The 141,846-nt window shown below is 44.4% G+C and overlaps 4 protein-coding genes across 10 annotated transcripts; 2 read left to right on the forward strand and 2 right to left on the reverse strand.

Annotated features, from left to right (window-relative positions):
• Positions 1–28,383: 28,383 nt before the first annotated feature.
• Positions 28,384–37,122, reverse strand: TMIE (transmembrane inner ear). The gene is made up of 4 exons (XM_039726564.1): positions 36,940–37,122; positions 34,014–34,131; positions 29,922–30,071; positions 28,384–28,575 (listed from the first exon to the last, which is right to left on the reverse strand). Exons 1-4 carry the CDS (start codon positions 37,024–37,026, stop codon positions 28,469–28,471), a joined length of 462 nt encoding a protein of 153 aa, XP_039582498.1. The 5' UTR covers positions 37,027–37,122; the 3' UTR covers positions 28,384–28,468.
• A 5,236-nt stretch (positions 37,123–42,358) lies between these two features.
• Positions 42,359–78,644, forward strand: ALS2CL (ALS2 C-terminal like). Of its 4 annotated transcripts, none has more exons than XM_039726532.1 (26): positions 42,359–42,490; positions 49,734–49,851; positions 50,461–50,653; positions 51,578–51,643; positions 52,510–52,675; positions 53,188–53,316; positions 53,867–53,986; positions 55,628–55,704; positions 56,252–56,318; positions 56,764–56,960; positions 59,549–59,614; positions 60,696–60,794; positions 61,796–61,954; positions 62,207–62,318; positions 63,930–64,007; positions 66,244–66,368; positions 68,419–68,592; positions 69,343–69,436; positions 70,395–70,552; positions 71,599–71,661; positions 72,249–72,422; positions 73,356–73,398; positions 73,614–73,675; positions 75,500–75,649; positions 77,438–77,534; positions 77,766–78,644. In XM_039726532.1, exons 2-26 carry the CDS (start codon positions 49,737–49,739, stop codon positions 77,826–77,828), a joined length of 2,847 nt encoding a protein of 948 aa, XP_039582466.1. In that variant the 5' UTR covers positions 42,359–42,490; positions 49,734–49,736; the 3' UTR covers positions 77,829–78,644. The 4 variants fall into 4 exon arrangements, with proteins under 4 accessions (XP_039582466.1, XP_039582464.1, XP_039582465.1 ...); XM_039726530.1 differs by lacking the exon at positions 42,359–42,490 and adding an exon at positions 47,703–47,895; XM_039726533.1 differs by lacking the exon at positions 42,359–42,490 and adding an exon at positions 48,333–48,356.
• Positions 78,645–79,415: 771 nt separating this feature from the next.
• JMJD4 (jumonji domain containing 4) lies at positions 79,416–90,247 on the reverse strand. The gene is made up of 7 exons (XM_039726534.1): positions 90,139–90,247; positions 88,143–88,629; positions 86,256–86,421; positions 84,967–85,092; positions 83,475–83,742; positions 82,128–82,274; positions 79,416–81,274 (listed from the first exon to the last, which is right to left on the reverse strand). Exons 2-7 carry the CDS (start codon positions 88,399–88,401, stop codon positions 80,963–80,965), a joined length of 1,278 nt encoding a protein of 425 aa, XP_039582468.1. The 5' UTR covers positions 88,402–88,629; positions 90,139–90,247; the 3' UTR covers positions 79,416–80,962.
• Positions 90,248–90,320: 73 nt separating this feature from the next.
• Positions 90,321–105,072, forward strand: SNAP47 (synaptosome associated protein 47). 4 transcript variants are annotated; one of them, XM_039726512.1, is made up of 5 exons: positions 90,321–90,379; positions 97,148–97,700; positions 99,526–100,010; positions 103,688–103,846; positions 104,489–105,072. In XM_039726512.1, the coding sequence occupies exons 2-5, from the start codon at positions 97,207–97,209 to the stop codon at positions 104,773–104,775; spliced, it is 1,425 nt and encodes a 474-aa protein (XP_039582446.1). In that variant the 5' UTR covers positions 90,321–90,379; positions 97,148–97,206; the 3' UTR covers positions 104,776–105,072. The 4 variants fall into 4 exon arrangements, with proteins under 4 accessions (XP_039582446.1, XP_039582447.1, XP_039582444.1 ...); XM_039726513.1 differs by lacking the exon at positions 90,321–90,379 and adding an exon at positions 91,620–91,943; XM_039726510.1 differs by lacking the exon at positions 90,321–90,379 and having other exon boundaries at positions 96,207–97,700.
• Positions 105,073–141,846: the final 36,774 nt, after the last annotated feature.

Genomic DNA, 141,846 nt, shown 5'->3' on the forward strand with positions numbered 1-141,846 from the left:
GTCCAACCCTGGCACAGCTTGAGGCCATTCCCTCTCCTCCCATCCCTGTTCCCTGGGAGAAGAGGCCAATCCCTGCCTTACTACAAACGTCCCTTCAGGGATTCATGGAGAGTGAAATTTCCATGAAATGGGATGGAAACTCTGTCCCATACTCTGCATCTTGGATCCTTCAGTCTGTGCCTTGAAGCAGCTTTGGGCGATTTGGAAGCAGATTGGATTTGGAAGCAGATTCCTTTTAAAGGGAAAAGATTCCTGGTCTGAGGGACGGCTACTGGAATTCAGCCTTCACTCTGGGCCTTGTGTGTGTGGGAGAGCAGCAGAGCTGGGAATTTTCTCCAGACTTCATGTCCCAGCCTAACTCGAGCCCCTGCCAGCCTGCCAGGAGCTCGGGAAGCAGGAAAACAGCAGCTCCAGGCAAGTTCCTCTCAGGTCACTGCATGCGGAAAAAACGGGAGGCTGGGAAGGAGGATGGGGGATCCCTGTTCCAGCAGAGCCTGGAGGGTTTCTCCTCAAGCCATGCCAGGAGCCGGAAAAGGAGCTGGGTCTTGTTCCTGTCACAGAAGTGAGAGCACAAGGCTTGGAATCCCCTGGGAAAACACATGGAATTTCTTGAGGGAAAAACCCTGTGCACACAGAGCCGTCCGGGCCTTTTTTTAGGCGCTGGAAGTGAGACTTTCATCTGGATCAGATTTCCTCTTGGCTGGAGCTCCCATCCAAACCTGCTGGCCAATGGCAACAAAACTCCAGTCTGACTCCACTCCTAATTGGGCTTCTTTGTTTTCCTGCTGCTGGTTGGGATTGGATTTGCAAACGACACCCGAAATATTCCAGGACAGCAAATCCACACAAACAGGGCCACGCTTCCCTGTGTTTGTCCAAGCCCAGAAATAATAATGGTGATTACAATAATAATAAATCCTGGCGGATTTATAAATAGGAGCTGGAGTACCCTTTGGAATTGACTCCGTATCCGCTTCCAGAGGATGGATGCAGTTTATTCTTGCTGGAAGCTAAAAATTTAGGAATGTTCCAGGAGCTGCAGCAAAGGAGAGGAAAATGGGAAGAATGGGGGTCGTGGGTAGGGGGAAATATTCAGGGGCTCTTCCAACTGCTGCTGCCATAGCTGGGAACACCTTTAAAGAGGGAATGGGGATTTGCCAGGGAAAGAGAAGGAAGGAGAGCAGCAGTGGGAGAATGAGAACCCTGAGAAGACTTCAAGGTGATGGAATCTGCAAGAAGGGAAGATAAAATTCTGTAATTCCCAAACGTCTTGGTACAAGTCTGTGCATTCATCCCATATTCCCCAATATCAGGATTTCTTCTCTTTTTAGGGGAGGGGATCTGAGATGCAAATAGGGAGAAAGGAGGAATTTTTGATCCAGAGCGAAGGGAAAGAGGAGAAGGAGGATCTCAAAGTCTCGAGGAGGGAATTGGGTAACAACCTGCAGGGCCAGAGGGTCCTGAATTCCTCTGCACTTCCACAGGTGACCCTTGTGCAAAAGGGGAGTGGTGGAATGGCTGTGGAGCCAGAATAATTTGGATCCAGCAGCTTCTCCCAGGCAGGATGGACAAAAGGCTGGAAGAGAGGTCACAGGAAAGGTCAGACCTGGAGATCTGCAACCACACCAACATCAAATGCCAGGCCATGGGATTTAATTCCCATGAAGGATCCCCTTTCCTTCTCTTTCCCAAGAAATTAGACAGCAAATCAAACACTCCAGGCCATGGGATTTATTTCCCACACATGGTCCCCTCTTCTTCACTTTCCTACTAATTGAGCAGATAAAATACTCCAGGCCATGGATTTATTTCCTATCCACGGTCCCTTCTCTTTCCCTTTCCCAATTAATTATGGAGTAAATCAAGCACTCCAGACCATGAAATTAGTTCCTACACAAAATCTCGCCTCTTTCCCTTTCCCACCTAATTATGGAGCAAATCAAACACACCAGGCCATGGATTTCATTCCCATCCTCAATCCCCTCTCCTTCCCTTTCCCACTGAATTCTGGAGAAAATCAAACACTCCAGGCCATGGATTTTTTCCCACACACGATCCCTTCTCTTTCCCTTTCCCAATTAATCATGGAGCAAATCAAACACTCCAGGTGCTGTTTCTGGCCCCAAGGCCCAGTCCCAAGTTGTGACTCACGTCCACACACAGGAACTCTTTCCCTCCCCGCCCTCCCAAGAAGAAAATGTCCAAATCCCAACCGCTCTCTGGGAATTGTCCCTGGCTCCTCCTGCCTCAAGATCTTCCCAAGCTCCCAGGATCCTGGTTTATTTGTAATGGATCTGTGGATTGGAAGGAGCTGGCTGAATCCTGAGACAATCTCCCAGTTATTCCAGCTCAGAGGTGTTCCAGTGTTTCAAAAACAAGGAATGAACGAATGGAATTGTCTTTATTCCATGGCTGGAATCCAGCAAGGGCAGAGGGATTAAGAGACTCATTTGAGCCAAATAAATGGATAGTGATGGAGCAATCCTCGCACTCTTGGATAAATCTTTATTTCGGAAGTGTGTAAGATCTTCTGTCAGCTCCGTGATTCCCTTCCAGCTTCAATAAATATCCAGGCTGAAATCCCAGACTTCCTCTTTTTTTTTTTCCCCTAAAAAATGCTTCTCTGCCTACACCCCTCATATGAGTGAAGGTGAATATTCCCATATTTATATCTGATGGAGAAAATTCCAGGTAGAAAATTCAAGATTAGCAATTTCTGACACTGCCCTAAAGCTTTACTGTGTGTGGTCCAAATGCAGACCCTTAAAATATTAAATAAATCTTAAATAATCATGAATGAATTATAAACTCATATTTAATATCATGGTTTTATGAGGAAGACCAGCCCATTCCCTAGGGATCAGATAACACTGGAGAACCTGATAAGCAGCTGGGACAAAATGCTTCATGATGGGAAAAACATTTCCAAAGGCAGCAAGGAGTAAAGAAATCCCAGTGACTCAAAGGATCTGCAGGAAGCCAATTCTTGGAATGTCTACGACAGGGCAGAACTACAAAGCTGAATTTTTTTTGGGAATTATGAGAGATGAGAGCAGCTCAAGAGAAGCACTGAAAGATGGATTTGTTTTGGGAGAACATCCATTGATTTTTATCTCTCTGCAGCTTGAATTTCCCTGGATTTTCTGTGGGCTGGCTGACAGCTTTGTCTGAAGCTGTGTCAGACCAACCCCGGAGCTGTTCCTGGGCATGGAACCACAGGAAATATCCCGGGAAGAGCGTGGCCTCCCTGACACCCCCTCCTGCTGTCATTTATCTGCTGATTAAAATCTTCATGTCCTTTACAGCCCTCTCTCCCAAAAGCTCCATGGCTCGGAGCCTTCCCCTCACCAGTGTTCCTGAATTTTCTCTTTTCCTCCACATTTTAAGAGGTTTCAGACCTTGAGGGTGGGGAGGTCCTGGAGCAGTTTTCCCACAGAAGCTGTGGCTTCCCCTGGATCCCTGCAAGTGTCCAAGGCCAGGCTGGATGGGGCTTGGAGCAGCCTGGGATAGTGGGATTTCCCCCTGCCCATGGAATGAGATGATCCTGAAGGTCCTCTCCAATCCATTAATTGACAAGGAATTTCGTAGCACAAAACTCTTCCTCATTTTCTTGATTTTCCCCTCCACTGGAAGTGGTCCAATTTCTCCCAAGTGCTCCTAAAATTATGCCCTCAACTCTCATCACGACCAGAACTGGACACAAACACGGATCACATTCCATGTGTTGTCATGGAAAGTCTTCCTTATGCTCAAGACCAGCAGGGGATAAAACTTTACAAAATCTGGGGAAAATCTGGGAGATTTTCAGTCTTTTTGCCTTCTCTGGAAAGACAGAGGGATTTGGGCAAAGGCCTGGAGTGCCAGGACAACAGGGAATGGCTTTAAACGGAAACTAAGTAGGAATAGATGGGATTTTGGGAAGGAATTCCTGTCTGGGAAGGTGGGGAAGGAGTGGGATGGAATTCCCAGAGTAGCTGTGGCTGCCCATGGATCCCTGGCAGTGCCAAGGCCGGGCTGGATGGGGCTTGGAGCAGCCTGGGACAGGGAAAGTCTTCCTTATGCTCAAGACCAGCAAGGGATAAAACTTTACAAAATCTGGGGAAAATCTGGGAGATTTTCAGTCTTTTTGCCTTCTCTGGAAAGACAGAGGGATTTGGGCAAAGGCCTGGAGTGCCAGGACAACAGGGAATGGCTTTAAACGGAAACTAAGTAGGAATAGATGGGATTTTGGGAAGGAATTCCTGTCTGGGAAGGTGGGGAAGGAGTGGGATGGAATTCCCAGAGCAGCTGTGGCTGCCCCTGGATCCCTGGCAGTGCCAAGGCCGGGCTGGATGGGGCTTGGAGCAGCCTGGGACAGTGGGAGGTGTCCCTGCCATGGCAGGGGTGGCACTGGATGGGCTTTGAGGTTCCTTCCAGCACAAACCATTCCAGGATTCTTTGGAGATGAGGAAGGGCTCTAAACGGGGCCCTGTGGCTCCAGAACTGACATTTCATTCGTTGCCTGCACTTTGACCACATCCAACATTCCAAGATTGCCGAAGGTCCCACTCCCAATGCAGCCGTTCCTCTGAAGCTCTTCAGAGGAGACAGGTGAAGAAAATCATGGAATCTGCAAAAGTGGAGCAAAATTATTTCCTGGAAACCACAAAGTGGGACAGGAAAATATAAAAATCAGAGAACTCAGGCAAGCGCAAGGATCATCCAGCTCTTAAGTATAAGTTCCTCCATGTCCCAAATTCCATTGGGAAATGGCCTTGGGACCTTCCAGTCCTTCATTTAGACCTTGGACATCAGCTCAGCTCCAAAGCAAAGCTGCTCCTTTATTTCCTCCTTTAATCACACAATTCCAGTGCTCAGGAGGAGCTGAGCAGAGCAGGAAGGGAAGAGCAGCAGTCCAGGCTCCAGGAATATCCCAAAAAATCAAGCACATGGATCTTTTTTACAGCTCTGGAGGGAAGATAATTCAAAATCCTGATCTTGTCCAAAAATAAAATAATTTAAAAGGCCACTACACCCCGAGTTCTTGGCGTCCTTGCTCCAAGTCTGGGTGTGTGTCATTCCCACCTCCCTGTTTGTCTGGAAACAACAAACTCTGGAATTGGAAAGGGATGACACGATGAGGTAGAAAACCTCGATCCATGGGGAAAAGTCAGGGATAACTTTTAGCTGCTGGTGTGACGTGGGAGACTTTTATTCCTTAATAAAAGGAATAAAAGGTTACTCCAAAAAACTTGGAGCAACCAGGAAATGCATAAGACACCAACAACAGTCCTGCAATTCCCAAACAAGGCCTGGAAAGCTCCCTGATGTTCCCAGCATGGATTAGTCACCCTGCTGGGAAGGCCTTGGCAGCTCCTCTTGGTGGGCAGTCCAACAGGTGGGGCTGAAATTCCAGGGCCTTTAATTCATCCTCTGCTCTGCCAACACTGGGAATATCCTTCCTGGGAAATGGGGGTGCAAGTCACACAAATATCCAAAAAACATCCCAAAATTCTGTGTCCAGGGTGTGCAAAAACACCTCTGACCCTCCTGCAGCCTGGCAGATATTCCTTCATTTCTGTGCTTATCGGGGATTTTGGCTCCCCAACTTTTTTATTATTTTGTCAAAGAATGGATGACAATTCCCATTCTTTTGGCTGAATTCCAAATTTTTCTTTCTCCTCTTATTGTCATTTGTCAGAGTCCTATATTTTTTTTCCCCTTAAAATTGCTTTTAAAGATTCTATAGGACATTCCATCAGGGAGCAATGAGGAGACAAATTCTAAAAGTAGGAGGTGAACACACAGAGCCAAACTTCATTTTTTGGGAGCGGGTGTCCAAGTGGTGACTTTATTCCCACATTTGTGCAAAGGAGACATCAAACTTCTGCAAACCAGGAAATTCTAGGAAAAAAATGTCCTAAAACAAAAAAAAAAGTCTCCAAAAATTGTTGGGATGGGCAATCCTTCAGGAAAACATCACTCACAACCTGCCTGTCCCCCGTTAATGATGTCACGACCCCTCAATTTGCATTTTCCGGGTGCTTTGTGGCAAAGAGACATTCCAGGAGCCGAACTTCCCTAAAATAGGAACAAGCAGCGGTGTCACATTCCCAATCCATGTTTTGGAGGAGCATCAGGCTCCTCCTGCTCCAAACAGGGAAATTCCAGACTCTGTTGGCACAGAGTTGGAAAAGACCTCAGAGCCCAACCTTCGGCTTCTTGATGCAATCCATGGAGATTCTGGAAGGGGTCAAAGGTGGAAAATCTTCTCCTCTTGTGATGGGACAGTGGGAGCACCTCAAATACGCCTGTCCTAATCCAGCCAGGAATTTTGGTTGAGGACAGATGATATTGACATTTTTCCTTCCCTGTTTGTGGCCGTGTCCATGCAGAATTCTCTGTAATCCTTCATTTATCCATCCTAAATCCAGGATGAACCTCACCTGTCCCACAGGTTTTAGCTTTTCCTGGATTCCTAAAAAATGCCCCTTTCCCAACCCCCCGAATTCTGTCCATTTGTGTGATCACATCCTTCATTTTCCCTCTCCATCCTTCCCCTCCTGACCTTTTTAAAGCACAGTAATTAATGACAATTGGATTTGAGGTGCTGCCTCAGATTCCTGGGAACTTTTGCAGCCAAAGCTCCCCAAACAAGGGAGAGAAGAGTTATTTATAACTACCCAAAAATAAGGAAAAATAACTTTACCTTCTGGAACAATCCAGCCCCTGCAAACTGGAATTCCTTCGTTTTCCTGCTGCTCCAAGCCTTTCCAAATTCCAACAGGGCCCCATTATTAATCCCAATCCTGGAAGCCATCAACACGCCGGGATAATTTTTCACCACATTCCAGCACCTCCTCGTCCATAATTTTCCTCTTCAAGAGCTTTTAAGTGCAGCAATTTCAGATCCAACCTCCTCCTTCCTTGCTGAGGCTCTTTGGGGGAACTTTTCCCACTTTGACGTTCCCAGAGCCACTGGGAAACCTGAACTCCTGGAAAGAGCTTTGGCACTTCATGAAAATTTCACTCCATCCCATGGAATTGCATCCAAGAAAACCAGAACAATCCTATGGATGTTTCTTCCTGCTGCTATTGCCAATTAAATCAGAATATTTTGAGTTTTTTCAGCTTTCCTGCTTTTGAACGGTGTCTGGGTGTTGTTTTTTCTCCTTTTTCCCAATATTTTGTTTGTAATTCCAGAGCTTTTAAAATCCATTCATGGACTTCAGGAGTTATTTTTATTCTGGGGCTTCTTCAGGGCCAAACCCTGAGAAAACAATGCTGGGCTTTGAGAGGGAATAAAAATTGCCAGGGAAATATTCAGGTTCATTTATTATTAGTTTAAAAATTGTTATTATCTATATATATTATAATAATACATATTATTAGCAACAATAATTTATGACATGAATGAGAATCTTTTATTGAATTTAGGCACTTTCTTGGTAATAAAAAATGTGTTTTTTTGTTATTTTACTATTTCTGACTAAAATTAGGGATGTATTTCCTGTCCTTTCCAAACAGCTGGAGCAAGAGGAGGAAAATATTGCCCAAATCCTTTAAAAATGGCTCATTTTTTCCCTCCTTTTCTCTCTCACTTCCCTTTCTCCCTTCAGCATTGATTTTACTCTTCCCAAATAATTGCTGATGCCATTAATTAATAAATTGTCATCATCCTTAAAGCAAGTTAATTCTGATTGTATGCAAATGAGTTTTTCAGTCCCATGTGTAGGATTCTAAGGAATGACATTCCCTCCTTTTCCTCTATTTTGTTCATTAATTAATTACTTTTAAAATGATAATAATAATTATTAGAATTTATATTTATTATTTAGTATAACATTGTTATTGTTATTGTTATTGTTATTTTAGTTGTTTATTATTATTATTAGTAGTAGTAGTATAATGTTTTTTAAATTGTTATTTTTGGCTTGAGATCTCCAGACTGGGAAACAGCAAAAAACTTTGGAACAATTAAAGATTAATTAAATTTTAAATAAAATTCATTTCAAAGGACACCTGGAATGGGAATGAGCATCCCGACATTTTAATTCCTCCTGGTTTTCCTTTTTTTGTGATTTTTGGGGATACAGAAATACCCAGAGATGAATCAATGGGCTTCAAGCAGGACCAAAAAAGCCCCAGAATTTTAAAGGAAGAGCCTGAAATCCCAACAGTGACTTTCTAAGCTGAGAAATCAAAGGCTCCTGGATAAAAATCTGGATCCTTGGATTCTTCCATGAGTCAACACCTCCATCTGATCCTTTGGAGATTCTGGAGCAACAGGAGGAAAATGTTGCCCAAATCCTTTTAAAAAGGCTCCTTTCCCCCCTCTTTTATTCTCTCACTTCCCTTTCCCCCTTCAGCATTGATTTTACTCCTCCCGAATAATTGTGGATGCCATTAATTAATTAATTAACTCATCTGAGTCAACGCCTCCGTCCGATCCTTCAGTGATTCTCGCATGCTTCGTAACGAAGTCTGCTTCAAACTGAGCTTCCTCTTCTAGATCAATCCAAGGAATCCTACGGATCCGGCTGCACCTCTTTCCAGCCTGGGGAACTCATCCCAGCTGGAATTCGCCCAAGGAGCTCCTTGCTGGCGGATGAGTGGTTGGCAACAATCCCAGGAATGGCTCGGCCTGGCAGCGTTCCTTGGATGGCGGGAGCAGCGGGATAATCGGAGCACGGGAAGCAGGAGGGAGATCCCGTTGGATTGTTATTCCCTTGAAGGAAAATCAATCCCAATCCCTAGAATCCATTCCTATGGATCTGTGTCCTGCGCAAATAAATCAATAGGGAAATAATAAATTAAGGTAAATCAATAAATAAATAAATATCTGCCTACCCCCATGTTTACACCTTTGCAAGACAAGTGCTTCTCCTAAAAAAATCTGGAAGACAGGCAGTGAGACTCCAACTAACAGGAAAATAGTAGATTTTTTTTGGAATTATCCTTTCTTTCTGTCCAGGAAAAACAGCAGGATGAGGGCTGATTCCAACACAGCCCTCAAAGGGCAACATTAGATTAAAAAATTTGGGTGACTAAACAACCATAATTGAGATTATTTGTTAAAATTTGCATCCTAGCTCCCTTAACTACCTATTAAAATTAAATTAATATAAATAAATTAAATTAAATTGCAATGAATTGAATTTTCTCAACACTGAACTTGCCTGTATTTGATATTTTTGTATCCAATTAAAACTGATCTCTCAGCTCTGCTCTTCTTTACGCAGGATTAGGGGAGTATTTGGATAATCAAGATCAGGTCACGGATTAAATGGCATTTGGAGTTAATCACATCCAAATAATCTTCCTGCAGCACTCCCAAAAAACCACAAACCAACAGGAAAAGCCAGGCATGGACTGACCATCCCTGAGACAAATTCCAGCTCTCCAGATGTTCTTTAATTGTTCAGCAAATCAACGGCAGCAGCAGACCAGGGAGAGAAGTCTGGGAATGAGAATATTCCTGCAAAGAATCTGAATTTTGTGGATATTTTCCTGCTTCTCCTTCTTTTCCTTCTAGAGTCAGGAAAATTAAAGGTGGGAATCTTCAGGGAGAGGAGGTGACGGGGGCCCTGGAGTTGTGAAACCCCTCAGGTAAAGGAGGGCACCTGGAAAAGGTCAGGATAAGGTGCCATGCCCAGGTATCCCAAAATCTGTCCCTTAATTCCTATATTTCTCCATGGAAAGGGTGCTCAGGCCTTGGAACTGCCCAGGGAGGTTTGGAGTTCCCACCCCTGGAGGTGTCCCAGCAATTCCTGGACGTGGCACTCAGAGCTCTGGTGATCCCAGAGATCTGAGATTCCATCCTGGAATCTTTAAACATGGGAAAGACCTCCAAAGTCCAACCTTCAAATCCCTCCATGCCCAGGCAAATCTTTTCTGCCTAAGCACCCCCAGTCGTGGTGCAAAGGCAAATTCATTGGATAAGGAGCAACTTCTTGGCCATAAAGGGGGAGGAGTTGGGTTTTCCAAGTATTCCGTTATTTTTTTCGTTGGGATTCTTCAGGCTTCCACTCAGGACTGTGATCTCCTCATGCCAGGTGCAACACAAACATACAGATTTGATTGTCCAGAGAAATGGTGGATGCCTGGAAGTGTCCAAGGCCAGGTTGGATGGGGCTTGGAGAACCCTGGGATAGTGGGAGGTGTCCCTGCCCATGGCAGGGGTGGCACTGGATGAGTTTTAAGGTCCCATCCATCCCAAACCATTCCAGGATTCCTTGATAATCCAATGTCTAATATTTACAAAATAGAGAGCCGTAGGTTCTATAAACTTCTGGATGTAAATCCTGCACTGACAGTTTTCCTGGGAGCTCAGTGCTCCAAAGGATCAATGGATAGGAATGCTTAGGATTTTTCTACCTAAATTATTTGATGACCTTGGAAGTATTTCCAACCTCAGTAATTCCTTCATCCCATGGCTAGAACGACATCCCAAAGCTATTCCTTCATTCCTAAACTTGCAGGGAAGGGCACTGTGGGAATCTGTTATGTATATATTGGGATAATCCCATTGAACTCTGGCAATGATGAAACCCCTGGATAGAGGCACCGAAATTTGGGAAAATCCGAGCACTGGTGGCCAACTGGCAGCTCCTGAGCTTCACCAGTAGCACGAGGAGCTCCAATCCAGCATTGGCTGGAGCCCAGCTGGCACAGGGAGCACACATCCCTGGATGAGGTGGGAATAAACTGGGAAAGGTTTCACCATGGAGACACCCTGAAGTCACCTCCTCTTGTCCCACCACACCAGCTCCTGGTGGACAATCCATGTCCCACCTGGGAGTGACTCCCCTCCTTTCCCTTCCCATGGATATGTGGCACGGGTTGAGTCATTCTTGGCAAATCCAAATAAATTTTGGCAAATCTGGATTTTAGGCTCAGCCTGTAGGCTTGGCTTTGTCCCCAGACCAACCAGGAGCAAGGGAAGGTCATGAAGGACAACCTCCAGCCCTTCCACCCTGATCCATCCGGAGCACTTCTGGAAAGCCCTGGAGAAAATCCAACACGTCCATTTTCGGCTGGAAGCTGCCAAGCCAAACAAAGCTCTCGCAACCACATGAATGAAATCCACATGTTTTTATGGAGTGTTCCCTTCAGATGGATCCACACACAGTGGAAAGCAGAAGAATTGTGCTGATTTTGAAGGAAAACCATCCATGAAGGAGCTGCCAGATCTCCTTATTGCAAAACCCTTTTTGCACAAAAAAAATTCCTTTTTTCCCCTTTTCCTTTTTATTTTTTTTCTCCCTAAATGAGAAGAGGGGGAAAAAAAAAATCCCTATAAATAACTCTACTGTACTGCTCTGTCTGAAAACTCAAGGAATATTTTACAAGCTGGACTCAGAGCCAGAATTTGGGACCTGCAAATGGGAGCTCTTTCTGTGGTGGTTTAAAAATGTGGGGAAATAATAAAATGAGGAATGTCTCAGCTTTAAATAAAAAAAAAAAAATTGAAAAAAGGAATCCAAACCCTCTGGTCTGTATTCCTGTTTTTTAATGGATTAAGTACAGGGGAAGCATTCTTTAATTTAGGGGTGCTTGGAAAGGCCAGGAAAGGATCTAAAGCTGCCAGAAGGATTTGAGTGTTAATTAAAAGCAGCTGAAAATAATCAAATTTAAAATGAGGGATGGGGAGAATTGGAATGTCCAAAAAATGTTATTACATTTTACTCCAATCTTTTCCTGCTCAGGATGACCTGGGATGAAGGATGGCCTTGAGTCTCTTGTGGATGTGGACCAGATCTTCAGAGACCTGAAAAATCATGGAATTCCAGAGTGATTTGGATTTGAATGGACCGTAAATCCCATCCCATTCCATAGGCATGGAAACCTCCCACTATCCCAGGCTGCTCCAAGCCCCATCCAGCCTGGCCTTGGACAATGCCAGGGTTCCAGGGGCAGCCACAGCTGCTCTGGGAATTCCATCCCAGCTCCTCTCCACATTCCCAGCCAGTAATTCCTTCCCAAATCCCATCCATCCCTGCCCTGTGGCAGTGGGAAGCCATTCCCTGTGTCCTGTCCCTCTATCCTTTTTCCAAATTTTCTCTCCATCTTTCCTGCAGATTCTCCACGTCCTGGAAGGTCACAGTGAGCTCACCCCAAAGCTTCTCCTCTCCAGCTGAACATTCCCAGCTCTCCCAGCCTTCCCTCCCAGCAGAGCTGCTCCATCCCTGGGATCACCCTGGTGCCTCCTCTGGGCTCTCTGCAGCAGCTCCAGCTCCTTCCCGTGCTGGATCCAGGGCTGGGGCAGCTCTGCAGGTGGGGCCTCACCTGAGCAGGGCAGGATGGATTGACACCATCATGGAGCTTCATTATGTGCTTCCACAGAATTCCAAAAATCCACCCCCTGCTGTTATTCCACACTGCCCAATTCCACCAGTCTGGAGACCATGGAACGACCTCGTGAAACCTGAGGAGAGCAAAACAAATCCTGGAAGGGTTTGGGTGGGAAGGGACTTTAAAACTCATCCCATCCCATGGGCAGGGACACCTCCTACTATCCCAGTTTGCTCCAAGCTCTGTCCAGCCAAATCCCACCACCAGAGCAGTCTGAGGCAGATTTGTCCTTTCCTTGTATTTCCTTGTTTTCAACAAAATTAACAAAATTAACAAAATAAACAAAACCCTGAAGTGTTGCCGGTGGTTTTTGATGGATCCTCTGATCCTTGCAGTGCTTTGCATTCCAATGCCCAGGAATTTTCCAGATGGTTTTTGATGGATCCATTGCTCCTTACAGTGCTTTGCAATTTTTTTTGAGGCAGATTTGTCCTTTCCTTGCATTATCAACAAAACTAACAAAATTAACAAAACTAACAAAACTAACAAAATCCCAAAATAATGCCAGTGGTTTTTGATGGATCCTCTGATCCTTGCAGTGCTTTGCATTCTAATGACCAGGAATTGCAGCCCTGGGAGCGATTATCATGGATTGGCATGCCTGGAATTGCTTTCCTACTGAGGAATAACCAGGAAAAGAAGATATTTTCATTTGTCTGAATGATTTGAGCCCCTAAAGCTCTGAGGGGAAGGAGCTGTTCCAGAGCATCTCTGGCAGCTCCGAGGCTGCTAATGAGGGAATCTTTATGGAGCTTCCCACTGGGAGAAAGGGAAAATCTGGGATTTATTTCTTCGTGCAGTTTGTGCTTGGCAGCCAGAGGTGAAATTAAGACAGCAAAGCAAACAAAAATCAGGCACTGTCAGCAAATTGGAGGCTGTGGAGCAGAAAGGGATGGGAATTTAATGGGAAAATGAGGGAAAATGAGGAGGAAAAGGGGTTCTGGGAGAGGGGATCCACAGTTCTTTCCAACTATTATCAGCAAATCCGGGTTTCTTTTTCCAGGCTGGAGATTTGAGCCTGAGGGCCCAAAAGCAGGAAGAAGTTACAATATTCAAAATATCCTTGGGAAAAGTCAAGAGATAGGGAGGTTGGAGTTACGTGCTCCTACAGGTCCCTTCCAATGCAACCCATTCAAGGATTCCATGGATAGATGGAATTTAAATCCAGCTGGAGCATTTCCATGGGCTGAGGGAAAGCAAACGATTTGGGAGGTTTCCATGCCAGCATTTTTAAAGGGAATTTTCATTTTTCAAGGGAATTTTCAAATTTTCAAGAGATTTTTCCATTTTTAAATAGAGTTTTCCACCTTTAAATGAAATTTTCTATTGTTAAGGGAATTCTCCCTTTTAAAAGGGAATTCTCAATTTTTAAACTTAATTCTCCATTTTTAGGAGGGAATTCTCCATTTTTAGGAGGGAATTCTCCATTTTTAAAGAGAATTTTCAATTTTGAAAAGGAATTTTCCATTTTTAAAGGGAATTCCCCATTTTTAAAGGGAGTTTTCCCACTTTCAGCTGGGATTTAGGTGGTTGAAGGCAGCAACCAAATTTCCTTTTAGAATTCCCTATTAAAGACTGGAAACTTCTTGTTGCCAAGGGATTTTTTTGGAATACAGGTTGGATGGTGGCAGAGGAGCCACCCTTTGGATTCCCTCCCGAAGGGTTGAGAATTCCAAGCCATCCCACATCAAGATCCAATGGCAAATAAATGAGGGATTCAACACCCTCCTACTGCTGTAATTCCTAAAATCTCTTCCTTAATTTTGGGAACTGAAGGAGGGATGAGATCAAGCTGTGGGTTCTGTCCAGATTAAACTCGGTTTTTGTCCGGATTAAACTTGGTTTTGGGTCTTCTGAGGGAAAAGCAGCCACTAAAGAGGCTCAAAAATCCGGGGATTTTCCAAGGTCTGAGCCCTCAGGGATGGGGATGTGGAATTACCTCGCGATGAGGAACTGGGGAAGGGACAGGAATTTTTTTAAATTAGGGATTTTTTAGCAAACCTTCATTTTAAATTGGGAAAATCCAGCATTAATCCCTCTAATCAATGGGAAAAGCTGAGGGGCTTCCACCACACCCAGGATTTGGGATGGGATACACCAGGATGATTCCCTGCTGGACACAGGAATGGTTTTCAACACCTGGAGTTTCCTGGACCACATTGCAGTGGGTTTTTAGCTGAATCTCAGGCATCTTCAGGGAAGGAAACAGGGCCCTCTCAGCATCATCACAGAGATTTTATCAACTCCCAGGTATTTGGGCCAAAAAGGAGTTTTTAGACCATTCCCTCAATGATTAAATTCCACCAGGCCCCAAATTCCCTGATTCTCTCATGAGGAGCCACAACCTGGATTTGCAACCCAACAAAATCCAGAGCTCTCCTCTGCCACCCGTCCTGGTGTTCTCATGGGAGCAAAATCGGGAAGTCAGGAGTGAAGATTTTTGCTGGGTTTTTTTTGGAACTCAGCATTTTGTGGTTGTAAAATGAAGCATTTTCTCCCAAACCACTTTTGAGGAGAAAAAGGTGCATTTGGAGAGCCAGACTTCTCCAGTGGTTTGCTGGTTTCAGTTTGGGTGGTTTTGTTCAAAGCCAGGGGTGATTTTGGATTTCAGTTCCCAAAATCCATTGGTTATAAACTGAAAATAGAAACCCTTGGCCACTCAGAGCCAGAGATATTTTTTAAACCTATTTTATTTTTCCCCACATTTTAAATATTTTTTTTTTTTTAAATGAAAGCCAGAAACTCATTTCAGGGGGGACAGCAGAGAGAACTTCTGGATCTATTCCAGTTTTTCTATCCTTGATTATTTAATAAAGATGAGATTATTTTTGCCTCTTCCAAAGATTCTAACAGTCCTAAAAATGGTGTTTAATTAGTGCAGAAGGTTTTAATGAGGGTGGAGCACTCGTTCATCTGGAGATGGAGATAGAGGGAGGACTGGGGATGTTTTCACACTGACAGAGAGGAAAAATGAACTTCCATCATTTTTCATTCTTTATTTTAAGCATCCCCATCTGCCTTGTAAATCCCCCCCTTGGCTGCTGCGGAATGGAGCCTTCTTCCCTAAAATCCTGCTTTTTTGAGGAGAAATCCAGCTAAAAATGCCATTTGATTCCAAATCCAGATGTTTATTGAGTCTAAATCCACTCCCAGCCCTCCAAAGGAATTGTCTGGTGGTTTCGGACCTTTTGCTGTAATGAAATTTGGGAACCATCCCTGCTGAGAGCCTGGATTAACTTTAGGATTAGGATAACAGGGATGGCCTGGATGCAGAGTGACATCAGCAGTGACTCTGCTCTCACTGGTGTAAAGAAAGACACCAGGAACACGTTCCCTGGAAATGGCTTCCAGCAGGAATCTGATTCATCCCAAAATTCACAGATGTCTTTTCCACTGGCCTGGGATCACAAAACGAAGCTTTTTATTCCCAACTCCCTGGCTCCAACTTCAGCTCCGTGCTTGAAGTCACTCCCCTTGAAGTCCAGCTGGCAACGGATGCGATGAAATGAAGGATGAGAGACAACTCCCAGCGGATCATCCCATCCCTGCTGGCTTTGGGAAGCAGCAGGGGCACCTTCCAGCAGCCCAGGCTGCTCCAAGCCCTTTCCAGCCTGGCCTTGGACACTTCCAGGGTTTTGGGGGCAGCCACAGCTTCTCTGGGAAATCCAATCCAGCCCCTCACTGCTCCCTGTCTTGGTTTGAACAGACAGGTGTCTGCTAAGGAAGGCAGGAGTTTCTCTTAAAATGGAAATTGTAAATCCCCTCCCTCTGAATTATTACAATTTTTAAATTAAGGGGCTCTCAGGTAAGGATATGGGAATGGGAATAACAGTTCTTTACTAGGAAAATTAAAAATACAAATGCAATAGTACAAAAAAAAAAATCACCACTGCCAGAGTCAGAACACAATCTGACCCGCTGTGGGTCAGGGTGGTGGCACAGTCCCATCCCATGGGGGCTCAGCCCTCCTGCAGTGCCAGCTGTGCTTCTGCTGGAGCAGGGATCCTGCACAAGGCTGCAGTTTTCCTCTGCAGCTCCAGGGCTGCTGGAGATGGGCCTGCTCTTCCTCTGGGAATGCAGGGCAGGAGAAAGCTGCTCCTCTGGGAATGCAGTGGGCAAAGGCTGCTGTGCTGTTCCAGGCTCAGATTGGATCCAGGTAGGAATGCTTGGCTCCTGCCCTGGGCGGAGCATCTCCCCATGGGATGCTGGAATTTGATCAGCCCTGCAGGGACACTCAGTGGCCATGGACAGCAGAGATCTCCTGGAGGGAGGAGTGGCTGTGGGAGAGATAAAGAAAACTGCCCCATGAAAAGCAGAGAACTGCCCCAGCTCTGACAGATGGGGACAGAATCCACACCCCCAGCCACATCCTGCATTTCCAACCCAAGGCACTCTCCCAGGGAATCGTTCCTTCCCAATAACCCAGCTAACCTTGCTCACCTTCAGGTTGAAGCCATTCCCCCTCGTCCTGTTTCTCCAAGCTTTTACGAACAGTTTTTCTCTGGAATTTTTGCGGGCCTCCCTTTAGGATCACTCCAGGGATTTTGCAGTTTTCACTGAGTGTAGGAAATAATTTAGATCAACTTTATAAAATCAGAGGGTGCCCAATTAAATTAAATCCCTGACACCATGTGAAGGCAGCTGAAAGAAACGGAAAAGTGTGGATACACAGCAGGAAATGGATTTCCCTTAAAAACAAGGAAATCCAGATATTTCAACAAAAGTAAAAACTATTCCTAACATGCCTTTCCCTCACAAACCATGGTTTCGTTCATCTCTGTGCTCACCTCTCTTTTCCATTCTCTCCACACACAAAAATTCACTTGGATTTCATTTCATCACCTTTTAAAAAGTAGGATTTAATCCCTTGGGAAGAGTTGAAAAAGGGGGTTATGGATTAGTTTGTCTGAGGCAGGTGCAGAGCCACTGCTCAATGATGGGATGAAATTCCTGGGTTTCCCTGGCCTGGCTCCTGAGGCTCCTTGAACTGGGTTTCTTTCTCAGATGTGGGAAGAATCTCCTGAAATCTCTCAGGGCTGAGCAGAGTCAACCTCTTCGCCCAGGGAAAAAAAAAAAAAGGGAATTTGTGCCAGGAGAGGTTTAAATTGGATGTAAGGAAAATTCCCCTCACTAGAAAGGTTGTCCAGGGCTGGAGACAATTCCTGAGGGATTTAAAGCCCTGTGGATGCGGCACTTGGGGACACGGTCAGTGGTGGCTTTGGCAGTGCTGGATTAGTGCTTGGACTTGATGACCCTGAAGGTCTTTTCCAACCTCAACTATTCCATGATTCCGTGTTAATTTAAACCTCAATCTGCTGTTCTTTGCAGCCAGAAGCGGGGCTGAGCTGCTGTTTTCAGTTAATTTTTATGAACTTTACATGAGCTTAAATAGATTAAACTCAGATCCACATGGAGTTCATCCCTTTTTATGATGGAATAAGTGGATTAAAATTATTCCAGCGGATAGAAAATCTCTGATCTGTACCATGAACTTGTTTTTGCCACAGAAATTAAAATCAGCCCCTCTCCGAGCAGCTGCCCAGGCCAAAAATGCTGCAAATAAAGAGCTGAGGGTAATGAATCATCCCTAATATTCCATGGCGTGGCAGGGAAGCTGTTCAGTGGGATATCCCCATGGATCATTGGGAGATAACATCCTCATTCATGATCTGGTGGAGAACTGAACACAGGCATGAATGAAATTCACGGATTTTACTCAAGTGGGAAGTGCCAAAAAAATCCCAGTGGATAGAGGATTTGTGGAACGGGGCCAGAAGAGGCAAAGGAGCAGGGATAGGCAGGAGCAAGCCAAAAGGAAAATTGGGAATTGTCTGTGCCAAAGGAGATGGAAGGGAGATCAAAGGAAACAAAGCTGCAAAATGTGGAAAAACAGGGGAGGCCCTGGAGTGGAATTCCCAGAGCAGCTGTGGCTGCCCTTGGATCCCTGGCAGTGCCCAAGGCCAGGATGGAGCAACATGGGACAGTGGGAGGTGTCCCTGCCATGGCAGGGGTGGGAATGGGATCATCCTTTAGATCCCTCCCAACCCAAGTTCTGGAATTCCAGGATTGTGCAGCACGTATTTCACACAGGTAGCACAAAACAAATTCCAGTGGAGTCACAGACTGCTGGCACATGGAGTATTCCCAAGAAACTCTGGGGAAAACCACTTGGATTTTCCTCAAAATGGATCTTCAGCTCCTGCTGGGTTAATCCCATTGTTGGATTTATTTAAATGCCTTTTCTGGAGCTGCAGACATGGAATGTCAGGGCAAGGAAAAGCAGAGGGATGCCAAGGAAACAGCTCTGGATCCTGGTGAGGAGAGTGGGAAGAGGGAAAGGATCATCCCAGGCTGTTGGTTTTCCCAGCCTTTACAGAGATGGAGCAACTGAGAGAAGTTTTAAAAGATTTTATTCCATCATCAGTCTCGATGAAGGGTGAGACACAAGAGATGTAAAACTCAGCACCAATCCATCAGAAGCCAACCTATTTCCAGGTTACAATACCTTAGAAATGTTTTTCTGCCTATTAGTTTTTGCCAGGCAATACTGCTATTACTTCTAACACCAATCACCGATTATTCCACCCCACCTATTATTTTGTGGTCCTGCTACAATGCATCTTTCACAGTTCTAATTCTCTAAAATATCTGGTCTTTTTGCAAGGCCGTCTTTTGAAACTTGATGAAATTTATTTGAATCCAATCTCTCTCTCAACAATGTCATCTTTTTTCCATGGTCTTCCTAAGCCAGCACACCTTATCTCAAATGTACAAGACTATATGAACTTTCTATCAGGTTTTGAGAATTCTTTGCAAATCCATTTCTGACATCTAACTATAAAAGTTTAACCTCCCAACCTTCTGGGATGAGTCTGGAGCTGGGAATTGCAAGGAAAGTTCTATTCTCCTGCTCCCTGGCGGCTTTAAAGCTCCTGGAGGACATTTTGCTCTTCCCAGTTCCCAGAGAGGCTGTGGCTGCCCCTGAATCCCTGGAAGTGTCCAAGGTTGGACAGCCTGGGACAGTGGATTGGTTTAAGGTCCTTTCCAAACCCTTCCATGATATTCAAGCAGAATGACCCCAAATCCGTGCCCTTGGTGCCAGCTCCCCACAGCTGGAAATCGGGAATCTGCGGCTCCATAAAACACTGCTCTGTTTCACAGGGCCTGGAATAACGTCCTCAAGGAAATAAAGGTGTTAAAGCTGATTTTTAGGGCATCAGGAAAGAGATTCACCACCCCTAAATCCCGCTGAATGCACAAAACTTCCCTTTTCCGGGATGGCAGGATCCTTTCCCTCAGGATAAGTGGCCATTTTGTCCCGTGTGTGTCCCACCTCCAGATCCACTCCCTGCTCGGCCCACGGCTTCTCCCACCTCAGCACTTCCTCTTCCTCCTTCAGACTGGCAGCAGAGCAGATAAATTACCGCTTATCAACTGCAGAATCACCTCTTATCAACCTCGCAATCATCTCTTATCAATTAACCTCTTATTAACCCCACAATCACCTCTTATCAACCTCAAAATCACCTCGATTAATCTCTTAGCAATTCACAATCACCTCTTATCAATCTCACAACCACCTCTTATCAAGCACACAATTATCTCTTATCAATTCAGTTAGTGTTTATCAATTCACAATCGCCTCTTATTGACCTCACAATCACCTCCTATCAACCTCACAGTTACCTCTTATCAATTAACCTTTTATCAATTCCCAATCACCTCTTATAAATTCACAATTTATAACCTCCTATCAATTCACAATCACTTCTTATCAACCTCTCAATCAAAACCTCCTGGAAATTTGATTCCAGAAAAAAAAGGCAAACCCATCCACCCAAAATCTTATTAAAGCTTTTTTTTTTGGCAGATTTTTTTCATTCATTTTGGGTTATTTTTTGGTTTTTTGTAGGAAAATTGTCCATTCTCAGGCTATTTTTGAGCCCATGGATTTTAGCATTGATCTAAGAGTTTCTAGGAGGAAATAAAGAAGAGCTAATTAATAATAACTCTAATAATAATTATAATTAATTAATTATTCTCTAATAAAGAAGATATTTATTAATAACAGGATTATTGCTGGGGTAAAGGAAGCAAGACAAGGTTTTTGGATAGCTGAATTTCAGTTTTTTCCCAAATTTCCTTCCTGGAGAAAAGCCGGGTGAAAGTGCTGAGCTGAGCTTAAAGCAGCCTCTCCATCTCCTTGGGAATTGACCTCAAATCCCACGGCCCCTGCTCCAAATTTTCTCATTTTGGAAAATTACAGGCTGCAGCTTGGCTCTTTTCTCCCCCACCTGGATGTTCCTCCTTTCCCAAACCCCATCTCCGAAGGCCCCTGATCCCCTCCCAGGAACAATCCCACAGAATATCCCACAGAACTCTATTTTCAATCCTAATTAACGGCTCTGGTGGCTTTTGTTTGCTTTTCTGGTTAACCATTTTTACTACTCCACCTCCTCCTCATTTTTCCAGGAAGAATGTTCCGTGTGCACCCCACAATTAAATTCCAGACAGCGCTGGGGGAGATTTGGGCTATTCTGAAAGACAAACCAAAAAAAAAAAAACAACCCAAGGTGCTCAAACTATATTTGACCACCCAAAAATGAGGCGAGGATCCTTCCAGGCAGAGGGGAAAAAAATTACAAAAATAAAAAACTCAACTCAGCCACTGTGGGAGCCTCTTTTTTTGGAAAGGCAAAACCAAACCCAGAGTTCAGCCCAAGTGATGAATGCAAGAAAAAAGCAAAATTATGTGGTTTGCTGCCTTTAATCAGCTCCCACCTGATCCCCGGGGATTTGTTTCTATTTGAGCTCCATGCGGGATTTGGGATCGTTATCCCAGAGTGGCAATTTGCAAATTAGGACCTGTACTTGGAGGGAATTAAAACTGGATTTAGCTGGGGCATAATCACGCCACTGTCTTCTCTCAAGGTCTTCTTTATTCCCTGCTGGAGTCGCCTCCAAAAGCTGCGGCAAAGCCCAAGTGGAGTTTTGGAAATGCCAGGTGGGGGTGGGACTGCAAAGCTGGAATGATCTTCCACCTAAACATCCCCCAAGCCAGAGCTGCTGATCCCAGAATTACCCGAAATCCCAAATATCCTCTCTGTACAAACTGGTGATCCCAGAATTACCCCAAATCCCAAATATCCTTCCCATTCCAGCAGCTGATCTCAGAATTACTCAAAATCCCAAATAACCTCCCAGTCAGAGCTGCTGATCCCAGAATTATCCAAAATCACAGATATCCCCAATGTGGTTGCGTCCATTGTGCCGCTTCAGCCTCCCCCTGGAACCCACGGAATTCTCTCACAAGGGACATCACGACATTCCCAGATGGAACAGCACCTACTAAAGCCCAGCCTAAATATTTAGGCCAGCTTAGATGGAGCTTTGAGTCCAGTGGAAGGTGCCCCTGGCAGAGGGGTGGATTGGATCTTTCCCAAAGTTCCTTCTGACCCAAACTATTTCCCAGGTTTTATGGCAAACATCCAAAAATTTCCTCAGCGGACAGAGACACAAAAGGCACCCCCAGGCCTTGGTTTTCACCAGGAGGATTTAATCCCATAATGAATCTTCATCTCCGAGCTAAACCTGCTCTGTTCCCGGTGACATCCCAAGCTCTTGGTGACAAATCCTGAAATGAAAAGGGAAAAGCTCCAAGAACAGCAGTGCTGGGGGAGCCTCTCTTGTGGGGATATTGGAAAGATTTTTGGATGAGTTGGAGACGGGACCTCTGAGTTGTTTTTGATGATGTGGTTTATTTTGTTATCTTCTGCACAGGCAGGAAGGGTGAGCTCGCTCACATCTTCACTGCATGGTTCAGAACATCACAAGACCCTCAGTTAAAGACCTTTGAAGGATTTATTGACCAATAAAACACTGCCAACAAGGATATTTATGTTTTTGACCCAATCATTAAATATTTTGTTTTATGGACCCATGCTACAGTGTGAGCTTTCTTAGCCAATCATGTTATGGCACACAAACCCACAGTGCTGCATTCTAAACTCGTTGCTTACCTCTGGAACTGCCTTTATTTTTTATTATTAATCGTAATAATGAAATAGAAATTATTATTTATTTATCTTAAAGTCTAAAACTCTAAACTTTCCTCTTCTCAGCTTAACATGTCTCTGCTTTAAACTCTAAATCAACATTCTTGTTTTTAGCACCTCAGTTTGGGAGCCTTTTCCAAGGTCTCAGATCAAATCTTGGGTTTAATTCTAAGCTTTGGCTTACAGGCCCAAAGTTCTGAGAGTTCCCTGCATTTCGGATTCCAACATCCCTTTCCTTGGCTTTCCTGAGGTGCCAGACTGGGACAGGGAAGGGCAGGAAGCTGCAAGAAAAAAATACCAGGAATGGAAACAGGAATGGTGGGGACAGGGGGATGAATGGTTGCCATAGAAACCACTCTTCTCACAATGCTTCCCTGATTTTGGGTAGTTCCAACCTGGATAAGGCTCCCTGATCCTTTAATTCTGGTGGAAGGTGTCCCTGGCTGTGGCAGGGGGTTGGAATGAGGTGATCCAACCCAAACCATTCCAAGATTTTAGGATTTCAATCCAAACACCTCATTTCTGATGCTGACACTGACCTGAGTGCAAGGAAAGAGCTTCAGGAGGAGTTTGGCTTCCTTATTCCCATAGAAAATGGGAACACGGTCCAGAAGTTTCCATAAATAAGAAGAGCATTTTACTTTGCCCAAACGAAAAAACCAAAATAAATTGGGATTTGCATAAATCCTCCAATAAAATTCACACGCAGCTGGCAGAAAGAAAAGCTTTGAAAAATCCACCTCATCTTCAGAGATTTGGGATTCTTGTGTCATTCCTGGTTTTTCCTGAGCACTCCCTAATCCTCCCCTGACCCTTCTAGGATCCATGGGATCCATCCACATGGAAACCTCTGGTGACCCTTTGGAAAACCCAGTGCATTCCATGGATGTTCAGGCAATACTGGAATACCTGAACTTTACATCTTCCATTCCTGGAAGCCAGGTGGCTTCAGAGCCCTTCTCCTGATTTTTTTATGGAATCATGGATTGGTTTCAATCATCTAAACTCATCAACTCCATGCCTTAAACCCCACGTGCCACATGGAGAACAAATCCCTCCAGGGATGGGGACTGCAAACCTCCCTGGGCAGCTCCAATCCTTGGCCACCTTTTCCATGAGGAAATTCCTGCTGATGTCCAACCTGAACATCTCCTGGCCATTCCCTCTCCTCCTGTCCCTGTTCCCTGGGAGCAGATTCCAATTTTCCCCCTGGCTGCCCCCTCCTGTCAGAGCCAGAAGGTCCCCCCTGAGGTTCCTTTTCTCCAGGATCTTTGATGGGATCAAGGGAAGAATTCCTGAAGCGAGGGAGAGATTCCTCTCTTCCCACAGCAAACATTGAAATTGGGCTGATGGGAAATATTCCCAAAATGTTCATTTCTCCACATAAATTGTATGGATAATGTGGATTTCTCTGGAGACATCCACGATCCTAAAATCCAGCTGAAGTGACACTCCAGCAAGACCCTATGGAATTGTTTTCTTGCTCACTACCCCTCATTCCTTTTCCTTGGAAAAGCCTCAAATCAGGAGCTCCTCTGACTTTATCCTTCAGAAATTCCCAGAGGAGACAGCAGGACCTTGCTGGGGGTGTGTTTTTCATGGATTTGCTTCCCTGGGTTCAGTCCAAGAGGGAAGGATCCTTGATGGGATCAAGGGAAGAACTCCTGAAGCGAGGGAAGATTCCTCTCTTCCCACGGCAAACACCAAAACCAGCCTGATGCAAAATATTCCCAAAATGTTCATTTCTCCACATAGATTGTACGGAGAGGGATAACTTGACTTTCTCTGGAGACATCCATGATCCCAACACCCAAATCTGGCTCAGGTGACAATTCCACAAAGTCCTGTGGAGTCTGTTTTCCTGCCCATCCACACTCACCCCTCATTCCTTTTCCTTGGGATTACCTTGGAAAAGGCACAAACCTGACTTTGCCCTTGGGAAGTTCCCCGAGGTGACAGCAGGACCTTGCTGGGGGCGTGTTTTTCATGGATTTGCTTCCCTGGCTTCAGTCCAAGTGGGGTCAGGCGGTTCCTGATATTCCCGAGGGGGATTTTCCAGGAGCTGCTTAACAGAGGACAGGAATGTCCCACAAATGTCCCACAAATGTCCCACAAGAGCCTGGGACTCAGGTCACTGCTCCCGCTGCCGGAGGCTGAGCCAGCACCATTCCCCCTTTCCAGGTGTTTCCATGGGCTCCACATTCCTGGGCACTGGGGCAGGACGGAGGGAACAGCACAATCCCTTTCCAGGTGGGCTGGGAATGTGTCTAATAAATGCTGGAACACTCAATTTTCCCTTCTATTTTCCATGGAAAACCAATCCAGGGAAAAAATCTGGAGAAATCAATGCCAGGAGCAACTTTAGCTGGAAGATTTCCCAAATCTAGGCTTAATTTCCCATCCCAAATAAGCCCAAATTCCTTAAAACTGGGTCTGATATCCCAGACAAGATCCCCTCTAGTGGGAATTTCTGGAATATGTGGAGATCCTGGAATTTATTCCTGGTCCTGACTGGATGATTTTTCCTGCTCCAGGACCAGCATCACCAGAATCCAAGGAAATGAGTGATCCTGCCATTATTCCCTGGATTTCTGAGAATTCAATGCAACTTTTGGCCTCTGGAATTCCATTTCCACCCAAATAGGGGACAATAAATCCAATTTTCCACTAAAAATGCCTTCCTGTGGCTGTGGCTTTTTCAAGGCAATTTCTCCATCTGCTGGTGGAAAAGCAACTCCCAAAGCACTGGAATTACTCCGGGCTAGAATTTTCCACCTTTTGTTTTTTCACTTCCTGACTTCCAGATCCCACTGGAATGGAGAAAACATTGGATCAGGGCTGGGAATTTCTTCTCTCTGTTTCCACTTCAGGAATTGGGATGAGTTTTATGGGCAGGATGATCCCTGGAAATTCTAGGAACAGATTCCCTGATCCCAGAAATGGATCCCCAAATCCCAGGATGGATTCCCTGATCCTAGGAATGAATTCCCTGCATTCACCCCCATTCTGATAATTCAAAATCAAATTATTCCCAATGGATAATTTTTTTTTAATGGAAAATCCCTTTTTAAAAATCATTAAAACATTCCTACAAATCTTTTGGATCTGATTCACAGTATTTGGAATATTTGCTTGGAAAAAAAGGATTGAGGTGGATTTTAAAGGATTTCCCAATCCCAATGAATATTATATTTTGGATTTTGATTATTTTTAACAAGATAGGGATGGAAATTGGATGAGGGAGAAGGAATTCCATGGAAAAGAAAAGGAGCGGATTTTCCTCCTGGAAACCTTTGGATTGGGAATAAATCCCTCTGCAAACGGAGCCACATCCCAAATTTCCAGTGCGATTCCAACTGCAGGACAGGGAATCCGAGTTTTCCTGCCCCAATCCCAGCTGGATCCCATCCTGGAGTTTTTAAGGCATATATACCCCTTCCCAAAATTCCCATGGATCCGGCACATCCCAGGGAGCAAAACCTGAATCCAATGGAAAAATCTCTTTTATTGTCATGGTTCCTGATTAAACAGGGCCTTCAAAAATTTGGATTAGGATTGAAATTCCAAAGAAATCCGATCTTTGTATCCATATTCCCACTTTTCCATTGGTGCCATTCCAAGTATGGAGATTTATGGCTCCTCTGTGTCCAGGGGCAGGATTCCCAATCTTGGAATTCCACATTTCCCTGGATCATTCTCTTCCCAAGCATTCCCGTGCTTCTGGACATCATTCCCAGTGTCTCTCCTGAAATTTTCCACCTTTTCAGGTGCTCTGTAATTTTGGGACTTTTTGGAGCTGAGCGACGTCACTCAGGCAGAAAATTCCCTTCATTTTTCCAAGCTCGTTTCCCACCAGGATGAGTTGGGTGGGAAAGAACGGAAAGGAAAATTGGGAAAAGGAAAAATGGGAAATATCTTGGCACTGATAAATCCAGGTTTAAAAAACAGCAGGAAAACTGAAAATTTCTACCAAATAAATAGAAAATAAATCCCCTTCCTGGGGATAAAGGATTGGAGGGAATTCTCCCTATGGAGCAGACAGTTCCAGGATACCTTGAGTTTTAATTATCCCAAGATTTTCCATTATACTCCCCAAAAAAACTGGAGTTAAATCATCCCAGCTGGAAATTTTGAGGCAGAAATTGCTGGAATATTCCCAAAACAGCTGGAAAATGCCGCTCCTGATAAATCCACTCCTCAGGAATTCCCGGGAAGGGAGAGAATAGCACTACATGGAAGTGGAGCAGAATTCCTGGTCTCAGAACTGGATTTCCTCAGCAAAAAATCAGGAAAATGTGAATAAATCTCCTGGAAAAGATGGAATTCCTGGTGTTTCCTGCAGCAATCCAGGAAAAGAGGCACCAGAAAAGGAAGGAAAAATTCCCATGTGTCCAAAAACTTACTGGAATCCACAGGACTCACACCTTAGAGAATTCCATACTTTGGGATTTTTCCGGAATTTACATAATCCCTAAAATTCCCCACAAGGAGGTGCTGAGCGCCAGGAAATCTTTCTCCAACTTCTCCAGGTCCTCCAGGAGAAGAAATTCGGGATGAATCCCCTTCTCCTTTAGTTTGGATCCTCATCCCTGAGCATTCCCACATTTATCCAAAGTCCTCATTCCCATTCCAGCTTCCAGGTCAGTTCCATCCCATTCCCGCTGGATATTTTTCGTTATTATCCAAACCAAATTCCCAGTTTTCCTTCAGAGAGCCGAATCCTGGCAACTCCATCTCTAAATGGGAAGAAATCTTCCATCCCATTCCTGCTGGATATTTTTCATTATTATCCAACCAAATTCCCAGTTTTCCTTCAGAGAGCCGAATCCTGGCAACTCCATCTCTAAATGGGAAGAAATCCACGCATCCAATGGCATCCCACAGGAATATCTGGAAAAGCACATCCTGCTCCAAATGCTCCTCTCCAGGAATTTGCCAGAGCATTCCCAAAAAAATTTCCAGCACTGTCCTTCCAGGAGGTCACTTCTTCTTTGCCGGAGCTTTGGAATTCCCACCAGCTTTTCCATCGGTTTTGGCACCTCCGGATTTTCCAGCTTCGCCTTCTTTTTCCCCCTTTTTCCCTTGTTTCTTGTCGTTTGTGTCCTTTCCCTTTTCCCCCTTTTCCTTTTCCCCCTTTTCTCCTTTCCCTCCTTTTTCCTCTTTTCCTCCTTTTTCCCCTTTTTCCCCCTTTTCTCCATCTTTTTTTTTGGCTCCATCCTTCCCTTCCTTCTTGGATTCTTCTTTCTGCTCCTTCTCCCCATCCTTTTTCTTGGAGCCTTTGGATCCATCCTTCTTTCCCTGAGCCTTGTCCACTTTTCCGGACACAGTGGGAACTTCTTCCTCTTTTTTTTCTTCTGCAACCTGAGCTGTTTCCAAGGATAGAAAAAAAAAACCAAAAGGAAAAGGAATTTATGTGGATTCAACAGGAATCGTCAATATTCCAGCTCCCTGCTGGAAATCTGGGATAAAGGGAAAATATTCCTACTGGGGATTTTCCCATCCAGCTGATTGCTCCCAGTGAGGCTTATTTGGAATTGAGAAGCAGAAAATCCAAGGATTGAGGGATCCCCTTGGAAAAGAGAAGCCACAGGCGGCCAGGAATCAAAATTCCCTAAATTCCTTGGAGAACCATCTCATCCCATAAGGATTAACTGGAAGGACAAGGATTCAGTGGAAGGACAAGGATTTATTAATGGAATTGGGTTCAGCTCCACAGGGAGGGCTGGGAATTCCCAGTTTCAGGCACCCCTGAAATCCTGGGATTTGTGCAAATTCCCATTGTTCAGCTCATAATTTTGCATTTTGCTGGTGTAGGATTGAATTTCTCCAAGGAATTCCTAAATTCCTACAGTTTGGATCTGCCTCTTTTCCCATGGATTGAAGCAGCACATCCCAAATTTTGGAAATGCCGTTTTTATGGAATTACACCTCCTGGAGACACATAGGAAAGAAGGAGAAAAAAAGCCATCAAAAGGTGTTGAGGAAACAGGAAAAATCCAGGAATGGAGAAGCAGCAAATCCTAGGATTGATGGATCCCCTTGGAAAAGAGAAGCCACAGGCGGCCAGGAATCAAAATTCCCTAAATTCCTTGGAGAACCATCTCATCCTCTTCCTTCAGCACAGGCAGGGAGTGGAGAGGTCTGGACTGGCCATGGCCAGAGAGAGTGAGGAGATTTTCGGGAGAGCCTATGGAATCAGGAAAGGAGAGTGAGAGCAGCAGAGAAGAAATATTCCAGCAGGAAAAACTGGGAATGCGGAATTCCAACCACTCCAGTTTCACTCCTGGTATTCCCTAGCCCAAGGGCAGGCCCTGAAATTAAATTAATTCCCACTGGGAATTTTCATAATGGAATTCTCCTAACTAAGGAGGGTTAGGGATGGAAATTGGTGGGAAAATGGAATATGGCTTCCAGGTGTCCCAGGAAAAGTTTGGATTGAATATTAGGGAAAAAAAATCCTGATTGGAAGAGACATTAAGAATTGGGAAGTGTTGGAATCACCATCCCTGGATAGGTTCCAAAAACCAGGAGATGTGGGAATTCACAGGATTTTTTTAGTGGGATTTGGTTCAAAATAGGATTTGATGGATTTGACGGACTTTTCCAAAACTAACTTTGGAATGAAGGAATGATTCCTAGTCAAACTGACGGAAAAATTGCCTCTTATCCAAAGGATTTTATCCCAATATCCTGAGTCCACACTGGGAGGGTTGACCTTGATGGTGGCACCATGAGAAGAACTTTGCAAATCCCAAAAAAAATAGTGGGAATTACTTTTGGGGACGTCAGTGAGCTCACTGAGGGAATTTGCACTGCCACAATCCCAAAAAAAGTGGGGATTACCTCTGGGAATGTTGGTCAGCTCATTGATGGGCTTTGCATTCCCAGAATCCCAAAAAAAGTGGGAGTTAGCACCGGGAATGTTGCTGAGCTCATTCAGGGACTTTGCACTCACAGAATCCCAAAAATAAGTGGGAATTACCTCCGGGAATTTTGGTGAGCCCATTGAGGAACTTTGCATTTCTCACAAAAAAAAGTGGGAATTACATCTGGGAATGTCTCTGAGATCATTGCGGGAATTTGCACCGCCCCAATCCTCAAAAAAGTGGGAATTAGCTCCAGGAATTTTGCTGAGCTCATGGAGGAACTTTGCATTCCCAGAAGCCCAAAAAAAGTGGGAATTACATCTGGGAATGTCTCTGAGCTCATTGAGGGAATTCACATTGCCCCAATCCCAAAAAAAGTGGGAATTAGCTCCGGGAATGTTGCTGAGCTCATTGAGGGACTTTGTGCTTCCAGAATCCCAAAAAAGGTGAGAATTACATCTGGGAATGTCTCTGAGCTCACTGAGGAACTTTGCATTCCCAGAATCCCCCCCAAAAGTGGGAATTACATCTAGGAATATCGCTGAGCTTACTGAGGGAATTTGCACTGCCACAATCCCAAAAAAAGTGGGAATTACGTCTGGGAATGTTGCTGAGCTCATTGAGGGGCTTTGCGCTCCCAGAATCCCCCAAAAAAAGTGGGAATTACCTCCGGGAATTTCGGTGAGCTCGCCCAGGGGCGGCACCGTGTCCAGTTTGTCCGCGTAGTTTTTGGCCGCCTGGCGCTGGGCGTAGCGCGCCTCGATCTCCTTCCGCGTGCGCGGGATCCGGCACTTGAAGATGCAGCACAGCGTGATAACTGGGAATGGGAAACATGGAATTCTGGGTGAGGGACTGGGAAACGTGGAATTCTGGGTGAGGGACTGGGAATGAGAAACAGGGAATTCTGGGTGAGGGATTGGGATCGGGAAACGTGGAATTCTGGGTGAGGGACTGGGAATGGGAAACGTGGAATTCTGGGTGAGGGACTGGGAGTGGGAAACGTGGAATTCTGGGTGAGGGACTGGGATCGGGAAACGTGGAATTCTGGGTGAGGGACTGGGAATGGATGAAGTGATCAAGGATTTGTGTTGGTTGCTAGGAATGGGAGTGGAAAACAAGGAATTCAGGGGATAACTGGGAATGGCAATGGGAAAAAAGGAATTCTGGGTGAGTTTCTGGGAATGGAGAAGGAGAAATGAGGATTTAACTGGGAATGGGAAGGGGAAACATGGAATTCTGGGTGAGGGACTGGGAATGGGACATGTGGAATTCTGTGTGAGTTATTGGGAATGGGAAAAGAGGAATTCTGTGTGAGTTCCTTGGAATGAAAAACATGGAATTCTGGTCGAGTTACTGAGAGAGGGAAGTGAGGAATTCTGGGAGTTCCTGGGAATGGGAGTGTGAAACACGGGAATCTGAGAGAGTTCCTGGGAATGGAGAGGGAAATGAGGAATTCTGGGGATAACTGAGAATGGCAATGGGAAAAGAGGAATTCCAGTTGAGTTTCTGGGAATGGGAAATGAGGATTTGGGTTGGTTATTTGGAATGGGAGCAGGAAACATGGGAATCTGGTTGAGTTACTGGGAATGGGAGAGGGGATCAAGGATTTGTGTTGGTTGCTGGGAATGAGAGTGAGAAACAAGGAATTCTGAGGATAACTGGGAATGGCAATGGGAAAAAAGGAATTCTGGGTGAGTTTCTGGGAATGGAGAAGGAGAAATGAGGATTTATCTGGGAATGGGAGTGGAAAATACGGAATTCTGGGTGCGTTACTGGGAATGGGAGAGGGAAATGAGGAATTCTGGGTGAGATTCTAGGAATGGGAGAGGGGATCAAGGATTTGCATTGGTTACTGGGAATGGGAGTGGGAAACAAGGAATTCTGGGGATAACTGGGAATGGCAGTGGAAAAGACAGAATTCTGGGTGAGGGACTGGGAATGGGACATGTGGAATTCTGTGTGAGTTACTGGGAATGGGAGTGAGAAACATGGAATTCTGGGTGAGTTATTTGGAATGAGAAACATGGAATTCTGGGTGAATTTTTGGGAATGGACAGGGAGAAACGAGGATTTAACTGGGAATGGGAATGGGAAATACAGAATTCTGTGTGAGTTCCTTGGAATGGAAAACATGGAATTCTGGGGGAGTTATTTGGAATAGGAGAGGGAAATATGGAATTCTGGGGGAGTTATTTGGAATAGGAGAGGGAAATATGGAATTCTGGGGGAGTTATTTGGAAGAGGAGAGGGAAATATGGAATTCTGGGGCAGTTCCTGGGAACGGGAAATGAGGATGTGGGTTGGTTACTGGGAATGGGAGCAGGAAACACGGGAATCCGGGAGAGTTCCTGGGAATGAGAAACCTGGAATTTGAAATTTCCCCCGTTTCTTATGGGATGGTGCCACCTTGTGGGATGTGCTGGGAGGTGGAATCCACACCTGGAGCAGATTTCTGGACTGATTGGATTGATTGAGTTTAATTTTATTAATATTTCATTAATAATGTTATATTAACATTAATATTAATTTATTAAGTAGTCATTTGATATTATATTATTACAACTAACCATTAAGACTATATTTCCAATTAATTATATTGTTATAGAAGTAGATTATTTTTCATAACAGAAATACAAATTAAATATTATTTATTTATGTAACTATTATATTAACTATTAATTATAACTATAATTACGATTAATTATATAATTATCTAGGCATATTATTATTTATAACATAGAAATGTATTATTCCATAAATACAATTGTAATTCTTGATTATAGTACTTTATAATAATAGAAATTGTTATTTAAAAACCAATGTGTAATTAATAAAGTAATACTCATGATATTATTAGTTAAAATTATATTTACTATCCAATTACCTTTAAAGCATAATTGATGTATTTCTATTTTTTTGGATTGTATTTATGGATTGATTTGACTTAAGTTTATTTTTAAAATATTGTGACATTTTAAAATAATAATAAAAGCTTAAATAATAATAAACTATATAAATATATTATTATTAATAACATAGAAATACATTATTCCATTAATATAATTTTAATTAATCCTATTATTTTATAATAATACAAGTTATTTTAAATTAATATGTAATTAATAAACTAATACTCGTTACAATATTAATCAAAATAATATTTATAATCCAATTATCTTTAAAGCATAATTTATGCATTTCTACTTTATTTAGATTTATATTTAGGTCTAGCTTTAGGTGTGGTTTTACATTTTTACATTTTGATTTTATATTTTAATGTTCAATTTTATATTTCAATTTTCTACTTTTGTATTTATTTATATTTTTTAATTTTACATTTTAATGTTTAGTTTAATCTTTTTATTTTTCTATTTGTGTATTCCATTTTTAATGTATATTTTTAAATTTTATATTTTATATTTAATTATATTGATTTATTATAATAAATACAATATAATAATTTATATTTAATTATATTTTAAGATTAATGTTATTCTTTCATTTTCTATTTTTCTGTTTATTTTTATTTTTTAATTTTATATGTTTCTATATTTATTGCTATTTTTAATTTCCTCTTTTCAGGTTTATTGCTATTTTTAATTCCCTGTTTTTACGTTTCACTCCATTCCCAATTCCCTGTTTTCATGGATTTTTTTCCATAAATTTCCTTCATCCCAAATCCCAAATCCCAGGCAGGGATGGGGATGAAGCTTGCGCCATTCCCAGTTGGGATTCCAGCTGGGAAATTCCTCCAGAATTCCAGAGGAATTCCAAAATTCCAGGACACCTGAAGGGAATCCAGGAAACTCTGGGGTCACTCCCAGGGATGGAATTATCTTGGAAAGAGATTCCAGGTGGGAATCTCCTGTTTGGATTCCCTCAGGAATTCTTAATTCTGTCCCACAGGAATTCTCCTTGAATTCCCAAATTCCCAGGCACCTGAAAGAAATCCTCAGGAATTTCTACCCCCAGCTGGGAATTCCAGCCCAGAGGAAATCCTGAATTCCTGGACACCTGAAGGGAATCCACGATTCCCAGTCCAAAGAATTCCATTATTCCCAACCTGAATAATTTCAGGACTTCCATCTCGAATCATTCCATGGTTCCCAAACTGAAGCATTCCACAATTCCCAATCCAAATCATTCCATGTTTCCTAACCCAAATCATTCCATGATTCTCAACCTGAATAATTCCACGAATGGCAAACCCAACACATTCCAGGATTCTCAACCCAAAGAATTCCAGGATTTCCATCTCGAATCATTCCATGGTTCCCAAACTGAAGCATTCCACAATTCCCAACACATTCCATGACTCCTAACCTAAAGCATTCCATGGTTCCCAATCCAAAGAATTCCACAATTCCCAACCCAAATCATTCCATAATTCCCTAACCCAAAGCATTCCATGTTTCCTAATCCAAAGCATTCCATGATTCTCAACCCAAATCATTCCATAATTCCCAAACCGAATCATTCCATGATTCCCGACCCAACACATTCCATGATTCTTAATCCAAATCATTCCATGATTCCCAAAATGAAGCATTTCACGATTCCCAGGCCCACGGCTCCATCCCGGATCTGGGTGGGAACGTGGTGCTGGAGCCGATTCCCATCCCTGGAACTTCTCCAGGTGCTCCCGAGATGAATCCCTGGCGATTCCCACCAGAGAACCCCTCCTTGTGCATTCCCAGGATTCCAGAGAGTGCCCTGGGGAGTTTTCCAGAGGAAAATTCCAGGGAATTCCGGGACTCACTGATGGAGAGGACGAAGAGGGCGAAGATCCCGACCACCTGCCAGAGGCGCAGCCCCCAGATCACCACGGTCTCCGACGTCACCGGATCCGGCTTCTTCTTGGGAGGCGCCGTGGTGGCCTGGGAAAAAGGGAGGGAAAACCAGCAGGAAAAGATGGATCAGGGCACCAAAATTCCCAAAAATACTCCAGGAGGTGATGAGAGCATGGGAAATGGTGGAGAGGTTGGGGAGACCTCAAGAATTTGGGAATGTTGGAGGGGTTTTTAAGGAATGATAACAGGAAGAATTTCCTTTTTTCAGCCATGCCTTGGCTCGCTCCGGAATTCCTTTCTCTGCTTTTCCAATGGATTTTAAGGATTGGGATCTCTGTCAAAGAGGGCCTGAATGAGAAAATTCCTGGAAAAACTCCTGGAAAAATTCACTTTTCCAATGTGAATTTTTAATCCTCAGGATGTGGGAAAACTGAGGATCCAGGAGGAAGCAGAATGGAACCGCAAAGAAATTCTGGGATAAAAAGTTGTGGAATTTTTTTTATGGAACGATAAACTCAGCCTAAACCAAAAGGATGGAAATCCTACTAAATATTCCATGGGATTTTTATGGAACACTTTGGAGCAGCAGCTGGAAAACAGCTGCAATACACCCAGTGCTCAAAAAAATTCCTCATTTTTTGGGAAGTGGAATTCCTGAGAAATCCCTCAAGGAATTTTATCCCGAGCTGGGAATAAAGGATTTTTCCCAATTTATCCTCCCGGGATTGGCTCAGATCCGGGATCCAATTCCCAGAGAAATCCCTCAATATCCCATTGATTGCTGATCTCTGGGATCAGGAGCAGGGAAATATTTCTGGGATCAAGCAGGGATTTAGGGGCTCATCCTGGGATTTTGGGATTTCTAACCCATCCCAGGATCTTCTGATTCTCTTCCCAAATTTCGTCAGAACTTCCAGCCCTGGGAATTTTTCCGAAGGCCCGGGAACTAGCAAAGTTTTCCTCAATCAAATCCAAGATTTAAAGGGATTTTTGCCTCTTCCCCAAATATTTCCTTGCCTTTTTTTTTTTCCTTTATATTTCCTTATATTTGAGGTTTTTTGGGGAATATTTTCAGCTGCCGGAATTATCTTCCTCTCCGGCTGTTTGCTCCAGCCTGGCTGAGCCGGAATCGAATTATTCAGGATAACTCCATTATCCAATTATTTCCAGGAATAAACTCCTCGCAGAGCTTTTGCTTTTCCAGGAAAAAACCCTGGAATAAACAAAGCAGATCCAGGAATTCTTGCTGTTTATCCCGATTTTTGAGGCTTGGATGTTTTATTTTTGTTTTCTGGGAATTGTCTGGAATAAAATGGGAAATTTTCCGTCTGGCTGGGTTGTCCTTGGGATTCAGGGAAGGATAATTTGGGAATTCTGCACTGTCAGGGGAAGTTCTGCCTCATTTCTTCCCTTGGGAATGGTTGGACAGCTCAGAAAACCTGGAATTCTTCCTGGAGCAGCAGCCTGGCCTTGGAGAGAGAGGATTCCTGGATTTATGGAATGCTCAGGTAGGATGGGATGGGGGAAAAGCAGGGATTTGGTTGGGAATGAGAGCCTGGAAATCCTGGAAAAAGTCAGGAAAAGGGGAAGGATGAAAGGCTGGAAATCCTGGGAAAAGCAGGGATTTGGTTGAGAATGAGAGCCTGGAAATCCTGGAAAAAATCAGGAAAAGGGGAAGGATGAAAGGCTGGAAATCCTGGGAAAAATCAGGAAAAGGGGAAGGATGAAAGGCTGGAAATCCTGGGAAAAATATTGAAAGGCAAAGGATGAGAGGTTTGAAATCCTGGGGAAAAAATGGGAAAGGAGGGAGGAGAGGCCAGAAATCCTGGTGGAAAAAATATTGAAAGGGAAATCCTGGAAAAAAAATCAGGATAAGGGCAGGGATGAGAGGTTTGAAATCCTGGGAAAAATGGGAAAGGGAAATCCTGGAAAAAAATCAGGAAAAGAGCGGGGAGGAGAGGCCAGAAATCCTGGAAGAAATATAGGAAAGGGAGGGATGAGAGGCTGGAAATCTTGGGAAAATCAGGAAAGGGAAATCCTGGAAAAAATAGGAAAGGAGGGAGAAGAGGCTGGAAATTCTTGGAAAAAATATGGAAAAGGATGGGGATGAGAAGTTGGAAATCCTGGAAAAAATCTGGGAAAGGGATGAGAGCCAGGAAATCTTTGGGGAAAAAAAAAATCTGGATAAGGGCAGAGATAAGAGACCAGAAATCCTGGAAAAAAATATGGAAAAGGGAAAGGATAAGAAGTCTGAAATCCCAGGAAATTCCTGGATTTTTCAAATCCCAGAAACTGCAGCCAAATTCTGCTTCAGGAATTCACAGGTGGAGCAGGGAAAAGGATCCAGAGGGGGAAAAATGAAAGTTTTTGGGAGCTGGGATTTGTGTTCCAGGCAGGAATTTCTCTCTGGAATTGCAGCCAGGGCATGGGAGCCGCTCTTCCCTCCCGGCTTATTCCTGGATTTTCCATAAATTTGGGAATGCAGAGTCATCCTCAGGGAAAAGCTCCTGCGGAGGGGCAGGAATTCCATGAAATCCCACAATTCCATGAAATCCAGGATTACCGGGAGTGAGGAAAGGCGGGAGAAGGAAAACTCATCCCAAATATTTCCAAAATTTTCCAAATCATTTATGGGAATATCCATCAGGAATAGGATTTTTGGGATAAGTTTTGCCCCACTCCTCGAATAATTGGAAAACCGTGAAAACCCCACGATTCCAACCCGAAATTCCCAATCCAGTTTATCAGGAAGCACCAAAAATGCCCAAAAAACCTCCTGGGATCCACCTTAAATTCCCGGCTGGTTGTTTTCCAGGGAAATCCCCCATTCCCGGCCCTCATTCCCACTTTTATTTTTTTTTATTTTTTTTCTCCCAGCGGGATGTTTTTCCTCACCTCGATCAGCTGCGCCAGGGAAAGTCGGGATCGGAGCAGGACGAGGCAGGAAAATCCCAGAAAATCCCAGCTTGGATCCCACGCCATCTTCCCTTCCCTTCTCCTCCCGGGATTTCCCCCCTCCTGCCGAGCCTGGAATTTTTTGGGAATCTCGGGAAAAGTCCCGGCCTGGCTTTTCCAGCGGCGTTGTCCGAGCGGAGCAGCGCTGGAAGCCGTTAATTAATTAATTAAATTAATGAGGCGGTGTCGATGACGGAGCCCCGGGAGGGGGGATCGGGAGCACCGGGAGCGCTTCCTGCTGCTCCAGGGGGAGGAATTCCTGCTGCTCCAGGGGGAGGAATTCCTGCTGCTCCAGGCCATGTTCTGGGGTTTTTTCTGTGTTTTTCCAGGTTTTTTCCATTTTTTTTCCCCCCTAAGTTTTTATTTCTCCCAGTTTTTCTTTTTCCAGTATTTTTTTCCAGGCAGTTTTTTTCCTCAGTTTTTTTCCCCCAGGTGTTTTGTTTTTTTTTTTTCCATTATTTTATTTTTTTAATTTTATTTTTTCCCCCAAGTTTTTCCAGGTTTTTTATTTCCAGGGAGGTTTTTTTTTTCAGGTTTTTTTTCCCCCATTTTTTTCTCCCCCACGTTTTTTGTTTCAGCTTTTTTCCAGGGTTTTTTCTTTCCAGACTTGTTTCTTGGTTATTTTTTATATTTTTTTTTCCTCAGGATTTTTCCATGTTTTTTTTCCGGTTTTTTTGTCCCCAGTCGTCCCCCCCACGCCGCTCCGTTTTCTTTTTCCCATTTTTTTCCCTATTTGTTTTCTTCCAGGCTTTTTTCTTTCCAGACTTGTTTCTTGGTTCTTTTATATTTTTTTTCCTTAGGATTTTTCCATGTTTTTTTTCCGTTTTTTTTGGTCCCCAGTCGTCCCCCCCACGCCGCTCCGTTTTCTTTTTCCCATTTTTTTCCCTATTTGTTTTCTTCCAGGTTTTTTTTTTTTTTTTCCCCACGTTGTTCCCCCCTCCCGTTTTTTTTTTCCAGTTATTTTTTTCCAATTTTGTTTTTTTTTTCTTTCTTTTTTTTTTCCCCAATTTTTGTCCAGTTTTTCCCCCGGGTTTTTTCAAGTTCCCCCTCCCCCCGCCCCCGTTTCTTTTTTCCCCTTTTTTTTCCCACAGTTTTTTATTCCAGGTTTTTTTCCCCCCAAACCCTGTTGCTTTAGGGAGTGAAATTCTTTTTTTTTCCCTTTATTTTTTCATTTATTTTTTCTTTTTTTTCCCTTTTTTTCCTTTTTATTCTTTTTTCTTTTTTCTTCTTTTTTCTTTTCTTTTTTTTTTTTTCTTTTTTCTTAAAGAACAGAAGCCCCAAACCCTGGGATTCAAGCCAAGCTGGATGTTTGGAATTCTGGGATTTCAGGGATGTGTTTCCGCACCTGCATTTTGTGGAATTCTTGAATTTTTGGGGGTTTAAAGCTCATCCCATTCCGCGGGCAGCAACAGCTCCTGTGGGATCCCACGGGATATTCCCGGCACACCCCAGCTTTTCTGGGAATTCCATCCCAAAATCCCACAAAACCTTCCCTGATTTCAGAATTTCCAGGATTTTAGGATTCTGTCCTGGGATTTCAGGCAACAAAAAAGGGATCCAGGAGCGTCCCAACATTTTTAAGGAATCTTACAGAATTCCGGGATCAAACCATTCCCATGGGGAAGGAAAATTCCAGCAGCTCCAAGGTTGAATCCTGGATCAGCCCGGGAATATTCCAGCAATTCGGAATCTTTGGATTTGGGGGAAATCCTCGGGAATTCGGGATGCGGGAAGAGCCACGCGGTGGCAGCAGCGAGACAGGGAATTCCCGCTTCCCAAATTTCTTCCGGAATTCCAGGCTGGGGCTCCAAGATCTTAAGGAATTCTTCCCTGAGCTGCTTTTCCAGCGATTTTTTTTAAATTTTTTTTGGGGAATGAGGCTCCTGTATCCAAGCTTTTCCTTGTTCCTCTCCCGCCCCCTCCTCCTTTATTTTCCCCCATTTCCCAAATTTCCTGGTTTCCAAAAAATTGGGATAAAACTCCCGGAGATCTCAAGGAATTTCTGGGATTTTTGGGTTTGGTTAAAAAATTCCCTCTGGAAGCGAAAGGGATCAAATGTGGGGAAATCCTGGATTCCAGAGGTTTGGGAATTCTGGGCCCAGCTAATCTGTGGGGAGCTTGAATTCCCAAATCCACAACAAAGCGGAATTCCAGAATTTTTGCTTTTGGAAAACACCATGGAAATTTGGGATGTGCATAAAAGGATTTTCTGGGAATTCATTCGGAGTGCTGGAATATGAAATCTGGGAATTCTGGGATGGGAATTCCCAGTCATTTCCAGTGCCTCATCCATGAGTTGGGAATTCCAGCTCCTTCCTTTTATTCCCAGAACTTTGGGAATGGAATTATTTCAAAATGCTGTGGAAATTTGGGATCTGGATAAGAGAATTCTCTGGGAATTCATTCCAGGTGCTGGAGTATTAAATCTGGGAATTCTGGATGGGAATTCCAGGTCATTCCTGTTGCCTCAGCCATGAGCTGAGCTCCATCCTTTGACTCCCAGAGCTTTGGGGATGGAAATCTGGGATCTGGTTCAGGGAATTCTCTGGGAATGCATCCCATGGGCTCGGAATATCAACTGGGAATTCTGGGCTGGGAATTTCAGCTCCATCCTTTTATTCCCAGAAATTTGGGAATGGAAATCCTGGGATGTGGATAAGAGGATTTTCTGGGAATCCATTCCAGGTGCTGGAATATCATATCTGGGAATTTTGGGATGAAAATTCCAGCTCCTTCCTTTTATTCACAGAACTTTGGGAATGGAAACTCCAGGATCTGGTTCAGAGGATTTTTTGGGAATGCATCCCATGTGCCAGGAGTATAAACTCTGGGAATTCTGGGATGGCAATTCCAAGTCATTCCCCGTGCTTGCCCGTGAGTTGGGAATTCCAGTTCCATCCTTTTATTCCCAGAATAAAGGGGAATGGGAATGGAGTTTTGGGGAAATCTGGGATCTGGATGAGAGAATTTTCTTGGAATGCATCCCATGAGCTCTGAGGATAAACTGGGAATTCTGGGATAGGAATTCTGTGTCATTCCCGGTGCTTCATCCATCAGTTGGGAATTCCAGCTCCTTCCTTTTATTCCCAGAACTTTGAGAATGGAAATTCTGGGATCTGAATAAGAGGATTTCCTGGGAATCGATTCAGGTGCTGGAATATCAAATCTGGGAATTCTGGGATAGGAATTCCAGCTCCTCCTTTTTATTCCCAGGGCTTTGGGGATGGAATTTTATCCTTTTGGAAGAGGTTATGGAAATCCCGGCATGAGGTTCAGGGAGTTTTCTGGGAATGCATCCCAGAATGCATGGGTGTGGAATATAAACTGGGAATTCTGGGATGAGAATTCTGGGTCATTCCCATCCATCAGTTGGGAATTCCAACTTCCATCCTTTTATTCCCACAGGCTGGGGAAGGGAATATTAGAAAACACCATGGAAATCTGGGATCTGGATAAGAGAATTTTCTGGGAATGCACTCCAGGTGCTGGAATATCAAATCTGGGAATTCCAGGATAGGAATTCCAGGTCATTCCTGTCCATGAGTTGGGAATTCCAGCTCCTCCCTTTTATTCCCAGGGCTTTGGGGATGGAATTTTATCCTTTTGGAAGAGGTTATGGAAATCCCGGCATGAGGTTCCAGGAATCTTTTGGGAATGCATCCCGTGGGCTTGGAATATCAACTGGGAATTCTGGGATGGGAATTCCCTGTCCCTGAGTTGGGAATTCCAACTTCCGTCCTTTTATTCCCAGAGGTTTGGGAAGCAATATTAGAAAACGCTGTGGAAATCTGAGATCTGGATAAGAGAATTTTCTGGGAATGCATTCCAGGTGTTTGGGATATCAGCTCCGGGAATTCTGGGATGGGAATTCCGGGTCATTCCCAGTGCCTCATCCATGAGTTAGGAATTCCAGCTCCTTTCTTTGGGTTTTAGGAATTTTGGAAAATGCTGTGGAAATCTGGGATCTCGAGAAGAGAATTTTCTGGGAATTCATTCCAGGTGCTGGGAATATCAATGGGAATTCTGGGATGGGAATTCCAGCTCCATCCTTTTATTCCCAGAGGTTTGGGAATGGAAACTCCAGGATGTGGATAAAAGGATTTTCTGGGAATTCATTCCAGGTGCTGGAATATCAACTCTAGGAATTCTGGGATGGGAATTCCAGTTCCTTCCTTTATTCCTAGAGGTTTTATTTTCAATGTTCATGTATTTTTATTTAAATTTATTTTATTTGTTAAAATCTTTAATTTTTTTTCTTGGATTTTTGAATTTTATGTCGAATTTACTTTGTATATTCTTTTATTTTAATTTATTAATTTTTATTTATTTTTATTTAAATTTATTTTATTTGTTAAAATCTTTAATTTTTTTTCTTGGATTTTTGAATTTTATGTCGAATTTACTTTGTATATTCTTTTATTTTAATTTATTAATTTTTATTTATTTTTATTTAAATTTTAATTTTTTTCTCTATTTTTATTTTAATTTATTCTATCTTAAACTTTATTATTCTATTTTTTATTTTTAATTATTTACATTAAATTAGTTAAATTTTATTTTTTGTTCATTTCGTTCTTGTTTTATTTTTTGCTTAATTTTACCTAATTTTATTTTATTTCAATTTTATCTCATTGTTGATTTTCTTTCTATGTAGTTATTTTTACTTTTATTTATTTTTATTTGAACTTTAAAATTGTATTTTACTTTCAATTCTATTTTAATTTATTTGATTCTATTTTTTATTTTAACAACGAGGCAAAACAAAAATTAATTTTATTACTTTAATTGGATTTCATTTTATTTTTATTTAAAACTTTTACTTTAATTTTATTTTAAAGTGTTATTTATTTTATTTTATTTAAAAATATTTTATTTAATTTTAGAATTTTAATTATTTTTATTTATTTTATTTTATTTAAAAATATTTTATTTAATTTTAGAATTTTAATTATTTTTATTTATTTTATTTTATTTAAAAATATTTTATTTAATTTTAGAATTTTAATTATTTTTATTTATTTTATTTTATTTTTTTTTATTTAATTGTATTAAATTTATTAAATTCGGGAAAATCCAGGAAAAGGAAAAATCCTTCTCAAATCCCTTTGGCTGCAGCCAAATCCTTGGAAAATTCTCCCCTACCACCTTCAACATTTGGAATTCTCCCTGCGGATTGGGTGGGGCCGGGAATTCCTGGCGGGAAAAATAAAAAAAAATTTGGATCTCGAATTCGGGAATTCGGGAAATATCCGGGAATTCGGTGCCGTTTCCCTTTAAATCCTCCCCGAGCCCTTCCCGGCTCGGATTGCAGCCGATGGAATTTTCCAGCTCCCGAGGTTTCCATGGAGACCGGGAATGTTGTGGTGCACCTTGGGAGAAAAGAATTCCAAGAATTTCGCTTCTTTCCCTTTGGAATTGGGCTGGAAAGGAGCTGGAGCCGGGAATTTCCCCCTTCCCGTTCCCATGGATCCAGATCGCGGCTGATCCCGAGGTAAAAGGGAATTTTTGGTTCATGGAGATGCCTCTGGAATTGTTCCTGTGGGATTTTGTGGGGATCAGGGGTTCCAGCTTGGGAATTTTGGGATTTGGGAATGTCTGTGCCGATATTCTGGAGCGTTGGGAAAGGATCCAGAGGTGCAAGGGAGGATGGGAAGCTGGGAATTTGGGAAAATGCTGTTCCTTGGGAATGTGCCTCAATTCCTATAAATATTCCCAAATCCCTGAGCTGGATGGAAAGTTGGGAATGGGATAAATATTCCTAAATCCCTGCAGGTTCCAATGGAATGTTGGGAATGGGATGTAACTGTGGGAAAAATAGTCCTGAAATCTCTAAATTGGAAGGAATGTTGGGAATGGGATAAATATTTCCAAATTCCTGCAGTTTTAATGGAATGTTGGCAATGGGATGGAACAGGGAGATTAATATACCCAAAATCCCAAATTTATATGAAACATCAGGAATGGGATATGATGGTGGGATAAATATTCCCAAATTCCTACTGGTCCTGATGGAATGTTAGGAATGGGATGGAATGGTGGGATAAATATTCCCAAAATCCCTGAGTTGGATGGAAAATGGGGAATGGGATATAATGGTGGGATAAATATTCCTGAAATCCTTAAGATGGATGGAAAGTTGGGAATGGGATAGAACAGTGGGATAAATATTCCTGAGTCCCTGCAATTCCTGATGGAACATCAGGAATGGGACACAGTGGTGGGATAAATATTCCCGAATCCCTGCCGGTCCCCATGGAATGTCAGGAATGGGATACAAAGGGGGGATTCCCTGGGTTGAGGGGACCTGGTGTCTCTGGAGCCCAAGGAATGTTTGGATGATGATTCCAGAAACACTTCGGGATGTCCTGGGCAGGAGCAGGAGCTGGATGATCCTAGGTTGGATAGGAATGGGAAGGTCACTCCAAGACCAACTCGTGTGGTAAAAAGGAAAAAAAGTCCTGGAATGTTTGGGATGGAAGGGACCTCTGCGGGTTCTCCAGAGCAACCAATTCCGAGACTTTGTCTCTCCTGCCTGGCTCTGGGTCTGACGGAGCCCAAGGAATGTTCAGATGATGATTCCAGAAACATTTCGGGATGTCCTGGGCAGGAGCTGGATGATCCTGAATCCTGGTTTTTGTGGATCATTATGGATGTCACTCACCTTTGGAGGTGGCTTCCAGCCTAGTGGGACAGGGCCAGGTTGTCCCCATGGAGCTGGGAAAGGCTGGATAGGGATGGGAAGGTTGGAGATGGATGGGAAGGTTGGAGATGGATGGGAAAGGTTGGGAAGGGTTTGGAAAGGTTGGAGGTAGATGGGAAAAGTGAGAGATGGATGAGAATGTTTGGAAGGGTTGGATATGGGTGGAAAGGTTGGATAGGGATGGAAAGGTCACTCCAAGGCCACCAACTTGTGTGGCCACAGGAAAAAAGTCCTGGAATTTTTGGCATGGAAGGCACCTCTGCAGGTTCTCCAGAGCAACCAATTCCGAGACTTTGTCTCTCCTGTCTCCTCCATATCCAAAGGTTGGGAAGGACTGGGAAAGGTTCTGAAGGGTTGGATGTGGATGGGAAAGGTTGGAGGTAGATGGGAAAAGTGAGAGATGGATGGGAAAGTTTGGATATGGGTGGAAAGGTTGGATATGGATGGAAAGGTCACTTCAAGGCCACCAACTCGTGTGGCCACAGGAAAAAAGTCCTGGAATGTTTGGCATGGAAGGCACCTCTGAAGGTTCTCCAGAGCAACCAATTCTGAGACCTCGGCTCTCCTGTCTCCTCCATATCCAAAGGTTGGAGATGGATGGGAAAGGTTGGATAGGGATAGAAAGGTTGGGAAGGGTTGGATGTGGATGGGAAAGGTTGGGAAGGGTTTGGAAAGGTTGGAGGTAGATGGGAAAAGTGAGAGATGGATGGGAAGGTTTGGAAGGGTTGGATATGGGTGGAAAGTTTGGAAAGGTCGCTCCAAGGCCACCAATTCGTGTGGCCACAGGAAGAAAGTCCTGGAATGTTTGGGATGGAAGGGACCTCTGAAGGTTCTTCAGAGCAGCCAATTCCGAGACTTCGTCTCTCCTGTGTCCTCCATATCCAAAGGCTGGAAGTGGATGGGAAGGTTGGATGTGGATGGAAAGGTTGGATAGGGATGGGAAGGTTGGATAGGGATGGGAAGGTTGGATAGGGATGGGAAGGTTGAATTTGGTTGGAAAGGTCATTCCAAGGCCACCAACTCCTGAGGCCACAGGAAAAATCACTCTGGTGGTGATGGATCTCAAGGAATGTTTGGACAACGCCCTTGAAAATGCTGGAACGGGGCCTGGAACTCTCCAAAGGAAGGGACAAATCCTTGATCCTGATCCAAGAGCTGAGAATTCCCTGGGAATAAAATATTCCTGGGGCCTGTGGTCGAGCTGGACTGGTTCTGGAACTCCTGGAGAAATTCCAGCAGCAGCCGGGTGGGGGAACTGCCCCGGGAATTCCCATGGAATTCTGGCCTCTCCCATCCCATCCCATCCCATCCCATCCCATCCCATCCCATCCCATCCCATCCCATCCCATCCCATCCCATCCCATTCTTCCCTAAATCCTCCTGCTCATCCCAATGGGATTTTCCTAAAAGGGAATTTTCTGGAATTAACCCTGGAATTCCATCCTGGTTTCCAACAGCTCTTCAAAGCAAATTCCCACTGCTGATCCCATTTTTTCTCGGGATTTTTTTTCCAACCCCTCCCTCATCCTTTAGGGAAAGGTTTGCATTGTTGTGGTGAAAAAAGCGGGATTGGGTTTTGGGATCACAGCTCCACATCCATGCCCCATTTCCCAGGAACATGAAAATCGCAGGGTTCTGGTCTTGCAAGGCAAAAATTTGGGAATTTTGGGGTTGGATTTAGGATTTTTTAGGGGGAGGAGAAACAGTTAAAAGTGGTTGAGGTGCAGCAGAGAACTCTGGGAGCTCCTAAGAGAAGGATTTGGGAGTTTGGGGTTGGATTTAGGGTTTTTTTAGGAAGAGCAGAAAGAGTTCCTGGGGCTGAGGTGTCTGTGAACTCCTGAAAATGTTTTAGGAATTTAAGGATCAGATTTAGGATTTTTTTAGGAGGAAAGGAAGTGGTTAAAGGTGGCTGAGGTGCGCAGAGAAGTTTGGGATCTCCTGAGGGACGGATTTGGGAACTTTGGAGTCGGATTTAGGATTTTTAGGAAAAGGGAAAGAGTTAAATGTGGATGAGGTGTCTGGAGTCTCCTTAAAAAGTTTTAGGAATTTTGGAGTCAGATTTAGGATTTTTAGGAAGAGGGGAAATGGTTAAAGGTGGCTGAGCTGCACAGAGAACTCCGGAACCTCCTGAGGGATTGGATTTGGGATTTTTAGGGCTGGATTTAGAGGAGGGGAAAGAGTTAAAGGTGGCTGAGCTGGAGCAGAGAACTCTGGGATGTCCTGAGGGATAGATTTGTGGGTTTGGGGTTGGATTTAGGGTTTTTAGGAGGAGCGGAAAGAGTTCCTGGGGCTGAGATGCCTGGGAATCTCCTGAGGAATGGATCTGGGTATTTTAGGGTTGGATTTAGGATTTTTTAGGAGGAAGAGAAAAAGTTAAAGGTGGCTGAGGTCTCTGGGGTCTCCTTAAAAGGTTTTAGGAACTTTGGGGTTGGATTTAGGGGTTTTTAGGAGAAAGGGAAAGAGTTAAAGGTTAAGGTGCAGCAGAGAACACTGGGAGCCCATGAGAAAAGGATTTGGGAGGTTTGGGTTGTTTTGGGGTTTTTTTAGGAGGAATGGAGAGAGTTCCTGGGGCTGAAGTGTTTGGGATCTCCTGAAAAGGTTTTAGGAATTTTCGGGTCGGGTTTAGGGTTTTAAGGAGATGGGGAAATGGTTAAAAGTTTCTGCAGCAGAGAACTTCGGGATCTACCGAGGGATGGATTTGGGAATTTTGGGGTTGGATTTAGGAGGAGGGGAAAGAGTTAAAGGTTGAGGTGCAGCGGAGAACTCTGGGACAGCCTGGCCGAGGGATTTGTGGGTTTGGGGTTGTTTTTGGGGTTTTCAAGAGGAGAGGAAATGGTTAAAAGTGGCTAAAGTGGCTGATCTCCTGAGAGGATTTGGGAATTTTGGGGTTGGATTTAGGATTTTTCGGAGGAGGGGAAAGAGTTAAAGGTTGAGGTGCAGCAGAGAACTCTGGGAGCTCCTGAGAGAAGGATTTGAGTTTGGGGCTGATTTTAGGGTTTTTTAGGAGGCGAGGAAATGGTCCCTGGGGCTGAAGTGTCTGGGATCTCCTGAAAATGTTTTAGGAATTTCGGGGCGGGATTTAGGGTTTTAAGGAGGAGGGGAAATGGTTAAAGGTGGCTGAGGTGTCTGGGATCTCCTGACCGATGGATTTGGGAATGTTGGGGCTGGATTTAGGATTTTTAGGAGTGCGGAAGATAATTTCTGGTGCAGCAAAGAATTCCGGGACCCGCTGAGAAAAGGATTTGGGAATTTTGGGGTCGGGTTTAGGGTTTTTAGGAGGAGGAGAAAGAGTTAAAAGTGGCTGAGGTGTCTGGGGTCTCCTGACCGATGGATTTGGGAATATTAAGGTTGGATTTGGGATTTTTAGGAGGAAGGGAAAGAGTTAAAGGTGGCTGAGCTGCACAGAGAACTCTGGGATCTCCTGACCGAGGGATTCGGGAAGTTTGGGGTTTTTAGGAGGAAGGGAAATGGTTAAAGGTGGCTGAGATACCTGGGACCTCCTGAGGGATGGATTTGGGAATTTTAGGGTTGGATTTTTGGATTTTTTTTAGGAGGAAGGGAAAGAGTTAAAGTTTGAGGTGCAACAGAGAACTCTGGGAGCTCCTGACCGAGGGATTCGGGAAGTTTGGGGTTGTTTTTGGGGTTTTAATACGGAAGGGAAGCGCCGCCTGTGAATGGCAGGAGAAATCTCCTTTTCCAAGGAATTCCTGGAATTCCCGGCAAATGGGAGGGAGCCTGGAAGGAGGAGGAAAAAATCCCAAAGTTTTTTTGGGAGGAGCGTTGTGGGAACGGAGCGAGGTTGAAAAGCGAAACTTGCCCAAAACTCCTCCTGACCTTTTTTCCTTTCACTTCTCGAAATTTCAACTTCCCGAAAGTTCAACTTCCCCGAAATCCGGCTTGACAAAATCCGGGATGACAAAATCCGGCCTGACAAAATCCGGGATTATTTAAATAAAAAAAAAAAAAAAGGGGGGGGCGAGGGGGAATAGGAGGAGCAGGAACTTTGGGGAGCCAAGATTTGGGGTTTTGTAATCCCGGCTCCCGTGGGTGTTTGGGATTTGGGGCTCTGCCTCCAAATGTGGGAGGGAAATATGGGAGGGAAAAGTTCCAGCCTCGGGAACACCGAGAATTCCCGGATTTCTGCGCCTCCCGGAGATTTTCCCAGCCGGGAATTTTCCTGCGCTGCCTCATTCCAGGTGGGTCGCTCCAGAATCCGGCACATTTTGGGATTTCCTGCTTGGTTTTGGGATCAGTTTGATTCAGTCCTGAGGAAATCTGGGAATGTTCTCCCCAGGTAGAACCGGGATCAAGTTCCAAATTCCGGAGCGGATTTTCCCACAAAACCCCGCTTTTCCCTAAGGAATTTCAGTTCTTTATAGGAAATTTCACTCCCGGCGAAAATTAAACCCAGTCTAAACCCCATCCTTGCTCCCACCGCGGCTTTTCTAGGCGGGACTTCCCGATCCTGCTCCTGCAGGGAGGGATTTTCCAGCCTCGCCTGGAATTCCAGGGCGGATGAAACAAAGCTGGAGAAGCCGCGGCGGTGCCAAGAGATCAAGAATTAAAGCCGCTTTGATAAGCTCGGTTTAGCAGGTTTCGGTTCGGGAGGAGGTGATCCCAAAAAAACCCTTCCAAGAGCTCCGGAATTCCATGGAAAGTGGGGATCCAAGGCTTGATTTTGAGGGGAAAGCGGCGCTTTGGGGGCTTTTTAAAAATAATAAAGAATTAAAGGCAGTGGAGGAGCTGGGTTTAAAGTTTGGTTTATTTGGGGGCTGGGTTTAGTCTGTGGTTTCAACTTTGGTTTAATTTGGGGCTGGGTTTAAACTTTGGTTTAGTTTGGGGCTGGGTTTAAACTGTGGTTTAAATTTGGGCTGGGTTTAAGCTGTGGTTTCATTTGAGGCTGGGTTTAAACTGAGTTTAAACTTTGGTTTAGTTGGGGGCATGTTTTAAACTTGGGTTTAATTTGGAGCTGGGTTTAAACTGTGTTTAAATTGGCCTAAAGCTGAGGCTGTTTAGGAAAAACCCCTTTGGAATGTGCAGCTGCTCCCTGGAATGGCTTAAATCCCAAAGAGCAGGAAAATGGGAATTTTTGGGAATGTTGGGGGGATTATCCCGAAAATCTAGTTTGGAGTGCTTTTGGAGGCCAAAAAATCCGTGAATTCTAAGGAAATTCGGGAATAATGGGGAGGAACAGGGACTAAAGTTGGGCATTTGGAGATTCCTGATTCCAGAGCTGGGTTTTTGGGAATAGGAGCAAAATAAACCTCGGGAAGCTCCCAGCTTTAGGTTTGGTTGCTAAAACCAGCTCTAGTTAATCCCAGCCTAGCTGAGCCACAGGCCTGACCTGTTTGGGAATGTTGACATTCCAAAGGTGTTGGAAAAGCCTCATGCAAAGCACCTGGAATTCCCTTGGGAAAGGCTTTGGGCAGGAAAGCGCTGGGGGGGAATTTCTCTGGGAATTGTGGGAAATTCCTCCAGGAATTGTAGGAATTCCTTCCGGGAACTGGGGGAATTTTCTTTGGGAACTGGGGGAACTTTCTCTGGGAATTGGGGGAATTTTCTTTGGGAAAAGAAAAATAATCCTAATGGATTCCATTAGTTCCTGAAGGAACACGTTCCAGGCTTTTCCCAATATTTTGTGGCTCTGGGATCATCGGGAATTTTGGAAAAGAGGAATGAGAATTGAAATGAGAGGGGTGGGAAGAGATTTCTCCTTTATCCTTTGGATTTCTGGGATTTTCTCCTGAAAAAAACCCTCTGGAATGGGAAAATCCCCATCAGGATTAACACAAGGGATTAATTCCAGGCTTTTCCAGCTCTGAGATCATTGGGAATTTGAGAAAATTCAGGAAAACTGAACTGGGTTGTCTCTGGTCTGTGTTCCTCTCCCAATTTTTCCTGGGGATTTTTGGGATTGGCCCCACCCAGGAATGGCACCAAGGCCAGGAAAGCTTTGATGGAAATCCAAAGAACAACCTTGGAGATGGGATCCGATGGATTTCCAGGGATTTGATTAATTCCTGCTGTTTTCCAGGCCATGTCCACAGCTGGAATTTCAGGAATTTTGGGATCATTGCTCCAGCTGGAGGAAAACTTCTCCTCCTGCCTGGCCCGGATCGACGCCCTCATCCTCAAACCTCTGCTCCAGGCAGGTAAATTCCAGGAATTTTTCTCTGGAATTCCCACTTGGAATTGATCTGGGAAGGGATTTCTGGCTGGAATTCCTGCTGGGAAAAGGAAGTGTTTTCTGGGAATGTTTTCCCTAAAATCAGGAATAGGGAATGAGGCTAAGGTGATTTTTTGGGATCAATCCGTGTTTTCACTGGGATCAGCATTCCCAATCTAGGGAAATTCTAAATCCGGGGAAATTCCTGGCCCTGATTTTCCTGAGTGGGGCTTTTCCAGGAATTCTTTTTGGGATGACTCCAAGGAAACTGGGAATGGTTCCTCGGGAAAAGGGGGGGGATTTTACCTCTGGGGCAGTGGGATGAGCATCCAGAGAGTTTGGGATGGAGTTTGTCCCATTCCAGCAAAAATGGCTCCATGGCCTCCCAAAATTCCTGGAATTTCCCCCTTTTTCTGCCATTCTTCCCATTTTCTTCTCTCTACATTCCCGAATTATTTGATCCATTCCTTCTAACAAAAACGGCTCCAAAAATTCCTGGAATTTCCCATTTCTCAGAATTTCTCAACCACAAAATTCCACAAAGTCCCTTCAGAATTCCACCTTTCCCATGGTGTTTTCAATTTTTCCTTCCCAGAGCCGCAGGATCTGAAGGAAAAGGAGAACTTCCAGCTCTTTGTGCTCCTCAACGATCGCTTCCAAACCCTCTGGAATTTCACGGAGGAGAATTCCCGGATTCTGAGGGGGAAATCCCAGTTGGAAAATTCCGGCTGTATCCGGGATTTTTATATCCTCTGGAAAGGAGAAGTTTTCCTCAGCCTCTACATCCAGTGAGCGCTGGAATATTTGGGAAAACGGGATTGGGTTGATGCCATTGGGATCATTCTGGAGAGGGACGCGGGAATAGCGGAAAAAATCGGGATGAGAGCTCACAGAGGGAAAATATTCCTGGAAAATGGGTTGGGTGTGATTTTTCCAGGATTTTTTGGTTTTGGATCGGGATCGGAGATCCCAGTGGGAATGAAATGTTACGGAGAGCTGAAATTCTGTAAAAATCTTCAATTCTACATTTTTGCTTCTCCATGCAGGCGGCCAAAGCTTTCCCAGTTTGGGATTTCCCAGTTGGCATTTCCCAGTTGGGATTTTCCAGGTGGATGAAGTTTTGGATGAGCCAAAGGAATTTTCCTGAGATTTTATTACTTTTTTTTTTAAATTAAACCCAGGTTTAATGCGGGATTTGCTGGGAAAAGGTGGGATTTGCTGGGAGAAAATGTAGGATTTTCTGGGGATTTTTGATACAGAAAATGCAGATCTTGGAAGGAAATCTTGGGAAGTATGAGATGGAAAAAAAAAATCCAAGTTTTACTTGGAAAAATAAAAGTCAGAGCCGGAGTGTGACTACTCCATTGTTTCCATCCCAGAATTCCCAAATTTTCCCAATTCTGTTGGAAATTCTGTGGTGAAGAGTCTGTGAATTAACATCTCAGAGCAGAAAATTCATTTATGGAATTTCATTCCATAAAATCTGATGGAAACGGATCCCGGGATTATCAAGCACTTTTGCCTTATCCAAGTCTGCCAAGAATCCTGGAATTAAGATTGGGAAAGAATTCCAAGATCTCATCCAACCTTTGATCCCAATCCTGTATTTTTCCAGAGGTGCTTTTATGGGATTAAGGGAACTTCCCAAAAAGTTGGGATCCATAAATTTATCTTGAATTTCCCTCTCAAACTCCTCTTGGAATTTTTTCCAGGTATTTCGTCACCTTTGCCAACTTTGTTGTGGTCCAGGGCTTCGAGCAGGCCGCCAAGAGCAAGAGGTCAGCGGGTGGAAAATCCTTGGGAATTTTGGGAATCCTTGGGATACGGGGACACCGGAGAATCCCAGAATTCCAGAATGGTTGGGGAAATTCCAAAAAAAACCCTCTCATCCCATCCTGGGCCAACTCCCACTACAGTTGCTCCCCCTTTCCAACCTTGGACAATTCCAGGATTGGATTTTCCTCTTCCCAACCACCCCCAGCTCCTTCCGGAGTTAGAAACTTGGGATTTGGGATTTAGGGAAAAGATGGAATGGGAGAGAGGAATTTGGCTGGGAATTCCCACTTATCCCAGATTTTTCTGGAAGCAGGGAATGAAAAAGTGGATTTCTAAGAAGAACATTCCAAATTTTTCCATGTCTCCCATTAGCCCAGGTTGCTCCAAACCCTGTCCACTTTCAGGATTGGATTTTCCTCTTCCCAACCACCCCCAGCTCCTTCTGGAACTGGAAACTTGGAATATGGAATTTAGGAAAGGGATGGGAATGTGGCAGGAAATTCCCACTAATCCCAGATTTTTATGGAAGCAGGGAGTGAAAAAGTGGATTTCTAAGGAGCACATTCCCAATTTTTCCATGGCTCCTGTTAAATATGGACGGATTCCCTCTTTCCAACCACCCCCAGCTCCTTCCAAAGTTGGAAATTCAGGATTTGGGGATTTAGGGAGTGGGTGGGAATCCAGCTGGGAATTCCCACTAATCCCAGATTTTTATGGAAGCAACAGCCGCAAACATGAATTTCTAAGGAGCGCATTCCCGAATTTTTCACGCCTTTCTCCATCCTCACCACACAGAAAGTTTGGAAAACAGAATAGCGGGAATTCCAGCATAATTAACGACCCTTTCTCATCATTCCCAATTTTCCAGTGAGGCTTGGAAGCTGCACAAGGCGGTGCTGAAGGAATTCCTGCAGGATTTCACCTCGGAGAGCTCCCTGGGCCTGGCCCTGCACTTGGTGCTCCACAAACCCTTCCGGGAGCACATCCAGAGCTACCTGCAGCTCCTCTCGCAGCTCCAGGAGCAGCTCCAGGAGGTGGGAATTCCCTGGAATGCTCAGTGGATCTTCTGGATGGGTTTTGTGGGAAGAAATATTCCCTGGGTCTCCTTTGCTAAATATTCCTGAAAATCTAACCTGGAACTTGTTTAGTCCAGGATGGACATATTGCTGAATATTCCCAGAAGTCCAACCTGGAACTCCTTTCCTAAATATTGTCTAAAATCCAGCCTGGAACCCCTTTCTTAAATATTCCCAAAAATCCAGCCTGGACCTTTTTTGATGTAGGATGGATGCTAAATATTCCCTAAAATTTTTGATCCACAATGCTAAATATTCCCTAAAATCCAGCCTGGAACTCCCTCATTCCAGGAGGGACACGTTGTTGAATATTCCCAAATATCCTGAATATCCTGCCTGGACATTGCTGAATATAAAACAAATAAATATTTTGATTTAATATTTAAAGGGATAAATATTCCCTAAAATCCAGCCTGGAACTCCCTTGACCCAAATTTGCAGCATTCCTGGAGTTTTCCTGTCCTTCCCAGGGGTCGGAGCAGGATGTGGTGGCCACTGTGGCACAGGAATTTGGGAAGCTGGAATCCTTCATCGGCCAGGTCCTGGATGAAGCTGCCTTCACCAAGGAGCTCTGGAAATCCCTGGGCTACAAATTCACCGTGAGTCCCGAGAGAATGGAACAGGGATTGGGAATTTGATAAGGATGAGGAATTTGGTATGGATTGGGAATTTGATAAAGATCAGGACTTTGATATGGATGAGGAATTTGAAGTGGATTCGGAATTTGTTAAGGATGAGAAATTAGCTATGTATTGGGAATTTGGTATGGATGGGGAATTGGGAATAAATGGGGAATTTGATAAGAATGAAGAATTTGATATGGATTGGGAATTTGATATGGGTCAGGAATTTGGTATGGATCGGGAATGTGATAAGGATGAAGAATTCAAAGTGGATTGGGAATTTAATATGGATCAGCAATTTGGTATGGATCTCAAATTTGATAAGGATGAGGAATTTGGTATGGCTTGGGAATTTGAGGCTGGAATTCAATGGAGCAGAGCTGGGTGGAAGAGCTGGAGGAACTCAATGGAGGTTGTGTCCCAAGTGTGTCACTGTCACTGGAACCCCGAGCCAACTGATCCCTGCAGGAATTCCTGCCTGGAATTCCATGTCCTCTCCCAATCCCGGTTTTTCTTGCTGTTCCAGGATGTGCTGTGCGTCCCCGAGAGGAGGCTCCTGGAGGACAGCAGGAACCTTCCCATCGCTGCCGGCACCGCCCGCTCCGAGCGGCTCCTGCTCTTCGACGACGTCCTGGTGCTCATCCAGGTGAGTTCGGGATCCTCCAGAGGGACTGGGAAGGGAACATGGATAAATGGACCTAAAATTCCAATGGAATGGCAGAAATGACAGGAATTTCCATAGGAATGGTGGTAAAATTCCATTTTTTTTTTTTTGATGTTGACCACACAGCGGCTTTTGGCTCTTGGGAAAAGTTGGGAAAACTTTGTCTCAGATCCATCTGTGTGTGGTTGGCTCTGGAAAATAAAGGAAATCTGGGAAGGAGTAGAGGAGATCCACAGAGCATTTTCCCAGGAAATGTGGATTATCCACCATCACAGGCACCTTTTGAGTGGTCCACACCCTTTTCCACAGGGAATTTTGGCCCTTGGTTATCCCAAGGGATTGGCTGGATCAAGGATGACATTCCATGAGCTCCCACGCATTGGGATAATCAGGATTTTCCATGTTTGTGCCACGGCTGCAGATGTTGGAGGTGGTTTTGGGGCTATTTTGGGGGGTGTGGGGATGTTTTCCCATGAGGGAATTCCAGCTTGGATTGTGCCGGTGGCTGGGATGGGGGGACACAAGATCAGCAAATCCATGGAATTATCTCCGTGTTCAATCCATGACTTCCATCTGTGTCTCACCTGCTGCCGCTGAGCTTTATGGATGTTTGGGAATTCAACTGAATTGGGATTGATCTGGTTGGGAATTTTGATGTCCCTTCCTTTTCTGTTCTCCCAAATCTGGGAAAACACTGTGGAATTCCTTGGAAAAGTCCATCCCACCAGGCAGCAGCTCTGTGTGAACACCTGGATGTGAGGCAGGGAAAGGAGAGGAGAAATTAAATTTTCCCTTTGTTTCAATAGTTGGAGTATGTTTGTGTTCAATCCATGATTTCCATCTGTGTCTCACCTGCTGCCGCCGAGCTTTATGGATGTTTGGGAAGTCAGCTGAATGGGGGTTGACCTGGTTGGGAATGTTGATGTCCCTTTTCTGTTCTCCCAAATTTGGGAAAACACTGTGGAATTCCTTGGAAAAGTCCATCCCACCAGGCAGCAGCTCTGTGTGAACACCTGGATGTGAGGCAGGGAAAGGAGAGGAGAAATTAAATTTTCCCTTTGTTTCAATAGTTGGAGTATGTTTCATGTGGGTGCTGCTGATCCCAAAAGTGACTCCTTGAATTTGGGATTTCTGGGATATTTTTGGTGGTGCCATCTGGAGTCCAAATCCTAAATAAATCCCAGAATGGATTGGATGGAAAGGGAGCTTAAAGATGTTCTATTCCCACCTTATTCCATAGTTCCCACAATCGCAGGTTACTCCAAGCCTTGTCCAAACTTTCCTTGGATACTTCCAGGGATGGGCAACCAGAAATCTCTGGGAATATTGGCTGGAATGATTAGGGAATTTTTCCATGTCAGAGGGAAGGAATTCCTGTGGAGATCAGTGTCACGTGGGAATGTTTCACTCCTGGCTGTGGCCATGGAATTTTGGAAGAGCTTTAGGAGTGTTCAAATGAGAACTGCCCTCCTTTTCTGGTGGCTTTTCCATCTCCAAGGTCTCTCCTCCCAGTGTGGGATGGATGGACCAAAAAGTTGGAAATTTGTGCTGGCACTCCAGCTCTGCCATTCCATGGGTGTTTCCAGCAATAACAGGACCATCTTTTCCCATTTTTTTTTCCAGGGAAACAGCTTCCAGAGTTTTGATCTGAAGCTGGTGTGGGTGGATGAAAACTGCGGAGAGAAATCGGCACCAGGATTGTGAGTGAGAAATTCCCACTGGGAGTTAAAAAAAAGGAATAAAAATGTTCAGGTCGATGGGAAAATGATCCAAAGCTTTGTCCTATCCCCTTTCCGAGCAGTGGGATTGGTATATGGATAATGCAATTTCATTAGCTTGGAATTTGCTCCAGATTGAAATCCCAAAATTTTTGAGGTTGGAAAATCCCTCCAGGATCATCAAATCCAACCTGTGTCCCATCCCCACCTTGTTCCTAGCCCAGAATTCCTTTGACAGCTCCAGGGATGGGGGACTCCAAATCTCCCTGGGCAATTCCAATGCCTGAGCACATTTTCCATGAAAAAATTCCTGCTGATGTCCAACCTGACCTTCCCCTGTCACAACCTGAGGCCGTCCCTCTCATCCCATTCATTGCCAATGAATCCCAAAATTATTTAATCCAGCCCTGGAGAACTTGAGATCTCTCCAGAGAAACCACCTGGAAAAGTATCAGGATCTCCAGGAGGGGAATGGGAAGAGCTGATGGATTAGGAATTGTGTTTTCCATCCTTTTTTTTCCCTTCCCAGGCACAGCCTACGTATCACAACCCCGGAAGAGACGTTCGTCCTCTCCACCAAGGACCCTCAGATGAAGGTCAGGCTTTGGGATTTTCCCATCTCTTTATTATTCAAAACAGGATAATAATTCTGGTGAGGATGACTTGGGATTTTTGGCTCCTTTTCCAAAAAAATCCTGGATTAGATGGCCAGAGGTGGCTCAGAGTTGATGGCTGGTGAGGAATGTTGGTGGGAACCCATCGGTTTCTTGCTGCATTTCCTGAAGGACAGGCCTATCCCATAGGCGAATCAACTTGAAATTTGTATTTCTTTTTTTGTATATCCAAGTGGAATTTTCCCCTGTTTTTTAACGTGGGGAAATTCCTCCCTCACAGCTGTTGTATCCAGCTTCCAGGAGAACCCCTGTGGAAGCTGCAGATGGGCTTTGATGGGAACCTATAAGTTCCTCACTGCTTTCCTGAAGTTGTCTCCAGTTGATTTTCCGGGGGTCAATGCTCATTCCCTGTTTTCCGTGCCCGCAGGCCGTGTGGCGGTGGAAGCTGGAGCAGGCCGTGCGCCAGGCGCTGAACGGGAAGCGGGATTTCCCTCTCTGGGGCCGCAGCGGGGAAGGCAGCGAGGCCCCGTCCCGCCGCTTCTTCACCTACGTCTTCCGCATGGAGGGACGGCTCCGCGGGGCCACCTACGAGGGCGAGTGGCTCTGGGGGAAGCCCCATGGCAAGTAAGGAACGTTTTGGGCTCCTTTTCCAGGCGGGAATAAGGTTGGAAGTGGTGGTTTGGTGTTTCCGTGAAGGTTGGGAAAGATCTCCAAGGTCAACCCATACTTCTCCAGGTCACTCATGAAGGGGAATCTCCTTTTCTGGGCAGGCTCAGAATGGCCGCCTACGAGGGTGAGTGGCACTAGGAAGGAACATTTTAGGCCTCTTTTCCAAGTGGGAATAAGGTTGGAAGTGCTTGGAGTTTCCATGAAGGTTTGGAAAGATCTCCAAGGTCAACCCATACTTCTCCTGGTCACTCAAGAAGGGGCTGCTCCTTTTCTGGGCAGGCTCGGCGTAACCACCTATGAGGGTAAGTGGCTCTGGGAAGGAACCTTTTAGGTCTCTTTTCCAAGTGGGAATAAGGTTGGAAGTGCTTGGAGTTTCCATGAAGGTTTGGAAAGATCTCCAAGGTCAACCCATACTTCTCCAGGTCACTCAAACAGATCATGAAGGGGCTGCTCCTTTTTGGGCAGGCTCCGGGGGGCCACCTGTGAGGGCAAGTGGCTCCTGGGGAAACCCCATGGGAAGTAAGAAACCTTCTGGGCCTCTTTCCCAAGTAGGAATAGGGTTGGAAGTGCTGATTTGGCATTTTTGTGAAGGTTGGGAAAGATCTCCAAGGTCACTCAACCACCTCACCAAGGGTCTCCTCCTTTTCTGGGCACTTCCAGGGTGGGGATAAGGTCAGAATTTGATTCTTAGTGAGGTGGATGTGAATCCATGCCCAGCTCTCTGATTCCTGCCTCGCTCATTCCCTGAGGGAATTCTGGCCTTGAGGGCAGGCTTAGCAAAGCCTGAGTCCTAAAACTTGGGTTTTTTGTGGATGACTCATCTGTGGTGTATGGATTAAATCCTAAAGGCTGTCCCAAAAACGTGGTGTTGATCACCCTAAAGGTGCTGCATGAGCTGGTGCCTTTGCTTGGGATTTAGGCTTGGCCTAAAATCAAGATCTCTGCCTGGGGTATGAAAATCTCACCCTCACGATGAGGAAAATCCCAAAAAAAAACATTTTGGGGAGAACAGTTTTATTCTCCACTATCAAAACCTCCTTGAACTTAATCCAAACTTGAACATCCAGATTTTTATCCCAGGAATTAAGAAAAGCTTCAATCCAAAAGAAGCTCAAATGGGAACATTGGGAAATGTTCAGTAAATCCAAGTTTAAGTGAGGGAATGTCTGTAAATCAAAGATCCCAACCAAAATTTTTTGGACATAGGATAGAGAGCACTCTGGGGTTTTTTTCGGAAGAAACCTGGAATATGACCAAGCTCCTCTGCCACCAAAACATTGGGAAATTTTATTTTCCATGAGTTTTACACAGTTTGCTCTGGAAGCAAAAATGATTGAGAGAGACTCACTTTGAGAGCCTTAAAATAATCAAAGAATCCAGAATATAAATGGCTTGGAAGGGATTTGAATCCAGTTCCAACCCCAAATCCAAAACTGAATCCTGAATATTCCGTGGAAAAGATTGTGCTTTGCCCTGGAGCAGCACTAAAGAAGTGTTTAGGGCAGGAGACCTTTGGATCATCCCCATCTTCACTGCCTCAAAACCATCTCTGGGTTTTTGTCCTGTCCTGCCTTAGGGCTGGAAAACTGGGATTAATCCAAACCTCTCCTGTCCATGGAGTGACTCGGGAGAGGCATCCCAGGAAATTTCTGGCAGAATTCAGGGACTTCAGGTGTTCAATTCCTTGAATTTGAGTTCCCTTCCCACTCTTGGAATTCCTCTGCTGTGATTTTGTTGCTGGAAGGTTCCAGAGCAGCATTGTGGCCTTGGTGGCTGCTCTGGGATTTCTGAGGGAGGAGCACATGAGCAGAGCTGTGGGAGTGGGAATTTGGGCTCTTTGGCAAAAACATCGGCGTTCTCCACTGGCTGGCCTGGAATTCCAGAGTTCTCAGTGCCTGTCCTGGAATTCCGGGTGACCTGGGCTGGGAGAAGGCCAGACTCCCACTCAGATGTGGCTTAAACATCCTTGTGCCCAGAGCAGACATGAAATTATGGAATATCTTGAGTGGGAAGGGCTCGCAGGGTTTAAGTCCTGTACAGATCCGAACAATCCCACCCCGTCCAAACTCTTGGAGCAGCCTTGGGAATGTGCCCATTCCCTGGGGAATGTTCAGTGCCCAACACCCTCTGGGGATTTTTTCCCTAAAATCCAACCTAAACCTGGCCCAGCTCCAGCTGTTCCCTCATCCCCTTTGGCTGCTCCCCTTTTCCATTCTGATCCACAAAGCCAAAGGAGACTTAAATTTAAATTAAAATATTGAAGTTTCAAACACATCCAACCAATCCTCTGGAAAACTTGGAAAAGAGCCACTCTCGTGGAGGTGTTTGAAACAACAACCTCGGTGAAAGTCAAACAACCTCCTCACGGTTTTGGTGTTGCACCATCTCCTGGCAAACCGACCCACAGGAGGTCTGGATTAAATGTTGGGAAAGAATTCCTGGCTGGGAGGGTGGGGAAGGGCTGGGATGGAATTCCCAGACAAGCTCTGGCTGCCCCTGGATCCATTGTGATGTCCCTTATGAGAGAATTCCTTGGGTTCCAGGGGGACACTGAAGTGGCGCGATGGACGCAACCATGTCGGGGATTTCCAGGAGGGCCTGGAGCACGGGTAAGCCTTGGAAAACGGGATATTCCCTCTTTGGAAAAGAAACTGGAATGGTTCCTGCCAGAGATTGGAACATGGAAAGAAGGGACTGACAGTGACTGACCCCAGGGGCTGGAATCTGATCCCAGATCCCAAAATCCGTGGGAATTAATTCCCAGGAAGTGTCTTAAAGTTATTTTTAGGTCCCTTTAAAGCCTCACTTAAATGAGTTTTTCTCACAATTTAAGAAACCAATCCATGAAATTCAGGTATTATTTATCTCAATTTTATTGGAAAGAGGACTTCAGGATTCCTCATTTTCCCAAGGGGGGCGGAAAATATCCCAAACACTTATGTTGGGAATCCCAGAACATTTACATCAGCAGCCCCTAAATCGGGGAAGGAAGAAAGAGGGGGAAAACCAGCACTGAAAGAAACTCTAGAGAAGGAACAATGAGGATCTGGGAGTGCAGGTCCCAAAGGGATGATTTTTCCTTTGGAAAAAGTCCAGTGGCACTTGGGGAAAGTGTCCCAGCTAGGGCTGATCCAGGCACATAGAGATTGGGAATTTGGACAATCCTTGGGTTTTAAACTTAATCCGCTACAATGGAGTTGCTGTTTTCAATGCAGACATTTCTGTCCAGCTGGGACCTGATCCCAGATCCCAAAATCCATGGGAATTTATTCCTAGGAAGTGTGTTAAAAGTTATTTTTAGGTCCTTTTATAAACCTCACTTAAATGAAGAGTTTTACAGAAAAAAACCCCAATCCCATGAAATTCAAATTGGTTTTTAAACTTCGTCCACTACAATGGAGTCGCTGTTTTCCTTGCCGACATTCCATCCAGTTGGAATCTGATCCCAGATCCTCAAATCCATGGGAATTTATTCGCAGAAAGCGTCTTAAGGTTGTTTTTAGATCTTTTTAAGACCTCATTTAAATGAGAAGTTTTTTACAGAAAAAAAAATCAATACTGTGAATTTCAAATTGGTTTTTGAAGCTCATCCACTACAGTGGAGTCACCCTTTTCCATGTTGACCTTTTCCATGCCGACCTTTTCCATGCTGATTTTTCCACGCTCACCTTTTCCACGTGCCCCTGGCAGGTTTGGGATCTGCCTGGTCCCGCGGCGCTCCGAGGACCGCTACGACTGCTACAAGTGCCACTGGTACCAGGGCAAGATGAAGGGCTATGGAATCTGTGAGTAAGTAAAATCCAGGGAAAAGGGGGTTCTAGGGATTTAAAGTGGGAAATGTTCCCTGAAGTCTTTGGAGCCTGGTCTGGAAATGCTTTGTGGGCATTTAGAATTCCAGAATTGTTTGGGAGCTTAAGGATGATCCCGTTCCATGGGCAGGGACACCTCCCACTGTCTCAGCGTGCTCCAGCCTTTCCTTGGACATTCCAGGGATCCAGGGGCAGCCACAGCTTCTCTGGTAATTCCATCCCAGCTCCTCCCCACCCTCCCAGCCAGGAATTCCTTCCCAATATCCCATCCATCCCTGCCCCCTGGTGGTTTAAAACAATTCCCTGTGTCCTGTCCCTCCATCCCTTGTTCCCACTCCTTTTTCAGCTCTCCTGGAGCCCCTTTAGGCCCTGGAAGAGGCTCTGAGCTCTCCCCGGAATTTTCTCCTCCGAGGTCACCCAAATGCTTTGGCTGCTGGGAACACTGGGCTGTGCCTGGTTCCTGCTCATCCCTATCCCTGATTTCTCCATGCCAAGTGGGACAGACCCAGCATTCCAACGGGGATGGGCCTATGGGATAGGCCTGTCCTCCAACCTGGATGTTCTGCTCCTTCTTTCAACTCGGAGCTGCTCTTCCCAGAGGGACCAGTCCAGGGAAGGGCTGGTGGCCACCACAAAGAGCTGGATCCAACCTTGGCCTCCTTGCTATGGATCTGATTTTCCAGCCTGGATTCACCAGAGTTTACTGTACCCAGGCTGGTGAGAGGTCAAGGCCTGAGTGGCCTCTCCCAGGACAACTCCAAGCCTATGTGTTAAGTCCTTGGATAATTTGGGAAGCTCTGGAATGTCCAGTTTGGGTGATGCACATTCCCGACAGCAAACAAGGATCCAATTTAGCGCTGTTGGACAAATCTTTGGAATATTTTGAGATGGATGAGCCTGATCTCCTCACTTCCCTGGTTTTCTACTCCAGGAGTAGCTGTCAGATATTCCCAGGCTGGAATTCCATCCCTCTTCCTGCAGGTATGGGAATGATCTGGTCTACAAGGGCTACTTCAAGGACAACGTGCGCCAAGGGTTTGGGATCCTGGAGAACTTCTCAGCTGAGCATCCCTTCAAATACACAGGACAGTGGGAAAACGACAAAAAGAATGGATACGGAGTCTGGGAAGACAAGGAGAGGTAAAGGTGGGATGGATCTGAGGTGTGGGACAGCTTTGGGTTTGGTGGGATAAATCCTGCAGATTTGGGATGGGTGAGGGGGGGGATGTAAGGCTTGAATTCCTTGGAAAACATTCCTGGAACTCAGTTTGTGTGGGACAACCAGCCCGGAGCGTTGTGTCAGGAAAAACCACCCTGAGCAGGACAAATCTGATGGATTGAGAGCTGGAAAAACAGGGAAAATCCATCACTTGGGTGTTCCTTGCATTCCAGAGGGGAGAGGTACATCGGGATGTGGTTGGATGGTCACAGACATGGAGAAGGCATCGTGGTGACCCAGTCAGGGCTCTGCTACCAGAGGACATTCCATGCGGATAAAATGGTGGTGAGTCCAAGATTTCCATGGAATCTGGAAATCCCTGGGATGGGGAGTTCACTGCTGAGGGTGAGATCGAGGTTTCATTCCCGAATTAATCCTGGAGGACAAAGAGTGTTGGAGACCAGGGAAAGGTTCTGCGCCCAGAGGGTGCTCATGATGGACATTCCCAAGGGAATGGGCACTTTCCAAAGGCTGCCAGAGCTCCAGGAATCTTTGGAAAACTCTCCAGGAAAGGGTGGGATTGTTGGGATGTCTGTGCAAGGCCAGGGGTTGGATTTGGATCCTTGTGGGCCCTTCAGGATATTCCATGATTTTCCTATAATCATGGTTTGGAAGAGCAAGGTCTTGTTTCTTCTCCCCTTTCAGAGGGGTTAATGGGATATTGGGAAGGAATTCCTGGATTGGAGGGGTTGGGATGGAATTCTCAGAGATGTGTGGCAGCCCCTGGATCCCTGGAAGTGTCCAAGGCCAGGCTGGAGCACCCTGGGACAGTGGGAGATCCCTGCCCATGGATCCTGAAGGTCCCTTCCAGCCCAAACCATTCCAAGAATTCCACAACATTCCATCTTTCCTGGAAATCATGAAATCCTTACTTTTCCAGTGGGAATTCACCCCTCCAGTTCATGGAACATTGGGAATTTGGTGGGGAAAGCAAAGGGAATTGGCATTGGAATAAAAACATCCTTAAAAAAAAAACAACCCTAAAAAAATCCATCCTTTAAAAAAAACCAACAACCCCATTCCCACTTCCCGAATTAGGGAAAAATGGTTTCTATTGGGTTTTATGAGACGTTTTTGATTGAGGTTTTGGGATTTTTTTTTTCTCTTTTTTGAGGTTTTGAATTGGGTTTTATGGGACAATTTTAATGGAGGTTTTGGGATTTTTTTTTTCTCTTTTTTGAGGTTTTGAATTGGGTTTTATGGGACAATTTTAATGGAGGTTTTGGGATTTTTTTTTCTCGTTTTTTTGGGTTCTTTATTGGGCTTTATGGGATATTTTTGGTTGAGTTTTTCAGGGCATTTTCATTCCAGAGGAAAATATTCCAGCTCTGGAAGTGATCCCAGCTGGTTTGGGGATGAAGAAACGTTTGTGCTTAAACTATGGAATAAATCCCAATGGGCAGAAAATTCCCCATGGACAGGAATTATTCCCTGGAATAATTTTTCATGGAATGGGCACATTCCCAACACTACCAGAGCTCTGGGATTTCTCAGGGATTCTAGGGATGCCTCCTGTGCCAGGAGTTGGATTTTGATCCTTCTGATCCCTTTCCCACAGGGAATTCCAGGATTCCACACAGTCACTGTTTTCTTGGAATAATTTCCCAAAGAATTCCCTAAAATATCCAAGTATTAGGATTAGGAGCACCACGAGTTTGACCCTGTGACCCCGTTCCTTTTCCTTGGAAAATCCATGGAATATTTTTGTTGTTCCAAGTTTCCTGACCTCCTCTCCATGGGTTTTTCCTGGAGCTTCTCCCAAACATTAAAGGGAGATGTTTGGCTTAAAAAAAAAAAAAAAATCTTGGAATCTGCATCCCATAAATTTTTCTGGGATGAACTAGAGCAGGTGGGAAGTTCATTTCACGAATTCCCGACCTTTCCTTTTATCCCAAGGGTTCGGGAATTCTGCTCCTGGAAGACAACTCCGTCTACGAAGGGAACTTCACGGAAGAGCTGACATTTGTGGGAAAGGTGGGAATTTTCTCCCTCTCCTCCTGGAATTTCCCATGGATTCATCTCCCAACTTGATTCCTTCCTCCTCTGCTTCTCCCAGCTTCCTAAAAAAACCAATTTTCCAAATTTCTGGAATATTTAGCACAGAAGGAAAGCTGCAGCTGGAGATTTTGGGAATTTTGAGACTAATTTGGGATTTTCATGTTTTATTTACTTCAGGTTTGGTTGGTTTGGGTTTTTTGGGTTGAGTTTTTGGGGTTTATTTTCTTGGGTTTTTCTTGGGTTTTATGGGACATTTCTGGTTGAGGTTTTGGGATTTCTTTTTTCTCTTTTATGAGGTTTTTGTATTCGATTTATGGGACATTTTTAGTTGAGTTTTTGAGGGGTTTTTATTGGGTTTTATGGGATATTTTTGGTTGAGTTTTTGGGTTTTTTTTGGGGGGTTTTATGTTTTTTGGTTTTTTGGGGTTTTTTTTGGTTGGGTTTTTACTGAGTTTTATGGGACATTTTTGATTGTGTTTTTTGGGTTTTGTTTTCTTGTTTTTTGGTTTTTTAAAATTTTTATTGGGTTTTAAGGGATATTTTTGATTGGGTTTTTGGGATTTTTTTTCTCTCTTTTTTTTGTGGGGTTTTTTTTGGGTTTTATGGGACATTTTTGATTGAGTTTTTGTGATTTTTTTTTCCTTTTTTTTTTTTTTGAATGTTTTTATAATTTTTTTGTTGTTATTTTTTGGTTGTCCTTTGCAGCTACACCGGATTTCCTTTTTTATTTTTAAAACAAAACCATTCCAGGGCTTGGGGCCACAGGAAATGATGCAGAACCCGGAGCTGCCGTAACCGAGGCAGCGGAAATTCGGGATTTCACAATCCGGGCCCTGCCCTGACACGTCCCAGCTTTTGTGGTTGGATTCCGACAGAAATCCCTGCTCCAAAGTGTTGAGAAAATCCCCAGGGCAGGGAAAACGAGTTTTCCAGAAATCTGGGATCAGCCTGGCAGGAATTCTGGGAGATGGCACAATTAATGCTCGTTAATTAACGCTAATGAGCTTCGGTAGGAAGAAGAAGAATTTGTCATCACCTTCCTCCTCCAAGGACGTTCCATGCTGAGAAAATGGTGGTGAATCCACTATTTTCTTGGAATGTGGGAATCCCCGGGATGGCAAAATCTGGGAATCCCTGGGAAATCTCCGGGCTGGATTTTAAGGGATCGATTCCAGTGCTGGGATTTTGTGGCAAATCCAGAGAAATCTGGGATTTAGCTGCAGCTGGAAAGTGCTTCCTGCTTTTCTGGCTGGAATTCCAAGCCAGATTTGGGATATTGATTTAGATTTCATTTTTGGGATTTTAGTAATGAATAGAGAATTGAATAATGGAGAGTGGAATAATTATATAAATAAATAATTTAATAGTAAATTCTTTAAAATTAAAGAAATAATAATAAATAGACACTTTATTAATAGAGAATTTAATAGTAAAGAATTTTAAAGTAAATAGAGAATTTAAAAATAAACACAGAGTTTAATAACAAAGAATTTATTAATAAATAGAGAAATAATAAAAAAATTATATAATAAATAAAAAATTTAAGGATGGAAAATTTAATAACAAAGAATTGATAATTAAAATAAGTAGACAATTTATTAATAAAAATTTATGTAATAAATAGAGAATTTAATAATAAAGAATTTAATAATAAGTAGAAAATTTAATAGTACATAGAGATTTAATAATAAAAAATATATATAATAGTGAATTTATATAATAAAATAATTTAATTATCAACAGAGAATTTATATAATCAATAGAGAATTCAATGATAGAGAATTTATGTAATAAAAAGAGAATTTAATAATAGAGAATTTAATAACAAAGAATTTAATAATAATAGAGAATTGAATAGAGAATTGATGTCAAGAAATTGAAATTTTTTAAATTAAAAATTTTAATTTAATTTATAATTCCAGATTTTTCTATAGGGAAAGCTGTCCAGAATGTAATAATAAAAAGAGAATTTAATAATAAATAGATAAAATAAATAGATAATTTAATAATAAATAGATAATTTAATAATAGATGAGAATTTAATAATAAAAAAGAAATTTAATAATAGAAAGTTTAATAACAAATAGAGAATTTAACAACAAAGAATTTAATAATGATTGAGAATTGATGCAGAGAAATTGAACTAAGTAATTATTTTAATTAAAAATGAATAGAATTGGTAATTTTAATTTAATTTATAACTTTTCCGCAGGGCAAGCTCTCCTTGGCCAACGGCTTCGTGCTGGAGGGGACGTTCAGCGCGCGCGGCGGCCGCGGGCTCAGCACCCACGGCGTGCTCAGCACGGCCACCGAGCCCGAGCGGCCGCCGGCCGCCGAGTGAGAGCCGGGATGGGGTCCTGGGGAACGGGGAACTTGGGATCCTCGGGGTGGGATCCTGGGGAACAGGGAACTTGGGATCCTGGGGAATGGGGACCTCAGGATGGGATCCTGGGGAAGGGGATTCTCGGGATGGGGTCCTGGGGAACGGGATCCTTGGGATCCTGGGGAAGGGGATCCTTGGGATGGGATCCTGGGGAACGGGGTCTTTGGGATGGGATCCTGGGGAACGGGATCCTTGTGATCCTGGGGAAGGGGATCCTTGGGATGGGATCCTCGGGATCCTGGGGAAGGGGATCCTTGTGATCCTGGGGAAGGGGATCCTCAGGATGGGATCCTGGGGAATGGGGACCTTGGGATGGGTTCCTCGGGATGGGATCCTGGGGAACAGGGAACTTGGGATCCTGGGAAGGGGATCCTCAGGACGGGGTCCTGGGGAATGGGAACCTCGGGATGGGATCCTTGGGATCCTGGGGAAGGGGGTCCTTGGGATGGGGTCCTGGGGAACGGGGACCTTGGGATAGGATCCTCGGGATCCTGGGGAAGGGGATCCTTGTGATCCTGGGGAAGGGGATCCTCAGGATGGGATCCTGGGGAATGGGGACCTTGGGATGGGTTCCTCGGGATGGGATCCTGGGGAACAGGGACCTCAGGATGGGATCCTGGGGAAGGGGATCCTTGGGATCCTGGGGAAGGGGATCCTTGGGATGGGATCCTTGGGAATGGGGTCCTGGGGAACAGGGTCCTTGGGATCCATGGGAAGGGGGTCCTCAGGATGGGATCCTTGGGATCCTGGAGAAGGGGATCCTCAGGATGGGATCCTGGGGAATGGGAGCCTCGGGGATGGGATCCTTGGGATCCTGGGTAAGGGGATCCTCGGGATGGGATCCTGCAGAACAGGGTCCTTGGGAAGGGGATTGTTGGGATGGAATCCTCGGGAAGGGGGTCCTTACGAATGGGATCCCGCAGACTGGTGTTCTCAGGATGGGATCCTCGGGATCCACAGGAAGGGGATCCTTGGGATGGGGTCCTGGGGAACGGAAACCTCGGGAATGGGATCCTTGGGATCCTGGGGAAGGGGATCCTTGGGATGGATCCTGAAGAACGGGGTCCTTGGGAAGGGGATTGTTGGGATGGGATCCTTGGGAAGGGGGTCCTCGGGAAGGGGATCCTGTGGATTGGTGTTCTCCGGATGGGATCCTCGGGATCCGCAGGAAGGGGATCCTTGGGATGGGGTCCTGGGGAACGGGGTCTTTGGGATGGGATCCTCAGGAAGGGGATCCTGGGGAATGGGTGCCTTGGTGTAGGATCCTGGTGAATGGGGTTCTCAGGATGAGAATCTCAAGATGGGGATGCTGGGGAATGGAGTCCTTGGGAATGGGGTCCTCAGGAACACGATCCTCAGGAAGGTTGTCCTTGGGATGGGATCCTTGGGAAGGGAATCCCTGGGATAGGATCCTGGGGAATGGGATCCTTGGGAACAGGGTCCTTGGGATGGGATCCGTGGGATGGGATCCTTGGGAACGGGGTCCTTGGGAAGAGAATGCTTGGGATGGGGTCCTTGGGATGGGATCCTTGGGAACGGGGTTGTCCGGATCCTCAGGAAGGGGATCCTGGTGAATGGGTCCTTGGGATGAGATCCTTAGGATGGGATCCTTGGGAATGGAGTCCTTCGGATGGGATCCTGAAGAACAGGGTCCTCGGGAATGGGGTCCTTTGGATGGGATACTTGGAGTCCTCTGGATGGGATCCTTGGGAATAGGGTCCTCAGGAACGGGATCCTCAGGAACGAGATCCTGGTGAATGGGATTCCTGGGAAGGGGATTCTCAGGAAGGGGATCTTTGGGAACATTGGGAAAGGGATCCTCGGGAATGCTCCAGATCCAGCCCCACAGGCATTCCCAGGAATTGATCCCAATGTGGAAAACATTCCCAACTCTCCCAGCCCTGTGTTTCCATCAAATCCCAGAGAACATTCCCATATTTGAGGGGGAAATCCCCAAGAATTTGGGAAGACCATGGAAAATCCCAATCCTGTGTTGTTTTCCAGCCAGCTGGGCCTCAAGGAATTCCCTGTGGAGAAGAGATGGACGGGAATCTTCGAGCAATTCCAGGAATTCCTCCATTCCGGCTGCAAGGAGGAAATGGAGGAATCTTTCACGGGATTCCATATCCAAACCAGCAAGGAGCTGAGGAAATCCCAGGAATATCTGTTCTGCCAGAGGTACTGAGGGAATCTTGGGAATTCCTGAGGGAATCCAGGGAATTCCTGTTCTGCCAAAGAGAGAATCCTGGGAATTCCTGAGGAAATCCCAGGAATATCTGTTCTGCTAGGGGTACTGAGGCAATCTTGGGAATTCTTGAGGGAATCCTGGGAATTTCTGTTCTGTCAATGTGGGAATCCCGGGAATTCCTGTTCTGCCAAAGGAATAGGAACTTTTACTAAGGGAATTACGGGAATTCCTGTTCTGCTGAAAAAGAAATCCTGGGAACTCCTGTTCTGCCAAAGGTACTGAGGAAATCCCAGGAATCTCTGGGAAAATCCCAGGAATTCCTGTACTGCCAATGAGGGAATCCCAGGAATTCCTTTTCCCCCAAAGAGAAAATCCCAGGAATATCTGTTCTGCCAAAGAGGAAATCCTGGGAATTCCTATTCTGCCAAAGGAACAGGAACTTTTACTGAGGAAATCCTGGGAATTCCTGTTCTGTCCAAGAGGAAATCCCAGGAATTTCTGTTGGGAATGCAGACCCTCATTCCCATCCAGGAGTGTTGTGTAATTCCAAGAATTTTTCAGTTGTTTCCACTTGGGAAAAAGGAGCAGGAGTTTCCCACCTCCGCTGGAATTTTTGCTGCTGAGATTAATCCACATCCATGAAAAATTAATTTGTTGGAATTATTTTAATGCCCCTTTGGAATTTGCCAGTTGGGATTTATCCATGGCTGGTTTTCCCTCCTCAATTCCCATTTTTCCAGAGGTGCTGACGAGATTTCTTGGAAAATTGAGGAGATCCTGGAAGAGCTCGTCCAGCATCAGGAGCCAGAGTCGGTCCAGAGTTATTTGGAGAAGGTGAGAATTGAAATGATTTAATAAAATTATCAAAAATTAATAAAATTTGCATTATTAAAACGACCAAAATACAGGATTTGATGATAAATAATTGAATAACAGAGGATTTATAGATGAAATTATTCCATAGTAGAGAATTTATTAATAAATACAGAATTAAATTTACTAATAAAAGGATTTGTATTAAAAAAAGAGGAATTTAATAATGGAGAATTTAATAATAAATAAGGAATTTATATAATAAACAGGGAATTTCATAATGGATAATTTAATAATAAATAGAGAATTTATAACAAATAGAGAATTTGTATAATCAGTAAATTGAATAATAAAGAATTGAATATTCAATAGAGAATTTAATAATAAAGCATTAATAATAAATAGACAATTTAATTGTGGAGATTTAAATAATAAATTGGGAATTTAATAATAGAAAATGTACTATAATAACTAATTTAGTAATGGAGAATTAATAGATTATTTGATAACGGAGAATTTAAGAATAAATAGACAATTTAGTAATAGAAAATTTATATAGCAGAGAATTTAAGAATAAATAAAGAATTTATATAACAGATAATTTAAAAATAGAGAATTTAATAATAAGTAGAGATTTTAAGAATAAAGAATTTATATAATGGATGGAGATTTTAATAATAAGAGTATTTAAGTAAATAGATAATTTAATAATAAATAGAGAAATTGTTGAAAAACCAGAGAATTTATAGAATAGAAAAATGAATAATAAAGAATTTATCTAATAAATAGAGAGGTTATTTTTCGCTGGAGCACCTTTTGTTCCCTCTGGAATATCCCAGCAAATCCCAGCTGGAAAAGAAAGCAGAGAGCATTTATGGCATCCAGAAGATCCCAAATTCCAGTTGGGAATTCTGAGAGAAATCCAGGTGCCTTTTGGGGCTTTCCCTCTCCTGCTGATCCATGAAATTGGATTTTCCAGGCATTGGAATCTTCCCTGCATCCCTTGGGAAAGCTGCTCAGGGCTCTGACCGTGGCATTCCAGGCAACATATTCCGGGATTGGGGCCAACCGGCACCTGCTGGCCATGGCGCAGGAGGAGGTCAAGTTCTACTCCAAGAAAATTTGGGAATTCTACCAGTGAGTTCAACATGGAGGTTTTCCATGGGGTGGGAGCATGGAGTGGATCTTTGGGATCATGGGATTAGGAGGCGGGACTTATTTGTGTTCCTGTTTTCTTGGGTGTTCTTGGGAATTCTTTGAAATTCTTGGGAGTTCTTCAGAATTCTTGGGAATTCTTTGAAATTCTTGGGAGTTCTTCAGAATTCTTGGGAGTTCTTTGGAATTCTTGGGAATTGTTTAGAATTCTTGAGAGTTCTTTGGAGTTCTTGGGAGTTCTTCAGAATTCTTGGGAATTGTTCGAATTTCTTGGGAATTGTTCAGAGTTCTTGAGAGTTCTTTGGAGTTCTTGAGAGTTCTTCAGAATTCTTGGGAATTGTTCAGATTTTTTGGAAATTGTTCAGAATTCTTGAGAGTTCTTTGGAGTTCTTGTGAGTTCTTTGTAATTCTTGGGAATTGTTCAGAATTCTTGGGAGTTCTTTGGAATTCTTGAGAGTCTTTGGGAGTTCCTGGGAGAGTTGCTTCCTTGAGGTGACAATGTCAATCAGAGCACAAATCCCTGTGGCTGGAAATCCATGACTGAAGGAAAAATGGGATCATGGAATGCTTTGGGTTGGAAATCTCACCCAGCTCCAATCCCTTCCTGCTATCCCAGGTGCTCCAAGCCCTGTCCAACCTCTCCTTGGACTTCCAGGGATCCAGGGGCAGCCACAGATTTTCTGGGAATTCCATCCCAGCCTCCCAGCCAGGAATTCCTGCCTAAAATCCAACCCAAACCATTCCAGGATTCTCTGGGAAATCAAGGCAAAACCCAGCTGCTTTTCCAGAGTGTGTTCGGGAATTCTGACCACTCTGCTCTTTAGAATCCATGGAAATTCTGGAATTCCCAGCCATTCCTGGTGCTTCTGCTGCTCGAGCAGAAACCCCTCAAACACTGCAACAACTCTGCCAGAATTCCAGGGATTTCCACTGATCTTGCACTGGATGCTGGGACAGCTCCTCCTTTGGGGGCACATTATCCTTAAAAAAAAAACAGGGAAGGAATTAATCCTTGTTTTTGTCTCCAGGGGTTTGCTCCGTCTGGCCCTGGAGCGGAAGGGCCGCGCGCCCCCGGAGGACGCGGATCCCAGGTTGGTGGCACCTCTGGAGGTTCCGTGTTCAGATCCCGGTGGGATTTATGAGGGGTCCTGAAATTCAGGAAGTGCTGAGCTCATGTTTGTCTGCTTGAGCCAGGCCTAGTGCCCAGGTTTTTCCCAGTGGCTCCAAAGATCTCCTGGAGCTCCAGGTTGTTCCTGGTGACTCCTGAGATCTGGAGCTCCAGGTTTCTCCCAGTGAATTTCCTGGAGATCTCCTGCTGCTCCAGTTTTTTTCTGGGACTCTGGAGATCTCCTGGAGCTCCAGGTTTCTCCCAGTGAATTTCCTGGAGATCTCCTGGTGCTCCAGGTTTTTCCTGGGACTCCAAAGATCTCCTGGAGCTCCAGGTTTTTCCTGGTGACTCCAGAGATCTGGAGCTCCAGGTTTCTCCCAGTGAATTCTCTGGAGATCTCCTGGTGCTCCAGATCCTCTTGGATCAACTTGTGGCCACCACAACCCAACCGTGCCAAGCTCGGAAGAGCGAAAAACAAGGAGAACCCCTTGGAAATGCCTCTCCTATGGGTTTGGGAATATCCACATGGATTTCCCTGGAAAATCCTGGATTTTTTTCCCTGTTTTCCAGTCTCGGGAAGGGCTCCAGCCTGGTGCTGCCGCTGATCCTGCCTGGATTCTATCCCGAGCTCTCCATGCTCTACATGCTCCAGCACCAGCGGGAGGACGAGCTCTACTGCCAGGGAATCGTGGAGCTCAGCCTCTTCCCGGATATCGAGCTCCTGGAATTCCTGGATGTGCAGAAGTAAGCGGGATTTTTCCATCCCCAGGGAAAATCCCAGAAAGGTTGAGTTGTTTGTTGGATTCATCATTGGTTTTTCCCAGATTTTCGCTGGAGTTTCTCCCAGAATTCCTACTTGGGAATGTTTGGCTGGAAGGAAAATTGGCAATGGAAGAGTGTTGTTATCCCTACTGATCCTCATTTTTGTGTGGAAAGTTCCCAAATTTTTTGTTCTGAATCATCCAGAATTGATAAATATCTTGGAAAAGGAATGTTCATTCCAGGGTATTCCCTGTTAAAATGTGGGAATACTGACTAAAAAGATGGAAAAAATGGAGGCAGGGGTTTCCCTCATCCATTCCTGCTGCTGGATCCACCTCTGGAAGTGATGGAAAACAGCTTGGGAATTTTCCTCCGGGATTTCAGGAGCACAGCAGATCCAAGGTCTCAATTGGATTCCATCCAAAAGAAATGAGAGGAATTGGATCCAAAAGTGCCAAAAATTCTCATGGATCATCCCTGAGGAACGTGAACTCTGATGGGAGCTCCCAGGGAAGCTCCATGGAATGGGATCTCTGAGGGAAGTGGATCCATGGGATGGAATTCCCAGGGAAATGGATCCGTTGGATGGGAGCTCTGATGGAAGTGGATCCATGGGATGGAGGGAAGTGGATCCATGGGATGGAATTCCCAGGGAAGTGGATCCGTTGGATGGGAGCTCTGATGGAAGTGGATCCATGGAGTGGGAGCTTCCAGGGAAATGGATCCATTGGATGGAGGGAAGTGGATCCATGGAGTGGGAGCTCCCAGGTTCCTGATCCAAATCCCACCTGGAGCAGGGCCAGGAGAGGAGCAAGTGGAGCCTCCAAGGCTTTGGCAGCACCTCGGAGGAGGAGATGGAAGAACCGATGGGATTCAGGATGGAATCCATCCTAAATCCCGCTTTTCCCTTTCCAGGCACCTGTGGCCTCTCAAAGATGTCAGCCTGACCTCCAACCAGGTAAGGAAAATGCTTGGAGCCAGCTGGGAATGGGAATGGGACACGGAATCGGGCTTGGATGAGGACAGAGCTTCTCCAAATGAATCCCAGGAATCTGAGCTCCGTGATCAGTTCCCATTCAGAGGCTCTGCCCATGGATTTCCACAGAGATTTTGTGGGATGGCTCTGGAATCTTTGCCCCCAGTATTCCAAAGGTATCCCTGTCTCTTTTCCAGAGGCACTCCCTGATCAAGGATAAATGTTTCCTGTCTGCCACCGAGTGTCTGCAGAAGCTCATGTGAGTCCCTGTCTGGCTCTTGAAATCCAGGGATTTTTTTGGGAAGTGCCAGGAATTGGTACCTGTTTCAAGAGCATTCCCGGGCCATTCCATTCACTATTTAAGGAAGAGTTGTTTGGGATGTGCTTTCTAGTACAAAGTGAATTCCATGGAACTTTTTCCTCCAAAATTCCATGAAGACATCAATAATGAAATCCAGCAATTCCCTGGTCAGCATCTTCACTTCCCACAGATATTCCCTGGGAATATTCCAGCCAGGAATTCCTGGCTGGGAGTGTGGGAGGGGCTGGGATGGAATTCCCAGAGAAGCTGTGGCTGCCCCTGGATCTCTGGAAGTGTCCAAGGCCAGGTTGGACACTTGGAGCCCCCTGGGACAGTGGGAGGTGTCCCTGGCATGGGGTTGGAACTGGATGCTCTTTAGGGTCCCATCCAACCCCAAAAATTCCATGATTCCATGATTTTCAGTTGTTCCAGTTGGGGTTTTGAGGGCATGTCCCATTCCACCCTGGAATATCTCCTGGCCCAATTTTGGTGCCTCTTCTTTCCTCCATCCTTTGGGGCCAATCCATGAACTCCAAATCTCCTGAAATCCTTTCATCCCTAATTTTTTCTTTTTTAAATTCCCACTTTTCCTGGGAAAAATCAACTTTTCCATGGCTGCTTTATCCCGGCAGCACCCCAGTGGATCCCAGGGAGAAGCTGGAGATCCTGCGGATGAGGATCTCCAGGAATGTCCCATTCCATTCTGGAGACACCAGGAGTGTCCTATTCCATATTTCAGACACCAGGAGTGTCCCATCCGATACTGGAGATCCCAGGAATGTCCCCTTCCATATTTGAGCCATCAGGAATGTCCCATCCCATACTGGAGATCCCAGGAATGTCCCATTCCACCCTGGAATATCTCCTGGCCCAACTTTGGTGCCTCCTCTTTCCTCCATCCTTTGGGGCCAATCCATGAGCTCCAAATCTTCTGTCATCCCTAATTTTTTCTTTTTTAAATTCCCACTTTTCCTGGGAAAAATCAACTTTTCCATGGCTGCTTTATCCCGGCAGCACCCCAGTGGATCCCAGGGAGAAGCTGGAGATCCTGCGGAAGAGGATCTCCAGGAATATCCCATTCCATATGGGAGACACTAGGAATGTCCCATCCAATATTGGAGACACCAGGAATGTCCCATCCGATATTGGAGACACCAGGAATGTCCCATTCCATATTTCAGACACCAGGAATGTCCCATCCGATATTGGAGATCCCAGGAATGTCCCATTCCACCCTGGAATATCTCCTGGCCCAACCTCGGTGCCTCCTCTTTCCTCCACCCTTTGGGACCAATCCATGAGCTCCAAATCTTCTGTCATCCCTAATTTTTTCTTTTTTAAATTCCCACTTTTCCTGGGAAAAATCAACTTTTCCATGGCTGCTTTATCCCGGCAGTACCACAGTGGATCCCAGGGAGAAGCTGGAGATCCTGCGGAAGAGGATCTCCAGGAATGTCCCATTCCATATTTCAGACACCAGGAGTGTCCCATCCAATATTGGAGACACCAGGAATGTCCCATCCGATATTGGAGATCCCAGGAATGTCCCATTCCATATTTGAGCCATCAGGAATGTCCCATCCCATACTGGAGATCCCAGGAATGTCCCATTCCACCCTGGAATATCTCCTGGCCCAATTTTGGTGCCTCCTCTTTCCTCCACACTTTGGGGCCAATCCATGAGCTCCAAATCTCCTGAAATCCTTTCATCCCTATTTTTTTTTTTAATTCCCACTTTTCCTGGGAAAAATCAACTTTTCCATGGCTGCTTTATCCCGGCAGCACCACGGTGGATCCCAGGGAGAAGCTGGAGATCCTGCGGAAGACCTACGAGGAGCTGGAGCGCACGGTGTCGCGGCTGCGGGGCGCGGATTTCCGGCTGTCCATGGACGATCTCCTGCCGCTCCTCATGTTCGTCGTATCCCGAGCCAAGTGAGTGGAATTTGGAATATTTCCGGGTGGAAGAATTCCAATGAAAACCTTTGGGATTTGGGGTTGGATGTGTTGGGTTTGGTTTTTTTTTTTTTCCCCCAGAGGCGTGGTTGGGTTTTTGGGATATAAAGTGCTGATGGAATTCTGGAGTGGTCGTGTTTTATCCCAAAGGATATTTCATGGAAAATCAGATTCCTTTAATCCCAGAATTCCAGAATGTCTGTGTCTTATCCCAGACAATATTTCATGGAAAATCAGATTCCTTTAATCCCAGAATTCCAGAATGTCTGTGTCTTATCCCAGACAATATTTCATGGAAAATCAGATTCCTTTAATCCCAGAATTCTGGAGTGTCCGTGTCTTATTGCAAAAATATTTCATGGAAATGAGATTCCTTTTATCCCAGAATTTCAGAGTTTTTGTGTTTTATCTCAGACCATATTCCAGGGTTTTCATGGAAAATCAGATTCCTTTTATCCCAGAATTCCAGAATGTCCATGTTTTATCCCAAAGACTATGTCATTGAAATGAGATTCCTTTTATCCCAGAATTCCGGAGTCTTTGTGTCTTATCTCAGATCATACTCCAAGGTTTTCATTAAAAATCAGATTCCTTTTATCCCGGAATTCCAGAGTGTCCATGCCTTATCCCAAAGGATATTTAATGTAAAATCAGATTCCTTTTATCCCGGAATTCCAGAGTGTCTGTGTCTTATCCCAAAGGATATTTCATGGAAATGGGATTCCTTTTATCCTGGAATTCCAGAGTGTCTGTGTCCTATCCCAAAGGATATTCCATGGAAAATCAGATTCTTTTTATCCCAGAATTCCAGAGTGTCCATCTCTTATCCCATAGAAAATTGGAATAGTGGGAGGTCCCTGGCCATGGATCATCTTTAAGGACCTTTCCAACCCCAAACACTCTGGAATTCTGGGATTCCTACAGGAATTTTCCATCCTCAGCGGGATCTGGGATTCCTTTGGGAGATGAGGAATCCAAAATTCCATCCAGCAATTGGAATGTCCTATGGATGGATCTGGAATTTTCTTGGGATGGAGCATCCCAAGTTGTGGCTGCTCCATCCCATCCTGGAATTCCAGAGTGTCTGTGTTTTATCCCAGACAATATTCCAGGGTTTTAATGGAAAAAGTGATTCCTTTTATCCTGGGATTCCAGAGTGTCTGTGTCCTATCCCAAAGGATATTCCATGGAAAATCAGATTCTTTTTATCCCAGAATTCCAGAGTGTCCATCTCTTATCCCATAGAAAATTGGAATAGTGGGAGGTCCCTGGCCATGGATCATCTTTAAGGACCTTTCCAACCCCAAACACTCTGGAATTCTGGGATTCCTACAGGAATTTTCCATCCTCAGCAGGATCTGGGATTCCTTTGGGAGATGAGGAATCCAAAATTCCATCCAGCAATTGGAATTTCCTATGGATGGATCTGGAATTTTCTTGGGATGGAGCATCCCAAGTTGTGGCTGCTCCATCCCTGGAAGTGTTCCTGGTGGGAAACGCTTGGAAAAAATTGGGATAATGGGATGTCATGGGTCATCCTGAAGGAGCTTTCCAACCCCAAACACTCCGGGAATCTGGGATTTTGGGATTCTGAAGTTCTGGGATTCCGGGATTCTGGAATTATGAAATCCCAAACCCCTCCAGCAGATCCGGAGGCACCAGCAATCAGCATCGGAATTCCGGAGTTTCCCTCCTCCTCTCCAAAATTCCAACCCTTCCACGTGCCCTGAGATTTTTTCCCTGATTTTGGGATTTGTTTTTCCATAGGATCCAACACCTGGGAGCTGAAATCCATCTGATCCGGGATTTGATGGATCCGACCAACCAGGGAGGAATGTTGGACTTCCTGCTGACGGCACTGGAGGTGAGGGAAATTTTCCAGGAATTCCAGCAAAATTCCAGTTTTTCTGGAATGGAATTTTTGGGATTTTATTCCCTTGTTAAACTGGAAAAAAATTCTAATCCCTAATTTTGGACAGATTGAATTCTGTTGGAATTCTCTTTGGGATCAGCAGGGATTCTCTGCCTGCTGCAGCTTGGATTTGATGCCAGAATTCCCAAATTTTTCCCTAATTTTTGTCTCTTCTCTCCCCAGTCATGCTATGAACACATCCAGAGGATCCGGCTCCATCCAAAGGAGAACTCCCACCGCTCCTGATCCATAGGGAAAATCTGAATTTTCCCGAATTTTCTGGACCAAACCCCACTGGAAAAAGTGGGAATTTTATCCCTGGCTGCCTTTAAAGGGAAGAATTCCTCCCCAGCCGAGGTTTTCCTGATCCCAAAAACACTGGAAGGGCTGGAATTTTCATCTCCAAGGTTTTTGGGGTTTTTTTTTTTTTAGTTTTATCCCCATTTCCTGCAAATAATTCCTGGGAAAAATCTCCTTTTCCTGCTCGGGATGGGGGTTTTATTTTTGCACTGGAGAATTCCCAGAAAAAGAAGGAATTTCTTTGGGAAATTTTTAATAGGATTTCTTGGACTGGGAAGGAGATCTCATCCCAAAACTCCTAAAAATTCCTGGAATGAGAGGAGATTTTTCCCAACACTCCTTTTGCTACTTTTCCCAACTCAGGAACTTCTCCAATTCCATTTGGAAGCTGCTATTCCCAAAATTCCCGATTTTTTCCATGCTCCAAGATTTTTATTTATCCTTGGGAGACCTCAGGGGTGATCCCACACCTTGGATAATCCTGTGTTTCTTTGGAATTCTGGAGGGCTTGGGGAAAAAACATGGATTTTCCCCAGATTTTGGGAAAGTCTGGGAGAACAACCAGAAATTATGGAATAAAAACTCCAGTCCCAGCTGGATTTGTGCCCTGCCAACCCTGGAGGTGCTTTGTGCTCCGAGCTGGAATTTCCCTTGGGAAAAGGAAAATCTGGGATATTCCCAATGGATATCTGGGATATTCCCGATGGATATTTGGGATGCTGTTCCCAGCATCCCAAAATAATCTAAAAATAGCAAAAAAAATCTCATTTTTTACAGATTTTATCCTGCTTTTTTCATTCTTCCTGGCAATTTTTTCCTTATCCAGGAAAACAAAACTTCCCAAGTTTTTTCCAGCTGTTTTCCCCAAGTTTTCCTGATTTTCTAAATTAAGGAAAGTGCTCCTTGGTATTTTTGGAAATGAAGAACTGGAATTCCAAAGCTTTCAAAAAATGGGATTTTTGTCATTTTTCCCTTGGGATTTCTTAACTTTTCCAAGGAATTTTTTGCCTCATCCAGGTGACTCTGGGAAAACAAAACCCCCCAGGTTTTTTCCTCCCATTTTCCCCAAATTTTATAATTTAATAAATAACAGATTAATTACAAGAATTAATATGTTAATGAGAGAATCCCATGGAAGTTTAACAGGAATTTTTATTGAAGTAAAATTCTTGGAAATTTGAAGAAATTCCAGGATCCACGTGCTCCTTCTTTTCCATTCTTCTTTGTTTTCAGGAATTTAGGAATCTTCTAAATGAAGGAAAAGTGGATCCTTGAGATTTTTGGGAATGAAGAATTGAAAGTCCAAATAAATGGGATTTTAAAAAAAAATAAATGGGATTTTTGTCATTTTTCCCAGGAATTTCTTCATTTTTCCAAGGATTTTTTTTGCCTTATCCAGGTGACTCTGGGAAAACAAACCCCCCCCCCCAGTTTTTTTCCTCCCATTTTCCCCAAATTTTATCCCTTAATAAATAACAGATTAATTACTATATTAACTAATTAAGAATTAATATATTAATGAGAGAATCTGACTGGAAGTTTGCCAGGAATTTTTATTTAAATAAAACTCTTGGAATTTTGAAGATTCCAGGCTCTGCGTGCTCTTTATTTCAGTCCTTGTTGTCTTCAGGAATCCGGGAATTTCCTAAATTAAGGAAAAACGGCTCCTTGATATTTTTGGGAAGGAAGAAAAAATGCAAAATTCCTACTGCAAAAGGACATGCAAAGTGCAGGAGGGGTAAAAATTCCAAGGAATTCAAGGAAAACGAGGTGGATTTTCAGTTTGACTTCCTAAAACTTCCCGAAATTCCAAGTTTTTCTTGGTTTTGATTCCGGGAAGAATTCAAGCCAGGCCTGAAGGTAACAGTGTGCAGCCATTTGTGCTTCCAGGTTTTTGATTTTTCCAAGGAAAAGCAGGAGAGGGGAGGTTCCACTGGGAATATTCTGGGTGGGAATTGTGCTGTGGAAGCGTGCAGGAGGTGCTGGATCCACAAGAAAATTCCACGAGGAATTTTCTCCCTGAGTGCCTGCTCAGAATCCTAAAAAAAATTGTGATTTTCCTTTAGCTGGGATGTTTTTTTTCCCCTAATTCCTCCAAACCACTCAGAACTTTCCTGATCTTTCCTGGAGGGAATTCTTGAGCTTGGGATAGAGTGTGGAATTTTGGGAGCACATTCCCATTCCTGTTGTTTGTTGGGATGAGTCAAGGCAGGTTTTGCTTGGAGTTGAATTAAATTAAATTTAATCCTGAGCGTCTCAGCTTTGGAAATCCCACTTTGGAAGACAGGGAATCAACATTCCCAAATCCAGGCTTCAGCTCAAGCTTCCGTAGAATTCACCGCTGGAATTCCTTAAAAAATGATGGCAAAGCTGAGCTGCACCTGGAAGAGCAGAGGTTTTAACAAAGCTGAGCTTAAGCACAGGGAATTTGCTTCATTCCAACAGCAGATGATCCAGAGGGAATTTTTTCCCTGAGTGATGCTCAGAATCCTAAGGAAGTTCGGGATTTTCCTTTGGCTGGGATGGTTTTTTCCCTAATTCCTCCAAACCACTCAGAACTTTGGGAATGTTCTTCCTCCTTTCCAGATGTTCTCCCTCTTCTCAGTGGAGTAAAGCTCTTGTCCAAGTCCATTTCCTCCAAACCCTTTGGAAAAAGCCTTGGAAAAGCAGGAATTCAGAGCAGGGCCGTGTCTATGGCCGATTCCAGGTGCTGGCTCCAGCTCAGGCTTCCATGGAATTCACCAGCTGGAATTCCCTAAAAAAAGGATGGCAAAGCTGAGCTGCATCTGGAAATAGGAGAGGTTTTAACGAAGCTGAGCTTAAGCACAGGGAATTTGCTTCATTCCAACAGCAGATGATCCAGAGGGAATTTTTTCCCTGAGTGATGCTCACAATCCTAAGGAAGTTTGGGATTTTCCTTTGGCTGGGATGGGTTTTTCCTTAATTCCTCCAAACCACTCAGAACTTCTGGAATATTCTCCCTCCTTTCCAAATGTTCTCCCTCCTCTCAGTGGAGTAAAGCTCTTGTCCAAGTCAATTTCCTCCAAACTCTTTGGAAAACATCTTGGAAAAGCGGGAATTCAGAGCAGGGCCGTGTCTATGGCCGACTCCAGGTGCTGGAGCAGAGCCTCCGGAGAAGGAGACAGGGAAGTCAGATCCAGCTTCCGGAAATCCTCGTTAGCGCTTAACGAGCTCAGCACCTTCACCGTCCTCTTCAGGTCGAACACGGCGTGCAGCATTCCCAGGGTGGAAATGGCGGCTTTGGAATTGTTCTGGGATGAGGATTCCTCATCCAGGCCCTTCTCCAGGATGGAAATCCGGTTTTCTGCGATGACTTTGAGGAAGTTGTAGAATTCCTTGTAGTCGATGCCCGTGCAGGATTTCATGATCAGCTAAAGGGGGGAAATGGAGTGAAAATGGGAATGACAGCAGGAAAAATCCAGGGAAAAATCCCTAAAATTGGATTTTATGAAGTTGGGAATTCTTTGGAATCATAAATAATTATGTTTAATCATTTTTTCATTGGAATTGCTTCTGGAGCCAAAGACACCGGTTTTTTCCCAAATATTCATTTGGGAAACCCAAGGAAGGGAACAACTTCCAGAAATAAACTTTGTTTTTTTCCCAAATATTCATTTTTGGAAGGAAATCAACCCAAGGAAGGGAACAACTTCCAGAAATAAACTTGGAATTTTATTTATCCAGAAGATTTTGGAAGGAATTTCACCCACCCTCTTCCTCATGGAATTTTGGTTGGATTATGGAGTTTGGTCTTTTGGATTCTTTCCCAGCTCCAAGCATCCAGGGGCAGCCACAGCTTCTCTGGGAATTCTATCCCAGCCAGGAATTCCTTCCCAAAATCCCATCTAAATCCCCATTTTTCCAATGGGAAGCCATTCCCTGTGTCCTGTCATTCCATGCTTATCCCAAATCCCTCTCCAGCTTTTCTGGAGCTTCTTTAGGCTCTGAGGTTTCTCCCTGGAATTTTCCCTTCTCCAGGGGAACATTCCCAGCTCTCTTGATCCTGAAGTTTTCCATCTTTCCAACCAACATTCCAACCTGGACACAGCCAATAACCAGAAGCAATTCCCACACTTTGACAGGGAACATTCCCAAACTTTTATAGGGAATATTTCCCAACAAAACAAACCCGTCCCCAACTCCTACTTCCTTAAAAACTAGGGAAATTCTGCTCCAATAACCCTGGAATTCCAGCTCCCGGGATAATCCGGGATCGGGATGTACCTGGCACTGGAGGTGCCAATCGTCCATGGGATCTTTCCATTGGCTGATTTCCCTCTGGACGGCTGCCAGCTCATCCTGCAGGAAGCACCACATGACGGCCACGTTGCAGCCGTTGACCCAGTTGTGGTTGATGGAGATGGTGTCTTCCTGAGGGAAAAGTTTGGGAAAATCCATGGATAATTAGTAGTTAGTCACTAATTAAGTTATTAGGGATGAGAATATGGAATGTGCCGCTCCAAAAATCCTATTCCTGAGCAACCCAAGATGTCCCTCATTCCCAAAACACTTCCACTGACCGAGCTGTGGATGATGGAAATGCTGTTTTCCTGAGGGAAAAGTTTGGGATAATCCATGGATAATTAGTAATTAGTCAATAAAGAAATTATTGGGGATGATAATATGGAATTTGCTGCTCCAAAAATCTGATTCCTTCTTTAGAAACCTAAAATGTCCCTCATTCCCAAAACACTGCCACTGACCCAGCTGTGGTTGATGGAAATGGTGTTTTCCCAATAAATAAATTATTGGGGATGATAATATGGAATGTGCCGCTCCAAAAATCTGATTCCTTCTTTAGAAACCCAAATTGTCCCTCATTCCCAAAATGCTGCCGCTGACTCAGTTGTGGTTGATGGAGATGGTGTCTTCCTGAGGGAAAAGTTTGGGATAATCCATGGATAATTAGTAATTAGCAACTAATTAAGTTATTAGGAATGACAAAATGGAATGTGCCACTCCAAAAATCCCATTTTAAAGGATTTTAAGGATCATCCCATTCCATGGGCAGGGACATTTCCCACTATCCATGGTGCATGGTGCTCCAAACTGGAATTCCTCCTTCCTGGGAAGGATTTTCATGCTTTTCTATTCCTTTTTCCTGGGATCTTCCTCCTCCTCCTCCTCCTCACCCCAATTCTATGCCATGGAATTTCTGGAATGGTTTGAGTGGGAAAGGACCTTAGGGATTATCCCATTCCCACCATGCCAGGATGCTCCAAACTGGATTTTCTCCTTTTTGGGAAGGATTTTCATCCTTTCCTCTTCCTTTTTCCCGGGATCTTCCTCCTCCTCCTCATCCCAATTCTATGCCATGGAATTCTTGGAATGGTTTGAGTGGGAAAGGACCATTCCCACTCCCTCAAAGTGCTCCAAGCCTCATCCAAGCTATCCTTGGACACTTCCAGGGATGGAGCTTCTCTGGGAAAACCATTCCAAACCATTCCTTCCCAACCAGGAGAACAGATCAACCTTTTCCCAGAAAATCCCAGTTTCCATCCATCCCAACAAAACCTTTGAGATCCCACTTCCCGATCCAAGAGCAATTCCCAGCAGGATCCATTCCCTCACCAGGTTATAAACCTGGTGGTGCCACCCGCTGGGAATGAAGACGATCTCTCCGGCTTCCTGGAGGATTTCCAGAGGGGGTTGGCTCTGGCTGTAGCGCGGATAAATCCTCCTATCCCGAAGATCCGGAGCCGTCACATCAAAGGGGAGATTCCCGTGGCGATCCTTCAGGAATTCCTCCTGTCCCGCGGGATACAGGAGCCATTTCTTCCTGCCACAGACGTTGGCTGACCAGCTGTAGGAGCGGAAGACGTCGGCGTGGAACGGCGTCCTGGGAAAAATCAGGGATGGGTGGGAATCAACCCCAAAAAAATTCCAACAGGGATTTGAGTCATTGTGAGGCTGAGGTGCTGATCCCAAAATTCCTCATGGAATTTTGGTTGGATTATGGACTTTGGCTAATAAAAAACAACTATATGGATACTGATCCCAAAATTCCTCAAGAAATTTCAGTTGGATGATGGGGTTCTGGTTATTAATAGGGCATTATGTGGATACTGATCCCAAAATTCCATAAGGAATTTCAGTTGGATTGTGGAGTTTTGTCTATTAAAAAGCCACTGTATCCATACCAATCCCAAAATTCCTCGTGGAATTTTGGTTGGATAATGTAATTTGGCTATTAAAAGGCCACTATATCCATCCTGATCCCAAAATTCCATAAGGAATTTCGGTTGGATTATGGCGTTTTGGCTATTAAAAAGACACTGTATCCATACCAATCCCAAAATTCCTCAAGGAATTTTGGTTGGATTGTGGAGTTTTGGCTATTAAAAGGCCACTATATCCATACCAATCCCAAAATTCCTCAAGGAATTTTGGCTGGATAATGCAATTTGGCAGTTAAAAGGCCACTACATCCATACCGATCCCAAAATTCCATTATAAAATTTCAGTTGGATTATGGAGTTTTGGCCATTAAAAAGCTACTGTGTCCACACCAATCCCAAAATTCCATATGGAATTTTGGTTGGATTATGAAGTTTTGGCTATTAAAAAGACACTGTATCCATACCAATCCCAAAATTCCTCCAGGAATTTTGGCTGGATTATGGAGTTTTGGCTATTAAAAGGCCATTGTATCCATCCATATGGATACTGATCCCAAAATTCCTGATGGAATTCTGGCTGGATAATGGAGTGTTTTATATCCTCTGTGCTGCTCTTTAATTTATCCCAAAAATCCCTTACAGGCAGGGAATTCAGATAAAAACACCCCAAATGCAACTTTAGAACCAACACTGGGCTGGAATTTTCACCTGGAAAACCCTGGAGTTATCCCTGCACATTCCAAGTGGCTGATCCCAAGGGAATTTCTCCTCTAATCTCCCAGATCCTTTTATTTTTTGTGGGCACAATTTGGGGTTTTCCCTTTTCCCTCCCATCCAGAGCCAGCTGGGACACTGGGAGACCTGCCTAGTTATCCTGAGGGACAATGGGATAATTTCCTGGGATATTCAGCTGGAAAAGGAATTTTTTGGGATGAGAGCCTTACCAGGATCCCTTGGGTCCCATGTAGACGAACCTAAAATCATCCACGGCCACGGCATCCCAATATTCGTTGAGCCAATCCGAGGAAAAATACACGGGAGTGGTGTAAACATCCTGCTCTGGGAAAGCTCTGGAAAACACAAAGGCTTGGAAAAGCAGCTCAGGAAAACAGGATCCCCCAAATGCAGTGGGAAGAGCAAGGTGGATCCTTTAGGATGGAATTCCAGGGGCTTGGGGTGGGAGGGAGTTGAAGGAGCAGTTTATCCCAAATTTTCACTATCCCAGATTGTTCCAGGCTGGTCTTGGGCACTTCCAGGGATTCAAGGGCAGCCACGGCTTCTCTGGGAATTCCATCCCAACCCCTCCCCATTCCCACAGGGAAAATTCCTTCCCAAGGCTCTTTTCCAGCTGGAGAAGGAAAGGCAGAGCTGGGGGAAGGCAACTCGAAGGAGTGGGAATGTTCCCAAAAAGCCAGTGGATACAAAAGGATCCCAAATCCAACATGGCCATGGAATAATCCCAACTCAAATCCCAATCCAGGTCTGACTGTGGGAGCTGTTCCAACGCCATTTTCCATAGGGAGAAAACATGGAATGGTTTGGGTGGGAAGGGACCTTAAGGATCATCCCATTCCATGGCCAAGGACAATTCCCACTGTCCCAGGTGATCCAGCCTGGCCTTGGGCACTTCCAGGGATCCAGGGGCAGCCACAGCTTCTCTGGGAATTCCAGCCCCTCCCCACCCTTCCAGCCAGGAATTCCGGCCCAAACTGAGTTTAAATGGATCTTGAGCTTGGAATAAAAGCTGGGAATTAGGCTGAGGCAATATCAGGGATTTTAGGAAATCAGGATTTTTGGAGCTGGAGGCCAAGGCTTTGGAATCCCTCCGGGAATGCTGGAATATTTTCCCTCTGTGCTGATGCTGAGCTCGTCTGCTTTGCCTCAAAATCCCAACTGGAACAATTCAAAATCATGGAATTTTTGGGGTTGGATGGGATCCTAAAGAACATCCAGTTCCAACCCCATGCCAGGGACACTTCCCACTATCCCAGGGTGCTCCAAGCTGGCTTTGAGCACTTCCATGGATGGAGCAGCTTCTCTGGGAATTCCATCCCAGCCAGGAATTCCTTCCCAAATTAAGTGGGAAGCCATTCCCTGGGTCCTGTCATTCCATGCTTATCCCAAATCCCTCTCCAGCTTTTCTGGAGCTCCTTAAGGCTCCGAGGATTCCGGGGATCCTTCCCTTCTCCAGAGGAGCATTCCCACTGCTGGCGAGTTGGGAATGAGCCCAGACCTGCTCAGGTGCCAGTCCTTGAGGTAGAGGCAGCCCCGGGAGGAGCGGTAGCCGTTCCTGATGTATTCCCGCCAATATTCCACGTATTCCTTGAAGGGCAGCTGCTCCTTGGGGTTGGAATTGTATTCCTTGACATCGCAGTTGGCAACGGGCACCACGGCTTCTCCTGGAATTACAAATCCCTCGGGAGTTTTCCTTGGGAATGAGGAGGATTCATCAAATTGTCTCCACTTCAACCTCATTCCTAAGGAATTCTGGGCTTCAAATGTTCTGAAGGAACCATCCCAATCCCAGAACCATCATTCCAAGGAATTACAAATCCCTTGGGAATGAGGAGGATTCATCAAATTGTCTCCACTTCAACCTCATTCCTAAGGAATTCTGGGCTTCAAATGTTCTGAAGGAACCATCCCAATCCCAGAACCATCATTCCAAGGGAATATGATCCAGAAATTAAAAATCCCTCAGGAATTTTCCCTGGGAATGAGGAGGATTCATCAAATCATCTCGCTCAAGCTCATCCCCATGGAATTCCAGGCTTCAAATATTCCAAAGGAATATTCTATATCCCAGAGCCATCATTCCAGGGAAACAAAATCCAGGAATTACAAATCCCTCAGGAATTTTCCCCGGGAATGAAGAGGACTCGTAAAATCACCTCACGCGAGCTCATTCCTGCAGAATTCCGGGTTTCAAATATTCCAAAGGAACATTCCCAATCCCAGAACCATCATAAAAGGGGAACACAATCCAGGAATTACAAATCCCTTGGGAATCCTCTGCAGGAATGAGGAGGATCCATCAAATCACCTCCCTCAAGCTCATCCCTGTGGAATTCTGGGCTTTAAATATTCCCAAGGAACCATCCCAATATTCCAGGGAAACACCATCCAAATCCACAGTGTTTATTTTAAGTGACCTGGATTTTCCTGCTGTGTATTCCACGTGCCCCAAATTTTCCTGGTTTTCCTTTGCTGTGACCTGAATTTTTCATTTTTTTCTTTAAAGGGAATTTTTTCCTTAAATCCGTTAGGAGGAGGTGTTGATTAGGACTGAATCCTTTGGGATTTGGAATAATTAAATTATCCACGATTTAAAATTTATTTAAATAATAAATGATAAAGATAATTTGATAATTAAAGATAAATGAAATAATTAAAATTATAAATGATAAAGAAAATTTGGGAATAAATTTCAGCTCGGAATCTGCGAACCAAACTGTGAAGAAATGGGAAAAATCCATGGATTAATTTTGGACAAAAGCTTGGAATTTGGGGTTTGTTAGTGCTTTTATCCCTAAAATTCAATCCTAAAAAGCTGAATCCTTTCGGATTTGGAATAATTAAATTCTCCAAGATTTTAAATTTATTTAAATATAAATAAAAAATAAAATTTGTGAATGAATAAATGGAAAAAAAATTCCATGTATTAGTTTAGGAAAATTTTGGAATTTTGGTTTTTTTTAGTGCTTTTATCCCTAAAATTCAGTCCTAAAAAGCTGAATCCTTAAGGATGTGGAAAAAAAATCTCAGGATTTACCAAACTTCTGCAGGAGATGCTCAAAGTTGGGTTTTCCATAGAAAAAAAATCCAGGGATTAATTTAGGATAAAAACTTGGAATTCAGGGTTTTTTAAGTGCTTTTATCCCTAAAAGTCAATCCTAAAAAGCTGAATCCTTTAGGATTTGGAATAATTAAATTCTCCAAGATTTTAAATTTATTTAAATATAAATAAAAAATAAAACGAGGAAATGAATAAATGGAAAAAAATCCATTTATTAGTTTAGGAAAATCTTAGAGTTTTGGGGTTTTTTTAGTGCTTTTATCCCTAAAATTCAGTCCTAAAATACTGAATCCTTTAGGATTTGGGAAAACTCCCAGGACTTACCAAACTTCTGCAGGAGATGCTCAAAGTTGGGTTTCCCATCCCACGTCACCCAATTTTTCCTGCTGCCCCAATCCTCGGTGAACTTGGCCGAGAAAATGCAGGGATGGTTGGGAATGAGATAATCCCGGAAAAAATCGGAATAAGTGAAGGAATCTGCTTTGTCAATAAAATCCACGTGGCCCCCGGGGAGAGCACGCGGAGAAGAATTCCCAAAATCCCGGAAAAAAGCGGTGGAACAGGCAAAGGTTGCTCTGTCCATGCAGGCTGGAAAAAAATTCCTGGCTGAGCCAAGGAATTTGGAAAAATAATCCCAAAAAAATCCCTGTTAAAAATGGTGTTTGAGGCTTTAAAAGTGTGGAAAATCATAGAGAAATTGATGGGAATGAAGAGTGTTGGGATAATTTGGATTTTCCATGGTTTTGGGGGTAGCTGGGAAATGGATGGCTTTTTTTGGATGCTTACTCCTCTTGTCAGAGCTGGTTCTGTCCTAAAAGAGCAGGAAAAGAAAATTTCAGTGGGATATTTCCAAGGAATTCATGAATTGAAGGGGTGGAGGGAAAGAAATTCCTGAAATATTTGGGAAAATGCTGATTGCTCTGGGATCATCCCTTTGTTCCCAGGTCTGGCACCTCCCACTTCCCCGCAGAGTTTTTCCATGGATTTGGAGCAATCAAAGGATAAAAATAGGGGGAGAAATGGGGGAAAAAAAACGAACCAAAAAAAAAACAAACCCAAAAAAAGAGGGAAGGGGAAGGCTGAGCACAGAGGGAATAAAGGAAAGAGGCTGCAGGGATGGGATTTGGGAAACACCGAGCAGGATAAAAATAGGGGGAGAAATGGGGAAAAAAAAACAAAACAAAAAAAAACCCCAAAAAAAGAGGGAAGGGGAAGGCTGAGCACAGAGGGAATAAAGGAAAGAGGCTGCAGGGATGGGATTTGGGAAACACCGAGGGAAAAAGGGATTTAGGGATCTCTAGGAGGGAATTCCCCCCTCACAGAACTCCAAATATCGGGGTTAAGGAACATCCATGAGGGAATTTTCCCTCACAGAGCTCCAAGGGAATATGGGAATTAAGGAACCTCCATGAGAAAATTCCTCCCTCCCAGAACTCCAAGGAAACACCAGGATTAAGGGACATCCATGAGGGAATTTTCCCTCAGAGATCTCCAAGAGAATATTGGAATTAAGGGAAATCCATGAGGGAATTCCTCCCTCAGAGATCTCCAAGGGAACACCGGGATATCACAGTGAGATTAAATGATTCCCATAATGGAATTCTCCCCTCACGGAGCATATGGGAATGAAGGGAATTCCATAAGGGAATTTCTTCCTCACAGTTTCAAGGGAATATGGAAATTGTGGAATATCAATGAGGGAATTCCTCCCTCACACATCTCCAGGGATATGGCAGTGGGATTAAAGGATTTCCATGAGGGAATTCCTCCCTCACAGAGCACCAAGGGAATATCGAAATTAAGGAACATCCATGAAGGAATTCTTCCCTCGGAGATCTCCAAGGGAACATGGGAATTAAGGGAAATCCATGAAGGAATTCCCCCCTCACAGAGCTCCATGGGAACACTGGGATATGGCGGTGGGATTAAAGGATTTCCATGAGGGAATTCCTCTCTCAGAGATCCCCAGGAGAATGTCAGAATTATGGAACCTCCTTGAGGGAATTCCCCCCTCAGAGATCTCCATGGGAACACCGGGATTAGGGAACCTCCATGAGGGAATTCCCCCCTCAGAGATCTCCATGGGAACACCGGGATTAGGGAACCTCCATGAGGGAATTCCCCCCTCAGAGATCTCCATGGGAACACCGGGATTAGGGAACCTCCATGAGGGAATTCCCCTCACGGCTCTCCCCGGTGTGGGGGGGAGGACCCGGACACCACAGGGCGTCGCACACGCCATCCCCACCTCGCTGCCCCGTCCCACCCGCACCGTCGCTGCCCGCAGGAACCGGGAGCACCCCGAAGGAGCCACACTCACCCCCGCCCCTCGCGGGGCAGCCCCGCGGCGCGAATGGCGGCGTCGGCGGCGACAATGAAAGGCTATGGCGGGCGCCGCCGGAACCTCTGCGTCGGGCGGGTGGGGGCCGGGGGGGAGGCGAAAAGCGGAGCGCAGCGGCGCGGGGTTTAGCCAATAGAAACGCTCAGATGCGCGGGGTTTAGCCAATGAGAGCGCGCGGAGGGCGCAGGCGCGGAGCGGGGTTGGTGCCGCGCTGAGGGAGGTGCGTGGGGAGCCGGGGGGCTCGAAATGGGGCCCGAGGGGCTGGAGGGGAGCTTGGGGCTGGAAATCGGGCTGGAAATCGGGCTGGGGGGCCACAAATTAGGGCTTGGGGGGGCTCCGGACAGGGAATGAGAGGCTCCGATCCATGGCCGCGGTGGTCTTGGAGCAGGACAGGGAGGTCCGGGTGGGGCTGAAGGGGCTCGAAATGGCGCGGGAGGGGCTGGAGGTGGAATTTGGGGGTTGAAAATTGGGTTGAGGGGTCACAGATTTGGGCTCGGGGGGGCTCCGGTCCGTGGTCGGTGTGGTGTCGGACCGGGCCCGGGAAGACTCGAAGTGGGGTGGGAGGAGCTCGAGGTGGAGCTCGGGGTTGAAGTTGGGGCTGGGGGAGTCCGGGCAGGGAACGAGGGGCTCCGATCCGTGCCCGCGGTGGTGTCGGACTGGAGGGGTCTGGGTGGGGCTGGCAGGGCTCGAAATGCGGCGGGAGGGGTTGAAAAAGGGGCTGAGGGGTCACAGATTTGGCCTCGGGGGGGCTCCGGTCCGTGCTCGGTGTGGTCTCGGAGCGGGAGCGGGGCTTGAGAACCGGGGCCTGGCGGCTCCGTGGGGCGGGGGGGGGGCTCCGGACAGGGAATGAGAGGCTCCGATCCATGGCCGCGGTGGTCTTGGAGCAGGACAGGGAGGTCCGGGTGGGGCTGAAGGGGCTCGAAATGGCGCGGGAGGGGCTGGAGGTGGAATTTGGGCGTTGAAAATGGGGCTGGGGGGTCACAGACTTGGGCTCGGGGGCGGCTCCGGTCCGTGGTCGGTGTGGTGTCGGACCGGGCCCGGGAAGACTCGAAGTGGGGTGGGAGGAGCTCGAGGTGGAGCTCGGGGTTGAAGTTGGGGCTGGGGGAGTCCGGGCAGGGAACGAGGGGCTCCGATCCGTGGCCGCGGTGGTGTCGGACTGGCGGGGTCTGGGTGGGGCTGGCAGGGCTCGAAATGCGGCGGGAGGGGTTGAAAAAGGGGCTGAGGGGTCACAGATTTGGCCTCGGGGGGGCTCCGGTCCGTGCTCGGTGTGGTCTCGGAGCGGGAGCGGGGCTTGAGAACCGGGGCCTGGCGGCTCCGTGGGGCGGATCCCGGGCTGGGCTGGCCCCGGAGCGACCCCGGCACCGAGGGAAGGCTGGAACTGGAGAGGGAATTGATGGACAGAGAGGGGGATTGGGGGAATCCAGGAGATTCCTGGATCACATGGGAGGGTGGGCTGGGGAATGCTGAGGGAGCTGGGAGTGTTCATCCCAGAGAGAAGGAGGAATTTTTGGGGTTTTGCTCTGCTGTCAGAAAACAGGGACAGGAGGAGAGGGAGATTTTGGGAATATTTCTTCATGGAAATGTCCAAGTTTCAGCCTGGATCCAGCTGGGATAGTGGAGGATCCATGGAATGGGATCATCCTTAAGGTCCTTCCCAACCCAAACCATTGGAATTCTCTGTTCCATTGGGGTGGGGAGGAGGAAAATCCTGGGAAAAAGGAAGAGGAAGGGATGGAAGTTCTTGGCAGGAGGGAGGAATTCCAGCTTGGAGTGAGGAAACAGAGGTGAGGCTTGGGAATGAAGGAATGAGGTCAGGCCTGGATACTTCACAGCTTGGAGAATCCTGAATTTAGAGTTTGTGGATTTATTAATCCTGGAATTGAGTCTTAATTAAAAAAGAGGCAGAGTGACTGGATGGGATTTATAAACTCATTTATTGAGTGTGGCTCCCAGGAGTTTTAAGCTCAGCATTTCCCAGATTTATTTCTGGGATTAAACCACCCTGTGGAATTCTCAGCCGTGCAGGAGGAGAGAAAATAAACAATAAAAAGTGCAGGAATGTTCTGGCCATCATTCCCAAAAAAACCCTGGGAATGAAGTGTTGATGGGGACATCACCCAGGGATGGTGCCAGCTCCTCCCCCTAATTAACTAATTAGTGATGCTCCTGGTTAATTGGGTGATCTCACCAAAGGTGAATCAGCTCCTTTTTATGGAAGCAGCCACTGGATGATGTTCAGGGAAAGGATTCCTGCAAAATCCCCGTGACACTGCTGGATGCCAAATCCTCATCTCCCTGCTGCTGATCCAGCCGTGCTGTGGATGGAATTCCAGGATTTTGGGGCAGATTTGGGCAAAAATCCAATTATTTCCTAAAAAAGAGTGTGGATAATGGAAGAGTTCAGATCTGCTCTGAGAATAAATGGTGAGGGAATGTTTTGGGAAGAAGCTGAAGGAATTTTTTGTGGAATCCCTCAGGTGTTTCCTGGATGAAGGATTGTGACATTCCCAAATTTCCAAACCTGTGACATTCCAAGTTTCCAAACCTATTCCTGACTTTAGAGAGAATTGAGAAGCAATTTGCTTTTTTTTTTTTTTTTTATTTTTCCACCAATCCCAACCTTTTCATGGATGTCAAATCCACATTTCCCTGTTATAAATCCCAGGGGTTCCTGTGGATGGAATTCCAGGATTTTGGGGCAGTTGTGGCCAAAAATTCGATTATTTCCTAAAAAAAGAGTGTTGATAATGGGAGAGTCCAAATGTGATCTGAGAGCAAATGGTGAGGGAACGTTTTGGGAAGAAATGGGATTTCTCATGGAATATTTGGGATAGTGGAAGGTTGTTGCCATGGCAGCTGGAACTGGATGATCCTTAAGATTCCTTCCCAAACCGTTCCCTGATTCTCATCCTGAAATCCAGGATAATTCTGCCTGTTGGTTTTCCAGGAATTCTGGCCATTTCATTTCTTCAGTGTTGGGGAAAAAATCCTTTTGTCTTTTAACTGGAAATTTAAATTTCTTCTCAGAGAGAGAAGAATTCTCCAGATCTGTTGCTGGTGAGAATACCATTATATTGGGAAAAAAAGGATTCCATTCCCAAATGCATTTTTCCTTGGGGAAAAAAAGAAATAAAAGGATTTAATTCCCAAACTGGATTGTTCCTTGGGGAAAAAAAAGAAAAGATTTATTTCCCAACTGGGTTTTTCTTGGGGAAAAAAAAAAGGATTTCACTCCCAACTGGATTTTATCTTGGAATAGAAAAAGGATTTAATTCCCAACTGGATTTTTCCTTGGGGAAAAAAAATAAAAGGATTTAATTCCCAAACTGGATTGTTCCTTGGGGAAAAAAAACCCAAAACCTAAAAAAACCCAAAACAAAACAAAAAAAAACCAACAACCAACCAAAAAAATTATTTCCCAACTGGGCTTTTCTTGGGAAAAAAAAAAAAAAAGGATTTCACTCCCTACTGGATTTTCTCTTGGAATAGAAAAAGGATTTAATTCCCAACTGGATTTTTCCTTGGAAAAGAAAAATAGGATTTAATTCCCAATTGGATTTTTCCCTGGAATAAAAAAGGATTTCATTCCCAACTGGATTTTTCCTTGGGGAAAAAAAATAAAAGGATTTAATTCCCAAACTGGATTGTTCCTTGGGGAAAAAAAATAAAAGGATTTAATTCCCAACTGGATTTTTCCTTGGAAAAGAAAAATAGGATTTAATTCCCAATTGGATTTTTCCCTGGAATAAAAAAGGATTTCATTCCCAACTGGGTTTTTCCTTGAAATAAAAAAGGATTTCATTCCCAACTGGATTTTTCCTTGAAATAAAAAAGGATTTCATTCCCAGCTGGATTTTTCCTTGGAAAATTTGCCCTCAGGCCCAGCAAGGAGCTGATTTTTTCCCTGGAATAAAAAAGGATTTCTTTCCCAACTGGGTTTTTCCTTGGGGAATAAAAAAAGAAAAATAAAAATATTTATTTCCCAATTGGGTTTTTCTTTGGGGAAAAAAAAAAAAAAAAGTATTTCATTCCCAACTGGATTTTTCCTTGAAATAAAAAAGGATTTCATTCCCAGCTGGATTTTTCCTTGGAAAATTTGCCCTCAGGCCCAGCAAGGAGCTGAGTAAAGCTGGGAGCTCCCAGGTGAGTCAGGGATCACAAGACCAGAGACAAATCCAGGTATAAAAACCTCGGGAAGTGACGGCTCTGCCTGTGCTGCCCTCCAGACCTTGGATCCATTCCTTATTCAATACAAATCCTGGATTTTTAAAGGAATTTTCATTTTGGGTACAGCCTCAGTTGAATTTTCCTTTGGAATTTTTTCCCAAATTTTCACGAAGGAAAAAATTCCTCCCTGAGAATTCCATGGATCCAAATCCAGGTAAGAAACTTGGGTCAAGGATCAAGAAGAGTTTATTTTAATTTATTATTGAATAGAAACCCATTATATTTTAAGGAATTTTCATTTTGGGAACAGCCTCAGTTGTATTTTCCTTTAGAATTTTTTTCCTTGGTGAAAACTTGGGAAAAAACCCTGAGGGAGAAAATTTCCTCCCTGAGGGGAAAAATTCCTCCCTGAGAATTCCATGGATCCAAATCCAGGTAAGAAACTTGGGTTAAGAATCAAGAAGAGCTTCTTTTAATTTATAATTAGGTATAAATCCTTGTTTTTTAAAGGAATTTTCATTGTGGGAACAGCCTCAGTTGAATTTTACCTTGAAATTTTTTCCTTGGTGGAAACTTCGGAGAAAAACCCTGAGGGAGAAAATTCCTCCCTGAGAATTCCATGGATAGAAATCCAAATAAGGAACTTGGGATAAGGCTCAGGAAGAATTTCTTTTAATTTATTAAATAGAAATCTTTGATTTTTTAATGAATTTTCATGTTGGGAACAACTTTTATTGTATTTTCCTTTCAAATTTTTTCCTTGCTGAAAACTGGATTGTAACCACTCCTTGAAATCAGATTTTCCTTGGATTTTGCTCCCTCTTTTCCCATAATTTTCTCTGGGGTTATGGATTTATTGGATCAAAAGAGGCAGAAAATTTTCACTTTAAATTCCATGTTTTTTGTCAGTTTAAGGCTGATTTTTTTTCCCATTTCATTTCTAAAATTAATTATGAAATAAGTTATTAAAAATCCATGGAAATAAGGGATGAAAAGTAAATAAAGGATTTTTTTGGGATATAGCATGGACTAATTGTTATCTTAAATATTGGAATTTTGAGTGTATTTAATTAAGAAAATAATTAAAATTATTTAATTTAAAATGATTTATTAAAAATAATTAAAAATCTCTGGAACTGGACTTTTTAAGGAATTAATGATGCAGCAGCCTGAAAATGCTGGGAGATCTCAGGGTGGGATCAGGAATTCAGCATTCCTGAAGAGAGAATTTTTTGTTTTCCTGATAATTCCTCAATTTTTTCTTGGAGAGATCGGATTGGGGTGGAATTAAGGAGGGTGATTAGCAGCAATCTCATTAATGGCACAGCAGAATTCCAGAGCTCCTGGAATTAATCTGTGATCCCATGGAATACCAAAACCTTGGAGAAGATGATGGATCATGGAGCAATGAAATCCCAGTGATGTCATCAACATTCCCAGATTAATTATGGGATGGAAGCAGGCCTCGGTGCTGGAAACCACAGCCATGAGGAAGATATTCCAGGAAAATTCCAACCCTTGGCTCCAAGAAACTTCTGGAAGGGTGGAGAGAAACCATTCCAGGGATGGAATTGCCCATTCTGAAGTTGGAATTGTTTGGACGGAAGGAATTCCCAGGGAATGCTGGGATTTCCTGGGGAATGCTGGGATTTCCTGGAGAATATTGACAAATCCCAGAGAATACTGGGATTTCCTGGGGAATACTGACAGTTCCTGGAGAATACTGGGAATTCGTGAGGAATACTGGGAATTCCCAGCGCATACTGGGAATTCCCTAGGGAATACTGGGAATTCCTGGAGCGTACTGGGAATTCTTGGGGAATACTGGGAATTCCTGGAGCCTACTGGGAATTCTTGGGGAATATTGACAATTCCTGAGGAATACTGGGATTTCCTGAGGAATACTGGGAATTTCTGGAGAATACTGGGATTTCCTGGGGAATATTGACAAATCCTCATGAATACGGGGATTTCCTGAAGAATACTGGGAATTTGCAGAGAATATTGGGATTTCCTGTAGAATATTGACAAATCCTGGAGAATATTGATAAATCCTGGGGAATACTGGGATTTCCTGGAGAATACTGGGATTTCCTGGGGAATATTGACAAATCCTGGGGAATACTGGGAATTTATGAGGAATATTGGCAGTTCCTGGAGAATATTGATAATTCCTGGGGAATTCCTGAAATGTGCTTAACGTGCCTGGATGTTGAGATGTCAGAGGGGAAGGGGAGTGAGCAGGGATTTATAAAGAGGGATGAGCTGGAATTTTGGGATATCCGGGATTTTCCTCAGTGCCTGTTGGTCTGTGGGAAGCTGAAATGTGCTGGGAATGGGAATATTCCAGGATATGAATGGAATTATTGAGTACATGGGGTGACCAGTGAAATTGATGGGCTTTTCCAGAGAAAATCTGAAATTTTGGGATATTGTGGATTTTCCTCAGTGCCTGTAGGTCTGTGGGAAGCCGAGATGAGAGGAATGGGAATATTCCAGGATATGGATGGAATTATTGGGTACATGGAGTGGCCAGTGATGTGGATGGGCTTTTCCAGAGAAAATCTGAAATTTTTGGATATCCTGGATTCTCCTCAGTGCCCGTTGATCTACGGGAAGCTGAGGATGAGCTGGGAATGGGAATATTCCTTAATATGAACGGAATTATTGAGCAAATGCATGATGATCTTTCCTAGAGCAAATATTCCTGTGGTTAGAAGTGCTTCCCAAATTCCTTGGATATCCAGCAGAAAAGAGCCAGGAGCCAGATCAATTCCTGTGTGTTTATTCAGGATTCCTGCTTTTTCCCCTTGGATTTTAGTGTCTCCTGCTGGGTTGGAGAGGATTTCCCTGGGAGAGGAGGCCAGGAAGAGCGAGCTGATGAACGAGGACATCCGGATCCATTCCTGGCCTTGCTCCTACTACCTGGACACCAGCAAACAATGGATCCCCGGGAAGCTCTCCCTGACTCCCCTTTCCATCAAATTCACGGCTGACAAAACGGGAGAGCTCCTGGTGGATTTCCATCTTTCCGGGATCAGCGAGATCAAGAAGGAATCTTCCCATTTAATCTTCAGCTCCCTCACCATCCTTGAGAAGAGCACCAAGCACTGGTTCAGCTCCCTGCATCCCAACAGGAATGTGGTGTTCAACATCCTGGAGCATTTCTGGAGGGAGCAGCTGGTGTCCAGCCAGGAGGCCGGAGCGGGGGCGGCCTTGGAATCTAGCAAGGGCAAGGAATTAACGGGAATGTTGGAGGGATCCCAGAAACGCCTGGAGGACACGGCCAAGGTGCTGCATTCCCAGGGGGAACAGTTTGACAACATCATGAGGGGACTCCACAAGATCGAGGGGGACATGGATGTGGCTGACAGGTTCGGAATGGGAATGTTCCTGGAAGTGGGAATGGTTTGGTGGGCCTGGAATTTCTGGGGAAGGGTTTGGGGAAATGAAACTGGATTTTTCATTGGAAGGATGGAGCAGCTCCATGAGGAAAGGCTGAGAGAGCTGGGAATGTTCCCCTGGAGAGGAGAAGGCTCCAGGGAGAGCTCAGAGCCCTGGCAGGGCCTGAAGGGGCTCCAGCAGAGCTGGAGAGGGACTGGGGACAAGGCATGGAGGGACAGGACACAGGGAATGGCTCCCACTGCCAGAGATGGATGGGAGATTGGGATGGAATTCCAGAGCAGCTGTGGCTGCCCCTGGATCCCTGGCAGTGCCCAAGGCCAGGTTGGATCACCCTGGGACAGTGGGAATTCCCTGCCCATGGAATGGATCATCCTTAGGATCCCTTCCAATCCAAGCCTTTTGTGCCAGTGGGCTCAGGGAATGTTGGGAATTCAGGAGTGCCACAATCTCCATCCTCCCACCTGTGCCCTGCTCCATAGGAATAAAATCGGGATCAGTGGAGCTGAGCAGTGTTGGCAGTGCCCATCCTTGCTGCCATTCCTGGGGAATCCAGAGCCGTGCTGGCTTCCTTTCCCGCCCTTTTGCCTTCCTGCCCTTTTGCCTTCCCGCCATTTTTCCCTCATGATTTTTCCCCGCCATCTTTGTTTCCCTCTGTTTTTTCCCCCCTCCTTTTTTCCTTTCCCACCCTCTTTCCTTCCTCCCCTTTTCCCCACAGCTTCCCTGGAAATCCTTTGCCTTGATTTTCTGGGATATCCCCAAGTCTTTAAAACAGTTTGGATTGAATGGGAAGGAAGCCAGAATTGGGAATTTTGGGCGAAATCATGGCAGGATTGGAATATCCAATATTCCAGCACCTGGGAAAAGCAGGAGTTGTCAGAAGTGGGAACAGCCAGGGCTCCTGGGAATGTTTGTGCCAAGTATTTCCTTATCTTGGAAGCCTCTGGATAAAATTCCAGCAGGAGTTGGGGGAATGCAGCTCTGGAGCACGAGGAGAGGAAAGGAATGGGAAAGGACTCGGAGTGTGGGAAGGGACTTGGAATGCCATGGATTCAAGGGTAGCTAAACATTACCCAGCTGGGAGCTGCAGCAGGAATTCCAGAGGGCTCTTCCCAGTTTTTATTGAATTTATAGAGCAGGGAATTCCTGGGAGTATCCCAAGGTTTTAATGGGCTTAAAACAGGGAATGAAAACAGAATTAAATTGGGATTTTAGGGATGGTTATTGTTGGTTTTCCTTTGAAAAAAAGGGGAATATTTTCCTTGCCCTCGGAGCAGGAGCTGAACCTGAACAATTCCAGCCCTGGCTCCCTTCCCTGTTTGCTGGGAATGTTTTCCTTAGGGAGCTGCCCCAACTGGAAAGGTGGGGTCTGGACACTGCTGGAAAGGTGGGGTCTGGACACTTCTGGGAATTTTTTGCTGTATTTTGGAGCCTCAAGCTGGAATTCTTAGTGTTTTATCTGGGAATTTGGGTGTTTTGCAAAGGAAATGGCTGAGAGGGTAAAGAAAAAGGAGCAGGAAAAGGCCTTGGTTGGGCAGGAATGGGAATATTGAGGAACAGACACATGGAAATGGGCCTGGAAAAATCCATTTCCATTCCTTCCCTCCCAGCTGGGATTCTGGGAGTTTTTCCAATGGATTATGAGGAGGAGGTGGGGTTTGAACTGCCTGGATCCTGGGAAATCGTGGATGGGTTTGAGGAGGGATTAAGGAATTTCCGTGTCTGTGGGGATTTTCTTGGAACTTCTGGAATATCTGGAGCTTTTCCCTCTCCCAACCGTTCCTTCCCTCTTTCCAGGCTGTTAACAGAGCTGGAATCTCCTTCCTGGTGGCCCTTCAGCACCAAACTCTGGAAAACCCCTCAGGAAGCGAAACCCAAGGAAACCCCCGCGGCTCCTGATCCCAAAAGCCAGGAAGGAATCCTGCTGCGAATCCCCGTGATTATCACCCACAGGACAGATTCCAACGCCAAACCCGGAAAACTCACGGTGCTTCCCTCCGGCCTGGAAATCGAGGATTGCAATTCCCAGCTCCTGCACCGCTTTGAATCCCGGGATGTGGACGACATCCGGGTGCACACTCCCTACGAGATCAGCGTCCGGCAGAGGTTCATCGGCAAACCCGACACTTCCTACCGGCTCCTGGCGGCGCGGATGCCGGAGGTCATTCCCATCCTGGAGATGCAGTTCAGCAAGAAAATCCAATTTTTGGAGGATGCTCTTGGATTTGCCGGAGCCAGGAAGTCCCCCCAGGCGGATTTGGGAACGTCCATCTGGCAGGCAGGTGGGTGCCAGGCGGTTCCAGGCTCCAGAGGTTTTTCCAAGCAGTATTCCAGAGGCCATGGTGAGCGAATCCATGATAAATCCAAGGAATAAACTTTAGGTGTCTTCAGAGCCTTTGGCACTGCTGCTGCTTTTGCTGGAGTTAATTCCCAGCTGGAAAGGAATATCCGATATTCAATAGCCAATAATTAACACCCAATAATTGCTATCCAATACCCAATAATTAATATCCAACAAATAATACCCAGTATTTAATATCCAGTATCCCATATCCAGTATTTAACATCCATGATTTCATATCTGGTATCCAGTATTTAATAATGGATGTTCCATGTTCTGTATCCAATGTTTAATATCCAGTATTTAATATCCAGTATCCAATAATTAATACCCAGTATTTGATATCCAATATCCCATATCTAGTAGTCAGTGTTCAATATCCAATAGCCAGTATCCCATATCCAATATCCCATGTCCAACATCTGATATTCAATATTCAGTATCCCATATCCATGATCCCATATCCAATATTTCATATCTGATATCCAGTATTTAATCATGGATGTTCCATGTTCTATATCCAGTGTTTAATATTCCATATCCAATATCCAGAGTTTAATATCCAATACCAAATAATTAATATCCAATAATTAATACCCAGTATTTGATATTCAGTATCCCATATCCAATATTTCCTATCTGGTATCAAGTATTTAATAATGGATATTCCATGTCCTATATCCGATGTTTAATATCCAATATTCCATATCCAATGTTTAATATCCAATATTCCAGATCCAATGTTTAATATCCAGTATTTAATCATGGCTATTCCATGTTCTATATTCAGTGCTTAATATCCAATATCCAGTGTTTAATATCCAATACCCAATAATTCATATCCAATAATTAATACCCAGTATTTAATATTCAATGTCCCAGATCCTGTAGTCAATATTCAATATCCAGTAGCCATTATCCCATATCCAATATTTCATATCTGATATCCAGTATTTAATCATGGATGTTCCATGTTCTATATCCAGTGTTTAATATTCCATATCCAATATCCAGAGTTTAATATCCAATACCAAATAATTAATATCCAATAATTAATACCCAGTATTTGATATCCAATATCCCATATCTAGTAGTCAGTATTTAATATCCAATAGCCAGTATCCCATATCCAATATTTCCTATCTGGTATCAAGTATTTAATAATGGATATTCCATGTCCTATATCCGATGTTTAATATTCCATATCCAATATCCAGGGTTTAATATCCAATACCCAATAATTCATATCCAATAATTAATACCCAGTATTTAATATTCAATGTCCCAGATCCTGTAGTCAATATTCAATATCCAGTAGCCATTATCCCATATCCAATATTTCATATCTGATATCCAGTATTTAATCATGGATGTTCCATGTTCTATATCCAGTGTTTAATATTCCATATCCAATATCCAGTGTTTAAAATCCAATACCCAGTAATTAATATCCCGTAATTAATACCCAATATTTAATATTCAAGGTCCCATATCCTGTAGTCAATATTCTTTAACCAGTAGCCATTATCCCATATCCAATGTGGAATATCCAATATTCCATAGCCAATGTTTAATATCCAGTATTTAATATCTCACATCCTATTTCCAATATCCCATATCCAATAATTAATATCCAATATCCCACATCCCATATCCAATATCCCATATCCAGTATCCCATGTCCAACATCCCATATCTAATATTTGTATTTATTTATTTTATATTTAATATTTTATCTCCAGTATCCCATATCCAATTTCCAATATCCACTATCTTATATCCAGTATTTATATTAAACCTTTAATTCCCTTAAATCCTGAATACTTTCCCCAAATATCCAGGAATCTTGAATTAGAACATGGGATAAACTTGATTTTCCCATATTAAATCCCCAGGATTTTGATATTAGGCAAGTCCAGGTGTGGGAATTCCAGAGATTTTGGAATGATTTTAAGAAAACTTTGGAGCCTGAAAATTCCCAACAAGAAAATTGACATTCCCTACTATTAATCCTAAAATTCCAGGATAGGTTTTTTTAGCCCAACCTTGGGAATTTTCAACAGTATGGAATTTATTCCTCCCAACATCTCTGAATTCTTTTTTTTCCTAATTTTTAATCCCAAAGGAGGGAAGAAAAGATGGATCCAGTGCCAAAACCAACTGGAAAATTGGGATAAATTCATAAGTCCACCAATTTCTGGTTGGAATTCCAGCAGGAAAGGGAATATCCTGGTTTTGAGGAATATTCTAGCTTGGAAAAGATGCTGGATTTTTAAGAAAGTGAGTTTTGGCCTCTGGAATTTCCTGTTATCCCAGAAAATTCCCAGTTCCTGATGGAATTCCAGGAAATAATTGGATCTCCAGCCCTTTTCCAGAGGTTTTCCCACTCTTTTCCAGCTGGATTTTGTTTTTCTTCCCTGGTTAATTTAGAAAACCTTGGGAAGCAGAGGGGAGCTGATGGAAATCCTGATTTTTCCAGGGTTTTTTGTGTTTTCCTTGGATTTGTCACTGTTCCCATTCCGTCACAAGGTGGCGCTCAAGGACTGTGTGGGATCCTTTGGGATTTTTCCATATAAAACTTACTTTTTTTCTTATTTTTTTTCTTATTTTTTCCCTTTTTCTCAAATCAGGAGGGAAAAAAAAATTAGTTTTTTCTGTTCCCCTCTCTGTTTTGCAGTAGCGAATTTATCCAAGGATTTTTGGGATAAATATCCCTGCAGGGCATGGAAATCTCTGGGAAAATTCTGGATTTTCCCTCAAAACTGCAACAATCCCACCTGGCTCTTCTGTTTTCACCAATCCTGCCTTCAGCTTATGCGTAAATTTATAAAAAATTCCAAAAAAGTCTATTTTGACTTAATTCTGTGTGGAAAAGGAATTTAGGGAATTAGTTTTATCCAATACCTACTAGCTATTTTTATTTTTTAAATATTACTATTTATTAATTTATTATTCTTATTCTTATTACTATTATTGGGAGAACATAATACTACTACTACTAATAATTTTAATAGTAGAAAAACAAAAATAATTTTCTGGAATTTTTTAGCTGCTTTACACTTTTTCCCAGCACTTTGTTTTGGGATAAACATTGAAATTTTGGAATAGCTTTGATCTAATTTTATGCCAAAAAAAAGTCTGAGAATTCCCATGAATCCCCACATTCCAAATGATCCTGTTTTCCAGAGGCTCCCTAAATAAGAAATGAAATTTAAAAAATAATTATTTAAAAAAGAAAACATAAAATGACATAAAATGAAAATTGAAATAAAAATAAAGATAAAATAACGAAACATAAATAAAATAAAATAAAATGAAAAAAAAATAAAGGAGAAAAATAAAGAGAAAATTTTTAAAAAAGGAGAAAAATAAAGAGAAATTGTAAGGAATACACTTTGAATATTGCCAGAAAACCAGAATTTAATGGGAAAAATTGGATCCTGATTCCTCCCAAATTCCCATGGAGCAAAGCACAGCCCAACCACGTTGATCCCAGAATTCCAGAACGATCCTTGAGAATTCCACGAGCAGCCATTCCCTTATTCCAAGCTACCCTTGGACATTCCCAGGGATTCCCCAGCTTCTCTGGGAATTCCTGAAGCTTCCCCTCCTTTCCAGGCAGGATTTTTTCCTTACTATGGAATTTCTCTGGCAGCCACGGGATTCCTGGGAGCCGCGGTGAATCCGGGATTGCCAGCGGGAAGCGCCGAAGGGACGGACAAGGAGCAGGTGCAGCTGCAGAAAGTATCCCAGGAGGAAGCCAAGGAGCTCCGACAGGTAAAAATGGGCATGGAATTTCACAGAATTCCCAGAATGACCAGGTTGGAAGAGACCTTCAAGATCATGGAGTCCAACCCAGCCCCAGCACCTCAACTCAACCCTGGCACCCAGTGCCACATCCAGGCTTTGTTAAACACACCCAGGGATGGTTATTGTGTTATTTATGTTATTTTTTAAATATAATTTCTTTTAATTTTTTTATTTTATTAGTTTTAAATTGTATTTATTTGATTTAAATTTATTTTAGCCTATTTTATTTTTTGTTATTATTATTTTTTAATTTAATTTTTTATTTTATTTTTTTCTTTTACATTTAATTTATTTGATTTTATTTTTTTCTAATGGGAAAAATATCCTACCAGAGGGCAGGGCTGGATGGGATATTGGGAAGGAATTCCTGGCTGGGAGGGTGGGCAGGGGCAGGGATGGAATTCCCAGAGCAGCTGTGGCTGCCCCTGGATCCCTGGAAGTGTCCAACGCCAGGTTGGACACTGGGGCTTGGATCACCGTGGGATGGTGGGACGTGTCCCTGGGTGATCCTTAAAGTCCCTTCCCACCCAAATTCGGGGATGTCAGTCCATGAATAATCCCATTTTTCCACAGCCCTAACCATGAGCTCTCCGTGTTGCTCTCTGGCAGATCCTGAAGAAGCTCAAGGGCCTGGCCCTGGAGACGGAAGCGGAGCTGGAGAGGCAGGACGAGGCCCTGGATTCCATCGGCAGCGCCGTGGATCGCGCCACGCTCAACATCGATCGGCAGAACCGCAGGATGAGGAAGCTGACGTAACTTCTCGGCGGGAACGGGAATGCCGGAAAGAGCAGCAGGGTGGGGGAGCCGGGATTTTCAGGACTGGTTTTTCCACAGACACTTTGGGAGGGGTTTGGGATGAGGTTTGGAAAATGGCTCTGCTGGGGGTGAGTTCCTGAGAGGATTGAAGGGGTTCCTGGATCTTGGATGAGGTTTGGATCTTGGACAGTATTTGGACCTTGGATGATGGTTAGATCTTGGATCGTGATTGGATCTTGGATCGTGATTGCATCTTGGATGGTTGGACCTTGGATGAGGTTTGCATGTTGGATGGTGGTTGGATCTTGGATGAGGTTTGGACCTTGGATCACAGTTGGACCTTGGATGAGGTTTGGATCTCGGACAGTGTTTGGATTTTGGATGATGTTTGGATCTTGGATGAGGTTTGGACCTTGGATCACGGTTGGACCTTGGACAGTGTTTGGATTTTGGATGATGTTTGGATCTTGGATGGCAGCTGGATCTTGGATGAAGTTTGGATGTTGGATGATGGTTGGATCTTGGATCACATTTGGATCTTGGGTGAGGGTTGGATCTTGGATCATAGTTGGATCATGCATGATGGTTGGATCTTAGATGAGGGTTATACCTTGGGTAATGTTTGGATCTTGGATGAGCTTTGCATGCTGGACGATGGTTGGATCTTGGACAGTGGTTGGATCTTTGATAATGATTGGATCTTAGATGAGGTTTGGATCTTGGACAGTGTTTGGACCTTGGACAGTGTTTGGATTTTGGATGATGTTTGGATCTTGGATGGCAGCTGGATGTTTTTTTGATCTGGGATGGCAGTTGGATCTTGGATGAGGTTTGGATCTTGGATGATGTTTGGATCTTGGATGGCAGCTGGATCTTGGATGAGGTTTGGATGTTGAATGATGGTTGGATCTTGGATCACGTTTGGATCTTAGATGTGGGTTGGATCTTGGTCGGATCTTGGACAGTGTTTGGATTTTGGATGATGGTTGGATCTCGGATCACACTTGGACCTTGGATGAGGTTTGGAAGATTTTTTTTGGGTGGAAAGATCCGTGTTTCCAGTTGGGATGAAACAGACCTCGTGGATTCTCCACTGCCAAACCCTGTAAATAGGAAGGGATGTGACAAACCTGACTTAATTAATTAATTAATTAACGTGCTTTTTCATTTTGCTGCTTTCCAGCCAATGAATTCCCTCTCCATCTCTTTCCCTAAAATCCTTAGGAGCTGATCCTGGTTTTTTATTTATTTGCACTCAGTGGTGATGAAACATTTCAAGGCTTTCCCAGAATTCCTAAAAAAAAAAAGGGAATATTTTCAATTAAAGTCTGAAGTTTACACTTGGCTCTGTTGAGAGCCCTCCTAAATTATTGATATTCCATAGGAAAAATTCCCATTTCATCAATCCTTACCTTTTCCAGCTATTTTACCTCCAAGGAGCTGTTGTTAAATATTTTTTAAATTATTTTTTACGTTTTAATTTAAGTATTTTTGGTGTCGTTTTCAAATCCGACACTTTCAGTGCAATATTTTTAAACAGTGAAGCTTCAAATCCTTGGATTCCGTGGGAATTTTTTCCATTTTTTTGGAATCCAGCCTAATTTTGGGAGAAAAAGACACCGAGCCATGTCAAGGGTGTTGTTTGCAAGGTTTGTATTTCTTCAGCTTAGTTAGGACTGGAGTAAAATTTATTCCAAGTTTTTCCTGGCATGCACTTTATTGGAAAATCCGGTGATAATTCCGTATCCATCAATTATTTCCTGGGAATAAAATCCTCTTGGAGTTTCTCCTGTTGTTTCCCGCCCCCAAACTGCTGCTGGTTTACCGTGAGAGGAAAAGGAAGGTCCTGCACCTCATTTTTCCATGGATTTCCAAGTGGATTTCACATCAAATCCGTGTTTGGTGAAGCTGGGATGGGATCTGGGAATTCCCAGAATTCCCAAAAGGAAATCTTTTGGATTTGAGGGGTTTTGGGTGTTCTTTGTGCCATATTTTTTATTGTCATGGGGTTTTAGCACCGACTCCATATTTTGTGGGTTGTGTTGAGTCCAACATATCCCAAAAAACTTGGAATATTCCTTGGGAAACCCATCCTGGAGCTGTACATTGGCTGAATTCCATGTGCCAGAAGGATTTTCCACCTGTAATTCCTTCTTATTAAATCTCTTGGAATTGTGATTTTCTCTCCTGTCTTCACTTGGCTGGGAATTTGTGGGAAAAATCCATCCCTGTTTTCTTGTGGAATGGGATTTCATGGATTCTGTGGGGTTGGGTTTTAGGATGGCTTTATTTGGGATTAAAAATATGGAAAATATTCCCTGCTGGAAGGTGGCCCTGGGTGAGCTTTAAGCTTCCAACCCAAACCATTCTGGAATTCCATGATCTTCAGCGAATTTGGGAAGAGTGGCTGATATTCAAATCCTGGAAAAATGGGCTGGTGGGATCCTCATGGATTTAACAACAAGAAATCCTTCCCTGGGGAGGAACAATTCCAGGAATTGGGATGTGCTGGGAACACCCAGCTGGAAAACAGGAGCTGGAGTTGCTGCTGGATGGAATTCCCAAATGGATTGGGTCGGAAAGGAATTTTTAGGATCATCCAGCCCCATCCCCAGGGACACTTTCCACTATCCCAGGTTGCTCCAAGCCCTTTTTTCCATGAGAGGTGAGTTGGAATGGCATGATCCTTAAGGTCCCTTCCATCCCAAACCATTCTGGAATTTTCTGGGATTCTTTGTGCCGTATTTTTGACCCTTTTTGTGGGCTGTAGATCCCGAGCTCTGTGGAATCCCACACCAGCTTGAAATTCCATAGGGGTATCCCAAAATTTGAAGGATTGAGGGATTCCAAATGGGAATTCCGTGTCTCAGGTGCCAAATGTGGGAACAGGACCCAAAATGGAGATTCCAGAGACCTCAGACACGACTCCCTCTGGAACAACCTCCAAATTCTCCATGGATCATCAGAGGAGATTCCTGGATTTGGGAATTCTTCCTTACCCACATCCTCTCCAGAGCCTTTCCAGCTCCCGGAGGCGAGTCGAGCTTGGAAAACACATCCCAAACCCATCCCAAAAAGAGAGGAAACATCTTGGGAGCCGCCCCTGTCGTATCCCAGAGAGTGAAATTCTCGATCCCGATGCCAGCCGCTCTCCGTGTCCTTAGGGCTGCCTGGTTTTCCACACTTTTTTTTTTTTATGGATTGCTGCTTCCAAGCACAGCAAATTCCCAGAGTGAGAAAAATCCCGTTCCGGTTTGGGTTTGGCTCCTCTCGGGCGGTTTGGCCTCGTTTTTGTGCTTTATTACAGCAAATGCCCACGGGATGTTTTTTGGGAGAGCCATTAGGGAAAGGAGGTGGGATGGAGGGATGAATGGGGGCCAGGGGGAGAAAAAAAGGGAAAAACTCCTGAAATGCATCTTTTTCCATCTTTCCATAAAAAAAAGGGAAAACTTGAGCTCATAAACACCCCTGGAGAACGGGGTGAGATTTTTCCCCCCTCTCTTCTTGGTTGTAACCACGGTTGGGGTTTGGTTTTTTTTAGATCCATGGAAATCATGGAAAAAAATCATTGTATTCCAATTTACAAGGAAATGCCTTGGGCCAAATTCCTTCAAAAAAATTAAAGAAGAGAAGAAAAGGAAGGCTGGTGGGAATTGTGGATGGATAAGGCTGGATCAGCTGGATGGGCGAGGTGGGAATGGGAGCATGGATTTGGAATTCAGATGTTCTCCTGTTTGTGGGGTAAGAGAATTCCAGGACGGATTGGGTGGGAAGGGACCTGAAGGATGATCCCATCCCATTCCATGTGCAGGGACACCTCCCGCTGTCCCAGGTGCTCCAACCTGGCCTTGGGCACTTCCAGGGATCCAGGGGCAGCCACAGCTGCTCTGGGAATTCCATCCCAGCCAGGAATTCCCAATTCCCAATCTCCCACCCATCCCTGCCCTCTGGCAGTGGGAGCCATTCCCTGTGTCCTGTCCCTCCATGCCTTGTCCCCAGTCCCTCTCCAGCTCTCCTGGAGCCCCTTCAGGCCCTGCCAGGGCTCTGAGCTCTCCCTGAGCTTCTCCTCTCCAGGGGAACATTCCCAGCTCTCCCAGCCTGGCTCCAGCCCTCTGTGAGATGGATCCCACCAGGGACATCCCACCTGTGATCCCAAGGCCAGGCTGGACAGGGCTTGGAGCAGCCTGGGACAGTGGGAAGTGTCCCTGCCATGGCAGGGGTGGCACTGGATGATCCTCAAGGTCCCTTCCAACCCAAACCATCCCGGGATTCCATCATTCCATGATTGGGAGCTTTTTTGTCTGCTCCACAAAATCTTCAGTAATCCCATTTTATAAACTGGGAAGGCTTTTTGGGAAGTCCCGTGTCCCTAAAGTCTGTCCTGAGGAAAAATATTTTGTTGGAAAGCGGAGCAGCTCTGAAATGGGTTAATTTCTGTCATTTTTGGTGGTTTTGATGATTTGTGTTAACTGTGTTAATGTGAGGGATCGATTTTAGGCTTCATCCAAACTCTGGATAAACAGCTCCAGTTCCAGAGAGTCACAATTCCAAATTCCCTCTTTTCTGGAGCCACCTGGATGTGCCAGTTTTGCTGGTTTTGTGTTTTGTGGTCCCAAAAGCTGGGAACTTCAAAGGAAGGGGGAGATTTGGGTGGTGGAGGAGCCATTTCCCCTCATGGCTCCGTCTTGGAATCTGGATGGAACATTCCTGGAGCTATGGAAGTGCCGGGATCACCTCCCCAACAATCCCAAACCACCCTTGAGACTCCTGAAGTCCAGGCTGTAGGAATCAGGATGGAAAACCCAAATGCAAGGGCAGGACTTGGACTTCCATGATCCTGGTTGGTCCCTTCCGATTCAAATTCCAGGATTTTATGATGAGATTGCCTGAGGGATGGAGAAAATGAGGGAACAGGGCTGAAACTCTTCTGGGATTTTTTTTTTTTTATTGAGGTCTGGATCAACTTTTCCAGCTGATTTTTTGGTGCCATTTGTCAGCTGGATCGGGGACCAACCTGTTCCCAAGTTTCAGAATTCATCTGGCATCTCCTGGGACAAATCTGGAAATCCCCAGCTGGATAAAAACTTCTCATTTTAGGTTTTCAGGGCTGGTGCCTCTGGAAAACCTGGAAAACCTCGCTTCTGGCATGATAAAATTTGGAATTTTTGGTGGCTTTGTCAGCTGGATCAGGGACCAACCTGTTCCCAAGGCTTGGAATGGCTGTGGCATTTCCTGAGACAAATCTGGGACTCTCCAACTTCACCACTGGATAAAACTTGTCAGTTTTGGTTTTCTGGGCTGTTGCCTTTGGAAAACATGGAAAACTTCCAACATTTGGATTTTTTGTGGCCTTGTCAGCTGGATCAGGGACCAACCTGTTCCTGATGTTTGGAATTCCTGTGGCATCTCCTGCCACACCCAGGACTCTCCAACACAGGATAAGAACATGTGAATTTAAGTTTTCAGGGCTGCTGCCTCTGGAAAACATGGAAAATCTCAGTTTTGGCATGATTAAGTTTGGAGTTTTTTGTGGCCTTGTCAGCTGGATCAGGGACCAACCTGTTCCTGAGGCTCAAAATTTTTTGTGGCATCTCCTGACAAACCCAGGACTCTCCAGCACAGGATAAGAGCATGTGAATTTAGGATTTCAGAGATGGTGCCATTGGAAAACCTCAGGAAAAACGTGACCCTGGCATGAATCCCAGCTCTGTTGTCACCTGAAGTGCAGGTGGGAGGGCAGAGCTGCTCCCGGCAGGAAGCAGAGAGGAAGAAAAGAGCAGGGAAGAGTGTTTGATCCTTTCCCTTATCTCCCGTTCTCCCACTTGCTCTTATCTCCAGGCCCTGTTTTTCCCGGGTGGCTCCTTTGCTTTGTGTTTTTTCCTCATGGAAAATGGCATTGCAATCTGGGGTCTGTGTACAAATCACCAACAGGACAGGACTGCTGGGGAATGCATCTCGAGCTGTTTTATTTTCCAGCATCACTCTCATTCCATGGTTGTGACAATGGGAAGATGCCAGCAGCTCACATCCCCGGCAGCAGATAAAGAACTCAATCTCACAACTCACTTTAAAAGTTTTTTGACCAATCACACAAAGCAGAAGCATTGACAGCAGTTCCATCCAAGCACTGTAAGCACAGGTACCTTTGGTTAAACAATGCTTGCTTATTTTGAATACAATCCCTGCTTGTGAGCCTGAAAACACGATGCACAGAGCTCCATTATTAGGCTTAGAACTTCCTAACATCTCGCTGGATATTCTTTTCTGCTGCTGAGGGAATTATTCTAGACAAACATTAATACACAGACCACTGTCCCATTTGTCCTTACTTTTCTACTTCTTACATAATTTTTCTGCTAGCCAATCTTATGGATACTGCTCAGCTCCAATCACAGCTCTGCTGTCTCTGAGGCCTGATTTTTTCAGTTTTCCCAAAACCCTCTGATTTTACGGATTCCCACAAATGAGAGCGCTGGGGTGAGCTCCTGGCAGAGGGGAAGCAGCCGGGGGCGATTATCTGGATTTTGTAAAAGTTTATCAATGCTCGTTATCCATGTGGGATGTGATTGATTGAGGGCCCCATCCCACCCTTTTCCTTTGGATTGAAAGGATCAGGAGGAGGTGGTGGCTCCCTGGATCAGGAACAGGAGCAGCAGGGCAAGGTGAGGGCAAGCTTGGACTTCTGGCTCAGTTTTCAAAGGTTGGAGGTGAGGAAAATCCAGGATCACAGGGAAATTATCAGCTACCAACCACTGGAGCTGTTGGGAAAGGGGAAAATCCACAATGAACAAAATGGACATCTCCCACCATCCCAGGTGATCCAAGTGTTCAGCCTGGCCTTGGACACTCGCAGGGATCCAGGGGCAGACACAACTTCTCTGGAAAATCCATCTCAGCCCTTGACCACTCTCCTAGCCAGGAATTCCTTCCCAATATTCCATCTAAACCTCCTCTGTCAGCTCAAAGCCATTCCCTGTGTCCTGTCCCTCCAGCCTTTGGAATTTGTCTCTCCATTTTCCTGGAGCTCCTCCAGGTCCTGGAAGGTCACAGTGAGCTCACCCCAAAGCTTCTCCTCTCCAGCTGACCATTCCCAGCCCTGCCAGCCTTCCCTCCCAGCAGAGCTGCTCCATCCCTGGGATCACCCTGGTGCCTCCTCTGGGCTCTCTGCAGCAGCTCCAGCTCCTTCCTGTGCTGGATCCAGGGCTGGGGCAGCTCTGCAGGTGGGGCCTCACCTGACACAGGGGCAGGATTCCCCCTTCCCTGGATATCCTGGGCACATTTCTTTTGGATCCTCATTTTTCCAACAAAACTGTTGCTTTAAACCCTCCTAGGATCTTGTTTAATACCAAGTTTGATGGTTTTTAATTTCTCTCTGGTTTAGGATTTTTAGACTTTGTGCTTTCCAGTGTTTCTCCATGGAGAGCAGCGTGAGCACCTTGAATTTTTCCACTGGGATCTGGGATCCACATATTTGTGGGATTTCAAGAATTCTATCCCTGCAGCACTGAGACCCTCCAATTCCATCTTGGAATCAGCCAGAGCAAGTTTTATCCTGGTCACTCCTTGAGCACAGGGACCGCGTTCCAGGTGCTGCCTGAACTCCCCCTCCTTTTGGGCTCCCGGGAAAGTGCAGATTCCAACAGAAAACAGGAGGAAAACTCCACCAATTCCCAGCTTCTCCAGTGCCAAGGAGTTTGGCACTAAGCAGCTTTTTGCTGCCTGGTGTCTGGCAGTGCTGGGTCTTATTTTCAACAAACCCCGTTAAAGGATTACGAGGGCCTTGTTAAAATAATGCCCTTGGAGCTTATTCCTTATTGGAAGGAAAACAAGGATAAACAGAAAGGGTTCTCTCATCCCCAGGGTTATTGCTTGGAGTGCTTTGAAAGGAGAAAAAAGGAGGAAAACTGGCAGGAATTAGGGAATATATAAACACACACACACTTGTCTGGGAATATAAAGTGAGTTTTGTTTCATTTCTGCTTTACAGCCCTCGAAAAAAATAATTAACAGCTCCCCCCGCTAATTAATCTAATTAATACTGATGTTTGGCCATTGAATGAAAAGTTTTACCTTGGAGAAATAATCAATTAAAAGGGGAAAGGGAAAGGAAGCCATTCCGAAGGGGAGTTGCTATATTTACCTTTTTAATGGAGTTTAATAAATGGGAATTAGAAAATTAGATTTTTTGCGTCGGCCGGAACGACGACAACAAAATGGGAAATTTTAAATGGTGTTTGCCACAAAGTGCTCACGTTTTCCAAATAAAATGTGGAAAAGCTGGATGGATCCATGGAGAGCTCTGGAGCAGGGGGGCCTTTCCCTCAAGGCTTCAACTTCATCCAGAGGGGGAAAACAGCAAAGAGGGAAAAGATCCCAACTGTGCCGATCCCTGAGGTCTCCTGTGCTTCCAGGAGATCAGATCCACCCTGTCCTTCTGCAGGTGGAGGAATGGAGGATCTGGAGCCAGTGGGAGCTGAGCAGGAATCTCTGGGATGTCACCCCAAGACAGCAGTTGAGAAGATTGGATGATGAGTGGGAAATGGCATTCCTGACGGGATGGGGAATATCACAGAATCCCAGAATTCCAGGTTGGTGTTGGAAGGGCCCTTAGCGATCATCCTGCTCCAACCAGGGACACCTTCCCCTGTCCCAGGGTGCTCCAAGCCCTGTCCGACCTGGCCTTGGGCTGGTGACAGCTGCTTAAAACTCATCCATTTGGAAAAAATTCCTTCTGTCAGAGGAATAAAACCAAGCTGATCTCTGTTTCTTGTAATGTTTAGGATGACAGGGACTCATGAGCTTCAAACGTTTTTGTTCTGATTCTGGCCCAACTTTTGGGTCAGTTTTCTTGGGTTTCATTGGTGGATGCTCAGCTGCAGGCAAACAGAAGTCTTGAGTGGGATGGGTGCATTTACGGAACCCTGGAATGGTTTGGGTTGGAAGGGAATTTAAGGATCATCCCAGTCCCACCCTGCCGTGGCGGGGCCACCTCCCACTGTCCCTGGCTGCTCCAAGCCCTGTTGGGGCCACCTCCCACTGTCCCAGGCTGCTCCAAGCCCTGTCCAGCCTGGCCTTGGACCTGCCAGGGATCCAGGGGCAGCCACAGCTGCTCTGGGAATTCCATCCCAGCCCTTCCTCACCCACCCAGCCAATAATTCCCAATTCCCAATCTCCCATTCATCCCTGTGGCAGTGGGAGCGTGGGAGCCATTCCCTGTGTCCTGTCCCTCCATCCCTTGTCCCCAGTCCCTCTCCAGCCTTGGAGAAGGAGTGGGGAGCACCCAGGATGAGTAACTGGAATTTCATGTGCCAGGTCAGTCCCTGGCATGGATTTCTCTTCCCAAATCCATGTCTGACCATGGAATGGCCACCCTGGGCCAGCCCAAAGTCCCTCCTTGCCTTCCTGCTGGTTCCTGGAAGTGGGACTGGAACTGGACTGGTGTCCCTTGCTCATCTCCCAGTTCACCCGTGTCCAGAGGTGGGAGAGCTGAAGATTGATCTGCTTTTGGAATCCTGCTGGCTTCAGGCATCCATGGATTCTCCGACAAGGAATTTGTGCTGGGTACTCCAGTTGCTGATTTAATTTGAGCCTCTCTGGTTCTTCCACTGAAACCAGGAATGGCCAATCCCTTTTCCCTTTTTCTTTTCCCATGGAATTGATAACCCTTCATCATCTCCCATCAATCCATCCTCAATACTTCCATTGTTAATCATTCCTCATATCCCTTTTTTAATTTTTTTTTTTTAAATCTTTGTCTTTATCCCAAAGGATTTTTCCATCTTTATTGTGCTTTTCAGGCCTTGTTTGGCTCTTGGAGCTGCTGTGACCAGAAACGTTTGGCAGCAATATCCTGACAGGAAAGGGGATGTTTTCCTCATCCCATTCCAATGTCGGCATCACACACTCACACCTGCACTGGCCCCTATTCCCAAAATTCCAGCCTGCTTTTAATCAGATTAATGGAGCAGGCAGAAAGCCCCACCCTTTAATTAAATTCAATTAAATGAAAATGTTACATCCCAATCAAGTCCATTGTTTCCTTTGCTTGTACACAAACCTGAATCCCCTGGAGGCAGGAGCAACAAATTCCCAAAGATTTTCCAGGAATGCTTTGTGGAGGTGATTGTTGACCAAGGGGAAAGCGGTGCCATGGATTGTTCTCACAGTTTACTGGGACTGAGTTGGAGCTGAGTGTCCGGGAACATTCCTTGGCACAAACAATTTGCTAAAATTGGTGCAGCCATCCAGACTTTTGGCTGAGGGTGGAAAAGATCCGGCGTCTCCTCGGATCCATCACTTGGTGAGTACGAGCAGCACAACTGTTCTTTCCTTAAAATTCCTTGTGGATACCTCAGGGAGCCTTTGGTGAGGGGGAAAAAGGCTGGTGATGTCCCAGATCACCAATATTTGAGATTTCATCTGATTGTAAAGTCAGGGGCAGCCAGAGGAGACTTTAATCTACTCAAGGAATCCTGGAATGGTTTGGGTTGGAAGAGACCTTAAATCCCATCCATTCCCACATCCTGCCTTGGGCTGAGACACCTTCCACTATCCCAGGAGGATCCAACCTAGCCTTGGACACTTCCAGGAATCCAGGGGCAGCCACAGCTGCTCTGGGTACCTGTGCCAGGATCTCATCTCCCTCAGAGCCAGGAATTCCTTCCCAAAATCCCATCTAAATCTATTTCTTTCAGCTCAAAGCCATTCCCTGTGTCCTGTCCCTCCAGCCCTTGTCCCCAGTCCCTCTCCAGCTCTCCTGAAACCCCTTTATGCCTTGGAAGGGGCTCTGAGCTCTCCCTGGAGCCTTCCCTTCTTCAGGATGAACATTCCCAGCTTTCTCAGGAATTCTCCAGGCCCTTCCCAGCTCCCTTCTCTTCCCTGGACGCGCTGGTGGAAACTGGAGGTCCTGCTCCTTCCCATCTCTCCCATTCCATAATTTCTTTAAGGAGAAGAACCACGATGCATTTGCTGGAATCTCCAATTCCACTTCTCCATATCCTGGAATTCTGTTGGTTTATCCCTCTCTTCACAACTCTTAAGATTGTCTTTAAAACCATCAGAACTTTTAGCAACAAAATTCCAAGATTTTAGCTTTTTGGTGGCAGCATTCCCAAAGCTTCCTCGGTGGTTGCACCAGCTGGGAATATGCTTCTGACTCCCAAAGAAATCTGAGGTTTTCCTCAGATTCTGAGAGTTGGAATTTTACCAGAAAAAGAACAAAGCAAAACATAAATATTCTATATTTTTTTCTTTTAAAGAGGGGGAAATTCTGTTTATTTTGTATTTGCTTTGTTGTCCCTGCTCTGTTTGGAATCCTGAGTGTTTGAAGTGCTCCAACCCTCTCTTATCTTGGGAACATGTGGTCCCAGGGATTTCTGTGGGAATGCTGATGCTCTCACACGTGCTTGGAAAGGCTTTGTGGAACAAAGATAAAGGGAAAATCAAATAAATCAAGGATAAATTCTGCTGTCTGAAAAGGATTTCAGAGCCTTCCACCCCGTGCCACCCACCTGTCCACTGAAACGCAAACTTTTATTCTCATTTTCCACTTTCTTGTCTCCTTTTCCGCTGCTAAAATCGGGGGAAATTTTCTTTCTGCTTTTGTCCTATAACTGTTAATTTTTTTTCTTATTTCTTTAAATCAGGTTAAACTTCAGGAGTTTTTATGGAGGAAGGCCTGACTTCAGGAGCATCCTTCCCAGTTTTTTGTTCTAAGGAAGCTGAAGCAAAATGTGCTGGAGATGGGTTTGGATTTGATTTAGTCCCTGATGGCTGGGAGAGGGTGGTGAGGCACTGGGAGGGATTCCCCAGGGAATGGGCACGTTCCCGAGGCTGCCAGAGCTCTGGGAGTGTTTGGACAACGCTCTCAGGGTGGGATTTTTGGGGTGTCTGTGCAGGGCCAGGATTGGGACTGGATGTGAGCCCTGCGGGTCCCTCCAGCTCAGGAGATCCCATGGTTCCATGATTCCATGACAATCGTGTTCCCATTCCATTTCTAAATCCCAATTCCTGGTCACAGCCACCCTGAGACTCCCCTCATGGGAAGGTTTGAATTTCTGGGAATATTCTCATGGAAAAGATTGTCCAGCCCTGGCAGTGGTGGAATCCCCATTCCTGGAAGATTTATAAACCCATGTGGATGTGGCACTTTGTGGAGACTTTGTGGTGGCCTTGGCAGTGCTGGATGATTGGATTCAAAAAAGGCTTTTCCAACCTCAACAATTCCATGACTTTTTTCCATGTTTAGGCCTGACACCTTAATTCCATCAGCCATTCTCATGGCGTTACAATATTTTTAGGGAAACTCACCATTCTTTTGGGATGAATGCCAGGAATATCCAGGAAATTTCTTTTCAGAAGAAAGGATGGAACGCCGAAGCCCTCCTTGTTAAGGCAGAAGTTTAAGAGGTTTGAACGAGATTGATTTGCATGGAATTAGGATTGAAGGGGTGGATTCAGGAATGCCAAGGAAATGGGGAAAAAAAAACCCTAAAGGAGAGAAGAGATTTTGAATTTGCAAAAGGAATTTTTTTTTCTGTCACATTGTAAGAAATGGAATTTTTGTGGAATTTATCCACTCACAAATTTCATCCTTGCAGTACCTGATGCTCCTTTCTCCAAATCCCAAGTCCTGGCTGCTTTCTCAGCGTGAAAGATTCCAGTGTTGGCACTGGCGGGGTCCAGAAAGGGAAAGTGTGGCTTGTTCTCCAGGGAGGAAATAATGGTGCAACTCCTGGAATGTGAAAACATCCAAAACTTTATAAAAGAGGATTAAAACTCTGAGGGAAAAAGCCTTGAGCCTTGCAGGAAGCAAAACAATTCCAATGGGAGCCAGCAAGGGAGAACCATGAAAAATAAAATTATCTATTTATCCTGCAAACTGAGGGAGCTTGGAAATAATAAAAACTCCACAAAAGCATTCCTAGTCATGGGAATATTCAAAAGAAGCAGAGCAAAAAAATAGGGTTTTTTTTCTCCTTGAAAAAATGGAAGAAATTTAAAATTTATCAGGAGTGACCCTCTGTGTCTGAGATTTTTATGGAAAATAATTCACTCTGTTTGGTAGGGATAAAGTGGAAAAGTTGCCTGAGAAATTTGGAAGAACAAGGATTAAGTGGAATTTTTTATTTGGACTTGAGCGTAGAAGGGAATTTTGTGAGATTAAAATTTTGGGAGATCAATATTTAATAAAGGATGGATAAAAATGGATATTGGCCTCAATTAGGAAAATCTGGGACACAGAAAACAAATGGAGGAACAAAACTAATTTATGGGTCATGGAAGTAGATACTGGGGAATGTGGATAATTCCAGAAGTGGGAAGAAGTCTGGGAATTCGATGGAGATTGCTTGGAGGGGTGGTGAGCTCATAACTAGCCTGGAATTGCCGATGGCTCTGGACCTCCTGCTCCATGCCCAGAAAAGCTGGAAATTCCTTCCAGGGATGTTCTCTGTTTGAAGCCAATGATTTGGAGGAAATCTCGGGAATTCTCCTCTTGCCAGAGGCAGAAGCTGTTACACCAGGAATGGTTAGGGATGCTTGTCCAGGAGAGTGGGAAATGCCAGAAGGCCTCAAATTCGGGGGTTTTGAGCAATTCCAAAGCTCCAGGCAAATGGAAATCCCAGTGTCCAACCCAGTGGATGGCATTGCAAAACTCATCTCTAGGCTTCTCCTAAGTGAGCCAAGCGTAGCTGCCTAAATTAACCCAATTAATCTGGGCTGAAATGAGCTTTTAAATAATTGCAGAAACACCTAAAGCAAGATTTTCAAGAATTAAAATAGCTTTAAGCCAAAATAGCTCAGAGAGAGTGGGAAGTGTCCATGAACCATTCCTGACTCCTGGTTGCTTCCTACTTTTCATCTCTGAGTAGTTTAATTAATGTTAGGGAAATATTCATTAATATTATGGAAAACTAACCATATTTTAATTAATATTCATGATCCACCCCTCCCAGAGAAGATAAGCAGCCCTAATTTGAAGTCAGGGAGGTTGAGGCTGGATCACCACAATCCTGGAACAGGAATCATTGCACGTGGAGGTCATTCCAGACTTGGATTTCACACCTGGATCACCACAAACCTGGAACGGGAATCATTGCACATGGAGACCATCTCAGCCAAGGATTTCCTACCTGGATCACCACAGACCTGGAAGGAGATCACTGCGTGGAGAAGTCATTCCAGCCTCGGATTTCCTGCCTGGATCACCACAGACCTGGAATAGGAATCATTGCACATGGAGGTCATTCCGGACATGGATTTCCTACCTGGGTTGCCACAAACCTGGAATGGGAATCGTTGAACCTCCCAGACACAGATTTCCTACCTGAATGGCCAAGACCTGGAAGGGGATCATTGCTCATGGAGGTCATTCCAGATTTGGATTTCCTACCTGGGTCTTCACATGCCTGGAAGGGGATCACTGCATGGAGAGGTCATTCCAGACATGGATTTGACACCTGGATCACCCCAGGCCAGCCTAGTACTGTAGTTCCTTATGAACATCCCATCTCCTCTCTGGAGCACTTGGAATATCCAGAAAGGAAAAGAAACAGCTATGGACAAGTTCAAGGATTGGAGATACGAAATTCCAGGCTCTGCTCTGGGAAGTGCAAATCCCTGGAATGCTGTGCCATTCCTCAAGGTTCTCACCAACGCTCTTCAGACCAGAATCTGATTTTTCAGCTCTCTCATTCCCGCATGTAATTCCCATTTCATGAGGCTCAGGTCTTTCAGGATGGGATGAATCCCCCTCCTCTTCCCTTGATGTCATGGATTAAAGGGATGCTGGCTGGATCCCCCGGCATTCCCGGGAATACAGAGATTTACAGCTCCCATTACCTTCCAGAGGAGTTAAAGGCTGTGCACCTCATCAGAATCTGCTCCCAGTTTATGGCTGTGGCCCTTCAGCCCCACTAATGATCCCAGAAAATCTTTGGGATTGTTCCCAGTCACCTGGACTCACTGGGAGTCATGCAGGGAGTCTGGGGAACAAAAATCCTTTCTTGCATCTGGCTTTAATTACCTTTGGTTTTAATTAACTTCTGGGAGTTTCATATCAATAATGTGGAAAAAGCAGCTTTTCATGGAGGTTTGTTTTCCATACAGGAAAAATTGAATTCCATTTATCCCATCCCATCACCTGCAGCCTCTGAGGGGCTTTGTCCAATGCCACTGGAATTCCCAGTGCTCCTGGAGGGATCATGGAGATGATCCTGGGCAGTTCCCCATCCTTTTATTCCCCTTGGATCAACTGCAAAGTCCCCCCTCTCTCTGTTTTTTGATTCCAGTGGGTGATAATTCCTCATTTGGCCAAAAATTCCAGTTCAATTCCAATCCAATTCCTGTTCAATTCCAATCCAATTCCTGTTATTTAAGGATCTCAGTGGATTTTAGAGCTGAAGGGAGCAGATGGAATTAGGAATCTCCAGGGAGATTTGTGGTCTTCCTGTGCTTAGAGCAGGCTTGTAAAAAAGAGGGAGAGGGATTTTTTACACAGGCAGGTGGCGATAGGAAAAATGGGAATGGTTTTAAATTAAAAGAGGGAAGATTTAGATTGGAAGTTAGGAGGAAATTCCTCCTTGTGAGGCCTGGAGAAGCTGTGGCTGCACCTGGCTATCCCTGGAAGTGTCCAAGGCCAGGTTGGAGAAGGCTTGGAGCTGCCTGGGATAGTGGAAGGTGTTGGGGTTGGAATGAGATGTTCCTTAAGGTCCCTTCCAACCCAAACCAACCTGAGATTGGATAACTCTGGGACACAGAGTGGAATCCCTGAGTTGGGGAATATTCTGGACACACCACTCACACTTGACAGTAGGGAAATTAAACCCTGAGAGAAGGAAGAGCTTTTCCACACCCTATGGAAGCAGGCCATGGAGAGCAATCCCACAGGAATGCCACAAGATTCAAGGAATGGGATTTTCCCTATCCAGGAAAGAGCAACTCCCTCACTAAACATGAGTGGATCGAAAGGTTTTAGGATTGAGGGAATCTTTGTCCATGAACAGCCTGGGAGAAGCCTTAGGAGGTCACGGATTTTTCCGTAGCGTCTGGAAGAGCTGGCACTGCTCCCAGTTGGAGTGGGAGCACATTCCTGGAGCAAACATTTGTCCCCCTGCGGAGTTTGTGTCCAAAAGGGACAATGAAACATCAAATCTGGGCTGTTAAAATCCATGAAGTGTGAAATCAACCAAGTCATGACTGCGAATTTATGCAGCACTTGGAATTTTCTCCTCTTTATATTGGAGAGTGAAAATCCAGTGGTTCTGGAGGGTCAGGGGGATGCTTTGGTTTCCAAACATCCTTCAGGCACTTGGGAATGTTGAGTTGAGGATTTCAAGGGTCGTTTTCAAACTAAATTATCCTAAAATTCTGTGGTTTCTGTAGTCAATCCTGCAAAGGCAAATCCACAAAGAAGCTGAGTCTCTCCTAAAATCCCTGCTTAGGGATCCTCCACAGGACAACTCTCAAGGCCAGGAATTCACCAATGGATTTTGCTGTCCCTAAATATCTGCCCAATAATCCTGGAGCTGGATATAAACTCCAAATCCTGCTCCTGCTCAGCCTGATCCATGGGAATGTCCCCAAAGGGGATGGAAAGGACAATTCCCAGTCATTGGTGTGGCCAAGGACCTCACCCCACACAAATCCCACAGCATCCCCCCAGCTGTCTCACAGATTTGGCTGCCCTTGAGACTGGAACAGGAACAGGAGAAAACCCCTGGGACATGTGGAATTGTTGCCCAATAACACCAGGAAAAGGCTGGAATATTAGAGGAGAACTGGAGGGAGAAGCTGGAGGATGATGCAGAACTGGATGATTTGAGGGGACATCACTGAGCTTAAAAATCTGAGAACGTGAGGGAGAATATGAAATTAACTGGTGGAAGCCAATAGGGAAAAGCATCCTTAGGAAAGCACCTCCAGAAAATTCCTTGGGAAGTTTTCACAGCCAATGCAGAGGGTTTGCTGCCCAAAATTCCTAGGGGAAATTCCAGGGCACAGAAGCCGTTTCCAGATTCCCTGAGCAGCTGCGGGTTGGTTTCCCAGAAGGGGTCAGTCTTTCCCAAGGATTTGTGGGGAATTACCTGACTCTTCCAGAGGGAAGCACAGTGCCTGGATGGATAAAAATTTGGGAATAGTGGGAGCAGCTGCAGCCTCAGGTGAAACTGAGCTCATTGCAAGTGAGAACTCACCTGACCTCATATTCCTGGGATGTGGGAATTAACCTTGGAGTGAGAGGGGAAGAGATGGGAATTGTGCTTGGAGATTCCAGAATATGGGAATTAGTCTCGGAGCAAGTGGGGATACAAGGTGGGAATGCTGTGTTCAGGAATTCCAGGATGTGGGAATTAGCCTTGGAGTGAGCAGGGGAATATTGCACTCAGGAATCCCAGGATTTGGGAATTAGCTCTGCCTTTGAGTGAGAGAGAGGGATGGGATGGGAATATTGCACTCAGAAATCATAAAATGTGGGAATTAGCTCTGCCTTGGAGCAAACAGGGGGATAGAATGGGAATATTGTGCTCAGGAATTCCAGAATGCGGGAATTAGCACTGCCTGGGGGTGAGATGGGAATATTGTGCTCAGAAAAGTGCTCAATATTCCCAGATTTTTCCCTAAATCTCCTCTCAGGTGCTGTACCAGGAAAATCCTTTTCCCCGCTCTGAAGTTCTGGAAAAGTCCGACTCTGGCAGCAAAGATGGATCTTAGGAAAATCTCCTGGAGCTGTGGGCCCTCCAGAGCAGTTGTGGAATTATTAAATCTGAATTATGCCTCAAAGCCAGGGAAAAGTGGGAGCATCCTGGTTCTCCAGCTGTAAAAACACCTTGCACCTGCTCTAGCAGCACTTTTCCCTACCCCATTCCTGGGTTTCTCTCCCAAATCCCATAGGGATCCATCCCTTGGGATTTATATTTTTACAGCCTGTGGATGCTGGGATCAACTTTAAAAGCTGATCCCGGGATGATTCCCGAAATTTGAGGAGACCCTGGAACCTTCACTCTGTAATTCCATCCCTCCTCTTTTCCACTGGTGCCTTATCAAAATTTGAGCTTGAAATCCCTGGAGAGCCACCCTGGAAAGGCACTGGTGATTCTGGTGGATGGAAGGATTGGAAAAGTGGGCATGAAATCCATGTGGAAATCCTTGGATTGCTACAGTGAGGGGGAAGATCCTAAAAGAAGAACGTAAAAAGGAAATCCAAGGTAAGAAACAAGGACGGGAAAAGAGGAAAATGGGGACACAGGTGACATCCAAGGAATATTTTAGTTGGTCACAGCAAGGATAAACTTTTTCCTGGTGAAATGAGCTATAAATCATTGGATAAATAACAATTAAAAGCCATTTTAAAAAATGATATTTCCTGTTTAAAGCCTGGGATTAAATATTTCACCTCATAAAAGCCAGTGCTTCCTCCTGGATCTCCACAATCCGTTGACTCTGGATTGGGTGCAGGATACAGCCCAGATTTCCACCCGGAGGTGTTCCTGCAGCAGGATCCCACCTCATTCCTTGTATGGATTGGTATCACTGGAAAACCCAGCCCCAGCTGGTCAGAATCCTTCAAATCAGGGCAAAATGTTCCCTTGGGATATTTACAAAAAGCCAGGAGGGAAATATTTCCTTTTCTTTCAATGCTGTTCCCTTTTCTCTGTCAAGAAAAGAAACACTTTTCAAATTCTGTTTGTTCTTCCATGTTATCCAGGCAAATTTCAGTCACAAGGACCATTCCTTGGATTTCAATAAAATTTATGGAAGTTTCTGGGAATTCCGTGAGGAAATCTCAGTGATTTTTGGCTCTGGTTTGGCCATTTTCTTGTTCTATTTCTATGTGTGTATCAGAGGATACAAATAAATATATTTCAGAATATTCCTAAGGACGTTTTTCCATAATAAACCTAAATATATTTTTCATAATATTCCTAAGTATATTTTTTCATAATATTCCCAATATATTTTCCCTATGTGCAACTATCAGGATCAGAATTCCAGCATGAAATGGATCAGATTAAATGCAGACATCTACATTTTCCTAATAATCTGTTTTCTTCCATGTCAACGGAGCCTCAGGATGAGTAGAATCCCATCCATCCTAAAACAGAATGATTTAGGAAGGAGCCCATCCATCCTAAAATCCAGTCCTAAGGTTGGAAAAGACTCCAAGGTCATAGAAGATGTTTGCTGTCCATCAAATCCAGGAGAAAGTGCTCAGGTAGATTTTTGGAGCTTTTCTCAAACTATTGCTTTTCATAAAGTTTGGTTTTCTGGTCAAGTTAGACCAAAGGGGGTTGTTCCAAATCCTTTGTTGTCCATCAAATCCAGGAGAAAGTGCTCGGATGGTTTTCTAAAGTTTTTCTCAAGCTGTTGCATTTCATTACGAGTTTGGTTTTCTGGTCAAGTTAGACCAAAGGGGGTTGTTCCCCTTCCAGAATCTTCTCCATATCCACCATTGTTCCCAGGTTTTGGGATAAGGAGGAGGAATTGGAAGGCACCTTCAAGCTCATCCCATTCCACCCCTGACATGGCAGGGACACCTCCCAGTATCCCAGGGGGCTCCAGCCTGGCCTTGGACACTTCCAGGGATCCAGGGGCAGCCACAGCTGCTCTGGGAATTCCATCCCCGCTGCTCCCCACCCTCCCAGCCAGGAATTCCTTCCCAGTATCCCATCCATCCCTGCCCTCTGGAAGTAGGAGTCATTCCCTGTGTCCTGTCCCTCCATGCCTTGTTCCCAGTCCCTCTCCAGCTCTCCTGGAGCCCCTTCAGGCCCTGCCAGGGGCTCTGAGCTCTCCCTGGAGCTTTCTCCAGGTTGAGCAATCCTAAATTTCCCAGCCTTTCACACATATTCCCATTCTCTTTCCGTTCTCCTTCCCAGAGTTTGTGCTCTGCCCCTCCCACAGGAGCTGGTGCCTCTCTCCCCTTTGGATGCAGCTTGGAAAGAGGATTTTTAGCTCCTTTTTCCCCCTCTCATCTCCAGTTTGCAATTTTCACTTCCCAGCACCAAAACCAAGTCACTCTTTCCTTTTTCTCCTCCTTCCTGAAGAAAAGACTTAATTAGGAATTTAACCACCATCAGTCCCTCCCCTTTTCCCCTTCCCCCATCCTGCTCTCGCTTTCCCCCCATCCCAGCTCCTGGAATATAAATCATTTGCTGTGGTCTGCAGCTCAGCTGGAAAAACCAACAAGCCGGGTCTATAATGTCACCAGCATCTCATTTAGGGGATTTATGGGGTCTGGCCTTAAGCACTTGCTGCTTTACAGCCTGTGAGTTCACTCCTGCAGGAATTCCCTCTGGATTCCACCTCCTTATCCTTGACTCTGGCTGATCTCGGGAGCTTTTCAAAAGGTAGATCCCCATCTCTTGGAAAATGGGATCTCAGCTTTGTTTCCATCCCTGATTGGTCCTAAAGAGGATCACAGCACATTCCTGCAGCCAGGAAGGGCTTGGAATTGGGATGTGCTGGGTGTGGGAGGCAAATGGAATAATTATCCATGGTAGACTTGTCGAGGTGCACACATTGAGTGGGAAGAACGTGGCTGCCCCTTCCTTTGGGCGCCCTCTGAATTTTCTGATTTTCCTTCAGTTTTCTTATTTCCCTTTGAGTCTTTCCCAGTGCCTGGAAGTGTCAGGGAGAAGGGAATTACCAAGTTGTCACTCCCTGCATGCTTTTCCCTGGGGAAAAGAAGGATGAGATGAAATTCCTTCAGCAGGTGGTGGCAAACACCCCTCAGCTGAACCCTGCTGGCTCCAGTGGCCTGGTGACAACATTCCAGGAGCCACCTGTCCCTGGAAGAGCCAACCCTGGGGAGCTGTCAGGGTCGGCTTTACTTGTCTCTGCCCCACCACGGGAAAAGGCGGTTCTGGGCAGGCCGCGCTTTGAAGAAGGAGTCTGGACTCTTGCTTTTGGTCTTCAGTTGAGTTTATTGTTCCTTATCTACAAAGTTTTTCTGTCTGTCCAGCCGAGGTCTGATCAGCAAGACAGCCAAGGGCACTCTCTCCCACCCACGGGGCGGTTGTCTCTTTTATAGTGAAAACTACCTATTAGATATTTACCTTCAGTTTCCAATACTTTTCACCCTTGTTGGCAAGTGTACCTTCACCATGAACCAATCCACACATGCCAACATCATCCTGAACATGGATGCCAAGGAGAAGAAAGAAGAAGGACAGGGCACGCCCAAATCCCTCCATCTTGGGACTCCTGACCCCCATGTACAAGATTCAAAACCCCCCTGTACAGTGCTCCAAAGTTTTTCCCTTCACCCTGTGATTGCTACTACTGTGCTACTTAAACTTTTGTGGCCTGTAATTCTTCATATAAGGTTGGCAATTTGCTCCATGAATTAAGATCGAATTTCCAGGTGTCTTTGGCTTCCTGCCAGGGTCTCCGAGCCCCTGCCAGGGCTTTGAGACATCCAGGACATCCCTCTGGATGTCCTGGGTTCCGACAGGGAGCAGCAGCTCCAGCAGTCCATTAACACCCCGGCACACATCCCAGAGGAACGGCATCAAAACTCCTTGGAGCCAATCCGTGCATCCAAGCCAGATGTTGTTCAAGGACCAGCCAAAATCTGGGTCCCACGTTTTGTTACCAAACTGTGCCAGATTTAGGTTGGATTTTAGGGCAAGGTTCTTCCCTGGAGAGTGCTGAGCACTGCCCAGGCTCCGCAGGGAATGGGCACATTCCCAGTGCTGCTCCAGGAGCATTTGGATAACACTGCCTGGGATGCACAGGGTGGGATTGTTGGGGTGTCTGTGTTGGATTGCATGATCCTTGTGGTTTCCTCATTCAGGATATTCCATGATTCTCTGACAGACCCAAGCACATGGGAATGAGACCACTGACAGGAATTTCAGGATTAGGCCTGAAATTCCCAGGTTTCAGGGAAAGGTTCCTCCCCCAGAGGGTTCTGGGCACTGCCCTGGCTCCCCAGGGAATGGGCACATTCCCAGTGCTGCTCCAGGAGCATTTGGATAACACTGCCCTAGGGATGCACAGGGTGGGATTATTGGGGTTTCTGTGTTCTGGATGATCCTTGTGGGTTCCTTCCCACTCAGGATATTCCATGATTCTCTGACAGACCCAAGCACACGGGGATGAGACCACTGACAGGAATTTCAGGATTAGGCCTGAAATTCCCAGATTTCAGGGAAAGATTCCTCCCCGAGAGGGTTCTGGGCACTGCCCTGGCTTCCCAGGGAATGGGCACATTCCCAGTGCTGCTCCAGGAGCATTTGGATAACACTGCCCGGGATGCACAAGGTGGGATTTTTGGGATGTCTGTGTTGGACTGGATGATCCTTCCCACTCAGGATATTCCATGATTCTCTGACAGACTCCCAAGCACACGATTAGGCCTTTCCCAAAGACAACAGACACTTTCCTTTAGCTCCAGATTTCAGGGAAAGATTCTTCCCCCGGGGGGGGTGCTGGGCACTGCCCAGGCTCCCCAGGGAATGGACACATTCCCAGTGCTGCTCCAGGAGCATCTGGATAATGTTCCCAGGGATTCACAGGGTGGGATTGTTGGGGTGTCTGTGTTCTGGATGATCCTTGTGGGTTCCTTCCCACTCAGGATATTCATGATGCTCTGACAGACCCCAAGCACATGGAAATTAAACCACTGACAGGAATTTCAGGATTAGATCCCTCCCAAAGACAACAGACACTTCCCTTTAGCTCCAGGTAGATCCACAGCCAGCTAATTAAAAATTTGGCTTAATTTAATTTAAATTATGATTTTAATTTAGTTTAAAATTATTTTAAAAATTAGGTTTTTGAGCACAGAAAATTCTTCAGCTCGCTTCTAGCTGGGCTCCAGAGCTTCACTGCCAATGGAATGGAAAACCAACTGGAATATCAGATATAACTCCTGGATCTTTGTCTTAAATTCTGGGGGTGATTCTGATACAAAAGTTCACCAAGTTATTGAAAATATTGTCAGAGCCATATTCCCAATTTCATCCATTAAAATGTCCATGTTTGGAAGAACCTTTATTTTAAACCTCCTTTCCTATTTTTAAAGCAGATCCTGATTTGTTCCACCAGTGATGATTGATAAAAAAAAAAAAAAAAAAAAAAAGAAGCATTTTGAAGAATTTATGGGTGTTTTTTACTATTTTTTTTTTTTGGCAGGGGGAGTGATTTTTGTTCTTTTTTATGTTTTTAGTGGATCTGGTTTGGACTATAACTGGAAAAGAGGAGCAGGGATCAGAAAAGAACAAAAAGCAAAAACCAGGATATTTCCAATCAATTTTGCCTTGGTAAAATATTGAGTAATTAAACATTAAATAATTGAACATAAAGAATGGGCTTTTATCCCGAGGTGTCCCAAGTTTCCTTTCCAGCTGATAAACACCCGAGTTACAGGCATATGGATGTGCTGGCTGGAATTTTTCCTGGGAGATCTCTAATCCAACCTTCCACTCGGAGCAAGGAGAGGTAAAGGAAGGTTGGAATTTTGGATCAATCTGGAATCAGGATCTGGATCAATCAAGATCCGGAGCAAAAGCCAAGTTGGATGGAGCTTGGAGCAACCTGGGATAGTGGAATGTGTCCCTGCCCATGGAATTAGATGATCTTGAAGGACCCTTCCACCCCAAACCATTCCATGATCGTATAAAAACATTCCCATTGTGTATTTCTCTCATTATTAGTTAAAATTAGATATTTTAAATTATTTTTTTCCCTTTTGCAGGAAGCAGATGCATTCCCAACTCAAACCCCCAGAATCCCAACCCCCAATTTCCCGTTGGGAGCCAGTTTTGATGGAATATTTTCCCAAAACCCTGGGGGCAGAAGGGAATTTGTTAAGAAACAAATGGTGAAGAGAAGAGCAAAACTGACTGGCAGCAGGCAAAGAGAGGCAACATCCACCCATCCCTGACTCCCTGCTCCCAAATTCCTGCGCCGGCCTTTCCCAGGCTTTTTCTCTTTCCCTTTCATGTCTCTGGGAAGGGCAGGGCGGGATTAGGGATCCCTCTGTCTCTGTCTGATGCCTCACTGAAGGCTGATAACATTCCCTGCTGACAGCAGAGGGATGATTAGCAGGGATATAAAGGAGGGAAGTGTCCGAGAAGGAATTTTTGCCATGCCTGGGCCACCGATGGCCTCAAAGCCTCCATTGTTGCTGGTGCCCAGGTGAACAATTTGTGCCTCTGAAGGAGGGAGATAGAGATCTCCCACATCCCTCTGGAGAGCCATCCCAGCCTCCGGGACTCCTCCGACCTGCTGGAATGGCTTCAGAGGGCGTCGGATGTCAAAAGGGATGTGGAGCCTCCCGGAATTTCCTCAGCTCCGCCTCTACGCCGAGTTCAGCTGTGCAGGTGTTGGGTAGAGACACTGAGCTCTAACTTGCAGGGATATTCCCAAAAAATCCCTCCAGGAAGAAGTTTCTTTGGGAAATTCCTCATTGTGAGGATTTTTTCTTTATTTATCTATGCCAGGTGATAATTTTAGGGATGTAATTCCCTGGATAATTATCCAGGTTTGTCCTAATTTGAGGAGAATGAATCCAAGGCCAAATTGAACAACCAGAATAATCCTTGTGCTGCTCCAGAAAAATTCCCACCTCGGACAGGTTCCACCTTCCATCAGGATGAGAATCTCCTTGGGGGTCTTACAGGCTTGGAATGATTTAACAAAAGACTCCCCCAAATTTATGGAGCTGTTCCAGGGGAGGTTTAGGTTGGATTTCAAACAGATTCCTCATCCAGAGGGTGCTGGCCACTGCTTGGGCTCCACAGGGGATGGACACATTCCCAAGCTCCAGGAATGTTTGGACACCACTCCCAGGGATGCACAGGGTGGGATTGTTGGGATGTCTGTGCAGGACTGGGAGCTGCACTGGGTGATCCTTGTGGGTCACTCAGGATATTCCATAATTCCATGATTATTTCTAATGCAGAACATGAGAGTCAAGTGGAATTTCCAACTCTCTCGGTTCCAGCTGTGTTCCTGTCCTGGGGATAGGAATGAGTTGATCTTCAAGATCCCTTCCAACCCAAACCATTCCAGGATTCCCTATTTTTCCCCCACATCCTATAGGAATTTGGAGATGTTGCTCCTTGTGTGTTTGGAGGCTTTGGGAACAGAGCTCAGCAGAGCTTCTGCTGGGCTCAGTTAATTTTCACCCATTGAGATTTGATCCTTAATATTTTCAAAAGAAATTAATGGAATTTTTGGCCACCAGGAGTGGCACCTTTATGGGATTTTGGGGGAGTTGCCATCTCCCTTCCAAGGCAAGTGACCTTAAAAAAAAGGGTGTAAAAAAGAGAGGAAGAAAAAGAAAAAGGACCCATTAAAGTGAGTTTTAAACCCAGAAAAAACAGATTGAATGTCAGACTTCATCCCACTTCAGAAAGTGGAGGAGGATGTGGTTTGTCTTTGTTTTATCCAGCTGTAGCTTTATCCCAGCTTGGAAAAGCGGGATATTAACTCCAGTGGGAATCACTGAGGGATCAGCAAACCCTTCTGCTGCTGCCTGAAGGCTCCCTGAGTTGTGTGAGTTCTTTTTTTCCCTCGGTGAGAATTTATGGCCGGTGATTCACGGAGCGAAGCCGTGTTTATTTTCCTTTTCCGATGATATTCCGCACTGCCCGTGTTCCAGGAAATATGACATAGCTGTTATTGCTAGGAACGAGCTGCTGCCGGTGGTTTACATCCACAACTGCCTTCGGAAGGAAGGAATTCCTGGCACTGCTCCTCACGCTGGACACTTTAGTCCTTTCCGATCTTCCTTGTTTGTTTATTTTTTTCCAGATTTGTAAATCCAACCAGGAGATAATGAGGAATTTCCACTTGGGAAGGGGGATTTGGGGTGGGTGTGTTGTGTCCTCTGGAATAACTTAGCACACTCCCGGTGTTTGCATTCTACAGGATCCAGAAGGATTTGCATCCATTCAGGGCCATGTTCTCCATCCTCAGTGGGGGAAACATGGGAACACCTCATCCACATCCATGGGAAAATCCTACCTGCAAGGGGGTCCAGCTCCAAGGTCATGGAATCATGGAATGACTTGGGATGGAAGGGAATGTAATCATCCCATTCCATGGGCAGGAACAGCTTCACTATCCCAGGTTGCTCCAACCTGACCTTGGACAATTCCTTCTCTGGGAATTCCATCCCAGCACCTCATCACCCTCAGAGCTAGGAATTCCTTCCCAAAATCCCATCTAAACATCCTCTCTGTAAGTTTGAATCCATTCCCCTTTGTCCTGTCCCTCCATCCCTTGGAAACATTCCCTCTCCATCTTTCCTGTCGCCTCCTTCAGGTCTTGGAAAAACACAGTGAGGTCACCCCAAAGCTTCTCTTCTCCAGGCTAGAAGAAATCCACAGGAGATCCAAGCTTTTCAACATTTCTGCCCAAAATCCAATGGCTTTAGGGAAAACTGTGCCTGAAAAGGGGAATGATATAAATATTTGTACTTGGGATGACCAGTTTTCCAGTGGGTAACGAGGGGAATTCTATTTGTGGGTTGGTAGAACAGCACTGAAAAGAGGTTGGATGGGCTTGGAGCAACCTGATCTCCATGGGCATATCCCTGCCCATGGCCAGTTGGATGATCATTAAGGTCCATTCCGATCCAAACCATTCCAGGATTCCATAGAGATTAAAAGCCGGGTTGTGACGTCATAGTTCCACCAAAACTCTGAAGATGAAAATCATGGAAGCTGTTGGAGTATTGAACATGAGCCACGGCCAAAGACAGGCAGTGGGAAGCAGGATCATTCCACATTCCAACAGGCATGGAGGATGTTTTCCTGAGGTTTTTCCCCCCTCCCAACTCTCATCCCAACCCTGGAGACCAGGAATTTGTTGAGCACCCTCTGGTTTTGCTGGTTTAGGCCAGCATTGAGCTGCCCCCATCGGCTCTGTCTGCATCTCAAGGAAATTATAAGTGGTTAACAAAGAAAGTCTGAATTGTGCCAAATGTGGGACATTTTGGCAGCCTTTGAATCCCAAAAATCTAATTCCCACTCCCTTTTCTCTTCTTTTTAGGGAACAAACCCTCGTAACAAAGATTTCTTGGAAACACCACCAAAATGGATGCTTTTAATTAAAAAAAAAAAGTAAATTAAAAGAGTAATTGCAATTGTGGTTTTTTTTTTTTGAGTTCAATTTTCCTACTGGAAAGTTGGATTAGGTTATGGAAATAAACATTTCTTTTTGCTGTGTCTAAACATTTTTATTCCAAGGAATAAATGTATTCCCTGGATTAGGAAAACAAAAATACAAGGGAAAAACAGCTTTGCTTTCAAAGGTGGAATTAGAAACCAGTTCAAGCAGATCCACTTGGATCCCTGGAATATTTGGAGGAGGGTCCCAGACCTTGGAGTGGGAATTCAGCCTGTAAATGGGAAATATTTTTTGTCCCACCAGGCAGAGTTTTATTCCCATTGATTTTAAATCCTCTCAGGGGTGGGAAGTCAATCACTGCCCTGGGCTGGAAAACCCTTTCCATTAAGGAATTGTTCTCAAAATCCAACCTTTTTCTCCTCTGGAACAACTTGAGGCTCTCATCCTGTCCCTTTTTCCTTGGGAGAAGATCCCAACTCCCACCTGGATCCATGGTCTTGTCGGGGAATTTTGGAGAGTGAAAAGGTTCCCAATGATCCAACTGAAAGTGTTGTCTTGACCAGGATTGATGGAGCTGAAATTCCCGCCAGCTCCAGTGGGGAAAAACTGGGATTTGAGGAAAAATCCCCCTCTCATGGGTGAGAAAATGAACCCACAAAATGAGTCCTGCATCTCGCTGCTCTCCTCTTCAGGAATATTTTTCTGCTTCCCAGATTTTCCTTATTCGCTTCAAAAATTTCCTGTCATAAATTCCTTCTCCACTTCCAACCTGACCCATCCTGGGTCTCTGTGTGAGATGGGAATCCCAATTTCTGCCCCAAACAAGCAAAAATGGGGATTAAACCCAGGTTTTCTGCAATTTATGGAATATTTTAAGCCTGGATTATCCAACTGACAATGACACAATTCCTGCTAATGTTGCTCTGGGAGAAATTTCAAATTAATAACAATTAAAAGATGAGACTGTGTTAAATTCATCCTGCAGATGAAATCCAAGGATTTGTCGAACCCTGGCACCAGTGGAATTAAAAATAAAAACTAAAAATTGTTAAATGGTCAAACCAAAACCACAAATGAAAAATATTCAAAATAAAAAACAAAACCGAAAAAGTGGTAAAAATAAAAACTAAAAATAGTAAAATGGTAAAACTAAAAGTAAAAAGTGGTTAAATGGTAAAACTAAAAAATGGTAAAAGTAAAACCAAAAAATTGTAAAAATAAAATTTAAAATGGAAACATTGTAAAAATAAACAATAAAAATGGTAAAAATAAAAATGGGATTTGGGGAACATACTGTTGTGTCAGGATCATAAAAATTTAATGCTTTTAACAAAGCATGAAATAAACATGAAATTCTTGGGGTTGGAGGTTGGATAGCCCAGTTGGATTTAATGGCATGGATGGAATTTTCACCATTTTAGCTTTTCTTTTAAATGTAATTTTAATTTTTACCATTTTAAATTTTTATTTTGACCATTTTTACTTGCAGTTTTAGTTTTGCCATTTAACACTTTTTAGATTTTATTTTTACTGTTCTTACCAGTCTTATAATTTTTATGATTTTATCATTTTTACTTTTATTTTTACCATTCAACAATTTCTTTTGGTGTTTTTACCTTTTTTTAAAATTTAAATTTACCATGTTATTATTTTCATTTTTTACCATTTTTCCTTTTTTAAATTTTTATAATTTTTATTTTCACAATTTTACAATTTTAATTTTTTTTACAATTTTTTGGTTTTATCTTTACCATCTAACAAGTTTTTATTTTTGTTTTCACCAATTTTCTTATTTTAGTGTAAGAATGTAACCATTTTTTAGTTTTAGTTTTACCATTTTACCATTTTAAATTTTTATTTTGACCATTTTTACTTGCAGTTTTAGTTTTGCCATTTAACACTTTTTAGATTTTATTTTTACTGTTCTTACCAGTCTTATAATTTTTATGATTTTATCATTTTTACTTTTATTTTTACCATTCAACAATTTCTTCTGGTGTTTTTACCTTTTTTTTTTTAATTTTACCATGTTGTTATTTTAATTTTTTACCATTTTCCCTTTTTTATTTTTATCATTTTTATTTTCACAATTTTACCATTTTAAATTATTTTTACAATTTTTTGGTTTTATCTTTACTATCTAACAAGGTTTTATTTTTGTTATTACCATTTTTTATTTTAGTGTAAGAATGTAACCATTTTTTAGTTTTAGTTTCACCATTTTACCATTTTTAATTTTTATTTTGACTATTTTTTATTTGTAGTTTTGGTTTTACCATCTGACAACTTTTAGTTTTTATTTTTACATTTTTTTTCATTTTTACTATTTTTGCCATCCTTATTTTTACCATTTCATTATTTTTATTTTTACAATTCTTTATTTTAAGTTTCACTATCTAACAGCTTTTTTTATTTTTGTTTTCCCCATTTTTTATTTTTACCATTGTACCATTTTTTATGATTTTACCAGTTTTACTTTTATTTTCCCCATTTTATATTTTTATTTTTACCACTTAACAATTTTTTGTTGTTCTTATCTTTTCTTTCACTGTGTTACCATTTTAATTTTTACCATTTTCCCATGTTAATTTTTACTATTTTTCCATTTAAATTTTTTACGATTTTGCATCTTTCATTTTTATTTTGACCACTTTTTAGTTTTAGTTTTACATCCAAGATTTAAATCCCTCAAGGATGGGGACCCCACCCCTCCCTGGGGGGCTGTGCCAGGGCTGGACAGCCCAAAAATGACCCAGAAATTCCAAAGCACTCCAGGTTAGAGATGCTATTAATTAATTCTCTGTGCAGAAATTAATTAACGTAACAAACCCATTTAAAAGGCTCAGAGAAATTCCAAAACTTTGCCTCACCTGCCCTCACCGTTTTTCAGGGTTTTACACTTTGTAGAACAAAGTGGTGAAACTCTTCTTAATTTTTAATTGTAGTTAGAATGGTGTATAATAATTTTCATATTTTTTAATAATAGTATAGAATAATTTTTAATGTAGTTAAAATGTAGCTCTGTAGAGCTCAGAGGAAAAGAGTGGCTGGAATCCTTTTTATTAATAATTATATATAAGTTAATTTTATTGATAATTCAATTAATAAAACGAGTATCACTGTAATTATTGTAATTATTTTTATGAGGAAAAAAAAATCTATTTTTTTATGGCAAATGTAATATTTTATGGTTTGGAAGGGATTTAGGGATCATTCAGTCCCAAATCTCCTGCCATGGGCAGACACCTCCCACCATCCCAGGCTACTCCAAGCCCCTCCAACCTGGCCTTGGACATTCCAGGGATGAGGCAGCCACAGCTTCTCTTGGAAATCCACTCCAGCCCCTCCCAAAAAAAATTCAGGAATTCCTTCCTAGCAGGCTGGAAAACTGGAAATCCAAACGTTGACTGAATTGATGGAGCTCTGTTGTAAGAAATCGTAATTGGCCATTAAATTATCTGCTGAATTTCCTTAGGATGCTCTCAGTTATATTTAATTTAAGAATAAAAATCAGCCGCTGTGTCTGGAGGATTTGGGCAGGCTGAATTTTGGCTAAAAATTTTGGGACAAAAAAAATTCCTCTAAGAATTGTGGATGTCTGCAGCCCAATCCCCAAAGTTGGAGCCTTCATTTACCTCGGTGTAGAAAACAACCAGAAATTTTGGGATGTCATTGGTCTGATGTCATCCATCAACTCGATTCCTCAAATCCCAAGGCTGGTTGGGATGGAATTCCCTTGGATATTGGGGGAGCTCTGGATGATTCTCTGGGATGCTCCTGTCTGCATCACAGCTTACACGACACAAACTCCTCATGGCTCCATTCCGGATTGAATTCCCTTCCTGGAAAAGGAATCCTGGGGGTGAAAGCTTCCAAATCCTTCAATTTCCAGCCTTGGAACATGGATTGACAGCTTGAGTGGAATCCCATTCCTCAAATTCCAAATGTTTCTGAGGCATCACACCAATGCATTAATTATTCACAGCGTTAATTATCACCGGCTCAGGTTGGACTTCCAAAACTTCCAAAGGCTCTAGAGCACAGCAAATTTGTCATTCCAGCATGGAGCAATCCTTTTTCCTGGCTGGATGGCTGGAATTCCTTCCAGGAGCTGTAAAGCTCCGCGTGTGGCTCCGAGTTATTTTAATGAGGATTCCCCTCAGGGCTGTCCAGACAGCAAATCCCATCAGCCGTGCAAGTTCAACTCCTGACCTGAGGCTCCAAATCCATTCCGAGCCTCATAAAATCCACCTGGAGGCTTTGGATGGAGCGGGAATGGCTGGAGATTGTGGAATGCACAGGTAGAAAAGTCCCTGTTTTATTTCCCAGCTCTGATTTGTCTCTGATTTCTCCTCACGAGTCCCAGGGTGGAGTTAAATCCGCTCTCGTTCCGTGAGCTGCCGGGGCTTTGTGCCCTATAAATTTCCAGACAAACCACTCATTTTTCCTCTTTTTTTTTGGACCTTTCCTTCAGTCCTCTTGGAGTTGCTGGAGGGCAGATGTGGGGTTGGTGAATAAATAAAAATTCAGTGGGGATATGGGAAGGTTGGGCTTCCACACAAAGCCTAAAAATCTGGGAATGAGCAAATAAATCCAAATTGATTTGGAGGGCAGGTGATTTCTGAGCCAGGATCCCAGGATGGATTAGGTTGGAGGGGCTTTTAGGGATCATTCAATTCCTCCTCTGCCATGGCAGGGACACCTCCCACTATCCCAAGGTGATCCAACCAGGGCTTTTAGGGATCATTGAATTCCACCTCTGGTGTCCCATGGCAGGGACACCTCCCACTATCCCAAGGTGATCCAACCTGGCCTTGGACACTTCCAAGGATCCAGGGGCAGCCACAGCTGTTCTGGAAATTCCATCCCAGACCCTCCTCACCCTCCTAGCCAGGAATTCCTTCCCAAAATCCCATCTATTCCTATCCTCTGGCATTTTCAAGCCATTCCCCACCATGACAAATTATTCTGCTCTTGTTTATCCCCCCACAACCTCAAAGACAAGAAGAAGATTCCATTGCTCCAAATTTTCTGTGGGACAAGGAATGAGGAAATGGCTGGATCCAGTAAATATTTTTCAATCAGATCCAGTGAACATTTTTCAATCAGATTTCCATAAAATCCACATGCAGAGAAAATAATCCAAATATTGGAATAGAGCTGGTGGTGCAACTTCCTTTTGGCTGGGGAGAACTTCTGGTTTCATCAATTTTCCTGTCAGAACTCGACCATTTTTAGCAGCCCAGGAATCTGTGGAAAATTCAGGATGGGAGAGTGAGTTTGGGGCTTTTAGGTCTCTAAAAATCCAAGAAAAAACAAAGAATAGGAATGTTAAAGGAAGAGGCATTTAAATTTTAATTAAAACTTTAATTAAAGTTGTTTTGCCTTTTCTGTAGGGCAGGAGCCTCATGAAGCTCATCCTGAGTCGGGGTTTAACCTGGAATTTAGCTGGGATGAGGGAAACTGGAATCAGCCTCTCGCTGTCAAATTTTCCTCAATTTTGTTTTCCCAAGGTTTCCCCAGTGGCTGAGGGATGAATTCCTTCCGTCAGGAAGTGCTGGAGCTGCGAAGGAAAGTGCTAACCCTGGAGTTCAAAGCCTGGAGGAGGAAATCCAACCCTTCCTCCAGGGAATTTTTTGAGGGAAGAGTGGTTGACCACAAGCAAATAAAAGTTCTCATGGCTGATTGGGAGCTGAGTGAGGAGGGCTGGAGAGGAGGAAGCTTGGAATGATGAAATTCCAGCTGAGGAATTCCAGCAGGGAGGGAGCAGAATTTGGGAGTTTCCCAGGGTGTCTGCTGCCTCCCAAACCATGGGAATTCTGTAGGGAAGGAAGGGGGAGTGGGATAAGCTGAGAATTTTGGGAATTCAAAGGTAAAGAACTTTGATTTTCTCCTTCTTCTTGGACTTTAGGGGCAAAAGTCTTTTAGGAATGAATTCCCTTGGTTTATCATTGGATAATGTCAATTTCTGGGAATCTGAATTTCCTCTGGATTTTCCCACTCAAGTGGGAAGTCATATGGCTTCAAACCCACAGCTCATCCCATTAGGAGAATTTCAGGGTTCACTCACAATTCTAAGAGGTTCTGATGGATTTCCTCTAAACATTTCCCAGCACTGGGAATTCAAATGGAACAGAATTTCCTTAAAACCAAATGATTTGAAGTCTCCTGGATGTGTTTTCCTTGATTTTCCACCTTCCAGGACAGAAACAGCTCTACCTCCACATGGATTCTGTCAGCTTTTTGCATTGTATTGAGGTTAAAAATTATTTAGGAATGAGAAGGGAATTCCTTTGATGTTTAATCCATGGCAAATTTAAACCAAGGAAAGCTAAACCAGAAAAAACTGAAAAACAACCCAGAATTGACCAAAAAGTCTACAGGGCAAACAAAATCTCGAGCCAAGTCACAAGAGACTGAATTTCAAGGAATTCCCCTGGATTTGGCAGAGGAAGGGTCTGGACAGGGATGGCTGGCATGGAAAATGCCTGGAATCCCTGACAGGCAGAAAAAGGGGGAATTCTTGCACTTCCAGTGTGCTCAGAAACTCAGCTGGAAAATCCTGTGAGGAAAAGCTCCATCAGGATCTTTACATTCCCAAGAAAATATTCTGCTTCAACACTTCTGCCCTTCCCAAAATAGTGAAGCCAAAACATCCCCAAACAATATTCCCAAACTTCTCCAGCATCCAAGGGCTGGATTCACCCATCCAAATTTTTGAGGATCCTTCTATGAACAGAAGGATTGAGCTGGATGGATCCAAGTTACATCCCAGAACTGGATGTTCCTCTGGCTCTGCTCCAGGGGGTTCTCCAGATACTTTTTGACCCTTTGTGGTCACCAGCAATGGATGCCTTGTGCAGGCTGCCCTAGAACAGAGGCTGGACAGAGCTATAGAATAAAGCAGGGATTTATTCAAAGGATCTCCTCCATGGATCCACCTTGGGCAGCACCAGAGCCCAGCCAGGGCTGCACCCAGGATGAACCCAAATGGTCCCAAAATGCACGAGCGCTGCCGGGGTCTCTCCCTGGGCTCAGCTCTGCTCCATGTGCACATTGCAGTTCAGTGTCCAATCCCAGCTGCAGCCCCTGCAGTCCCATCCTGCTTGTTTTTCTCTCTCCAGCCCACGGGGTTTGTGCTCCTGGGCTGAGATTTGGATCATTTGTCCTTGGTGCCCAGCTGGAGCAGGAATTGTTTTGTCTCCCTGCTCTGTGCACAGAGCTCACCATGCCCTGATGTGAAGCTCAGACCCACACACTAAAGCAGCACAGAATCTTAAAAATATAAAATCTAAAACCTGAGGCATCACTGTAATCCAGTAGGGAATTGCAAAACCCAGGATCAACCTTGGGATATTTGGGAGTTCCAAGATCCTGCAGATGTGACATTATTTTAATGTCACATTCCCTGGGTTTGGGACAGTTTTTGGTGCTAAAGATAAGGAAATCCTGCCTGGCTGCAGGTGCACATTCCTTTGGGAATATTTGAGGTGCCTGCAAAGGATCTCGGACAACAAAGTCATGGAATGGTTAATTTTGGAAGGGACCTTAAAGCTCATCCATGTCCATGGCAGGGACACTTTCCACTGTCCCAGGTGCTCCAATCCCGAGTGTCCAGCCTGACCTTGGGCACTGCCAGGGATCCAGGGACAGCCACAGCTGCTCTGGGAATTCCATCCCAACTCCTCCTCGCCCTCCCAACCAGGAATTCCTTCCCAATATCCCATCTGAATCCCCATTTTTCTAGTGGGAATCCATTTCACATTGTCCTGTTCCTCCATCCCTTGTCCCAAGTCCCTCTCCAGCTCTCCTGGAGCCCCTTTGGCCTCTGGAAAGGGCCCTAAGTTACACTTTCATTTTTATTTTTCATATTTTAATTTTTATCACCACTATAATCATTATAGTTAGCATTTACTCCTTACTTCTATGAATAATAAACACTAAAATGTCCACACAACCATAAAGATAAAAAGCTCTGGGAATGACAACCTGGAAAGGAGGAAATGGTGTCTCTTTGTTCAGTTCAATATTCAGTTTTAGGATCTGGATAATCAAGGAAATTATCCTTGGAAACAATCAGAATTGTTAATAAAGCAATCAGAATAATCAGAATTGTTAATTATATCCACATAATTCGTTGCAGATATATATATATATATGCATATTATATATGGATATATATTGTGGATATTATGCATGGATATATATTTATTATGGATATAATAAATATAAAATATGCATTTTATATAATATACATTATATATATATAATATATACTATATATAAGATATAATATAATTATAATTAATGTCCATATTAATTGTGCTAATTCTCTCCTCTCATAATTGAAGGGGAATGTGCCCCTGCCCAAGCAGGGGGTTGGATATAAGGAATATTAAGGAATATTCCTTAAGGTCCCCTCCAACCCAAACCATCCCTGGATTCTGTAATTCTGTATGTTTTATCTCAGTTTTAGCTCGATAATGAAAACCAAGTCTTGGTATCTGATGTGAATTTTTAAACTTTACATAAATTCTTCCTTTTCCAACTTTGTATTTTTGTAATGCTAATGTGTTGCTTCAAATTCCCAGGAGAAATAACCAGGAATAAATTTCCTATTTAAATCACTTTCCCCATCTCCATATTTTGAATTTAATATTTTGGTTTTTTTTCTGTGACTTCTTCGAGCCACCCCCACCCCAGTATAAACCATGAGGAACTGGGGTAGAATTCCAGCCCAGCCCAGCAAAACTTTTAGCATCCCCCTTTCCCAATGAATTTTAATCCCAGTTATCCACATGGGGAAAATCAAGCATCAAAGCCATTATTGTTTCATACCTCCCCCAAATTTTTCTCCCAAGAGGGTGGGAAATGAAGGATTTTATCCCAGCTCTGAGCAAACCAGCCACAGAGAGCCCAGAGTATTTAATCCTGCCTAATTAAACCCCACTTTGCTTAATTAGGTGCTGCTCCAGGTGTTTGGTGACCATTTTTTTTTTTTTAAGGTTACCCCTCCAAGCTGAGGGGAAAAAAAACCAGGGAGACTCCTCCCCTCCCTCATCCCATCTCCAGGTTTATGAGCTCCACTCCAGCAGGAGCAGCCCAGCCCAGGCTGAGGAGATGAATGGGCTCCCAGTCCCCTCGGCATCCTAAATTTTATGGGGTAAAACGTGACCTAATTCCCTGAACTTGTCGTGCTTTGCCCCCCTCAGAGGAAAACTCGGTGGTTTTAAGAGCAAATAGTTGGGGGAGGTTTGGTGTCCAACTGGGAAAAATAACTGAGGTTGGAGGGAGAGTTGGTCAGGAAGAGCTGAGAAATTGGGGAAGAGCTGCTGGATGTTATGGGGGAAAGGAGCAGGTTTAGCTGAAGATTTTATCTCATTATCTAATTATTCTATTTATTTTCTTAGTTCTCAAACCAGATATTTTTTTTGTTACTTATAAATGTGAATATCTGTGTGGCTGTGTCCATATCCTGCCAATGGAATGGGGTGGGAATGAGATGATCTTTCCTACCCCAAAACCCTCTGTGATTCTGCAGTTTTTTTGGATATTTCTTTAGTATTGAAAACAATTTTGGGCCCGCTTACATTTACATTTGCTGTAAATGAACTTCTATGTGGTTACACTAAATTGCAGCACTTTCTGAAATGTCTCCTACTGGTGACATTTTGGTTCACACCCAGAAATGTCACAGAAATGTCCAGATGGAAGTGTTGTCTTCTTGATCAAGAAAATGGGAATGTGCGAAGCTGGAATTTGGTTTGTTGGCTTTGGAGACAGGAATTGAACTCCTCAGAGGATTTTGTCATTGTCATTTTCCCATATTTTCAACAAATGTTTGTAATTTTTTTTTTAATTTTTCCAATTTTCCAACTCCTGGTGGTGTCACAGCTGTCAGGACCTGTGCTCAGGTGAGGCCCCACCTGCAGAGCTGCCCCAGCCCTGGATCCAGCATGGGAAGGAGCTGGAGCTGCTGGAGACAGCCCAGAGGAGGCACCAGGGTGATCCCAGGGATGGAGCAGCTCTGCTGGGAGGGAAGGCTGGGAGAGCTGGGAATGTTCAGCTGGAGAGGAGAAGCTTTGGGGTGAGCTCATTGTGACCTTCCAGGACCTCAAGGAGTCAGCAGGAAA

The sequence above is a fragment of the Passer montanus genome, unplaced genomic scaffold, assembly GCF_014805655.1.
Source record: "Passer montanus isolate IOZ18808 unplaced genomic scaffold, ASM1480565v1 scaffold59, whole genome shotgun sequence".
In the NCBI taxonomy this organism is placed as follows: Eukaryota; Metazoa; Chordata; class Aves; order Passeriformes; family Passeridae; genus Passer; species Passer montanus.

Coding starts and splice junctions, on each gene's coding strand:
- JMJD4 (XM_039726534.1), bottom strand. CDS start 88,401: ATGGACAGAGCAACCTTTGCCTGTTCCACCGCTTTTTTCCGGGATTTT. Junction 86,422..88,142: donor GCATCTCCTGCAGAAGTTTG/GTAAGTCCTGGG, acceptor TTGTAATTCCAG/GAGAAGCCGTGGTGCCCGTT. Junction 81,275..82,127: donor ATTGGCACCTCCAGTGCCAG/GTACATCCCGAT, acceptor TCCCCCCTTTAG/CTGATCATGAAATCCTGCAC.
- TMIE (XM_039726564.1), bottom strand. CDS start 37,026: ATGGCGTGGGATCCAAGCTGGGATTTTCTGGGATTTTCCTGCCTCGTC. Junction 30,072..34,013: donor CCTCTTCGTCCTCTCCATCA/GTGAGTCCCGGA, acceptor TCCCATTCCCAG/TTATCACGCTGTGCTGCATC. Junction 28,576..29,921: donor GCTCACCGAAATTCCCGGAG/GTAATTCCCACT, acceptor CTGATTCCATAG/GCTCTCCCGAAAATCTCCTC.
- SNAP47 (XM_039726510.1), top strand. CDS start 97,006: ATGATGATCTTTCCTAGAGCAAATATTCCTGTGGTTAGAAGTGCTTCC. Junction 97,701..99,525: donor GACATGGATGTGGCTGACAG/GTTCGGAATGGG, acceptor CCCTCTTTCCAG/GCTGTTAACAGAGCTGGAAT. Junction 100,011..103,687: donor AACGTCCATCTGGCAGGCAG/GTGGGTGCCAGG, acceptor CCTCCTTTCCAG/GCAGGATTTTTTCCTTACTA.
- ALS2CL (XM_039726530.1), top strand. CDS start 47,776: ATGTGGGAGGGAAATATGGGAGGGAAAAGTTCCAGCCTCGGGAACACC. Junction 56,961..59,548: donor TGGGGGAAGCCCCATGGCAA/GTAAGGAACGTT, acceptor CTTGGGTTCCAG/GGGGACACTGAAGTGGCGCG. Junction 64,008..66,243: donor AGCTGACATTTGTGGGAAAG/GTGGGAATTTTC, acceptor ACTTTTCCGCAG/GGCAAGCTCTCCTTGGCCAA.